Consider the following 144179-nt stretch of genomic DNA (forward strand, 5'->3'; position numbering starts at 1 on the left):
CACATCATTTAGGCAATCTAGAAAGAGTTGTTGTTAGAGGGTGGGGGAGTTGTTGCCAACGTTAATAATGTTGAATGAATGAACAGAGAGAAGGTATATGAGATGAGGAAGCCCAAGGGAAGGCTGGACAAAGTCAAGGAAGTGGTGGATGGTGTAGTGATTCATGGTGGGAGTAGGGAGGGCTCCCAGCGGGGAGAAGTTGCAGGAAGAGGAAGAAACATTGTCCATGGACCTGGATGTAGCCCAAGAGATGCTCTGGAAGCAGACTTGTGGTCTAGGATGAACTTGTTCCTGTGAGAAACAGGATAAAACTTGGCATGGACAGGGTGGGAAACATTACCTAGGACTTACCCTTGGGCCTGGTCTCCCATGATTTGTGAGGCATGGAGATCTTCTCAGGGAGAGCTTTTGTATGGCCAGATCCTCTTCAGGGGACATTGACCACAAATCATTTTCCACTCTGTAATGGAAGGTGCTGAGTTTTACCTCCCATTTTCTTGGTAGTAAGGCTACTCACTGGTGACCTGAGCAGAATCTGTGTGGTCAGAGTCCCTGCAGCCCCATTTAAGGGCACAGCCAGTGGTTCCTGCTGGAGGAGCTGCCTCTCCTGGGCTCACATCTCCTTGGAATATTTAAGGAGACTTCCCTTCTCCAGACTCCAAACTGGCCTGTGGATGGAATTAGAGCTGCTTAGTCACCTTCTCTTGAAAGGCCATCAGAGATCATGTCATCGCCTTATATGTTCATCTCATTTAGGTCAGTCTCCACCGGCAGGCTAAGCCCTTAAAGGCTTAAGGCTAAAGACTTAAGACCACCTTAAAGTGGTCTGTTTTTTCCCTGTCTGATTTGTGTCCTGTAAGTTTCTTTATATCCCTTAATAGGGTTCAGTCTCCTATCCCTTCCTTACCACTCAGAACCTTTCTCTGTGTCCTCTGGAATCAAGTCTGTCATCCACAAATTTCCCTGAACCTCATCTCTTCTCAGAAAGTTCCTGTCTTTCTAAGAACGAGATCTGCTCTCCCCTGAGGACACTGGAGTCCTTGTGGTGTCTGTTTCTTCTCCCATTCCCCATGGAGCACAAGCTGGGAGGTGGGATAGCCTCCTTTCTGCTTCTCATTATTTCTTCCTGACCATTTTCTCCCTACTTTATTAAAAACTTCTGGTCTTTTGAGTAACTGCCATTACCGTGTATATTAATCTTGGATTTTTCCAGAAAAACAGAACCAATGAATATATTTGTATATTTATATACAAATAAATGTATAATATAATGTATTGTTTACATTATAAATAATAAAATGTATAATAATAAAATGTATTATAACATTATATATATTCAATATTTAATGTTTTATTTTAAATATATACTATATATTTACTATATATATATACAAACACACACACACACTAAAATTTACTCTCTCTATATATTCTAAAATACTTATGTGTATTTACTATAAGGAATTTGCTCACACCATTGTGGAGGTTGAGAAATTCCAAGATCTGCAGTAGGAGAACTGCAGACCCAGGAGAACTGAGGGTGAAGTTCCAGTCTAAGTTCAAATGCGTGAGAACCAGGAGAGTTATAAAATCTTGTCTGGATTCGAGTCTGAAGGTAAGAGGAAATGGCTATTCCAGCTCAAGACAATGAGGTAGAGAGAAGGAATTCTTTCTTACTCAGCATTTTATGTTATTCAGACCCTCAGCAGATTAAATGAGGCCCACTCACACTGGGAGAGCAACTTGCTTTACTCCTAACTACTCGTTCAAATTTTTTCTCACTTTCTCACATATACACTTATTTCTCCTATCCTATTAAATATACATGTATTAATTGAAGATTCAAGGCATTAGATCTGATAGAGTGCCTGAAGAACTATGGATGGAGGTTTATGACATTGTACAGGAAGCAGTGATCAAGACCATCCCAAAGAAAAAGAAATGCAAAAAGGCAAAATGGTTGTCTCAGGAGGCCTTACAAATAGCTGTGAATAGAAGAGACATGAAAGGCAAAGGAGAAAAGGAAAGATATACCCATTTGAATGCAGAGTTCTAAAGAATAACAAGGAGAGATAAGAAAGCCTTCCTCTGTGATCAATGCAAAGAAATAGAGGAAAACAATGGAATGGGCAAGACTAGAGATCTCTTGAAGAATATTAGAGATACCAAGGGAACACTTCATGCAAAGATGGGCTCAATAAAGGACAGAAGTGGTATGGACCTGACAGAAACAGAAGATATTAAAAAGGGGTGGCAAGAATACATGGAAGAACTGTACAAAAAAGATCTTCATGACCCAGATAATCACTATGGTGTGATCACTCACCTAGAGCCAGACATCCTGGAATGTGAAGTGAAGTGGGCCTTAGGAAGCATCACTATGAACAAAGCTAGTGGAGGTGATAGAATTCCAGCTGAGCTATTTCAAATCCTGAAAGATGATGCTGGGAAAGCATTGCACTCAATATGCCAGCAAATTTGGAAAACTCAGCAGTGGCCACAGGACTGGAAAAGGTCAGTTATCATTCCAATCCCAAAGAAAGGCAATGCCAAAGAATGCTCAAACTACTGCACAATTGCACTCATCTCACATGCTAGTAAAGTAAAGCTCAAAATTCTCCAAGCCAGGCTTTAACAGTAGAGTCAGATATGACTGAGTGACTGAACTGAACTGAACCATGAACTTCCAAATGTTCAAGCTGGATTTAGAAAAGGCAGAGGAACCAGAGATCAAATTGCCAACATTCATTGGATCATCAAAAAAGTGAGAGAATTTCATAAAAACATCTACTTCTGCTTTATATACCTTGCCAAAGCCTTTGACTGTGTGGATCACAACAAACTGTGGAAAATTCTGAAAGAGATGAAAATACCAGACCACCTGATCTGCCTCCTGAGAAATCTGTATGCAGGTCAAGAAGCAACAGTTAGAACTGGACATGGAACAACAGACTGGTTCCAAATCAAGAAAGGAGTATGTCAAGGCTGTATACTGTCACCCTGCTTATTTAACTTATATGCAGAGTACATCATGAGAAATGCTGGAGTGGATGAAGCATAAGCTGGAATCAAGATTGTTGGGAGAAATATCAATAACCTCAGATATACAGATGACACCATCCTTATGGCAGAAAGTGAAGGAGAAGTAAAGAGCCTCTTGATGAAAAGTCAAAGAGAAGAGTGAAAAAGTTGGCTTAAAGCTCAACATCCAGAAAACTAAGATCATGGCATCTGGTCCCATCATTTCATGGCAAATAGATGTGGAGACAGTGGAAACAGTGACAGATTTTATTTTTTGGGCTCCAAAATCACTGCAGGTGGTGACAGCAGCCATAAAATTAAAAGACGCTTACTCCTTGGAAGAAAAGTTATGACCAACTTTATATTAAAAAGCAGGGACATTACTTTGGCAACAAAGGTCCATCTAGTCAATGTTTTTTCTATGTTTTTCTATGTTTTCCTATGTTAGTCTATGGTTTTTCCAGTAGTCGTGTACGGATGTGAGAGTCGGACTATAAAGAAAACTGAGCACCAAAGAACTGATGCTTTTGAACTGTGGTGTTGGAGAAGGCTCTTGAGAGTCCCTTGGACTGCAAGGAAATCCAACCAGTCCATCCTAAAGGAAATCAGTCCTGAATATTCATTGGAAGGACTGATGCTGAAGCTGAAACTCCAATATTTTGGCCGCCTGATGAGAACTGACTTATTTGAAAAGGCCCTGATGCTGGGACAGATTCAGGGTAGGAGGAGAAGGTGATGACAGAAGATGAGACGGTTGGATGGCATCACCAACTCAATGCACATGAGTCTGAGTAAGCTCCGGGGGCTGGTGATGCACAGAGAAGCCTGGTATGCTGCAGTCCATGGGGTCGCAAAGAGTTGGACATGACTGAGTGACTGAATGAACTGAACTGATTAATTGAAGTAGAGTTGACTTACAGTGTTGTGTTAATTTCTGCTGTACAGCAAAATTATACATATATATATGCATGTATAAATATATATATATATATATATATTTATATAGTTGTTGTTTAGTTGCTTAGTCATGTCTGACTCTTTGCAACCCCATGGACTAGAGCCTGCCAGGCCCCTCCATCTATGGGATTTTCTGGGCAAGAATACTGGAGTGAGTTGCCATTTCCTTCTCCAGGGGATCTTCCTGACCCAGGGATTGAACCCATGTCTCCTGCATCTCCTAAATTGCGGGTAGATTCTTTATTACTGAGCCACTGGGGAAGCCCTATATACTTAAAAAATCTCATCCAGTAACACTCTCAGAAACACACCCAGAATAATGTTTAACCAAATGTCTGGGCTCCCCTTGGCCTAGACAAGTTGACACATAATCAGCCGTTGCACCACACTCACTTCTCCCCATCCTTCTTGTTCACTGAAGGTTTGAACACTCAGTTCTTTCTTATTATTTGGGAAACTGTAGAAAATATATTTTTACATTTTTGTACAGTGTTTTGAACAAATTCCACTGAAATCTAGTAGCTGTGCTAAAGATCAACTCTTGGAAGATGAATGGTGATGAGAAAATGAAAGGCTTTCCTGAGAGAGCTGCCTCCCTGGAGGGGTGTGTTTATTTCAAGGTGGGGTGAGACTTGGGACCTATCCATGTCCCTGGGTTGTAAAGTTGGAGACATTCACTTCCTGTCCTCCTTGGAGTCATTTATTTACATTCCTAAGAAAGAATTTCAGGATACATTCCAAGGTGAGCTTATTTCCCTAGGGAGTGACAAAGATCTTCTTCTTAACCATTTTTATTCAGGCTCCTGCACCTTCTAGATCCATCTGTTCACTTCCTTCTAGGAGCCAGTTTTGGCAAGAAACTTGGTAAGTTATTTTAACCAGAAGCCCCCTTCCTTGACACATGATCAGATTCCTCATCTTCCAGTGCCCCCCAGATAATGCCTGATCATTCCAGACCACCTTCAGCAAGAGTCCTGAGAGGTTGATTTATTCAGAACTCCCCTGGCCCCTGATGCTTCCTTTTAGTCGTTGTCCCTCCACTGCCTCTGCCTGCTCCTTGGCTGGGACTCCCAGTTGCCCATGCTGTACTCAGAGTTGAGCCTAGTACTGAGATCTCCCTTTTTGCGATAGTTCTGAATAAAATCTGTCTTACCATGTTCCTGTTCAACTCTTTGTTTTTCTTAGAGGGGAGATGACTTTTAGTTTTATTTTTCAAGAAAGGGCAGAGGGCCACAATACAAGCCATCTTATTTAACTGCTCAGATATATAGTTCCATTTGCAACTGCAGGATATATTCAGAGACATCTGATGTAGCATTCTTTGTATTATCCCAAGAGCAAGGATTGGAATGTGAGGAGAGTGTGATTATGATAGCTGAGTAAAATTAATTTGTTCTTTCTCTGAAAACTCATATCTCCCACCAACTTAATATGAGCAAATATAGATACTGAACACTTCACATTGTCTTCATCTCTGCTCTAGGTTCTTATTGATTCACATTCACATCAAATCCTTACACAAAGCCTTCTTAGCTCTTTCTTTTCCTCACTGTTCACATGCAAGGTTTTCTGTTTCACCTCAGCCACTTGCTCCTTTGGCCATTTCTAAGATCTCTGAAAATTTAATTCTAAGCATATTCCTTTCAAATACCACATTTCTTATCTTTATTTACTTCAGTGCTATGTCCTCACAGTGCTTAGTCTATACTGGGACCATCCATTTATTTGTCCTCCTTTTTCACTGAGCATTACTCTTTTAAAAAAAACCCAGTTTAGAGTTCTTGGTCCTTAACCATAATTACTCCCTTGTGAACACCCTCGGCTCTTGGCCCTTCTTGGCTTTGCTTGGCAAAACTCCAGCCTTGGCTAAAGTAAATTTTCTGACTCTAACACCTGCTTCCAAATGACCAAATGTGCGAGAAACAATTGTCAGCAGTGACAACTGGTTCTGCTTTGAATTCATCACATAACCTCACTAAATCCCTCAACGCTACTCAGCTACCCTGTTACTTCCTCTGGTCAAGTCTTTCTCTCACACCCAGAGAGAGCTATTTCATACTTTCTCCTCTCTCCTTGAAACTGCTGATATCTTTCTGCATCAGTCAGTTTTTACTGTATAACAAGCGAGTACAAAGTCCTCATGGCACACAGCAGTAAGAATCTGTGGTTGTGCCCACAGCACAATCTCTGGATCAGCTTGGTTGCTCGTTCCATGTGTCTCTTCATGCTCCAGAGGAGCAGGAAACATTTTTCTCACAGCAATGGAAGAAGCAAAGAGACCAGGTCCAGCTGGGCAAGGTCATTTCAATGTTCTGTTCACCTCACATTCCCTCAAGTTGCATTGGCCAAAGTAAGTCACAATGTGTTGAGAAAGTCTATTCCTCAGATAAAGGGGCTCCCCTGGTGGCTGAGATGGTGAAGGATCCACCTGCCAATGTGGGGGGCTCAGGTTTGATCCCTGGGTCAGGAAGATCCCCTGGAGAAGGGAATGGCTACCCACTCTAGTATTCTTGCCTGGAAATTCCATGGACAGAGGAGCCTGGCAGGCTACAGCCCATGGGATCACAAAGAGTCAGACATGACTGAGGACCAACACACACACTCCTCAGACGGAGCTGTTGGGGGGAGTAAATATTTCCTGAAGGATAATCATTCCCAGTTGATGGTCTTGCTTTATTTCACAGAACAGTCAAAAGAGAACTGCCTTGTATTTCCCCCAGTGAGTTGCCAGCCCAGCAGTAGCCTCTGCCTGACCCATGCCCTTGGCCTTCTTTCTTGTGATAAAGGGTCTGCTGTGTCTAAACCCAGCCTCTCCAGGGTGCCCTGGTTCCTCTCTATTCTGGCTATGGTGGGTGGCTTCGCTGCACTATCAATTTTTCCTTCTCTCCTGGATCATCCCCAACAGCAGACATGCTGACTGGCTCCCACACCAAGACATTGTCCTGCTTTGATTTGTCTTATCCCACTTTTGTCACCAGCTCAACTCGATGATTTTTATAGAAAAACTCCTCAAAAGAGTTGCCCAAATTACAGTTCCCGCTGCCTCACTTTCTAATTCGAACAAGCATTTATCTTCTATGTTACTATCACAGTGGTCAAGGTCACCAACAACCACCATCTTGTCAAATCTAATGGACACTTGCAGCCTTCACCTTGCTTGACTGGTTGGTGGGATTTGGTACATTGCTTACTTCCTCCTTGAAGTCTCTCATTTGGTTTCCATGAGGCTCCCTTCTCATCCTCCTACTTTACTAACTCCTCTTCCCATGACTTCTTATTTGTTGTTTAAATTCTTCTCTTTTTGTGGTGTCTAAATGTTGGTTCATTTTGGACTGAGCATTTGATTTCCTTCTGTGTCTACAACTGCTCCCTAGGTAGTTCACATTTCACATAGTCTTGTGGCTTTAAAAAGCATGCATAAGCTGATTGTTCCACATTTTTATGTTTGTCCTTGACTTTCCCCCTAAACTTCACACTTATTACCCAGTTTACTACCTTGCATCTCTCTTAGATATTGAATAGATACCTAAACCTACCCATCAGTACTAGATTTTTCCCCAAGCCTACTGCTTCCCATTTAAGTAAGTGATGCCACCTAGAGTCAGGCCATCTGGTTTTGGTTCTCCATTGTGTTGTTGGAAATATCTTTCAACTATATCTGGAATCCACCTATTGTGACCACCTCTGTGATTGAAAGAATACTGCCCCCTCTCCAGAACACATGGATGCCACCTTACATGGCAACAGGGATTGTGTAAATGTGATTAAATTTGCAGACCTTGGATGGAAGATTATTTTAGATTATCTGGCAACCCAATCTAGCCATATGAATCCCTACAACTGGAAGAGGAAGGTAAAAGGGGGGTAAGAAAGATGTGATATAAGAAAGACTTAACCATGGTTGCTGGCTTTGAAAATGAAGAAAACAGACCTTGAGCATAAATAGGTAGCAGCTTCTAGAAGCTGGGCACAGCCCTCATTTTACAGCCTGAAGGAAACAGAGACCTTGGGTCTTTAGCCACAAGGAAGTAAATTATGACAATTTAATTGAACAGGAAATAATTTCTTCACTAGAGCCTGCAGAGAGGAATGAAATGCTGCTAATACCTTGGTATTAGCATCATTAGACTATATAGGATGTCACTAAGGAACAGTGAGGTAATAGATTAGTGTAGTTTTAAGGCACTAAGTTTATGGTAACTTGTCACAGAAAGAATAGAAAATTAATATGACCTCTCCTAGAAATGTATCCAGAGAAAAACATGATCTGAACAATATTAATACATGCACCCCAGTGTTCACTGCAGCACTGTTTATAATAGCCAAGACATGGGAGCAACCTAGATGCCCACCAACAGAAGAATGAGTAAAGAAGATGTGGTGTGTGCGTGTTCAGTCAGGTCCGACTCTTTTGAGACCTCATGGGTTGTAACCTGCCAGGTTCCTTTGTCAGTGGGATTTCCCACTGGAGTGGGTTGCCATTTCCAACAATAGAATATTACTCAGCCGTTAAAAAGGATGAAATAATGCCATTTGCAGCAGCGTGGATGGACCTGGAGATGATCATACTAAGAGAAGTAAGTCAGACAGAGAAGGAGAAGTATCATATGACATCCCTTAAATGTGGAATCTAAAAAGAAATAATACAAACGAACTTTTTTACAAAACAGAAGAGACCCACAGACTTAGAAAATGAACTTACAGTTGCCAGGGATAGTTATGGAGTTTGGGAGGGACATGTACACACTGCTATATTTAAAATGAATAACCAACAAGGACCTACTCTGTATAGCACAGGGAACTCTGATCAATGATATGTGACAGCCTGGATGGGAAGGAGTTTGGGGGAGAATGGATGCATGTTTGGGTGTGGCTGAGTCCCTTTGCTGTTCACCGGAAACCATCACAACATTATTAATCGGCCATACATCAATACAAAATAAAAAGTTAAAGAAAAAAAAGGAAACTGGGGCTTTCCAGTAGTCTGGTGGTTGAGATTCTGAGTCTCCAATGCAGGGAACACAGGTTCAATTCCTTAATGGGGAACGAAGACCCACATGCTGTGCGGTGCAGCCAAATAAAAAAAAAGAAAAGAAAACTAACACAACCTTTGTTACTATCACCCTATCAAAGGCAGCACCATCCAGTTGCTTTTACTTCGCAAAATAACCGAAGTAATATTTTAAAATAGAAACCAGGTCATGCCATTATCCTGCTCCAAAGCCATTCTTCTGCTTTAAAATCTTCTCAACACATGTAGGAAAAATCCACATTGTTTATCATGACATACACATCTCTACATATCTGATGCCAGTGTAACTTAAGAATCTTGAATTCTTTCATGCTTCTTCTCTCTCATTTGGCTCTAAACACACTGATCCTGCAATTTTTAAAACAGACCAGGATCATCCCTACCTCAGAGATTTTATCCTTGCAGTAACTTTTCTTTTAAATCCTTGCTCTTTTTCCAGGTATTCACCAGGTTTGTCCCCTTGTTTCATTTGGTTCAGTGCTAACAAGGCACCTGCATGGGCAGGACTCTTGCTTGGCCAGATCTCTAATCATCCTATCTTCCACTCCTGCCACCTCTGTTTCTTCACCTGTTATATTATTTTTGACAGCATTTGTTGGTATTCAAAATGAGTATTATAGTCTCATTCCTTTGCTGGTTTATTGCTTGTCTCTGCCACTAGAAAATAAACTTCACAAGGGGCCGCAAAAGTTTGTCTTGCATGTTGTTGTTTTGTGCTTTGCTGGATAGAACACTTCTGGCGCATAAAAAGGACTCAGCATATTTTTGTGATGACTTAGAAGGGTGGCATAGGGGGTGGGAGGAAGCTTCAAGAGAAGGGATATGTTTATACTTATGGCTGATTCATGTTGTTGTGCAGCAGAAACTAACACAACATTGTAAAGCAACTATACTCCAAAAATGATAAAAGAAAACAAACAAACAAACAAGACAAAAAAAAAAAAACCTTAAAAAGAGTAAAGAGCAGATTGCAGCTAGAGCATCTGAGTCTTTGATTCAGTGAATTCATCTCATCTGCACCTCAAGTGCTTGGAGAGGGAATGGAGATAGAAGCTCTCAATTTCTACATGATTACTTCTTTCCCAGACAGATAGGCATGTCAGTGGGCTCACTGGGTGAAGGGTCTCTGAAGAGCTTGGAAGGCAGTGCAGCTGGACTGGGCTAGCATGTTGCTTATGTCTCAAAACAGTAGATTCAGAGCCCAAGGGGAAAGGCAAATAGGCAGAGCATCTGATGTGGCTGATCAGCTGCTGTTTCAGAATTTGGGGACTCAGAGTTGCAAGAGGTTGTAGTATTTTGCTTGCTTCTTTGGTTTTCTGCTGAACATACATAGTTTTTTAATATAATGATGACTGGAAGAAGGCTCTCCTCCGACATACAGAATGATCCGCTACCATGGTGTTACAGCCTGCGGGAGAGGTCGCAGAGCATGACCTGCCAACTAAGTCACACGTCTAGCATCTCTCATTTCTGATGACATTACTAAAGTGCTGAGATATGAGAACATGTGATATTAAAAAGATACTTACTCATAGGACAACTTCTTCATCTACAGAGATGAGTCCTTGGGTCTACCTGACCTGCAGAGCTCCTCCGAATCACTGAGTGCTTCCTCCCACTCACATTTTAGGGCCCAGCTGACACAGCAGGACTCAAGCTTCTGTAGCTCCTTCTTTTACATCATGAGTCTTCTAGTAGTTTTGATCAAATGTTTCTTTCTTTCTTTTTTTTTTTTACTATGATTCAAAAATAGAAATTTACATTTCTAAAATTAAAAGACACTTTGTTCTGGTCAAGTTCCTTTGCTGGCACCCATTTCCTGGATGAAGTAACATTTTGGAGTGCAAGTTAACTTTAGAATGTCCATCTGTAGCAACATACAGCTTAGGAGTCACATGGAGCTGCACAGGAGACATGCTCTGTGATGGCTAAGGGCACATCCTCTCATTCGCTAAAGCTTACTCTGTGCCAAGCTCTGTGCGAATAATAGCACTTTATAATCATAGTCCTTCCTCCCCAGTTCTCCTTTGATCCAGTCCAGCTTCTGTCCCCAGCACAGCAGGGAAACAACTCATGGCAAGGTCACCAATGACCTCCATCTTGTCAGGATCCAAGAGATCCACATGGGTCCCCTCACAGGTCCTCTTGGTGGTGTTAGATTCAGTTGACCACTTCATTCTCTCTTCTGAAATGCTTTCTTCTCTGGTTTCCAAAATGATTCATTCTCTTGATTTCCTTCCCCCCTCAAATTGCCTTCATTAATGCTGGTTTTTACCAGATGACATGTTGCCGAACTCCTGGTGGTTGGCCTTCCTTCTTCCTTCATTTGAATTTTCCCCTTGGGTGGTTTGTTACGGTCCTACGACTTTTAAGGCCATCTAAATGCTAATGACTTCCAAGTTTATGTTCATCCCTGAATTCTTCCTGAGCTCTAGTCTCATATATGCAACTGCCCCCTTGACATCTCTATTTCAATATCATTTAGGCTTCTAGACCAAAAAATCTGAAACAGAACTTTTGATCCCTCACTATAATAAGAAAAAAAAAAAACAAACTAGAAGTAATCCTTGATTCTTCTCTTTCCATTATTGACACATCCAAATCCATCATCAAGTCCTACCTCCATAAGGTACTTCCCCAAATTACTTGGCTTGTCCCCACAGGTCCCATGCTGGTCCAACCACTTAATGGTTTCTTGGAGTTGATGAAGCAAAAATGAATTAGGAATCATCACTATCTTTGGAGAAGTTGCAGATGAATAAATGAATGATCATAACAGTGTTTAGTAAGGGCTGTTTGTCATGGACAAACCCAGGGAATCTTCTTGGACATATATTAAATCAGGTATGTCTTGGACTCTACTGCATGAATCTAATAGAAGAATGTTAGATAATCGTAGATGAGAACCAGAACAAAGGGTATTTGCAGTCTCCATCCCAAAGGCATCAACTTCCCATAGATTCTTCAGCTACAAAATGGTACAGAAAGTGTAACATATGTTATGCTCCGAGCCTGTATCTCCGAACCGACCGAGAGAGAGAGCAAGTCCACCACGGTAATGCAAAGGCAAGAAGGGAGTTTTATTTCTAGCGCGCTAGGGCCCAAGTCTCATCCAGCACAGCAGAATCCGACAAGAGCCCCGAGCAAAGGAGTATGGCGGCTTATATACAGGCAGTTCTTTGTCTCAGTTACAGGAGTAGCTGGCGTTACATGATTGGCCAGGCAGGATGAGCGCATGTCCTGTCTCTTTCTGGTAAACATGACTCAGGTCCTAGAGCCCCTCGTTTGGTCCCTAACACATGCACTTTACGAAGTGAACATCACTAGAGTAGAGACCACTCAATCTAACTTTTTCTTGATCACTTACTCTATGCCTAATGCTGGGCTAAGGCAAGGTCAGAAAAATGCTCCTCTGATCTCCTCCACGTCTGCCTTGTACGAATGTTCACCTCCCAGTGCAGCACTGACAAAAATACGGCATATGGCACTCATGGGGTCTGTTGAATCACATGGTGGCCTTTGTCATCTTTGCATATGGTACCCGTGGCTCCAGGCAGACACTACCAGCCAATAGGAGTTGGTGCTGGAAACTAAACCCATTTGCTATTTGTTTGCTTCAGGTCTCTGTGTATAGGAAATTTAGGGAGTCTATTAATGACTGCTGATTGGAGGGGAGAGAAATTGGGGGATAGGCAGTAACGTCAGAGAGCCTGTCCTCTTGGGCTTAGACCCTGGTGAATCAAGACTCCTACCTCTTTTGTTTTCCTTCCTAAGTTTATAATTTCTCTGTTTTCATATTATGTTTTGAGAGCAAAAAATTCAGTGTGCTTACCCCCGAAAAGAAAAATTATTGGAAGGCAGGCTTTGATCTGCTCGATGAGCTCACACATTTGTTGGCATCTTGTCCATCTTTCTATTCCAAGCCCCCTCCCGCCACAGCACCTGAGACATGAGAAGAGTTCAGAGAATGTGAGCTGGATGGACGACTGAGCTGATAGGAGGCCAGAGTCTGGAGCCTCCCCATTTGGTGAAATAACCGATGACCGGTCAAGGAGGAAGACTCTGAGACACAATGACTCCTCCGTGGGAACCAACATGTATTCATTCAATAAATATTTATCCTTTACTTTTCTACTTATTAATTTTCATCTGATTATAGTTATTTTACAATGTTGTGTCAGTTTCTGCTGTACAGCAAAGTGAATCAGCTATATGCATATGTATATGTGTATCCCCTCTTTTTTGGATTTCTTTTCCATTTAGATCACTACAGAGCACTGAGTAGAGTTCCCTGGTTTGAAACTCAACATTTAAAAAACTAAGATCATGGCATCGAGTCTTACCACTTTATGACAAATAGAAGGGGAAAAAGTGGAAACTGACAGGTTTTATTTTCTTGGGCACCAAAATCACTGCGGATGGTGACTGAAACCATGAGATTAAAAGACACTTGCTTCCTGGAAGGAAAGCTATGACAAACCCAGACATCTTAAAAAGCAGAGACATCACAACAACAAGTGTATATATGTCAATCCCAGTATCCCAATTTATCCTACCCTCCTTCTTCCCTTGGTATCCATACATTTTCACCTCTACATCTGTGTCCCTATTTCTGCTTTGCAAATAAGTTCATCTGTATCATTTTTATAGATTCCACATATAAGCCATATTGTATGAACAAAGGTTAATCCTTTAGACTAGCAGCACGATACCCAGCCCCTTGGAACTTCCAGTCCAGTTGGGGAGACAGACAAACAAATGCATAATTATAAACTGATTAATCAGGAAGGATGCAGCTTCGATGGTTCCAGGATTGGCTGGTGTGGAGGTGGATGGGGCTCTGCACTCAGTCACTCACCTTGCCATCCTCCGAGCCCTGTCACAGGTCCCCAGTGGGAAGAGCCCAGGGGCACAGTGAGCAGGCACTCAGGCTGCAGTAGAGGCCTGGATTCTTAATGTAAACTCCATGAGCGAGAGATCTGCTGTCTGACATGCTCCACTGGCACAGCCAATGGTGAGAGTGAAGCTTGCTTTTTAATACCATGAAAGTTTTATCTGCCCAGACTTCAGTTCCAAAGAGGCAATAAACTAAATATTTAAGAGTGCCCCAAATTAAAAGTGACAGACAGACCCAAAGAAGTCTCCGACTTTGTAATGATAAAAATTAGCATAACTTCTACTTCATAAAAATGTACACTTACAGGCTTTAATTGGTTTTCATTTTATGGTGGCTTAGCTAAATCTGAGCCCTCAGAGTTGGGGTTTTTAAAAATTTTGTGAAACTAGTGACTTCATTCTCTTCTTTTTAAAGCTTTAATTTCTTTTCTCCTTTTTATGAAATGATGGTGCAGCCTCCAAATCCTCCTAAGACTTTGGAATGCTTATTCGGTTCGAAAGGTTTCCTTTCTTGAGTGTTCACCTCTCTGCGGAATATAAAATTTGAGCCCTAAAATAAAACCCTGAAAATCAAGCAGTTAAAAAAAACTGATAGGAAATCAAGCAGTTAAAAAACCAGTTAGAACCTGTATTGTCTTTACTAACAAATTCCATGAAGTATTTGGAGGATACCACAAAAGAGACCACATAAAGCCCTCTCTGCCAATATGCGCTGGAAGGACTGATGCTAAAGCTGAAGCTCCAATACTTTGGCCACCTGATGCGAAGAGCCAGCACATTGGAAAAGACCCTGATGCCACAAAAGAGATTGAGGACAGGAGGAGAAGGGGTGACAGAGGATGAGATGGTTGGATGGCATCACCGACTCAGTGGACACGAGTTTGAGCAAACTCCAGGAGGAAGGACAGGGAAGCCTGGCGTGTTGCAGTCCATGGGGTCACAAAGAGTCAGACACAACTTAGTGACTAAACAACAGCAACTGTCAACAAGGATATTAAAGAGACCAAAATGTTCAAAGATTTTGTTGTTAGTAACCCTCCCTTCTCGTGACCATAATATTGACTTCAAAACAGGAAACCAACATTGTTAGTTTTCCACCAGCTGTTATAGTCTTCTCTCTTTTTTCCTCCCTGATCTCTGAGGTCTGAGGCTCCCGTGTCATTGGCTTTGAACAGTGTTTCCCAAATTTTCCTCTTGGTGTTCTCTTCGCAGAAGAGAGAGATATGTGTCCCTGAGCTTCTGGGGGACAACCCAGAAGGACTTGCCAAAAGCACAACATTTTGGGGTAATCTTCTATTTTATTTCACCTTGTTGCATGACATGCAGGACCTTAGTTCCCTGACCAGGGATCAAATTTGTCTCCCTGCAGTGCAAACATTGAGTCTTAACCACTGGATCACCAGGGAAGTCCCTGTAATGTATTATAGTTTCCAATCTACCCCTTTGATATACATTCTTACCTTATTCCCACTTGTTTTACTATAAAAATGTGTATTTCCCCAAACTTGCAAGTCACATTGATGTTTTTGGATATTTTATAGAGCACACATGCCCTATAGCTGTGTGGGTGGTGGATGGGGGTACTGAGCCCGGATGAGATGCATAGTATCTGGGGATGAGTTTTAGCACCAGGTGTATTGAGTGCTGCATTCAACAGGGTGAGACCCAGACCCTGGCTTCCTCTTGTCACCCCAAGAAACTAGCAACAGTTTGCCCTGGTAGTTTTTTCAGTCTCTTCCTGCATCTTCAAATACCTTATCCTTCCTGAGGTCTCCATTGTTACCCCAGTTAGAGGCAGAATCTCCCCTTCCACGTGGCAAAAGCAAAACAGAACAAAATAAAAGGAGGAGACAGAATTAGTCGGCAAAAGATGGAACTAGGAAACCCTTGTTTTGCAATTATCAGTGGAACGAAATCAGGTGAAAGTCATGGGATGAAAAATTACAGAGCTATGGGATAGACACAAAGACTCAGAATATCACTCCTTGGTTATTTATTAATCACAAGGGGAAACTTCCCTTCACAGCCCTGGCATCTATCAGCATCAGGGTTGTGGGAGGAGCTGACATCACAGGCTTTTGCTCTGATGCAAGAAGAAGGGGAGAGCATCAAATATTTAGCATTTCAGTTGGATTTATTTTAAACTGAATCTAACATTGAGGACACAGTCAGACTCAATCAGACTGTAGGACAGTCAGCAAAACAATTGGCCTGAACTCAAAAAAGATGCTGCAAACAAAAATGGAAAATAAAAACATAGACAAAGGCTCTGTTCTAGGTGAAGGGTAGATAGAGAGGCATAAAGAGTAAATACACTGCATAATCCTTGACAGAGTCTTGAACTCCTGAGACATTTTATTTATTTATTTTTTCTGAGACATTTTAGAATGGATTATATATTTGATGCCATTATCAGTATTAAATTTCTTGGATGTGACAATGAGAGTCAAGTTATGGGGGGAAATATCCTTTTCTTTAGAAGAAATATTTGGGGATAAAAGACTTAAACTTTCTTTTTTTAAAAAAAAGAAGTTAATTATCAACTCTATTTTTTTTTTTTTAGCTTTTTAAAAAATTTTAATTGGAGCTTAATTGCTTTACAATACTGTGCTGGTTTCTGCCATACATCAACACGAATCAGCCACAGGTATACATAGGTCCCCTTCCTTCTTGAACCTCCTTCCCACCTCCTAAATAAGTAGGGGGAGAGAGAGAGAAGAAGAGGGAGAGAGGGAACACCAATGTTGGAAAGATTTAATTGGTGAAATGGGGTCAAATGTGTTTGTTGTAGTCTTTGACTTTTTCGGTAAGTTTGAAGTTTTTCTTGCTTCTGCAGAAAAAAAAAAAAAATCCACATAGCAATGTCCATTTACAAGTGTCATTTGACAGTTTTAATCTTGTACTCTAGTTGTTTGTGGGTGTTCTACTCTCTCTAATGAAAAGTTGACTTTCCTAGAATGAAGACCCAACTCATACATTCTCTAAGCAACTACTGAGGCTAATTCATGGCTTTCCACACCACGTGTGTTCAGTACGTGTCGTATCACTTACATGAGTGTAGTGCACTAACTCCTTGTACACTGAATGAACGAATGCACCTCTCGGCCACCCAGCCTAGAGCAGTGCAATAGTCTCTGTTGGAGGGGTACGAAGATCTCATGAGAGCTTCCAGGATGCAAGCCCCACATTTAGGATGCTACTTCTTGGCCTTGAAAGCCTCACCTTTATCTATACAAGAGGATAGGATGTGTGTGTGTGTGTGTGTGTGTGTGTGTGTGTGTGTCTTGTGTGAGGGAGCTGCCCAAATAATTTGAAAGCTTTGCAATAAAAATGCTTTTATGATAGGGGAGGATGGTATGCAAAGTTACAGATGATAAAGTTTTTATGAAGTGATGTTTAAAGGATGTAGGGCATGAACAATAGAAAGGAAGTACACATTGAAGTCACACTTTTCAGATGAGATATATATATCTCCAAGGACTGGGAGCACTGTGTTTTTTCTCACATTCGTTTGATCTGGGAAGCCCTGGTTTATCTTCCAGAGGGTCTCAGAGTTGGGGAAGAGGGGCTGTAAACCTTCCCATGGCCTTGACCATGTTTCACTGCAACCGTACTAGGTGGAGATGCAGGCATGGTTTCTTCACTGAAAGGTCAGGTGGATTTCAGGAGATGCCCCCTTCCCCTTAAGAGGATGGTCTTTCTTCAGTGTGGTCCCTTCATGAGGCTTGGATTCTGAGAGACTCCAGATTGATCTGGGTGCCAGTGGAGAAGATTGCTGTTACTGAGGCCCTGAGGGCAGGGTCAGCACTGTCCAGGGGGTGTGCAGGAAAGCAGACTCCCCACCTCTGGTTCAGTCTGACCACCAGCCAGATGGGCAGTTGGCTGCCCTCCTAGCTCACCTGTAAAGCCAGCACCCTGCCAAGGTCAGCGCTGTTTCTTCTTGGTGACAGCGTAGTTGCTCTCACCCAGTGACGTCACGTCACATCACTCCTATTACAGGACCTTGTCATGGCTTCTTGCAAAACAATGAGCTCTGGCATCGCTGTGCCCAGGCGTGTCTGGCTTCTTCCCAGGACTGGCTTCCATTACAGCTGCCTCCTTGCTGGCTGTGAACAGGTCTGTCTTTGCTCACAAGGAGGAGGACGCAGCTTCAGTAAGATAGTTTTACCTCCAAATCTTCCCCCGTGATTGTGCAGTGGCAGCTGCAGGGGATATAAACAAGCGACATCACAGCCCCACACTATGTACCGCTCTTTGTTTCTGTTTTTCCGTTTTGATTCCATTTTGAACTGTCGATTCTACTTTGGGACATGGAGAGAGTGCTCCCTTCTTTGCCCCCTTTGTAAACATGGGTGGATGTAATTCCACAAGTCACCCTGTTGTCTCTCTCATTCTGGGTCCCACTGTGTCCCAGTGACGGACCTAGGTGAATGTTTAAATTTTCCTTTATATTAATCTATTTGAACAGGAACTCCATTTGCATGACTTGAATACCAAAGCAATACAAAAGTGTATACTGACATTCAACCCACCTCCTACCCACCCTGTGCCCTCCACTTGCCCTTGATGGCCATTCTCCACCCTTTGCTCTCTGCTCAGCCTGGAAGCTGCCCATGTAGCACGCTCACCAGGCTTCTCTGCTCCGTTTAGCCAGTGGGAGATGCTGACACAGTCTCCTGAAGTGCTGGCCTTGGTGGCTAACTTCCTCTGCTGCTTTGTTAATTGTGCCTGCAGTTGGGTACACCGTCTCAATAGTAAGCCCTTTTCTGTTAAACCCATCCGAGTGAACCAAGAACTTGTGGTCAGACCCAAACTGACTGAAGGAGGAGAGAGCAGGGCTCCGAGGGGTCACTTGGCTCTCTCAAAGTCACACAGCTCACTTGTGGAGCAGAGTTCTGATACGAACTGGATGTTTGTGTCCACCCGTATCCCTAATTCACATGTTGAAGCCCTAACCTGTGATGTGATGGTATTTGGAGGTGGGGCTTTGGAGAGGTGATTATGGTTAGAGGGCTTCCTTGGTGGCTTAGACAGTAAAGAGTCTGCCTGCAATGCAGGAGACTCAGGTTAGATTCCTGGGCTGGGAAGATTCCCTGGAGAAGGCAATGGCAACCCACTCCAGTATTCTTTCCTGGAGAATCCCATGGTCAGAGGGACTTTTCCGGATACCATCCATTGTGTTGCAAAGAGTTGGACATGACTGAGCCACTAACACTTTTAAGGTCATGAGAGTGAGGCTCTGTGATGGGATTCAGTTCAGTTCAGTTCAGTCGCTCAGTTGTGTCTGACTCTTTGTGACCCCATGAACCGCAGCACACCAGACATCCCTATCTATCACCAAATCCCGGAGTTCACCCAAACCTATGTCCATTGAGTTGGTGATGCCATCCAGCCATTTCATCCTTTGTCATCCCCTTCTCTTCCTGCCCTCAGTCTTTCCCAGCATCAGGGTCTTTTCCAATGGGTCAGCTCTTCGCATGAGGTGGCCAAGGTACTGGAGTTTCAGCTTTAGCATCATTCCTGCCAAAGAAATCCCAGGGCTGATCTCCTTCAGAATGGACTGGTTGGATCTCCTTGCAGTCCAAGGGACTCTCAAGAGTCTTCTCCAACACCACAGTTCAAAAGAATCAGTTCTTTGGCACTCAGTTTTCTTTAAGAAGAAGGAGAGACAAGAGAGTTCTCTCTCCACAGGTGTGCTCTGAGTAAAGGCCCTGTGAGGACTAAGAAGGTGCCCCTGCAAGCCAGGAAGCAGTTTCCACCAGGCACAAATCTGCCTGCACCTGATCTGAGACTTCCAGCCTCCAGACTGTGATGAATCAGTGTCTGCTATTTAAGCCTTCCAGTCTGTGGTATTTTGTTAAGGTGGCCACAGTGACTAAAACAATCCTGAAAATCAGGAAGCCCTGCGTGTTTGCCTGACTTAGGAAACTCTGACTTCCTGAGGAGGGCATTTGGTCAATGGGGGCTTGGGGATCAACATGAGATGCTCTGGAATCAGGAAGAAGCCCACGGCCTGGTGGTGGCTCTGTGGATGTGAGGACCCCAGCCGGAGAATGCAGGGCAGAGTCTTGGAGGAGGTGGCGATGGGGGAGGTGGATGGGACTCTCAGGCATCTGGCAAGGTGAGGGGGATGCTCCACAATGAAGGACCCGCTCACAGGTGTACACATTTCTCTTCCTTCCAAGGGAAGGAAGCGTCTTTGACTCCAGTGGGTGGCTGTCCTCTGGCTTCACCTTTGCATAGCTTCCTCCTCAGCCCTTTGGTCTGTAAACTTGAGCCCTGAAGAGTCTTCAGTTCTGTGACCTCAAAATGTGCTGCAGGTCCAGTGGAGGAGCTAAAAAATGACCTACATTGAGGTCCAGCAAGTGAAAAAAGATGTTTTTGCTATATTCGACCCAGGTTCTAATTTATTCATGGTGTGGATGGCCTCTCAGCGTGTTGCTATTGGACAGGGCTCCATCAGCTTCATAGGAGGGTCTTTGACCTATCTATCCCCTCGCACCCATCAAGTTTCCATTCTCAGTGGCTGATTTACTCTTATCAGATAAATGTTACCAGTTTGATTTTTCTTCCCAGGAAAGAAAGGAAGAAAAGAAAGGGCTGGATCTGAAAAAATGAGGAGAATATCTCAGAAGGAGATTTTGGAGAGGAAAAAAAATTAACTCACAAATGTAAATAACTGAAAGGCAGTAGAGAAGCAACACTCTCCACTGGGTAGCCCTGCCACATGAGGTCTGTAAGGTGATGAGAGAAGAGCTGGCCTTGTGTTCCTACCTGGGAAGGTTTTGCTTTGAGCTCTAATAAGTTGGATGGCATCACTGATTCAATGGACATGTACTTGGGCCAACTCCATAGTGAGGGACAAGGAAGCTGGTGTGCTACAGTCCATGGAGTCATGAAGAGTTGGACACAAGTGAGGGACTGAACAACAACAACTTCTTACTTTTATTTATTGACTGTGCTGGGTCTTCATTGCTGTGAGGGCTTTTCTCTAGTTGCAGTGAGCCTGCTTCTTACTGAAGTGGCCCCTCTTGTTTGGAGCACAGACTCTAGGGCATGTGGGCTTCAGTAGTTGCAGCATGGGGACTCAGTAGTTGCAGCATGGGGACTCAGTAGTTGCAGCATGGGACTCAGTAGTTGCAGCATGGGATTCAGTAGTTGCATCATGGGACTCAGTAGTTGCAGCATGGGATTTGGTAGTTGCAGCATGGGACTCAGTAGGTGCAGCATGGGACTCAGTAGTTGCAGCATGGGGACTCAGTAGTTGCAGCATGGGACTCAATAGTTGCAGCAGGGGACTCAGTAGTTGCAGCATGGGATTCAGTAGTTGCAGCATGGGGACTCAGTAGTTGCAGCAGGGGACTCAGTAGTTGCAGCACGGGGACTCAGTATTTGGAGGACGGGGATTCAGTAGTTACAGCATGGGACTCAGCAGTTGCAGCATGGGACTCAGTAGGTGCAGCATGGGATTCAGTAGTTGCAACATGGGGACTCAGTAGTTGCAGCATGGGACTCAGTAGGTGCAGCATGGGATTCAGTAGTTGAAGCATGGGATTCAGTAGTTACAGCATGGGGACACAGTAGTTGCAGCATGGGATTCAGTAGTTGCAGCATGGGGACTCAGTAGTTGCAGCATGGGGACTCAGTAGTTGCAGCATGGGATTCAATAGTTGCAGCATGGGGATTCAGTAGTTGCAGCATGGGGACTCAGTAGTTGCAGCATGGGACTCAGTAGTTGCAGCATGGGGACTCAGTAGTTGCAGCATGGGATTCAATGGTTGCAGCATGGGGATTCAGTAGTTGCAGCATGGGGACTCAGTAGTTGCAGCATGGGACTCAGTAGGTTCAACATGGGATTCAGTAGTTGCAGCATGGGGACTCAGTAGTTGCAGCAGGGGATTCAGTAGTTGCAGCAGGGGACTCAGTAGTTGCAGCATGGGGACTCAGTATTTGGAGGACGGGGATTCAGTAGTTGCAGCATGGGACTCAGTAGTTGCAGCATGGGACTCAGTAGGTGCAGCATGGGATTCAGTAGTTGCAGCATGGGATTCAGTAGTTGCAGCATGGGGACTCAGTAGTTACAGCATGGGACTCAGTAGGTGCAGCATGGGATTCAGTAGTTGAAGCATGGGATTCAGTAGTTACAGCATGGGGACACAGTAGTTGCAGCATGGGATTCAGTAGTTGCAGCATGGGGACTCAGTAGTTGCATCATGGGACTCAGTAGTTGCAGCATGGGACTCAGTAGTTGCAGCATGGGGACTCAGTAGTTGCAGCATGGGATTCAGTAGTTGCAGCATGGGGATTCAGTAGTTGCAGCATGGGGACTCAGTAGTTGCAGCATGGGACTCAGTAGGTTCAACATGGGATTCAGTAGTTGCAGCATGGGATTCAGTAGTTACAGCATGGGGACACAGTAGTTGCAGCATGGGATTCAGTAGTTGCAGTATGGGGATTCAGTAGTTGCAGCATGGGATTCAGTAGTTGCAGCATGGGATTCAGTAGGTGCAGCATGGGGACTCAGTAGTTGCAACATGGGACTCAGTAGTTGCAGTAGGGGACTCAGTAGTTGCAGCATGGGGATTCAATAGTTTTGACTCCCAGGCGCTACAGCACGAGCTCAACAGCTGTGGTGAATGGGCTTAATTGCTCCTTGACATGTGGGATCTTCCCGGACCAGGGATTAAACTCTTGTCTCCTGCATTGGCAGGTGGATTCTTCACCACTGAGCACCCAAGGAAAGCCCTCTAGCAACTTCTGACTGTGGAGCTGACTGTGTGGCCTTCCTAGCTGCATATAGAAAGCCAAGCTCTATGGGGAGCAAAGCAGGAATAAAGGTCTGGAAGGGAGTCTAGGTGGGGACCAGGTTCCTAAAGTGACCAGCCCACCAACAGCCTCCCTTTCTGCTGGAGGAGTGGTGCCCTTCCTCCTGAAGTTTTCTACAATGGGACTGTTAAGAGCCTCGTGATCTACTGACTGAGCTAGTCAGGCACTACAGTGGGGTCTTTAAATCTCCAGCCCTCCACCAGGAGCTGGGAATGGCTGCCCTGGCACTCAGGTTTCCTGAAGCCAGAAGGGAAGAGTGGAGGCAGAGATATACTTTATCATCACCCCTTTTCTAAAAGGCAAGAAATAATTATTGAGGTCTTTTTTAAACACATTAATTCCCTTGTCTGAATAGAGATTGAAATTTGTTAACCGATAATTAATGTCTTTTTTACCTTTTAATTAAAAGTTAACTGCCAGTGGAAAGTGCAGAAGTGGAAGTGGAAACATTCTCTCACTGTACCCAGGCAATTTATGCTCTTGGGTTTTCCTGACCTGCCGGCCATTGGAGGGCGAGAAGGTGGCATTTGTATGCAAGTGATTAGGGACTTGGGGAGCTTGAGAAACAAGTTATTTCTTTTATGCAAACTGTTGTGAAAAGTAAGGCTGAGACATTAAAAATGATCATCTCCTGATCCAGTCCCTTCGGCTACAATCCCAGCCCTGCTTGTCTGCTTCTGGAGGGGAGAAGGTTTTATTTTGTCTTGCTGGGGCTGACTGCTGAGTCACCACAGATAATAGCTTCCTCCAGTATCTGCCATAAACGGAGGGCAGCTGGCCACCACGCTCGATGGCTCCTCTGGGATGCCGCCTCCTTGTCGCTCTTCTGATTGTCATGAGCTGTCACAGATGGCATTTAACTACAATTTCCACAAAGGACACTTTCTTCCCACCACTGTTTATAGCTTTATGGGTTGTATTCTGTCCAAGGTTGGGGGATGGGGCACAAAGTCCTTACCTAGAAGTAACTTTTTTATTGTATATAACCCAAGATTAATTTGCATCCTTGTAGGATTTCTATGTATCATTTATCGAGCTCTTGTAATGTGCCAGGCATGGTACTAACTCTGGGATGTTGGCCTGAACCCTATGAAATTGCAGATATCCAATTCCGCCTTCCAATGCAGGAGATATGGGTTTGATCCCTGGGCTGGGAAGATCCCCTGGAGTAGGAAATATCAACACACTATAGTACTCTTTCCTGGGAAATCCCAAGGACAGAGAAGCACAGCAGGCTATAGTCCATGGAGTGGCAAAAGATTTGGACGTGATTTAGCAACTAAACAACAACAACCAAAATTGACCTACAAAACTAGACATTTCCCATGGTTTAACCTAATGCTTAATTGCACTTAATCCTCAAAAGAAGTCTACAGGGAGGTATCATTAAATTGATCTTTTTTTGGATGGTGAGGAACCACGGTTCAGGGAGGTGTGTGTATTTGCTTAATCTTGCAGAACCAGGAGGCTGGCAGAGACTGCTGTCTTATGCTAAATAGCTTGCAGTATTCTACACCTTATTCTGGGGCTTGGGGACCATATCTGGGTGTTTCAAGAAGTTTGGACTAAAATTCAGTGCTTTTCAATAGCATGCAGTGCTGTGCTCTGAGAAGGCATTTAAAACAAAATTTCAGAGTCATAGCGATGGGGGAGGTGTCCCTTTGGCATTTACCAGGCAGGCCAGGGGTGCTAAGCATCCTGTAAGGAGTGGGGTGGTCCTGACCCACATCAGTCATTCTGTTCCAAGGGCCAGCTGCTTCCTCCATAGGAACATGGGCTGGGGTGAACCCCAGGTTTCTTTGGCAATAGAACCCAATCATTTTGAGTCTTCAAAGGGAGTGTTTCTTTCTGTGCATAGCTGATAAGCTGTCTGACCACCGCCTTTTTGAGGATGCGCTGGTCCTGCCAGGCTCAGGGTGGGCTCCTGAGGAACATGATTCTGGTATGTGACTGCATCCTAGGCATAGCTAGGCATAGCTGGTTCATCCAGGGGTGGACACCTAGCCAGACTAATTTCTTGGAGAGCTGACCACATGTACAGAGGGAGACCACATGTGGCTGGGACCACTGCACAAGAACTTGGGCTTGCGGTGGTCGTCTTCCATCCACATGGGCCTTCAGCAGCCAAGAAGCTCACTTTTTTCTTGAAACCCTTCTTTGAAATTAGTCTTGGTATTTGTCTGGAAATAGATCCAGTATTCACCTATTTATCAAGAGGCTAATTTTGACAAAATGGATGAGCATAATTATAATTGGACAACAATTCAAAGTAAGGACATGGGTATTTTCCACGTCAAATAACTATGACCTGCGGATGTTTTTCATCTCATTGATATTTTTGTGGGCATTGAGAGCAGCTCTTTTCAATTGTTACCTCTTAAGAATCCAGCTTAATTATCTTCAAGGTTTTATCTTCATAAAAGCCACTAAACTACTTGGAAATAATAGTTTCAGCATTATATGTGAAAGAATTCTATCCTCAGACACTGAAAGGAATGATGACAGCAAGAGGCATCTACACGATACTTCTTTTCTTTTCATAATTATAATTATTAGATCCCATCATTATGAAAAATAATACACTTAATTTATTTTAAAAAATGGATTGTACCTGTTACATAATGGGAAAGAGATTCTCAGCTCATCAGTCACTTGGGGAAATTCTTTGAGATATGAGAGTTTTTTGGAACTTTTTTCCTGGAGTTGACTTTCAAGGATTGAAAGTTGACTGTCAGGATTTCAGATAACTTCCAATGTTTTGGAACTGAGCCCAGCTCCTTCAGAGGGCCTGGCTTCACTTCAGGTCTTGATGTGGGTTATTCATATCTGAATCTACTTCATTCATGGCTGGGGGAAGTTTCTATTGAGGAGAGTCTGGACTTCTCATGATCCCAAACCTCACCATGGCAGCAACATATAGGAAACCAAGATAGACAGGTCACTTTAATTCTCTGAACCCTATGAGTTTTTTTTTTTTTAATGGGCTAATCATGCCTAGATAAAAGTGGGATTAAATGTCATAAGGCAGGTAAATGTGCTTTGGAAATGAAAATAAGATGTCTGGCAGCTGAAACCTTGGCAATCTGACCTCTCTGTGATGCTGAGAGGCCATCAGTGTATAACCATGGAGCAGAAACACAGGCGTCCATTGCTTGACTTCCGGTTTTCATGCTAATGCTGTCTCTTTGGTTTTGCAGGGCTTACGTCCGAAAAGCAAGCAGGTGAGGACAAGGGCAATGCACACAGACTCCGAAGATGAGCAGGCTGGCTGCTGCGGCCCCTGAGCCAAGGCCGAGTCCTGCAGTGGTGATCTGAGGCTTTGGAGAGGACCGCGCCGCATTGAACCAACACCTGCTGGCTCTGCTCAGTGGGCTGTGCTCAGCGGTGGCGAGCCTCACTTTTCTGTTCTTGGATACCACTTACCTAGTGAGGATGTGGTGAGAAGTGAATGAGATTGTGTGTAGGAGAACTGGTCATTTATTGCCTGTTTCCTGGAACAATCTGCCACTCCCACCCTGGCCCAGGGTAACTCAGGGATGGGGGTGTCAGGCGACTGTGTGAGTGGGGATAAAATGGTCCCTTTATCTCTCTGGGGGATGGGGAATGTGTCAGAGATGAGGGAGAGATTCCTTCTTGTCTGCTCTGGAAATGTACTCTAGTTTTCTTGATTTCTGGAAGCAAGTGACCCTAGCTCCTGCCTGGCTTCCAAATGATAACCACCGGCCCATGTCCTGAATGGACACAAAGGTCAGTAACGGAAGGTGCCTTCCTGGGAAGTGTTCTTTGAGTCAGCTCTCAGGCAGCCAGTGCTAGTGCCCATGAAGTTCCTCCTGGTAAACCGCTTAGTTCAGCCCAGTTCTCATCTGGAAGAACTCTCCATGAATAACAGGACAATCCAGTGTCTCAGAAGCTGCAACTTTTCCTTCTTAGATCAATGTCCAGAGTCGCCTCATTTCTCTACCTGGCTGCCTGACTCCAAGGTCCTGATTTTGCTGGCCCTGCCTAACTCCCCTCACTTGAAGTGCGATGCATTTACACATAATTTCCAATCATTTCCATTCCTTGGCTCTGGACCTCTTCCCCTCTCCTCCTGCACTCAGTGATTCTTTAGGGGAACTTCTGGGGAAATTTCACTTGCTCTTTCCTTCTGTATCTTGCCTCTGCCCTCCCTCCAGCCTCTCCTGGTCTTTGGTCCTCCCCAAGACAAACTTTACACAAGGTGAGTGTCATCTTCCTCCTCACTGCTAGGGGTCCTCCCTTCTTCCAGGGTAAGCCCCTTCCTATAGCCATTCATCAGGTCTCTCTATCTCTACCCACCCTAGACTGGTATTCTGCCATGTTTCTTGTTGCTCTTTCAATAGTTCAAGTACTTCATGAAGTTTTAGGTACTTTTCCACGGCCCTAGGGATCAAAGGATGCACAAGTTCTGGAAGAATTACATGTCCCCAGGGATCTTATTGATATAGAAGAACTGATGCTTTTGAATTGTGGTGCTGGGGAAGACTCTTGAGAGTCCCTTGGACTGCAAGGAGATCCAACCAGTCAATCCTAAAGGAAATCAGTCCTGAATATTCATTGGAAGGACAGATGCTGAGACTGAAGCTGCAATCCTTTGGCCACCTGATGCGAAGAGCTGACTCATTAGGAAAGACCCTGATGCTGGGAAAGATTGAAGGCAAGAGGAGAAGGGGAAAACAGAGGATAAAATGGTTGGATAGCATTACCGACTGGATGGACCTGAGTTTTAGTAAGCTCCGGGAGTTGCTGATGGAAAGGGAAGCCTGACATGCTGCAATCCATGGAGTCACAAAGAGTCAGACACAACTGAGCAACTGAACAACAACAAGAAATCTTATTAAAGGCATTGCTATTACCGTTAAAAAAATATGTGTTTATGGGAGAGTGTGCAGCAAGCTAGGGAGTGGCTATAAATGACATTCTGTCCTTCAGACTATTCAGGCCAAAATAATAGAATAGAATGTTATCATTCAAAAAACAAGAAAATTCTGTAAAGCAATTATCCTTCAATTAAAAAATAAATTAAAAAAATAGTTTTGCTTCGTAGGCATCTGTTTGCAAAAGCTGTTTTTCATCAGATGAATGAAAGCTTTTTTTTCTGGTTAATTTCTTTACATAATGAAAATGACCTTGCCTTCTGAGATCCAAGTATATGATGGCATTCATGCATTTTTTAAGCTTCCTTCTCCACAATTATGCCTCAGTCAGAATATCTCATTTATGAGCTTAGTGACCCTGTGGCCACTCTGGTGGAAACATTGCGCCCACTCCCGCAGGTGCTTAACTAGAGAATTAAATTTTTCTAAAGACTTTATTTCACTGAATTTAATTGACTGAGATTTTTTTTTTCTAATTTTTGCTGTATCAGTATTAAACTCTTTGGTGTGATTCAGTATTTGGAATTATTTAAAGCAAGTGCTTATATTAAATGGAGTGAACTTATCATTTTTAATGCTAATGTTTTTCAGTCTTGAAATGATTAAAATGACAGGAAGGTTTTGCAGAGGTCAAGTGTGAATATCATTTTTGCTTTCATTTTGAAAGATTTTAGCACAATTTCCTATCATCTGTTGACATATACATTAGGCCCAGTGAGCGGGCACCATATATAATTCTTCCATGACCCATTTAAATTGTGTTCAGTTTAGGGGGTACCTCTGAGAATATGTTATGATTGTGTACTTTCTGTCTTTCCTTTTCTCCAACCCCTACCCTTGAGACAGACAGACAGACAGACAGACACCCACACACACAATCTTTATTTTGTTGGTTGGACCAACGCAACCCTGGTACAAAGTACTCTATTGAGTTTTGAGGGGCTGAGACAGTGGGGTCTACTATTTTATACACCCAAGAAGAAAAACCATGATCAAATTTTTAAATTTTACTACCAAACAAACTATTCATTTTCTCAAGGGCAAATAGTTGGATGGTCTGAATACAGGGAATTGAAAGTTATATTGTAGGTGAGTAGCAACAATTAAGTGACCTGTTACTTAATTTCTAGATCACTTGGGGTTTCTCATGGAGACACTGTGTGAGATGCAAGACCCATTTCATCCCACATGACCCGCGAGGATGTCTCCCAGGTACTCTCATGACCATGGGCTGATCATGTAGCATTCACAAATCCTAACTTCTCACCCCTGACGGACATTACCCCAAACCCAGCGAATCTAGGCATGTTATCATACTTTGGACACTCAAGCACACGCACTTCCAACTGGGCCAGCTCCCAACCCCAGGTCAGAGTCTGCTGTCTCCCACTGCCCCCAGCACTTGAGTGTCAGGTTGTACCTGTGAGTAGACTCTGAGGCGGAGCTTAGAATACTCGCAGGGTGATGGGGTATGACAGGTGTCCTGTTATCACAACCAAGTGGAAATTGTGAGTAAAAAAATGTTTCCCCTGCCACATTGCTAGAGAAAGGATGCCACAGCCATCAGCTTCTACAGCCATGCCATCGGTGAGCCCTGAGGCGACTCAGGGTGAAGATGAATAGGTTGCCAAGCTCTCACCCCTGGCAGTCACCCTGACTGTGCACCCTGAAGGGATTCAAGATGGAGAAAAGCAAGATGCTGGCTTTAGATATTTAAAGTGAAAAGTGAAAGTGTTACTTAGTCGTGTCTGACTCTTTGCGACTCTATGGACTGTAGCCTGCCAGGCTCCTCTGTCCATGGAATTCTCCCGGCAAGAATACTGGAGTGGATTGCCATTCTTTTCTCCAGGGGATCTTCCTGACCCAGGGATCAAATCTGGGTCTCCTGCATTAGAGGTGGATTTTTTTTTAACATCTGAGCCACCTGGGAAGCCCCCCAGATATTTAAGGTGCACATCACAGGAGTGATCTCCACGAGCCTACACTCTTGTGTCTTCCCATACATACAAGAGTGCTGAAGTTATCAACCTGAGATGTTATCTTTAATTAGCAGTCATCTTTTGATGTTCTGACTACCTGGTCTTTGTAGTAAAGACTCCTATATATCCTGGTTCCCTCTTTACCTCTTCAGAGCAGTCTCTTAGAGCTATCTGAGATGCTGTGTCCCAGACTGATGCTCAGCTTTGCTTGCCATGTAAAACGTAATTCTCAGCTTTTAGGTTGTGCACTTTTCTTTGGTCCACAGAGTGAAGGCCAGGGTAGGACTGGGGTGGAGGATGTGGGCTATGACTCCAGCAGACTCACAAGAAGTTTCAGAGCTGGGATGGAGGACCCTGGAGGACTGTCTCAAATTGGGCAAGGGGTCCAGGCCTTTGTTGGATGTGGACATGTCATTAGAACAGCACTGTGGCTTTGGGTGAGGCAGCTCCCTTGGACTGAGGGCAGGTTCCCAGGGGACTGAGGGCAGGGCTGGGTTCATCACCATCATCGACACTCAGCAGCTGGGGAGTGAGACTTCAGTCCTGGAAGGGCAGGGGTCTGAGGATGGCCACTGGAGCATCTTCCAAGAAAGAACCTCTGCCATGGTCCAAATCTGCCTGGGCTTCCATGATAGAGGACGATGCAGTGGGTGGCTTAAACACAGATGTTTATCATCTCACAGTCTAGAGGCTGGAAGTCCAAGGTCAAAGTGCCAGGAGGGTCAGTGTCTCCAGGGACCTCGCTCCTTGGTGTGTCGATGGCCATCTCCCCACCGTGTCCTCACATGACTGTCCCTCTGGGTGTGTCTGTGTCCTGACCTCCTCTTCTCATGAGGACACCAGCCACACTGGGCCAAGGTCCATCTATATGACTTCATTTTGTCTTCATCATCTCATTAAATGCCCCACCTCCAAAATATGCGGTGGGAGTAGGAGGTAGCTGGGGAGCACAATTTAGCTTGCAACACCGGACAAGTGGGCTGGCTCTGCAGAACCACTGATTTGAAATTTCGAGGACAGTGTCTGGAGAGTGAATTGGGGGAGCTCACCTGTGGAGGAAGAAAAGACCGGGGAACTAATTAAGGGCTCAACAAAGCACAATTCCGAATGTTGTCACTGTCGCCTTAGAGAAAGGGCTCTTTGAACATAAATACCTACTGACCTTTCCAACAAAGAGTGAGCTGTGGGGGGTGGCACACCAGCTCTGGGAGCCTTCCAGGAGGCTTCACACTGGGGGCTGACTCGCACATTTAATTGGGTGAAAAGGGACTGCAGGTTGTAAGATGACCTTTTCATCTGTAAACAGGGAGTGACTTAGACCTTGAGAATACTAGCGGCTGCAGATGAGATTGCGGCAATTGAAACTAGAAGATGAGATGACAGCAGTCCATGGAACCGTGGCTGATGGACTCAATGCGTACCTGTCCCATTCCTCTAGAATCCCCCTTTTCTCATTCTCAGGGAGCCTTTGTAAGGAAAGAGTGACCTCACTGAGGGTCAGGCTGGGTGGAAGTTTGGATAAGTAAACTCACATTATTTTAAGTGAGACAGAGAGACACAGGGTGGGTGGGAGAGGAGAGAAAGCACAGAGACAATAAGCCTGCAATGCCAGGATGGCAGCCGTGTGACATTTGCTAAAACATTGGAAGACCACGACCAAATATTTCCATTAATCTATTTTTTTTCTTTAAAAAGGCAATAAAACACAGGTCAGGGAGGTTTACAACAGATTAGTCATGCCAGTAATTTATTTATTTATATTTGTTTATAGTAAGTCCTTGTTGGATATCTATTTTATTTTTTTAATTAAACTTTGTATTTATATTGGAGCATAGCCAATTATGGGCTTCCCTGATGGTGCAGACAGTAACCGCCTGCAATGTGGGAAACCCAGGTTTGATCCCTGGGTTGGAGATCCCCTGGAGAAGGAAATGGAAACCCACTCCACTATTCTTGCCTGGGAAATCTCATGTACAGAGGAGCCTGGTGGCCATGGTCTGTGGGGCTGCAAAAGAACTGGACATGACTTAGGGACTAAATAACAACCACAAAAACTCAAGGAGAGACTAAATTTTTGCAGACAACACACACACGAATGAAGCATTATGATAAAGAAATGCTTCCAGGAGAGGTTTGTTGAATAAGTTTGCATTTCCACATATGTAAGTACAACCAGATTGAAGGCAGGAGGAGAAGGGGATGGCAGAGGATGAAATGGTTGGATAGCATCACTGACTCAACGGACATGAGTGAGCAAGCTCTGGGAGTTGGTGATGGGCAGGGAAGCCTGGCGTGCTACAGTCCATGGGGTCACAAAGAGTTGGACACGACTGAGCGACTGAACTGACTGAGACACAGCCAGGGTAACCTCCTGGCTCTGGACCATGTGCATCTAGAGGTTGAAGACAGGTGGACTCTGTAGGAGGGATTGTTCATAAAATTGAAGGCAGCAGGAATCAAGGTGGGGGATCAAAGACTGGAGCCCTTGGGGCCTCCCATTAAGGTGGAGATGCTCAGACTCTGGGTTGGGGACCTACAGTCACCAAGGGACCACAGTTGGCTTCTGGCTGGGGAGCAGTGAAGGCAAAAGGAAGGGGGCAAACCAGTCAATGATGCTGGGCTGGTGAATCGCTCCATCAGAGTGACACATTTTCTGTCTGTCCTGAAACCTTCCCTGGTTAGGGACTAGGACAGAGCTGTGACTGCACGTGGTGGCCACCAAAAGCCATGAAGAGGCAGAGAAACGAAGGAGGAGAAATGAAAGAGGAGATGGATTTTCTTAAAGTCCCCATAGCTCCTGCCATTGTATGCCAATGGTGCACTGGGTATGAAAGTCTGATGAAAAGCCTTAGGTCATCAATATATAGTGTTCCTATAAATAAGCCCAAAGGAAGATTTGAAAGATTGCCTGGCCCAACCCTGCACCTTCAGGCAGGCCCATGCTTCCAAGAAAATGAAAATAATCTGTCCATATTATATATTTTTTCATAAATTGCAGAACCATATGTCTGTATTTTAATTCAGCAAGGCTGAAGAATTCCCCCAGATCTAATATATGAAGCTGTAGATCTAATTCTCCTGAAGTTCTTTCAAAATTTATCTCCCAGCTCAATATATTTAGTGTATATATTTTTGCTTAGGTTGGCAGATGTGAGGTTTTAATATTTCTATATTACTAGTGCAGGAAATGAGACACTGAGGAATGCGGAGGCTTGGCCAAGGTCATAAGGCAAACGATTGCTCACGTCAAGAATTAAAGTTCTAAGCTTCTGTTTTCTGGTCCATCTTCCATGTAAGACGGTGTTTGGTTGACCTAAGGAGAGTTATTGGATAGGGATGTGTTGAAGCTATTTAAATAAGATTGTTATTAATACATGTAAGAGTCAGCAATGACTGTGCACGTCCTAACAGGGGATAGGAGAAGTAGAGGCAGGTAGTAAGAGTGAGCCTGAGAAGTCGGGAAGGAGTGAGTGATGTGTGCGTGTGTGTGTCCTCTCAGTGCTTCAAGCAGTGACTCTCAAACTTGACTGCTCATCAGAACCACATTACTGATGTTCAGTCACTCAGTCATGTCTGACTGTGACGCTATGGACCGCAGCACGCCAGGCTTCCCTGTCCTTCACTATCTCCCTGAATGTGCTCAAACTTATGTCCACTGAGATGGTGATGCCATCCAACCATTTCACCCTCTGTTGCCCCCTTCTCCTGCTGCCTTCAATCTTTCCTAGCATCAGGGTCTGTTCTGATGAGTCAGCTTTTCATATCAGGTGGCCAAAGCACTGGAGCTTTAGCTTCAGCATCAGTCCTTCCAATGAATATTCAGGGCTGATTTCCTTTAGGATTGACTGGTTTGATCTCCTTGCAGTCCGAGGGGCTCTCAAGAGTCTTCTCTAGCACAACAATTTGAAAGCATCAGTTCTTTGGTACTCAGTGTTTTTTATGGCCCAAGTCCATCCATTTGTTATCTATTACCCTTGTCCTTGGGGAGTCCAAGACAAGGGTCATGGAGCCTTTGCCATCCTTGGTCTCATGGCTGGTTGTATTGGGCTCACTGCCCAAGAGCATAGATGCAACTGGCTGGGAGTTGCGGTCCAAGAGCCCGTCTCGGGACGTGATGGAGGAGCACTCAGTGCCAGGGTGCCCGTGGAGCTGGCCAGTGAGCATGATGGAGACGTGTCGTGTGTCACTCGTGGGCACTGACTTCTCACGGATGGCTTAATTTTCCCTCTGTGGCCACATTCAGCATCTGCCTTGTATCTTCTAAAACAGACACAACCTCACAACTCATTAACAAGAGACAGCTATTTTACTAAAGATGCCCTGGGAAACGGGGGTGGTGGTTTAGTTGCCAAGTGGTGTCCCACTCTTGTGACCCCATGGACTGTAGCCTACCGGGCTCCTTTGTCCACTGGATTCTCCAGGCAAGAATCCTGGAGCAGGGTACCATTTCCTTCTCCAGCCCTGGGGAAATGAAGAGTGTTAAGCTGTGTGCCATGGCCACACAATGAAATTCCCTACAAGGTTCTTCTAGCCATTCCTGGAAAGTCTTCCCCAAGGGTTTGTTAGGTCATCCATGTACTTGGTTGTGTCACCATAACAACGTACCGCAGGGTGGGAGGCTTAACCAATAGAAAGTTGTTTTCTCTCAGTTGGGGAGCCTGGCAGTCTGAGATCAAGGTGTGGGCATGGCTTGTGTCTCCTGAGGCCTCTCTCCTTGACTTGCAGAAGGCCATCTTCTCCCTGTATGCTCATGAAATGAGGACTTTTCTCCCTGTGTCCTCCTCTCTGAAATGGGACTGGGTCCAGATTTCCTCTTCTGATAAGACACCAGTCCTGTTGGACTTGAGCCCACCCATAGGATCTCAGTTTGCCTTAGTTACCTCTTTCAAGACCCTATCTCCAAGTAGTCACATTCAGGAGTACAAGGGGTTAGGACCTTAATACATGAATTTTGTGTCTGTGCTCAGTCACTAAGTCGTGTCCGACTCTTTGACCGCATGGACTGTAACCTGCCAAGCTCCTCTGTCCATGGGATTCTCCAGGCAAGAGTACTGGAGTGGGCTGCCATTTCTTCTGCCAGAGGATCTTCCTGACCCAGGGATCCAAACCACATTTCTTACATCTCCTGCATTGACAGGTGGATTATTTACCACTGCGCCACCTGGGGAGCCATGAATTCTGGGGGGATACAGTTCAGCCTATAACATCATTCACCCTCTCTTTCACAGCCTTCATAACCCCTGCTTTGTCCCAAACAGTTGTAGGCTCTACTCAGTAAAGCCACAGCCCACCCTCTGGGCGCCCGTCTTCTTGGAAGCTCCAGCGATGACGTATTCACTGCTTCTCCAACCCCAAGCTCTTGCGGTTCCATATGTGTGTCTGCACTAGAGCCAGGGCAGCAGATCACAGGCTGGCCCTCCGTGTCCCTTCTCTTGTCTCCTCTGCCTGAGCACAGCCTGCAAACCACGGGACCCGCCAAGACTACCATTGGGAGAGCCCCCCCTCCCCCTCCAGGCCTAGGGTGCTCAGAATTCCCACCCACTGAGACGTCCCTGCGGAGGATGTGGTTCTGCACCTCAAGGGGAGGAGGAAACCCTGCCCTCCCTCCTCTGGTCTGCAGTACATCAGTGGGCGGCACTGCGGACCTGGTTCTTGACCTTGACCTTCCTCTTCCCAACTCCCCTTCCTAAGCCCCTGGGGAGTCCTAAGGGCATCCTATCTGTGTTCTCCCGTGTGTGAAATTGGGGACAGAATTCTGAGGAGTATGCTGTCAGGATGGGCTGGCAGGCAGATGCTTTGAGAGCTTGCAAATGCTTCATGTGGTTAGGATATGTATGTACATGCTTAATTTATATACTAAACCCATTTATCTTGCTCTGTGAAATAGGAATTATTATAATGAATGTACCAATTTTCCCACTGAAAAGGGACTTTCTACAGATACAGTTCCCTCGTAAAGTGGCTCTAAATGAAGAAGGTGGGGTCACAAGCCATGGAGAGACTCCTTATTCTTTCTTCTTCGTGGTCCTGCTCACTGGTGTTCACAAGGCTCAGACAAGGGCTCAGACCCAGTGCTTCTGTGTCAGCCTCCTTGGGCAGCCTGTGCTCGATGGTTCTGAAGTTTCCATCCAGCGCTCACACTGCTCATTGTATTTATCTGTTCTGTTTTCATCTTGAAATGCGCATTCTGGCTCCATCAGTCAGTTCAGTCACTCAGTCATGTCCAACTCTTTGTGACCCCATGAACCGCAGCACACCAGGCCTCCCTGTCCATCACCAACTCCCAGAATTTACCCAAACCCATGTCCATTGAGTCGGTGATGCCATCCAACCATCTCATCCTCTGTCGTCGTCCCCTTCTCCTCCTGTCCTCAATCTTTCCCAGCATCAGGGTCTTTTCAAATGAGTCAGCTCTCCTCATCAGGTGGCCAAAGTATTGGAATTTCAGCTTCAACATCAGTCCTTCCAGTGAACACCCAGGAGTCATCTCCTTTAGGGCGGACTGGTTGGATCTCCTTGCAGTCCAAGCGACTCTCAAGAGTCTTCTCCAATACCAAAGGTCAAAAGTATCAATTCTTCTGCACTCAGCTTTCTTTATAGTCCAACTCTCACATCCATACATGACCACTGGAAAAACCATAGCCTTGACTAGGCAGACCTTTGTTGGCAAAGTAATGTCTCTGCTTTTTAATATGCTGTCTAGGTTGGTCATAATTTTTCTTCCAAGAAGTAAGCATATTTTAATTTCATGGCTGCAGCCACCATCTATAATGATTTTGGAGCCCCCCAAAATAAAGTCAGCCACTGTTTCCACTGTTTCCCCATCTATTTGCCATGACGTGATGGGACCAGATGCCATGATCTTAATTTTCTGAATGTTGAGCTCTACACCAACTTTTTCACTCTCCTCTTTCATTTGCATCAAGAGACTCTTTAGTTGTCCTTCACTCTCTGCCATAAGGGTGGTGTCATCTGCATATCTGAGGTTACTGATATTTCTCCCGGCAATCTTGAGTCCAGTTTGTGCTTCTTCCAGCCCAGCGTTTCTCATGATGTACTCTGCATATAAGTTAAATATACAGCCTTAATGTACTCCTTTTCCTATTTGGAACCAGCCTGTTTTTCCATGTCCAATTCTAACTGTTGCTTCCTGACCTACATACAGGTTTCTCAAGAGGCAGGTCAGGTAGTCTGGTATTCCCATTTCTTTCAGAATTTTCCACAGTTTATTGTGATCCACACAGTCAAAGGCTTTGGCATAGACAATAAAGCAGAAATAGATGTTTTCTGGAACTTTCTTGCTTTTTCGACGATCCAGCAGATGTTGGCAATTTGATCTCTGGCTCCAACACTCGGCAAAAACCATGTGGAAGCCTCTTCTTAGATGGTGCCCAGAGGGGTTCTGTTCTCTCCTTGTACCTCACTTTTATTCTTTGATACGCAGCTCATCAACCCTCCCCTTGGGAACTGGGGAGCTGCCAGCAGGGCCAGGACCAGAGTGGGCACACAATTTAAAGAGGCATCAGCCTTCAGGTTTGAGCAAGCGCAGCTCTGGCATTTGCAGGAACCTGCGAGTGAGTGCCTCCTTAAATCTTGCACCTGCCCTGCAGTTACCACTTCTTACTTCCTTCTCCAAACTCAGAAAGTAGCTTCTGTGGATCCAGCTGGTGGGGATTCAAACAGTAGGTCACCCAACTATTCCCAGGTCCCCCTAGGGTATCTGCATTTCAGGGTGGCTGTGAGGCAGAGTTGGTGGGACCTCACCCCCAAGCAGTCGTGTGGGTCATCCCCAGGCAGTGAGTAAGATCAGGAAAGAACTTGGAGAGGATTAGGATTCACATGATTGTTGGGGTGGAGAGGAGGGGGTGCCTGCTGGGAACAGAAAGCCTGGAGAAGGAAGGCCTAGAGGTGGCATGAAAGCCCTCTGGGGTGTCAGATGAGAGAGGGAGGGGCTGTGGAGGAGGATGTTGGAGGGAGAGGCCGCTGGGGTGATGGCTGGATGGAAATGGAGAAGAGTCAGAGACAGGGCTCTGATTAACATCAATTCCACGAGTGACTGTGGATAGAGTGTCTGTGCTCCAGGTGACAGGTGAAGCCCATGGAGCATCTGAGGATCATACTGTGGGACCCAGGTCCTCATTTATTTGTCTGCACCAGCTGTTTGGAAGTCATCACTTGGATATGCTTGCATCTCTGGTGGGTCCTTTACATGTGAGGTGATACTCTTATTCTTTGAAGTATTTGCCATGAGAAGGCATTCTTGTTAGCATGCTGAGGCTCCTACTTGAATCTGGACCCAGTTGAAGCCAGCAAGTTGCAGGCAGGTGTCCTGACTAGTGATGGACCAAGGAGATGGGCAGCCACCTGTATCTCAGGTCTGAGGATTGGCTGCATTCCCTTCTGTAACATCTGTCTTGTCAAAATCAAGGGCCTACACAGATGCTGCTCAGGGTCTTAGCACTCCAGTTCAGTTCAGTCGCTCAGTCGTGTCTGACTCTTTGTGACCCCATGGCCTGCAGCACACCAGGCTTTCCTGTCCATCATCAACTCCCGGAGTTTGTGCAAACTCAAATCCATTGAGTCGATGACGCCACCCAATCATCTCATCTTCTATTGTCCCCTTCTCCTCCTGCCTTCAGTCTTTTCCAGCATCAGGGTCTTTTCCAAGGAGTCAGTTCTTTGCATCAGGTGGCCAAAGTATTGGAGATTCAGCTTAGCAGTCCAGACCTGGGCAAAAGGATCTTCACTGCCAGGCTGGATGGGCAGATTCCAGGGTCAAAGCCAAGTCTTCTCCAGCACTGGTGAGGCTATCACACCCATAGGAATAGCTGGGGAGAGGGGGGATGCTCTCCTCTGAGGAGTCACAGTGTGACTCTCCAAGTCCATGACCCCAGCTGCTCAGTTGCTCCCGCTGGAGATGAGTACCTCGGGTGCAGGCAGGCTGGCAGATTTGGGGTTGGAGAAGGAGGAGCAGAAACTGTTCAACTCTGAAAGCTGAGATTGTGCTATGAAGGGCAGGCGCCTCCCAAGTAAACCAGGGGGTTGCTGGGTGGCTAGCATCAGGATTTTCAGAACTGCTCTTCCTTCCAAAAACAAACCTTCTGCTCGCTGACATTGACAGCGCATTTCCCACGTATCTCAACCCCGTACCCCTTGGAATTATGAAGACTGACAAATCTGTGATGATCTCTGTGCTTCCTACTTAGACTATCTTGTCATCTGTCCTTTCCCTCCCTGGCGGGGCTAGGAGCCCTAACCCAGCCTGCCTTTCTCCTTTGCTCCACTAGGTGGCCCTGGGAGCTCTCAGATATCTGCCAGGCGTTCAGACAGGTGAATGAATCTCATTGGCTCAGAGGAAGCATGATGCCACCGGGCAGCCCTTTTTAAGAGAAAAGCCAGAACCGGGAGCAGCGACCCCTGAGCAGTGCTCTCCGTGTGGCTGGTGTGGATACAGAGCTGCCCGTTGTTACAGCATCATGAGTGAGGTGAGTGGGGCTTCCACTCTGGGAGGGAAACCTGGGGGTGAGACGGGGCAAAGTTACACTCAGAAAATGTGAAGGGCTTCCGAGTGGTGAGGGCATGTCGACCCTGGAGCTATTTACCTGGAAGCCTGACTCTGTTCCTATCTGGGTTTGCATGGCAAGTGCAAAAATTGGTTAAGTTGCAACTTTTACAAATTCAAAATGAAAGGGCTTCATTGTTTGCTTCTGATTGAACTGTGAGTTGGAAAGTGCTTTGGGATTTAGACCTCAGGAGAGAAGGCTGAGTGAGTGTTTTTAGTCTCTTGCAAAGATTTGTCCTCTTGAGGCGTGTGGGTCTTCACATGTCTTCCTTGGTGGGTACCTTTCAGAATGTGAGCAGGCTGGCCATCTGGTGAAAGTCAGCCTCTGAAGAGAAGCAAGGGAAGGATTACATTGCATGATCCTGTGGAAACCTTGCCTGTACAAACTACATCTGCAGTTAATCACAGTAAAACCAGGAGAGAAATGCAAGTCCAATGAACCACGAAAAATCTGTGTGTATGGTTGTGTGGTCTAAGATGGGAGAGACCCTGGGAGAAGAGGGGCTATAGTTTTCAACTGAAAGTCACTGAGCTGCATCTGTTTACGCAGAAGAGAGTTTGTTGGGGGGCAAACTGAATGCTCACTGTATTTTTAAAAAGATCGTATTCTCTGTCTTTACAAAAAGGCAGATTTGGGGTTGTATAGCATCACCCTCTAATTTGCACTTGGTAACCAAGACAAACCCACTTTCATTTCCTCTTGGTTGGCACTTAAATCGTTACTTTTTAGATCTTTTATTTTGTCTGTCTTCTTTTTTTAACAGACGGGTGAACCTTTTTTGGAAATCTACAGTAAAATTAACAACTTTAAAAATAAAGTGCCTCTTTCCTGCTTTCATATGTCTAATGGGTGACTTTTGATATAAAGGATCGCCTGCAATGCAGGAGACCCAGGTTCGATCCCTGGGTTGGGAAGATCCCCTGGAGAAGGGAATGGCAACACACTTCAGTATTTCTTGCCTGGAAAATCCCATGGACAGAGGAGCCTGGTGGGCTACAATCTATGAGGTCACAAAGAGTCGGACATGACTGAATGACTTACATATATATACATATATATGTATACATATACTGTGTGTATATATATATATATACACACACAGTAAAATTAACAACTTCAGCAATAAAATGCCTCTTTCCTGCTTTCATTTCTCTGATGGGTGACTTTTGATACAAGCATGACAGGAAGATGGAGCAGGCAAAGTGTTATGAGAGTTAGGAATTGGGGTTGGGATGGAGCCAAGGGGAAGGAGGAGGGCAAGTATGGATGGAAGAAGGGAAGGCAGGGTTATTCCAGCAGCAACAAGGTGACCGCCATGGCAGCTCCTGTTTGCCCAGCATCCTTAGAACCAAGCAGGGTATCAAATTGTCTTATTTGAACTTCCTTACAACCCCGTGAATTAGAATAGAATTACCATGTGCATGCTATGTTGCTTCAGTCGTGTCTGACTCTGTGACACTATGGACTTCAGCCTTCCAGGTTCCTCTGTCCGTGAGATTCTCCAGGCAAGAATACTGGAGTGGATTGCTGTGCTCTCCTCCAGGGGATCTTCCCGACCAAAGGTCTTATGTCTCTTGCATTGGCAGGGGGGTCCTTCACCACTAGCGTCATCTGGAAATAAGTGGGTGCTGTTATGATTCCCAACTGACGGATGAGGAAACTGAGGCACAGGTTAAGGTCAGTTGGCTCAAAGCCACCAGCTCATGAAGGGTCGAGTCAGGAATTGGGTGGGTCTTGATGTCCAAATGGCACATGGAATTTCCTGGTCCATGTGAACGATGGTTGCCAGAGGAGAAAGAGGTGGAGGGAGGGGGTGAGGGTGGGGGGCGAGGCCAGGAAGCTTGGCCTCCTGGTCCTGAATGCTCACTTGAGGGGCTTTCTACAGACTCAACAGAGATTCTAGAAGCTTCTCTGCACCAGCTCACCTTGCTTGCAAGTAGCATGAACAACTGTGTGGAGTGGGGTTTTTTATACAACTTAATAGGTCCATGTAGAAGGGCTTGGAAACCTGTGCAGCCCAGGGGCCTCCCTGTGTTCGATTAGGTTGGCTAAAGGGGACTCTTCCGGAGTGGGGAACTTCCTGCTTGTTCTCCGCTCTGGCTGTCACCCCCATCTTCAGCAGAGTCTCCTTGCTCAGCATCTGGAGCTTTCTAGAATGCCTCAGCTTGGCAGTGTTCACTTAACTGTGGGTCCTCAGGGAGACAGCAAGTATCCCAGAGCTCACCCATCATTAGGATCACAACCTCATTTCTGCTGAACCTGTAATTAGGGCAGTTCTGCAACCACGGCCCTGCCCCCCAGCATCTCTCAGATGCCTTGCCGGGCTCTTCCAAGAACTCTGCCTCTTTCCTTTAATGCTGATAAACTCCCACAGTGTCTCACACCTTGACCTCCCTTTGCTACCACCCACCTCAATCCAGCCCCCCTTTCTTCCTCCGACAGGGGTTCCCTGCTCAGGTCACGTGCAGCTCCATCCTCTGGGTGACCAGCTCCCTGGCTCACCTCCCACTTTTGGGAGTGTTCTCATTGGAGAGTGGGAATTGGTCCTTTGACTCAAACTTTAATCTACTTAAAACATTTAATAAAGTTGAACAGAAGCTCCTGTCTGGGTAGAGGACTGGATCTCCCCTCCTTTCTCCTCAAGCTTTTCTTTAGTTAGATGAATTCCACGTGGCTTCTGGTTTTAATAATTCTCAGGCGGATGTGGATTTCAGATGATCATTTATTTACCCATGTAACTAATTACCCCAGAGACTCAAAGCAGCGGATTTTCTCAGACTTTCCTACGACTTTGGGTTTTATTTTATTTTGATGGGTACCTCATTCCTGCTCCAGATGTTTGGGTTCATCTCCTGCTCTAGAAATTCTGAGGTTCACAGCTGGGCTGGGAGGAGAGGCTCCCCAGTGGCTAAATGCTCCCTGGAGTGGGCTCTCTGAGTTCTTGCAGCCTTTCATGAGGGGATTGAGCCTGCAGCTTGCTTCAAATTGGGTGACTTTAGGACAACACAACATCTTCTTTTTCCCTTTTGACAACGCTTTATGGGGGAAATGGCATGTGATTGAAAAGAGCAGCTCACATGTAGCAAGGCAAGTAAAGTCCAAATTTAGGGCAACGTGACAGAGTGGAGGTGGTTGGTGGGGGTGTCTCATTTGCATTTCGGTATTAAAGTGTGTCAAGGTACCTGGAGCAATCTACGAGATGAGCTGCAAGATCACTTAGCAGGGATTAAGATGCAGGTTTAGGTACATGTGCTGGATCAGAAATCCTAACCACCACAGCTGAAGTTTACAAAATGCATTCTCATCTTTCCCTACTGGATTTCCCACACAGGGAGACGAAAAAGGCTCCCTTTGTTTAGTGACCTAATAATACCATTTGAAATAAGTTCCCCCGATAATGACAGTCAGTCCCATTTTCTCATTCAGGTGTCTTTTTAAGTTGCTTTTCAAAAGAACTGATGTTAGTTGAGCCAGGAGCAAGAATGTAATGCATAACGGCACACGTTTGGAGAGTGGCTTTGCAAAATGACACGTACTTTTCATGAGGCAGTGGGGTGTTCCCCATTGCATAATACATCCTTGGCAGCTGTGAATTAGACTTGAAACCCCTTTGGGAAAGTGTTCTCCTGGCCCTTCCTTGTTGCTGTTCAGGTCTCTTTTCTAGCATCGGCCTCAGTGGGATGTTGCAATTTGGTGCCAGGTTTCTGGGCCTTTCTCTCATCCAGACATTGGCAGTGACAAAAGGACTGCACCTGTCCAGGGCTGGTTTGAACACAATGAGGAATTAAAGGGCAAATCTTTAGACCCTCATGTGTATCCCAGGTGGCACTGGTGGTAAAGAACCTTCCTGTCAATGCAAGAGATGTAAAAGAAGCAGGTTCGAGCCCTTAGTTGGGAAGATCCCCTGAAGAAGGAAATGGTAAACTGCTCCAGTATTCTTGCCTGGAAAATTCCATGGACAGAAGAGCCTGGAAGGCTACAGTCCTTGGGGTCACAAAGAGTTGGACATGACTGAGCACAGACACACACAGTGTATCCTTAGCACTGAATCAGAAGCTACTTGCCTGATACACTAAATCTCTGAAGCAAGAAGCAAGCAGTGAACCTCATTGTTTTGTAAAGAGACTGCAAGGGGGAAGCTATGCCACTTATATCAGAGGTAGAGGGGATGGACAAGACATGACTTTATTTTTCAAAGGTAGCCATTGGTTTAAAATTTGCGTATGACAGTGGTTTAGGGTTTACCTAACCAGCATTCAGGGTAATCCTTTGGAGAGAGAAACAGTAAGATGAAACAGGTCTAAAGTGAAAATTAGCATAGTTCTGTGTTTCCTATGATGTAATAGCAAGCTGAAATAGATGCCAATGAGTGAGTAATAGGTTTGCAAGGAACTGTATAACTTAGACCAGTTAAGCACAGATCCTGAGGATACCTGCATAAAATGTGGATTTCGCAGCTGGCCTAAAAGGCTTAGCAAGAAAAGGTCAAATGAAAATTCAACTGCTTAGGCAATTTTAACCTCATTTGGGGATGGCCCTGCAGCTGAGATACAGGAAGACCCAGCAAGATGCATATGGTTTCGCTGGATCATAAAATGATAGATGTTCTAACTGGGAACATTAGGTCTAGAAAGACTCCAATTACAACTTGGGTCTGAGGTTCAACATTACCTAAGTAGGAAGAGGCCAGTGAAGCAAGAAAGTGTGTTTGTTCGGCTGATGATGGTAATGGATTGCTCTAAGATTGATTTCCCCAATCCTGCATTTCATTAACAGGCGCTGTGGGATTAAGAAGTTTCATTGTTTTTCTCTCTTGAATTCTAAGAATGACAGAATGCAAGATGTATGATATTTTTTAGAAAGAAAATTGAATAAATGACTCACAATTAGAGGTTCAGTGGAATAATGTAATCAAGATGAAGAGGAAACATGGGCTTTTGTAATGGAAAGTGCCTTGAATTTATGATGAATACGTTCTCTGCATTATTTTTAAAAATTCTAACTTCTGCTCTCAGAGCTCTGTCAGAAGTGTTTTCAGAGGTGGAAGGCATTCACAGTTTGTTTGGGGTCTTTCTGTTCTTGGTTCACTGGGCACACTGAACTATTTGAACATCTGAATAACATCATGAACCCAAGCTTGGGGCTTTCCATTAATTTAGAATGGCTTTCTAGAAAAGGCTTCAGAGTGGGGAATAGAAAGATTTTAGGGGATGCGTATGCACAGGTTTATGTTGTATTTGATTAATATTTTTATAAAACAGTGCATTAAAGATCATGTTGTTAAAGTGTTATCTTAATCTGTCTGGGCTGCTGCAATAAAATACCACAGACTGTGGCTTATAAAAAATAGAAATTTATTGCTCACAGTGCTGGAGGCTGGTAGTCTGAGATCAGGGTATTGGCATCCTCAGGTGATGGGTCTCTTCTGGGTTGCAGATTTCCCACTGTATCCTCACCTGTTGGAAGGGGCAAGAGAGTCCTCTGGGGTCTTTTTGATAAAGGCACTAATTCCATTTATTGGCTTCCCAGGTGGCTCAGCAGTATAAGAATCCACTTGCAATGCAGGCAAGAATACTGGAGTGGGTCGCCGTGGTCCTTAGAGCATCCCTGTTATACTGGGCTGTTTAAATATGGCTGTTAAATCCTTGGGCTTCCCAGGTGGCACTAGAGGTAAAGAATCTGCCTGCCAATGCAGGAGACACAGGAGATGTGGGTTCTATCCCTGGGTTGGGATGATCCTCTGGAGAAGGAAATGGCAACCCATTCCAGTATTCTTGTCTGGAAAATCCCATGGACAGAGGAACCTGGCAGGCTATAGTCCATGGGGTTGCAAAGAATCAGACACAGCTTAGCAACTAAACAACAATGACAAAATCTCAAAATCTCATTCATGAGGGCTCCAGCCTCACAACCTAATCACCTCCTAATGCCATCACCTTTGGGTGTTATGATTTCAACATTTGAATTTTGGCGGAACGCAAACATCCAGACCATAGCTAGTATGGGCTGCATTTTATATATTAGAATTATCCTACCTGGACTGTGAACTTTCTGAAGTCATCCACAGACCCAGCTCCTGGTTTGGCACTTGGGGATGTTCAGTTACTGGATGAATCAGATCAAATGGCTTTTGGGGGTCCGGATATATCAGTTATTGTAACCAACAGACCAGCACTCTCTTTTCTAACTGTTGAGATTTGTGGTCTGGGTAGATTCGGAGAGAAAAATTTCTCTCTTCTGTTCTTTACCTCCAGGTTTGAAACTTGTGTTTGCCATTTAAATTCTTTTAAATTGGAAATGGGTGCATTGTTACTCATGTCAAATAAACACTTTCATGGCTGGCAAAGAAAATGAGAAAAAATCAGAAGAATCTCAATAGAAAGAACTCTTGACATTTGGGAAAATGTCAAGGAAAATAGGGAGCTGAGGGAAGAATGGAGAATTCTAATATCCTTCAGTTTGGGCCTTTTCTCCATTGAGACCATTTTGCTTCAGATAAGTACTGTGAAATTTAGACAAAAGTGATGATAGCCCAGTGTGGCAGAGCTCACTTCTACCTTGAAAAAGGCCCATTGTATTGAAATATAAAATCAATTAGACAGTTAGGGGTTAAGGGTGAATAAGAAATAGTCCAAACTGATCTTTAGTAAGTTAGCTCCATATGCCCAATCATAGTCAAATCATAAATTCTGGAATATTGTTGAAGGCACAATATAGAATACAGAACGCAAGCTGTGTATTTAAATATTATAATTAATACTTAAAATGAAGCCCCAAATGTTAATACTAAATAAAACAAATAGTTCAATTATAGTTGCATATTCATACCATAATAGTTAACGGAGTGCCAATGTTAATATTCATTAAAACAAATATTTTAATTATAGTTGTGTGTTTAAATTTTTCAGGTTACTTTATATTTGAAATAAGAATATAGGACAATTTTTATGCAAAAGACGTCAATTCATATTTGTTCTCCTGGAAGCTGAACATTGAACTGCGAATCCGGGACACTGCAGTCTATGGGGTCTGCATCCATTTTCCTATATTCCCTACTCATAAACTACTTACCATTCCTCCAGTCTTTGGAATGAAGTGAGGTATAAACAATTAATGGCAAAGTGCTGTTCATTTGATTTAATATAGGTGCCTTTTGGGTACGGATACCTGAATGTATCAGGTGGCACTGTGATAAAGAATCCACCTGCCAGTGCAGGAAATGCAAAAGACATGGGTTCAATCCGGGGTTAGGAAGATCCCCTGGAATAGGAAATGACACTCCACTCCAGTATTCTAGTCTGGAAAAGCCCATAGACAGAGGAGCCTTGAGGGCTACAGTCCATGGGGTCACGAGGAGTCGGACACGAATGAGCACACACACGAGAATGTTGTATAGCTCATGGTTCTGTGACATAAGCCAAACAAGCTTGCCACACCCATCAAAGGTCCAGACCTATAAACCAGCATCTCTTTCAGGGCTCTTTCATGTGAACAATGAGTTACCCATTACAGGCATCAATCTGCTTGAATGTCATTTGTGCCTTGCAAATAGCCCTAAATTTATGCTTCAGAATCTCACTGAAATACTTCTCATTCATTTCTGAAAGGGAAACGCATGGCCATATTTATAACATTGTCCATGGAAAAATCAATCACCAACTAAATGCCATTATTTTATATTTTGCTCTCAAGCTGCCACTTTATAAATAAAAGGAAGACAAATTAGAATCATAAAACAAGAAGGTAATCATCCACAGATTGAAAATGGCCTTGCAGGACATCTAAGGGGAAGAAGCCAAGAAATATGAAATGATGGAACTTTCGAATGGGGCCATTTTCATACCATAATGGAGCTATAACAGAGAACAGGGGGTCCTTTGTTCTGAGTGGTTTTCCCTCTCCAGTTTGAGGACAATGATGGGTTTTCCAAGATTGAAATATGTCAACTCATCCATCAGTTCAGTTCAGTTCAGTGCTCAGTCATGTCCGACTCCTTGCGACCCCATGAAACGCAGCACGCCAGGCCTCCCTGTCCATCACCATCTCCTGGAGTTCACTCAGACTCACGTCCATTGAGTCCGTGATGCCATCCAGCCATCTCATCCTCTGTCGTCCCCTTCTCCTCCTGTCTCCAATCCCTCCCAGCATCAGAGTCTTTTCCAGTGAGTCAACTCTTCGTATGAGGTGGCCAAAGTACTGGAGCTTCAGCTTTAGCATCATTCCTTCCAAAGAAATCCCAGGGTTGATCTCCTTCAGAATGGACTGGTTGGATCTCCTTGCAGTCCAAGGGACTCTCAAGAGTCTTCTCCAACACCACAGTTCAAAAACATCAATTCTTCGGCGCTCAGCCTTCTTCACAGTCCAACTCTCACATCCATACGTGACCACAGGAAAAACCATAGCCTTGACTAGACGGACCTTAGTCAGCAAAGTAATGTCTCTGCTTTTGAATATACTATCTAGGTTGGTCATAACTTTCCTTTCAAGGAGTAAGCGTCTTTTAATTTCATGGCTGCAGTCACCATCTGCAGTGATTTTGGAGCCCCAAAAAATAAAGTCTGACACTGTTTCTACTGTTTCCCCATCTATTTCCCATGAAGTGATGGGACCGGATGCCATGATCTTCGTTTTCTGAATGTTGAGCTTTAAGCCAACTTTTTCTCTCTCCACTTTCACTTTCATCAAGAGGCTTTTTAGCTCCTCTTCACTTTCTGCCATAAGGGTGGTGTCATCTGCATATCTGAGGTTATTGATATTTCTCCCGGCAATCTTGATTCCAGCTTGTGTTTCTTCCCGTCCAGCGTTTCTCATGATGTACTCTGCATAGAAGTTAAATAAGCAGGGTGACAATATACAGCCTTGACGTACTCCTTTTCCTATTTGGAACCAGTCTGTTGTTCCATGTCCAGTTCTAACTGTTGCTTCCTGACCTGCATACAGATTTCTCCAGAGGCAGGTTAGGTGGTCTGGTATTCTCATCTCTTTCAGAATTTTCCACAGTTTATTGTGATCCACACAGTCAAAGGCTTTGGCATAGTCAATAAAGCAGAAATAGATGTTTTTCTGGAATTCTCTTGCTTTTTCCATGATCCAGCGGATGTTGGCAATTTGATCTCTGGTTCCTCTGCCTTTTCTAAAACCAGCTTGAATATCAGGGAGTTCACAGTTCACGTATTGCTGAAGCCTGGCTTGGAGAATTTTGAGTATGACTTTACTAGCCTGTGAGATGAGTGCAATTGTGCGGTAGTTTGAGCATTCTTTTGCATTGCCTTTCTTTGGAATTGGAATGAAAACTGACCTTTCCCAGTGCTGTGGCCACTGCTGAGTTTTCCGAATTTGCTGGCATATTGAGTGTGGGGCACTTTCACAGCATCATCTTTCAGGATTTGAAACAGCTCAACTGGAATTCCATCACCTCCACTAGCTTTGTTTGTAGTAGTGCTTTCTAAGGCCCACTTGACTTCACATTCCAAGATGCCTGGCTCTAGATTAGTGATCACATCATCATGATTATCTGGGTTGTGAAGATCTTTTTGTACAGTTCTTCTGTGTGTTCTTGCCACCTATTCTTAATATCTTTTGCTTCTGTCAGGTCCATACCATTTCTGTCCTTTATCGAGCCCATCTTTGCATGAAAGTCATCCATAGTGCAATCTTTCACCCAGTGGCCTGGAATTTTAAATACTTGTTTATGATGATCTGACAGGTGAGTTTGTGTCTGGGTTTCCCAGAGACCATGCTTTTGCAGCTATTACAGTCCAAAGCTGCTGTGGAATGACTCAGCAAAGAAACGGTCATCTGCTTCCATAATGCTACACCTGTGCATGGTCAAAGTTCTAATGAAGTGACTAGTTACTTTGTTGTTGTTTTTGGTTATCTACTTTAAATATAGAAGTGTGTAGATGTCAATCCCAAACTCCCAATTTATTCTTCCCCCAACCCTATCCTCTTGGTAACCATTCAGTTCAGTTCAGTTGCTCAGTCATGCCTGACTCTTTGCGACTCCTGGACCTTGCTCAAATTCATGTCCATTGAGTCAGTGATGCCATCCAACCATCTCATCTTCTGTCATCCCCTTCTCCTGCCTTCAATCTTTCTTAGCATCAGAGTCTTTTCCAATGAATCAGTTCTTTGCATCAGTTGGCCAAAGTATCAGAGCTTCAGCTTCAACATGAGTCCTTCCAATGAATATTCAAGACTGATTTTCTTTAGGATTGACTGGTTCGATCTCCTTGCAGTCCAAGAGACTCTCAAGAGTCTTCTCAGTAACCATAAGTTCATATTATATTTTAATTTTATGCAATGCCTGAGAAAAGGACACCAGAGATTGACAATAGACTACGCATTAACATTGATCTTAACCAAACAGGGAGTAAAGATAAAGAAATAAGTTTTTCTTATTCTCAAGATCTGTTTTGAAATTTTTTTTAGCCAATCACTTTTCTGTACACCATGTGGCTAAGTTCCAATGTTTAAAAACTAATTTATAAATAACACTTATTTTAATTTAAGATTCTTAGGTATCAGTTCACTTCAGTCTTTCAGTCGTGTCCGACTCTTTGTGACCCCATGGATTGCAGCATACCAGGCCTCCCTGTCCATCACCAACTCCCGGAGTTTATTCAAACTCATATCCATTGAGTCAGTGATGCCATCCAACTGTCTCATCCTCTGTCTTCCCCTTCTCCTCCTGCCCTCAATCTTTCTGAGCATCAGGGTCTTTTCAAATGAGTCAGCTCTTTGCATCAGGTGGCCAAAGTATTGGAGCTTCAGCTTCAACATCCATCCCTCCAATGAATACCCAGGACTGATCTCCTTTAGGATGGACTGGTTGGATCTCCTTGCAGTCCAAGGGACTCTCAAGAGTCTTCTCCAACACCACAGTTCGAAAGCATCAATTCTTCTGTGCTCAGCTTCTTTATAGTCCAACTCTCACATCCATATATGACTACTGGAAAAACCATAGCTTTAACTAGACAGACCTTCAGTGGCAAAGTAATGTCTCTGCTTTTGAATATGCTATCTAGGTTAGTCATAGCTTTTCTTCTAAGGAGCAAGTATCTTTTAATTTCATGGCTGCAATCACCATCTGCAGTGATTTGGCAGCCCCCAAAATTAAAATCTTTCACTATTTCCACTGTTTCTCCATCTATTTGCCATGAAGTGATGGGACTGGATGCTATGATCTTAGTTTTCTGAATGCTGAGCTTTAAGCCAACTTTTTCATTCTCTTCTTTCACTTTCATCTAGAGGCTCTTTAGTTCTTCTTCACTTTCTGCCAGAAGAGTGGTGTCATCTGCATATCTGAGGTTATTGATATTTCTCCTGGCAATCTTGATTCCAGCTTGTGCTTCATTCAGCCCAGCATTTCTCATGATGTACTCTGCATATAAGTTAAATAAACAGGGTGACAGTATACAGGCTTGACGTACTCCTTTCCTGATTTGGAACCAGTCTGTTGTTCCATGTCCAGTTCTAACTGTTGTTTCCTAACCTATCATTTCCTTATTAAGTAGTATTCACTGTTTTCTTGATGCTCCCTCATGGTCTAGTGGTTAGGATTCAGCTCTCCCACTGCTGTGGCCAGGGTTTGATTCCTGGTGAAGGAAAACTTTCTTCCTGGGCTTCCCAGGTGGCACTAGTGAAAAGAACCCACTGCCCATGTAGGAGACATAAGAGACATGGGTTCAGTCCCTGGGTTGGGAAGATCCTCTGGATAAGGAAGTGGGCAACCCACTCCAGTATTCTTGCCTAGAGAATCCCATGGACAGAGGAGCCTGGCGGGCTACAGTCTATAGGATTGCAAAGAGTTGGCTATGACTGAAGAGACTTAGCATGCACTGTTTAATTATGAGTTGTTAGGAAATTATCACTTTATTTTCTTGAGCATGGCAAGATGGCTAATTGTACGTAGGCTTTTCTTTTTCACATTTCCCCACACATGTTTGAGGAGCAAAAGAATCCCTGAGGCCATAAACTGGTCAAACCGTGAGTCCGAGAACATCCAAAATGGTGGTCTCCTCATCTGGGAGGGGTGAGACATCAAGTAGACAGGTGTTGATGCAAACCTGCCTACATCTAAGATGGAGGAGCATGTTGAGCCCTCTTTGAGAATCCTCTTATTTCATGTGTCTCAAAGAGCTGTAGATGGAACACGCAAAACTTCAAACCATTATGCTACAGGAACGCCTTCCTGAACCAATTCAAGGTGGTTTTGAAATGAGTCTGTTCTCTTCCTAGTGAAACTATTGCTATCCTGCCCTTTCTTTTCTTTGACTTTTCCATTAGCTGTTGGTATTCTGATAATAACCATCCACAAGTGTTTAAAGTAACACTCAAAGCTGATCAGCTTCTGGGAAACCATCTCTGCAGTCCTCCTGTGGCTCCATGACAGACCAATGGAATGGTGTCCATGGTGACTGTGGGTATCCATCCTCAAGGAGAGTAGTCTTCAAAGATTTTGACAGTGTATCCTCTCAGAAAAAAAGTTGGAGCATGCATTCACAATAGTTTTTTATTTACTTGTTTTAGAATAATTTACCCAGTATTCTTGCCTGAAAAATTCCATGGACAGAGGAGCCTGGTGGGCTACAGTCCTTGGGGTCACAAGAGTCAGACATGGCCGAGTGACTTTCACTTCACTTACTGCTTGCTTATGTGCTCATATAGTGAGTGCAGCTATAAAACATGCAAAAATATACCTTAAAATGAACAAGAATATGATGAGATAGACTAGATATTTTGTTAATTGAGATGGATGGCTTTATTAACCCTAATCAAGATTTCCAAGCACTATATGTACTTGTGAGAGGTAATTGCTGGTGGAAGGTATAAAAATCTTTAACTCAAATAGTGTTGTCAACTGTACTTCTTTTGAGCTGATTTTGTTGATTGTGTTTTTAAGCTCATGTTGGCCCTTGTGAAGACATTCTGATAGGAGAATGGTTAGGTAGCAATTTCACTGTTTCCTTTTGCTGGCAGTATCAACATTATCTTCAATCTGTGAAGATTTTATGTAGGAATTTTTTTTATTCTTATAGAGAATACATACCATAAAATTTACCATCTTACTCATTTTCAAGTGTATAATTCTGCAGTGTTGTCTATTTACGTTATTGTGAAGCAGATTTCCAAATTTCTCATCTTGAAAATTGAAATTCTATCCTTTAAACATCTCCCCCTTCCCTTCCCTCTCTCCCCTGTTAACCAGCTTTCTGCTTTCCGTCTCAATGAATTTGACTCCTTTAAGCACCACACAGAAGTGTAATTATACAATGTTTGTCTTTTTGTGACAGGCTTGCTTTACTTATCATCATGTCCTCAAGTTCCTCTATGTTGTATCGTGACTATGCAGGAATTTTTAAAGACACTTACCCACTATGGGGAGATTAGGTTGGTTAAAGGTAAACTGTATAAATATAAATCCTCTTACCAGAGCACAAGGGACTGCAGTGCAGCACAAAGTGCTATTCAGAGAGCAATTCAAGAGTAAGGATGTTGTAGAAAGCAAACTCATGGTTACCAAAGGGGAAGGTGGGGTGAGAGTGATAAATTAGGAGCTTAGTATCCCAGAGATGGGGGAGCCTGGTGGGCTGCTGTCTCTGGGGTTGCACAGAGTCGGACACGACTGAAGTTCAACTTCACAGCAGCAGCAGCAGCAGCAGGGTTAACAGATACACACTACTATATATAAAAGAGATAAACAACAAGGTCATATTGTGTAGCACAGGAAACTACATTCAATATCTCGTAATAAAGGAAAGATTCTGAAACAATATAACACACACACACACACACCCCGACACACACACACACCTCCACACACACACACACACACACACACGCACACATATATATATAGTAGTGGTAAGGAACCTGCTCTACTTCAGTAGTGTTGCCACTCCAGTACTCTTGCTTGGAGAATCTCATGCACAGAGGAGCCTGGCAGGCTACTGTCCACAGGGTTGCAAAGAGTCAAACATGACTGAAGCAACTTATGTCTGAATCGCTTTGCTGTACACATGAAACTAACATAATATTGTAAATCAACTATGCTTCAATTTGGGCTTCCTTTGTGGCTCAGCTGGTAAAGAAGGGTTTGATCCCTGGGTTGGGAAGATCCTCTGGAAAAGGGAAAGGCTATCCACTTCAGTATTCTGGCCTGGAGAATTCCATGGACTGTACAGTCCATGAAGTCACAAAGAGTCAGACACAATGGAGCGACTTTCACTTTCACACTTCAATTTATGTACCCCGATGTTCATTGCAACACAATTTACAATAGCCAGGATATAGAAGCAACCTAGATGTCCACTGACAGATGAATGGATAAAGAAGATGTGGTATATAATATATAATATATATAATATTATATAATATATATATATTATATATATATAATGAAATATCACTCAGCCAATAAAAGGAACAAATTTGAGTCAGTTGAAGTGAGATGGATGAATGGGTGAAACCAATGCAACATTATAAAGCAATTATCCTCCAACTAAAATTTAAAAAGTGAAAGTAAAAGTGAAAGTGAAGTTGCTCAGTCGTGCCCGACTTTTTGTGACCCCATGGACTGTAGCTACCAAGCTCCTCTGTCCATGGGATTTTCCAGGCAATCGTACTGGAGTGGATTGCCATTTCCTTCTCCAGGGGATCTTCCCGACCCAGGGATCAAACCCAGGTCTCCCATATTGTAGACAGATGCTTTAACTATACTTCAATTAAAAAAATAGGGTAGGGGAGAGTGAGGTAGTTCTGAACAATCCTCAGTTGTGGGATTCCCACTCTTTCCCACATACAAATGATGATGTTGGTATCAATCCAGATATTAGTTATTGATAAAATCTGATTTCCTTGTTACTGATCTTAGGTCCTAAAGTGATATAACTGGACATTCTAGAATTCTCTTCACCAGGCATGGTTGTAAGTGCTGAGGGGCCATCCACACCACAGTTCGCGTCAATGGCATTCCCTGGATTTGCACAGTGCACAACCTGTGTGGCTGAACAGGGCGGCTCTGCCCTTCTGGGGTGCGACCAGCTTGCTTAAAGACTCTTGACCTGGAGAAAGATGATCATTTCTATGGCCTTGCTTAGAATTCAGAGAATTAAAGGAGGCCCTATATTCATTTATTTCAAATAGTCATTTAAAATAGGGAACTGAGTGCCCCTAGGCTAATTTTATTCAAAATCACAGAGCTTCTTAAAGAAAAGTCAGGCTAGGTTTCACTTCTACCTTTCCTATCCTATTAAATTGCTCATTTTCTGACATATCCTAGATATAGCCCAATTTCTTTTATACCTGTCCCAGTTCCATTTAGGACTTGGGCATGAAATACATTAAAAATAATATTGTCCTTTTTTTTCTTTTCCAGTCTTGAATTAAAAAAGAACAACCACAGAAATCTTGACAAAGTCATTCTCTCCTTCACTGGTGCTTCTACTTTGCTTGTAGAGATTCAACTTTCCACTCCAACCCCCTCAATCCTCCCACCCCCGTCACACATGAAGTTGGTAAATGTCAGTATTGCTACTCTTGTGCAATACCATGGAGGTCTCTGCCCACAAAGTTTTCTTCTGCGTCACCTGTCAGAGTTTCCCTGACTTAGAGTTTATACCAGTGGCCTTCATTCCTTGCCTTACCTCCCTGGCTCTGTTTGAATGTGTAAGACCATTCTGAACTCTCAATAAAAACTCTTAGAAAATGTTTGCTCAGGGAACAGAGTCCCTTTCTATGGTCAAAACTATTGCACATACAGGCAATCCTGGGAGGTGTTTTGGGTTCAGTTCCAGACCATCATGATAAAGCAAAAATCTCAATAAAGCAACTCACAGAAACATTGCTGTTTCCCAGTGCATATAGAAGTGATGTTTACACTGTACTGTGGTCTGTTAAGTGTGCAATAGCATTATGATGAGGAAAAATTGCATACCTTAATTAAAAAGGCATTGGTAAAAAGAGGGTGACCGTCACGGGAGCCTTCTGAGAGTTGTAATCATTTTGCCATACTCACATCAAAGATGACTGATCACCATGACAATATAATAATAATAAAAAGTTTGAAACATTGTGAGAATTACTAAAATGTGACACAGAGACACAAAGTGAGCAAATGCTGTTGGAAAAAAATGATGCCAATAGACTTGTTTTACGCAAGATTGCCACCAACATTCCATTTGTAAAAAGTACGATATTAGCAAAGTATAATAAAATGAGGTATGCCTGTGATCAGTAATCACTTATCTTGTCAAATTTCTGTCTGCCTTCTAGATTATAAACCTGTAAAAGACAGATATTGTGTCTTCTACACTCTTTCTTCTCCCCAGCACATACCATTCAACCACATTGATGAAGAATCCATATACGTTGTACATTATGCTGGGTGAATGGACCCCCACCCCTCAAAGAGTTTATAGGCTAGAGGGCTAAAGTTATCTGGATGAGAGGGGCCATACAGAGTAGAGGTCTACTCACTGTATAAACCAAGTGCCAGGGAAGCATTGGTTAAGGTCATCATGCCGGCCTGGGAAAGGGAAGGAGGACATGATCAGGAAAACTTCCCCAAAGAGTCAGTGCTGACAAAAGCAGGGGCTCAATACACATTGGTTGAATAACTACCTAACTAATGGTTCATCTTAAAAGTCATATATGTTAGAGCCACATGTTTATCAGTCATGAAGCCCAATGAATAGATACACATCTATTAGGATATTGTTCAGCTATCCCTAGGTATCCAAGGAGGATTATTTCCAGGACCACCCTGTCCACGGATGGTTACCAATCCAAAGATGCTCCTTATATAAAGTTCCTTGTATAAAATGGCATAATATTTGTATATAAGCTACACGTATCCTCCCATGTACTTTAAATCATCTCTAGATTACTTATGACACCTAATACAATGTAAATGCCATGTCAGTAGTTATAAATACAATATAAATGCGAAGTAAATAGTTGCTGGCATATAGCAAATTCAAGTTTTGCTTTTGGGAACTTTCTGGAATTTAAAAAAATATATTTAAAACCCGCGGTTGGATGAATCCCGGATTTGGAACTGTTGGATATGGAGGGTTGATAGTAGTTGGTTTCTAACTCCTGCTTAGTGATATAAATTGCTTTAAACATGTTAGAATTTTCCCCATCCTTATCAATAACGAGTTAGGTTCTATTGACTTATCACATCTTCCTTTTAAAGTGTGAAGAGAAAATAAATCTGTTCAGTAATTCAGAAGCAGATTACATGAGAACAGTTGAGAAGATTTTTGCAATTGTGCCTATTGTGTTTTTTTTTTTTTTAAGTTCTGTGTTCTAATTGTTAGAAATGCCCACATGAATTTAGATATTCCTGTTATCTACCTTCTGTGAGGGTATTAGAGTTTGTGCATGGCAGAATATCATTAAACACTTTGTATCTGAGCTTCTGGTGACTTTTTTTTTTTTTTGCCATGTGATACGGCTTGTGTGGTCTTAGTTCCCTGACCAGGGATAGAACATGTGCCCCCTGTGGAGGAAGCATGGAGTTTTAACCACTGGACCACCGGGGAAGTCCCACCTAGTAACTTTAACCATTATTATTTTCTTGTCTTTGGAGTTTGTTCAGGGCAAGTCTCATGCCTGTATTTATAGCTCAGTTCTCACATATGCACAAATCTTGTCAAAATATCGAGATAATACAGTGGCACATCACAAATATTATTTCTGGCAATGTTCTATACTTCAGAAAGCTATTTTACTTCTTCTTTGAGATATCCTCTTAAAATAGATAGAGCAATTTGTCAATTTGTATTTCCACCAAATCCTTCCTGCAAGTTCACTGTTATTTTTTCCATCTAGATTTAATCTTTCCCAGCTTCAAAGCAGATTTGGTTCATTCTGGGGGCACTATTCTGTGAATTTCCATGTCATCCTTTTTCTGTTGTGTTCTTGCTGAGAACCAGATTTGGCTGATCTACATTTGAGAGCCCCCTCACAGTTGAATTTTGGATGATGATTTGGGATTCTCACCTGAAAAAAAATTAATGCAGTGTAAAGTAGCTGTAGGATTATGAGCAGCCCCCCGAGGGGATCCCACTCTGCTCCTGTGTCCCTTCCGTGTTACGACAAGGAGACAGGACGAGAGCAGAGGAGTGGAGCAGATCCCCGTCAGAAATGAAAAAATTTAATGACACCCCACTCCAATACTCTTGCCTGGAAAATCCCATGTACGGAGGAGCCTGGTAGGCTGCAGTCCATGGGGTCGCTAAGAGTCGAACATGACTGAATGACTTCACTTTCACTTTTTACTTTCATACATTGGAGAAGGAAATGGCAACCCACTCCAGTGTTCTTGCCTGGACGGGGGAGCCTGGTGGGCTGCCATCTATGGGGTCTCACAGAGTCGGACACGACTGAAGGGACTTAGCAGCAGCAGCAGGACTCCAGTATTCTTTCCTGGAGAATTCCATGGACAGAAGAGCTTGGCTGGCTACAGTCCATGGGGTGACAAAGAGCGGGACATGACTGAGTGACTAACACTTTCACTTTTAAAAAACAAGCCACAGCCCTGTCATCGTTTGCTCCCATCTGCCTCTGCCATGAACCTCTTTCAAGGTGACTGAAGCTCAGAGTTGGGAGGTCCAGGTGAGCCTGAAATGGGGCGGTAGGGACAGGACTATTGACACAATTTGGGGGAGAGTGAAAAGCAGAAATGTGGTGTTTCATGTTGAATGTGGTGAAGAGTTTTGAGAGCATGAAACCAAGTTCAGGCCCTACTAAGGGAGGGACCCTGGGTCGGTTGTTCAGCCACAGGCTAGCCCTGTAATGTGGGGGCAGGGAGGTGCTGACATGGGGGCTGCCTGATTGCTTTTTAGCAAAAAAAATCAAACCAAACCAAACTGAGAGACAGAGCGATGAAACGTAATTCCATTAGTCCTTTGTCATGTCTGGAGCCTTTTACATATAATTTCTCTCCATCCAAGCAGGGCTTTAGGAATGGCCCGTGCCTGACTGTGGAAGCAGGTGGCTTGAGGGTCTTAGCCAGGAATCAGATGGAGTTTTCAGGCCAGCTCAGAAGAAGCCCACTCAAGGACACGCTTGAACAAGAAATCAATGATGCTGGCTGACTCCACAGGACTGTTCTGAGGATGGAGTCATAAAGCTGGTTCAAAACATTTGGAAAGCGTACATTTTTAAAAGACCATATCAATGCTAAGCTATAACCTCAATGTGGAAAATTCCCCCAATTACGATTTCAAGTATCTTTACTGAGCACGGTTGTTGACTCTGATCAATACTCTGAGCTGCCCATTTTTTCCAGAGACTTTTCCTACACTAAAGCCCTATGTCCTCACCCTTCTCTCCTTGCCTGTGTGATGTCAGGGGATATACAGGGCAGATGTGTCAAGGGTCAATTAAAGGATGATGTTTGCACTTGGGAAGTAAAATTTCTCACCATAGTAGGATCAGGGTTGGTCTGTGCAGGCACGAAACAGTTTGGCAGCATCCGTTTCCTTCATTTGTAACAGCCCCCTGGAAGGCAACTTTCAACTCAGGTACACCTGGGCTGGTTTTCCAGCAAATTAAGTTGTTCTGGATTTTTGAGGGATTTGAAAATAAAATTTGCAGCAATATCAGATGTGAAGGAAGTGGAGGCGTTAGACTGAGTTGGTTGGTGCTGCTGGATGGTGGGGGCGGTGTTTTTGTTTTAAGTGGAGAGTGAGCTAGAATTTTCAGCTTTCCATAGGGCAACTGATCCAATGGTTTATATAGCTTTTTTTTCTTTTAGTCATTTTATGTATTCATTTTGTATTGAAGCATAAATTGATTTACAATGTTATATTCGTTTCAGGTATACAACAAAGTGATTCAGTTAAATATGTCTTTTTTCAGATTCTTTTCCCTTATATGTTATTACAAAATATAGTTTGCTGTACTATACAGTCAGTTCTTACTGGTTATCTATTTTATATATAGTATAGCTTTTCTAGCATTTTCTGATCTCTCTCAATTCACCTTTTTTTGGTTCATTTTCTACTTGTATTTTGTATCTATGTATATATACTCACAGACTTCCCTGGTGGCTCAATGGTAAAGAATTTGCCTGCTATTTCAAGAGAAGCGGGGTTTGGAAGATCCCCTGGAGGAAGAAATGGCGACCCACTCCAGTATTCTTGCCCAGAGAATCCCATGGACAGAGGAGACTGGTGGGTTATAGTCCATAGGGTCGCAAAGAGTCAGACATGACTGAAGCTACTAAACAGCACCAGCAATATATACTCACACACACATATGTAAAAAGTTTATCATTTGTAATTATATTGTATACTCTATTTTTGCCTGCTTCATAGATTTTCTTACTGTGCTGTGCTAAGTCTCTTCAGTCGTGTCTGACTGTTTGAGACCCTATGGACTGTAGCCTACCAGGCTCCTCTGTCCATGGGACTCTCCAGACAAGAGTACTGGAGTGGGTTGCCATGCCCTCCTCCAGGGAAGCTTCCTGAACCAGGGATCAAACCTTCATCTCTAATGTCTCCTATATTGGCAGGCAGGTTCTTTACCACAAGCACCACCTAAGAAGGCCCAGATCTCCTTACTATAGGTGTGCAAATATTCATCCAGACTCACTGAAGTGGGCTAGGATTCAGTTCACTTCTTGAGCCATGACAGCTGATTTAGAACAAAGCCTTGCCCTGTCTTCCCAAAGTACACAACCTCAGACTTGTACCATGTTCTGAAGCTATTTAGGTTTTAGTTGATTTTGGAAAAAAAAAAAAACCTGGCTGCTTCTTTATTACCAGAAAAGAAAGACTCTAGCTCTTAAAGCCTGGAACAGTCCCTCCCGGAGAGGCACGCGGAGTCACGGATAGGGCTGAGTCAGCATCTGTGCTTCCTCACAAGCAGTCAGTGCATGAAGACTAAGCTTTGCCTTTCTTACCAAGTGTCCAGGCAAGAGTCTGTGAAGTTAGTTAAACACATAAAGTAAGTCAGGACACCCAGACAGAGTGAATTATGGAAAGAGCGCTGTCTGAAGGGTCCCGGAGCCTCATTCTAGCATCCTACACATCTATGGGGTTTCCAAAGGCGGCTGAGGCAGGTTGAGTCAACCCACATGTCTTTTTATTCAACCTCAGGCTCAGGGAGTCTGCTGATCAGGTACGAGGCACACACGTAAAGGGGTCACTAGGTCCTTCCAGCTTCCTTCCACCTTCCTTCTTTGATCATATCTACTCGCTTCTTGCATCTTCTCTTCCTAGAAAAAAATAAAGGCAGTGATTTATACCAAACACACAAACACACGTGCAGCAGAAGCAGAGGAAAATTCAATAGAAATTCATAACCTAACAACTAGCAGATGAAGGCTGCATACTTTATGAAAAAAAAAGATCATAAATACCAATATTTCTGTCATTGGATTCTCACATAGACATGTGAAATACTTGCTTAATTTAATCATATTTATTTGACTTCTCCACGAAGAGGAAACTGAGCAGGTGCAGAAGAAGCCGAGGGAATCCCTTTTTCAGGGTTCATCTGGCTGCACACGAGGGCTGGGCTTCCTCCTTCCTCAAGTTTTGCTGAGCTCCTTGGGCCACTGTTAATGTACTGCAAGAAAAATAAAATGGGGACAAAGAGTCAGTTGTCTTTCCAAGCCTCTTTTGCATTACTTTGCAGGCTGACTTTTTCAGGGATCTCCTCCAGGCAGTGTGAATGTTTTAATCTCATTGAATTCTCAAAACTTGATGATGTGGGTGTATTGTTATCTTCGGTTTATAGAAGCAGAAACTGAGGCTTAGAGATGTCATGTGTCATGCACAGGGTCACACAGCTGCTAAGTGAAAGGGCTGGAGAGCCTGGCCAGCCTGATAACAGGACATTCTTTTCTTTCTTTTTTAAAAATCAATTTTATTAAGGTATATTTTATATACAGTAAAAATTATCCTTTTTAGTTATATAGTTGATGAGCCTTGACATGTTTATAATCTTATAATTGAGGTTTGCTGCTGCTGCTGCTGCTGCTAAGTCGCTTCAGTCGTGTCTGACTCTGTGCGACCCCATAGACAGCAGCCCACCAGGCTCCTCTGTCCCTGGGCTTCTCCAGGCAAGAATACTGGAGTGGGTTGCCATTTCCTTCTCCAATGCATGAAAGTGAAAAGTGAAAAGTGAAAGTGAAGTCACTCAGTCATGTTCGACTCTTAGTGACCACATGGACTGCAGCCTACCAGGCTCCTCCGCCCATGGGATTTTCCAGGCAAGAGTACTGGAGTGGGGTGCCATTGCCTTCTCTGAATTGAAGTTTAGATTATCCTAAAAAAGAACTTCTGAGGGTGATAGGATAGTTAACATAGGTTAGCTCTGAATAGTTGGGTTATAAGTGTTTTGCTTTCCTCCTCATGTATTTATTTTCTAAGATTTTCATTATGGCCCTATCTCACTTTTATAAATAGAAAATAGTATTACTGAAAAAGAAAATGGGCATGGAGAAAGTTTTTAAGGGTAGAAAATACTCATTTAAAATATATAGGTATAGGATAAAGTATAAAGTGAATTTCAGTAAGACAAACCACCAATCCCTGGAGAACTAAATAGACATTTCTCCAAAGAAGACATACGGATGGCTAACAAACACATGAAAAGATGCTCAACATCACTCATTATTAGAGAAATGCAAATCAAGACCACAAAGAAGTATCACTTCACACCAGTCAGAATGGCTGCGATCCAAAAGTCTGCAAGCAATAAATGCTGGAGAGGGTGTGGAGAAAAGGGAACCCTCTTACACTGTTGGTGGGAATGCAAACTAGTACAGCCACTATGGAGATCAGTGTGGAGATTCCTTAAAAAATTGCAAATAGAACTGCCTTATGACCCAGCAATCCCACTGCTGGGCATACACACCGAGGAAACCAGAATTGAAAGAGACACATGTACCCCATTGTTCATCACAGCACTGTTTATAATAGCCAGGACATGGAAACAACCTAGACGTCCATCAGCAGATGAATGGATAAGAAAGCTGTGGTACATATACACAATGGAGTATTACTCAGCCATTAAAAAGAATACATTTGAATCAGTTCTAATGAGATGGATGAAACTGGAGCCGATTATACAGAGTGAAGTAAGCCAGAAAGAAAAACACCAATACAATATACTAACACATATATATAGAATTTAGAAAGATGGTAATGATAACCCTGTATGTGAGATAGCAAAAGAGACACAGATGTGTAGAATGGACTTTTGGACTCTGTGGGAGAGGGAGAGGGTGGGATGATTTGGGAGAATGGCATTGAAACATGTATACTATCATGTAAGAAACGTATCGCCAGTCTATGTTCAATACAGGATACAGGATACTTGGGGCTGGTGCACGGGGATGATCCAGAGAGATGATATGGGGTGGGAGGTGGGAGGGGGGTTCATGATTGGGAACTCATGTACACCCGTGGCGGATTCATGTCAATGTATGGCAAAACCAATACAGTATTGTAAAGTAAAATAAAGTAAAAATAAAAATTTTAAAAAAAGAAAAAAAAAATGAGGGATAAATGGCCTGCCTCCCCACAGCCATGCTAATTGCTTCTATTAACATAAAGGTCAGGATAAAAATGCTCCGAGCTGAATGTGGTATCAGAAGGTGGAAGAATTAGGAAGAATTATAAAGGTTAATGCCTTTGTCATGAAGATCCCATCATTTTCTTTTTAGCCAACTTTTTAACTTTTTTTGAAATCCTTTCAGCGGAAGTCCTCTTCTGATCTTTAGGGATTAAATTGGTGGATTTTTAAAATGTTCAGTGTTTGGAGTATTACCAGGAGAATCATAGATGATTTTAAAATGATCAGTGCTAAGAAAATACATCAGCTGTGTTCTGATCACACAATGTTGGCAGCAAAGTCTCTTCTGCTCTTCAGACAAATTTGGGGCCTTTGCTTTAGAAGAGGCCTTTCATGGTGTGCCTTTCATGTCGCTGAGAAAACACTGATTTCATGACGGCGGTGGCACCGAGCACACATCAGCTGCCTGTGCAGGCCAATCCAGCTGCTAATCTTACTTCACTGTGTGATTGCCATGGTTCCCCAGCACTGTCCATTTAAAATCTGGTATTTCATCTAAAAGACTCACAATCTTTCATCAGTAAAAGTTAAACATAACACCATGGAAAAACGCCTTAATATAATACCACAGAAACACTTCTGTTTCATTCTTTATAAACATGGTCCTCAAAAGACAGCTTCGAAGGATGATTTGAGAACTCTGGGGCCCTTTCTCCATTTTGCCCTCTCTCCTGTGTGCAGGAAATGGCAATCCACTCCAGTATTCTTGCCTGGAGAATCCCAGGGTCGGAGGAGCCTGGTGGGCTGCCATCTATGGGGTCGCACAGAGTTGGACACGACTGAAGCGACTTAGCAGCTGTGAGCAGGATATTGATTCTGCAAAGAATATTGCAATTATCTGAGCCTTCATGTTCCCTGAGAGTCTTCTAGCCCCCAAACACACAGATTGGCATTTCCCCCCTTATTTATGACCCATTTGAGGATCCGCTTGTCACGATGCTAGCATTTAAGGGGCGCCAGAATCCCTGAGCCATCAGCAATCTGAATATCAGGTTGCAGCCACACAAAAGAAAGGCAGAGTCATGGAGAAGAAACAACTTCAGAGCAAAGTCAATCACCAGGGGAGGGACTGTGTGAAGGAGCAGTTGCTGACAAGAGCTTCTAAGCAACTCTGGGGGTGGGGTGGATGTTTCTTTCATTCTTTTGCCAAATTTCCGTAACTTTTTGATTGTTACTGTTCAGTTACTCAGTCGTGTCCGACTCTTGGAGACCCCATGGACTGCAGCACATCAGGCTTCCCTGTCCTTCACCATCTCCCAGAGTTTGCTCAGGCTCATGTCCATTGAGTTGGTGATGTCATCCAACCATCTCATTCTCTGCCCTCAAACTTTTCTAGCATCAGGGTCTTATCCAATGAGTCGCCTCTTTTCATCAGATGGTCAAATACTGGAACTTCAGACAAAATCCAACAGAGGTCAGACACTGGGGACAGAGAGAAAAATGTTAAAAAATGCCTTGAAACACATACTTTCCTTTCCCTTGAGACAGTTATGCCATCTACTAGATAATGCCAAGTAGTGTCTCTTTTGGAAAACGCTGTCACTGATGGGTGGATGGGAGAGTGGATTTGCTGCATGACAGGTCCTTACACGTGACAGCAGGAGCCGGAGGTCACCATCTTTCCTTCTCAGGAAGGAGCTTGGTAAGGAGTTTCCCCAGCTCTGCCCAGCTTGTGGGATCGCTGTGACTCATTCCCCTCCCTCAAAATGTGGAACTGTCCTTGACCCCCTACTCGCTCCAGTGTGAGCTGGGGGACCCTAACTCGTGGTCCTGAACTTGGGTCTTATCTTACCCACCATCTGAGGTGATTGGTTTAGTATCTCTCCCTCCAGGCTGTGACCAACCAAAGTGAGAGCATATCCCCCTTCTCCTAGGGACCCTCAGGGCCTGGCGCAGTGCCTGGCCCAAGGAAAGAGGAGTAAATTGTGAGTCCAGGAGCCAGTCGCCCCCTGGGTTGCTCGCAGCCTCTGTCTGACACTGAATCCATGACTTCACTGCTAATAGTTTTGCACAGTGGTAAATATACCTTTTTTTTTGTTGTTAAATAAATAATGTTTTATTGGAACTCAGCTAGTGTTTGCATATTGTCTACGGCTACTTCCACATTACAACTGCAGACTTGAGTAGTCACAACAGAGACCACTTGGCCTGTGACCCTAAAATATTTACTATCCAGCCCTTTAACAAAATTTTGGCTGGCTCTTTCTTAAGGAAGTGATTTTTAGAGCAATTAGGAAGTGTTACTTTAGCTTCCTTTGGAAGCTCTCTGGAGTTTCTTATTTTCCTATTGTGGATCTGAGTTTCTGTGTGGTACCATCTTCCTTCTGCATGAAATCTTTTATTTCTTAACTTGGGCAAGACCGAAGTCCTCTAACGGGAACTTTCCTAATGCAGCAGCACTGACAGGCTGACCCCAGGGCTGTGAGGAGCTCTTTCACATCCTCTCCTACCCCGATGGCTTGATAAGGAGGATGAGAAAAAATGCCTTCAGGAGCGAAAGACTTTTATGGGCCCTTCTGTCCTTTTTTCCCGTGGATCTGGTGCCATGAGGGTAGTCTTTTCTCCAGTGTTGCCAAAGCAAATTCATGCATGGAGCTCTTTCCAGAATTTTGTGGCACAATGGGTGAGTTGCTTGGGAAGATGGAAGAAGAAGGGATGGAGAGCTGTGGGACTCTGGGAATGCTGGGGACCCTGGGGATGCCCTGGGACCCTTACTACTACAGAAGGCAATTTGTTCCCCAACCGTGAGGGGCTTTTGAAGTTAGTTACCCTCTATTTGAGTCTTTTGTTGTTGTCCAGTCGCTCAGTTGTGTCTGACTCTTTGTGACCCCATGGACTACAGCATGCCAGGCTTCCCTGTCCTTCACCATCTCCCAGAGTTTGCTCAAACTCATATCTATTGAGTGGGTGATGCCATCCAACCATCTCATTCACTGTCATCCCCTTCTCCTTCTGCCTTCAATCTTTCCCATCATCAGGGTCTTTTCTGATGAGTTGGCTCTTTATATCAGGTGGCCAAAGTATTGCAGTCATATCTCATCAAATTAAGAAACAAGCCAAGTTCTTGAAGACAGATTTATCTACTTAGTGGGTGCACATTCAGAAAATATTCTTGAACTATCATTTGTGCCCCTCTGGAATTCATTTCACATTTCATTCTGTCCAACCTTCTGAAATGAAAAGCAAATGTCTTTATGGGAACTTGTGTTTTATCCTAAAGATGAAAACAGTATGTACTGGCTGAATGGATTTTCCAAGCAGACATAATCTGTCCAGGGTTCTGGGTCTGCTTTAATGAGGAATCAGGTTTTAGTGATTCTGGGTCCTATAAGACATATGACTGGCATGACCAATTTTAAGGGTATCAACAGCAAAATATGAAAGGCAAGACACTCCACTGCAGTATTCTAGAAATCATAGAATAAAAACTTGAAAAATGACAACATGAATCATAACCCACAGTCTTGGCCCTTGAGAGAGCTGCAGAAGAAAGGTTTCAAAGACTGTATTAGAATAATTGTATAAATCCATGAAATTACTCAACTTCCTGAGTCTTTTATTTGCTTTAGGGAAACATGGCCAGCACCTGGGCGAGCCACACAAGAGGGTGGCAAAAGGAAATGGCAGGTTCGCATCTGTCTTGTCTTGCGGGTAATGCAAAATGTGGGTATTTTGTTTATCATGACTTTTTGCAGTAGTTTTGATTTTCTAAAATATTACATTAACATTTGCCTTTTTTCCAGTTTTGTTGAAGTATGTTATTTAGTTGCTAAGTCATGTCTAACCCTTTGTGACCTCATGGACTATAGCCTGCCAGGCTCCTCTGTCCACAGGATTCTCCAGGCAAGGATACTAGAGTGAGTTGCCATTTCCTTCTCTAGGTGATCTTCCAGACCCAGCAATCAAACCCACGTCTCCTGCAGTGGCAGGCAGATTCTTTACCACTGAGAACCTGGGAAGCCCTTTTTGATGTATACTTGACAAATAAAATTATAACATGATTAAAGTGTACAACTAGAAAATTTGACATATCTGTACACTGTGAAAGGAGTCCCATTATCGGTTTAATTTCAACATCCATCTCCTAAAATTTTTACCTTTTCTTTTTTTTTGGTGAGAGCTCTTAAGTTTCATTCTCTTAGCAAATTTCAATTTTACAGCAGAGTGTTATTAACCATAGTCACCATGTGACACATTTGATCCGCTAACCTTGCTCATAACTAGATTTGTACCCTTTTACCAGCTTCTCCCCTTTCCCCTACCCCAGCTCCTGGCAACCACCATTTCCCTCTCTGCTCCTATGACCTTGCCTTTTTTTTCCTCCTTCAGATTCCATGCAAACATGATCCCAGGCAGCATTTGTTCTGATTAACGAGTTTCTTGATGCCATCTTAAATTCTGTGCCCAAGGCGGGTGAACACTTCACTCTCCTTAGCCAGTGACTTGATAATTACTCCAAGAACATAAAGGTTTTGTGATAGATCTCACAAGGAAGAACAGAGGACGTGGGGGCTTGTGATGGTCACGCAGTAGGATTGGGCTTCAGTCTGTTGGTGATGGGTAGGATGACCTCACACTCTCTTCCAACCAACACTGTTGAGACGGGTCTTCCTGATGTGGGCATGGCCCCTGTTTTTCAGTCACTGAATCCTGTCTGACTCTTTGCGACCCCATGGACTGCAGCACGCCAGGCTTTCCTGTCCTTCACTATCTCCCAGAGCATGCTCAGATTCATGTCCATTGAATTTGTGATGCTTTCTAACCATCTCATCTTCTGTCGCCCCCTTTTCCTCCTGCCCTCAATCTTTCCCAGCATCAGAGTCTTTTCCAATGAGTCCCGGCCCCTAGATGTAGCAAAAAGTGACTGCACGCACTCTGAGCTCAAAATACAAGAAGAAGTGATGCCAAAGCTGGTTATTTACCAGAAAATTGGAGTGGCTTGTTCCACTACTGAAGTTTCTAATATGAAAGGACTGTCCGTGAGTTTGCAACTTGGTTGAAAAGACAACCAGCCAAGTTGATGTGCTGAGTCAGACACCTCTCCTGTGTCACTTCAGGTCCCATTAGGGAGGGCCCTGTGGGTGGGCAGCCAGCGTGGGCCCTGCAGGCTTCAGGCAGGTTTAAGTGACAGTATGTCACCTCCTGCCTATGCCGTGTGTCTCCATCTCCTTCCCAGGGGTGTCCTCCTTGTCCTTCGGCAGACACCATGTTGGAAACATGGCCCAGACTAGAAGCACTGGGAATTAAGCTCCATGGTGCATGTCTTGGGCCAGTGAGAGATGGGAGCTGATGGATCTTGGGAGTCTGTCCTCGAACACAGTTCGAGCATCGCTGGAGGGCAGAGTCTTGGGGTCTGGGTGCCCCTGGCAGTGCCTACCTGATGCTGTTTCCTTGCACAGCTATCTGGGCCCTACTGCCCTTCCTCTCCACTCATTCCTGGAACCTCCCTCCCCAATTAAATTGTAGCACAAATTGCTCTTGCCTTGCACTTTTCTTTCTGGGAAACCAAGCTAAGACATGTTCCTTGTCATTTCCCTGTAGCCCTTGGTGTCAGGGAACTGACAGGGAAAATCACTTTAAGAATCATACTTTTGAAAACCAGTCCTGCCTTTTTATGAGTACTTAGCATTATGTTGGATTGTAAGAAGAAGCTATATACGCTTATTCTTCATTTAGGCTCCTTTTAAAAAATTCATTTATTTTTAATTGGAGGATAATTACACTATAATGTTGTGTTGGCTTCTGCCATACGTCAACATGAATCAGCCAGAGGCATACATATGTCCCCTCCTCTTGAACCTCCCACCTCCCACCCCATCCCACCCCTCGATGTTGTCAAAGAGCACGGCGTTGAGCTCCCTGGGTCGTATAGCAAACTCCCACTGGCTATCTATTTTGCATATGGCAACGTATATGTTTCAATGCTACTCTCTCAATTTCCCCCATTGTGTCTACAAGTCTGTTTACTTGATTGGGATTTATCAAACTCTGAAATGCTATCCTTGTATTAGTTAACATCATTGAGGAAGGAAACCTCCCTCCCAAGACCCGTGGGAGTTGCTGGGTGAGGATTTAAGGACTGAGGACTCAGAGAACACCTCTCCTGGCCATGGTTCTGCCTTGTTGGCTCACATCCCCTTCCCTCCTGGCTGCTCCGCAGAGTCCCCAAGCAACCTCAAGCCTCCTGCTTGTGCTGCAGAAGGAGGAGGCTCCAATGCTGTCATGTTAACATTTTGGGCTGCGTCCTTAGACAGGGCTCTTATACTTTCTGAGAAATTCTGCAGAGGCCATCAGTGTGTGTGTGCTCAGCGGTGTCTGACTCTCTGCGACCCCTGGACTGTAGCCCACCAGACTCCTCTGTCAATGGAATTTTCCAGATGAGAATCCTGGAGTAGGTTGCCATGCCCTCCTCCAGGGGATCTTCCCTACCCTGGGATTGAACCTGGGTCTCTTGTGTACCCCACATTGGCAGGAGAATTCTTTACCATTAGTGCCATCAGGGAAGCCCACACTTCCTGTTGGTGATAGAAGCAGCGTGTTGGATGGTGATACATTTTTTCTTAAGCTATTTTTCTCTGTGGTGCTGTCTGCCCTCCATGTAGCAATCTCCCCACCTGCTGGTGTGTTGGGTGGAGGTGGGGTGGGCTCAGAAGGATACTAGAGGATATGCGGGCTCAGTGGTTAAAAGGCCAACTAAGGAGCCAGAGCCTCTGGGGTGGAGCTCAGGCTCTGCCACTTCCCAGCTGTGTGACCTTGAGCAAGTCCTCTGTGCCTGGGGATACAGTGTGCAGAGTGATGCTGATACCACTGCTCCTCCTCTCCACTCATTCCTGGAACCCCCCTCCCCAATTAAATTGTAGCACAAATAGCTCTTGCCTTGCACTTTTCTTTCTGGGAAGCCAAGCTAAGACATGTTCATGAGGTGTCTAACTCAGCATCACGGTGGTATCTACCTGGTTAAGGATGCTGTCGTAATTCACTGAGCCCATAATGCCCAGGACCACTTGGAGCTTGTCTGGCCTCAGCACACTGAGCCCCAGCTTGACTCAGGCCCCCTCCAGATACTTGGTTCAGGGGAGTTTCAGCTTCTTCCTTAGTGATAAAACAATCACCAGTGATGACCCTAGAGACCCCTGGAACAGGAACAAGAGCCCTCTTGACTGCTCCCCTCACTGTTCTCAGCCTTGCCTTAAAAATGTCGCCAGGTCTGAAAGAATTCTGAAACAAGATGTTTTGGATGACTAGTTCTTTTTTGTAGGGATCATTTTCTGATGCGAGACACAAGCTCCTCATGACATCTATCAGCTTCATTTTGCCTCCATCAAATAAGACCTGACACAAAACTCCTATCTTAGAAATTCTTAGAAAATGAACCCCTTTTCTTTCCCAGTGCACGTTTCATTTTGGTTTTCTTCAGGTTCCTTAGAGGTGATCTTTTATGGAATGAAGTATTCAGGGCATTTGAAAGCTGTCAGTGTTTAAGGCATTTAAAGATAATGGAGCTGGATGCGCACCTATTTTGCACTTGTATGCCATTGAATTTGCTTTATTCAGCTCTAAAACCCTGTCCTTTTATTCTGTGGAATTTTCCCTGTCTTCTGAGTCTTCTATGAACTATGTGGGGAAGGATGGAGAGTTTAAACCTTGGAGCGGTTCAACCCGTAAGTGGCTGCTGTGTCACTTTTGATCCTTCACAATGGTGATCAGATTTCCATCCTGCACAGCAAATTTACCAGCTTCCTGTTTTAAAAAAATGAAACTGAGTTAACACAGGCAAGAGTAAAGTGGCATTTTCACGTACAAATCTACTGTATTTAAGCAATGTGTAATCTGGTTTAAATCAAGATGATGATGTGTTACAAGTTGAGTGCTTTAGATAAAGATGCTATGATACAGGGAACGAAACGGAAGAAATTTATTGAAGATCAATGGATGTTTGGCCAGTACTGCAACCTTCTTCTTCCATGGGAACACGGGCAGGTCTGGATTCTGAGAAAATGTTTAAAATTAAATAAGAAGAAGGAACCCACATTTATCTAGGCTTTCCTTCCACTTTCTGCCAGAGAGAGGTGGTTTTTCTTCTTGGAATGAAGCAGAGTACTCTCCTGACCTGGGTGGGCATTTGTACTTCTCATTGACTGAGATAGAGTCTGTGTGTACATAGAGTGTGTGTGTGTGTGTGTGTGTGTGTGTGTGTGTGTGTGTGTGTGTGGCATGTGTGTGGTGGGATTTGTAATAAATGGAAGGCTTGACTTTTCCTCTCTCCTGAGTTATCATCTGCACCAGATAGTAAGTGTACACAGGGATGGTTAAATTTGTTCACATAAGCCTCTATCATTCATTTGCCATATTTATTTACAGTAATCAGAACATGCAAGCAATATTTTTCCAGATGATCCAGCTTCTATTAATCAAGGGTTGGCCAAGGACCTAGGAATTTCTCATGAAAACATTGGACAATAATAGGAACTAATAATTTTTTTTAATATTGCTTTAGGCTGAAGTCTTGGACTCAAATATAAACTTTAAGTTCATTCTGATCCTTGATGGGAGTCACCTATATTGATTTTCTCCTTGGTCAGTGCCTTGCTTCTCTTTCCAGGATCCCATCAGAGAGTTACATAATGATGACTATTCCTGCAAGGTACTAAGCTTGGCAGGAAGTCCAATCTCCAGCCTTGACTGCACCACCAGTCAGCTTCGTGAACTTGGACAAATCAGCTCCCTGCCTAGCCTCTTTTTCTGCTCCTGAAAGCTAGAGAGTTTACAATCACTTTATTTTTCTCAACTTATAGCATGTTTTCCAATGATGACCAGAAAACGGACTGACAAAATACTTCTGTCTCCATGGACTAGAACAATTCTGAACAGCATGTTATTTAAAAGTAGTCTCTGGATAAGCTTTGAGGAAACATGCTTATATGCCTGCATTTGCAATACATTGCGCATAGCTCCCCAGGCCACATATCCAGAGAATCTTGCCCAAAGATTCAAGACTAACCATAAAACATTTCTTTTGGTCAACCTAGTAAATTGAAAATACACAAGATAGGCATAAACATGGACAGAAAAGTAACCTAATGTTAGAGGAGATTCTGGCCATTGACATGGGACTTTTAAAAATTGATTACCATATATTTGAAGATGAGACATTGAACATAGTGATTGGAATAAAAATGTGGCAGTGTAATCATTGACAAAAGTGATAGCTCTGATCTTGTCGCAGTTGGCGCAGACTCTTTGCTGCTTCCCGCGTGTTTCTGTTGATGCTATGTTCCATCAACAGTATCCTGTCTCCTATCCCTTGTGACTAGTGAACTGAATTCATAGAACAGTGGCTTTGGTCCAGGGAGGCAGTCTGTGACATTTCAAAACATCCTGTCTTGGACTGATCTTTTCTTGGTCTCACAAACATCATGCCTCAACCATCTTAAGCTAAAGTGACATAGAAATTGATATGATGCAAGAAGTATTGGCAACAATGAAAGAGACAAAAATAATCCTGAAAGTGACTGATAACAATTTCTTTCTTTTTTAACACCTTTAGCGACAAGGAGCTGGGACAACCAATGGAAAAGACAAGCCATCTGGTGAAAACGGTAAGACCCCATGAATAGTCTAACTACTTACTTATTTCCTGTCTGTAGCTTTGGGCACATGGCAGGTGTGGATCATAACTTTCAGCCAAATCGGCCACTATCTACGCCTGCACTTTGGTGTAGAGTGGATTTTAGCAAGTCAAAGTGGGCACCATGGTCTGGTTTTAAAAAAAAAAAACAAAAACTGAGCTAAACACAGTGGATAAGATCAGTTTGCTTCCCAAAGGAGGACACCCATTCTGGGCAACACGATAATTACGATGCAAATATAGTTCTCTGCTTTCTTCATTAGGGGTGGTGAGAATCACCCGAGTTGTTGTGAGGATAAAATGAGATCAAATGAGAGAAGTGCTTTGAAAACTGTGAAGCACTCAACTTCACAGGAAAGGAGGTTTAAAACTTGCTTCGCTCTCCCTCGTACATAGAGCAGGGTGCTGGTTGGGGGAGGTCCTGGCTCAGTGTCACTGCACGGATTCACAGAAGATAAAAGTAATAGAAGAGACCAGAGCATTTATATTCTCCATTCCAGTTTCCACCTCAGCCTTAAATTGTAGGAAGGATCATTAAATTTTATCGTTGAAACAGAATGGCAGTGGAGGAGCTGGGATGTGGCTGGGAAAGGGAAGACCATGGACTCTTCGTGGAAAGAAGCCAGCTCCCTGCCTTTAGTGGTTGTAGTGGAGGATGACTGGTCACCAGAATAAAAGCCCAGTAAGCACCCAGGGCTGGGGTTGTGGTCCTGGTGAGGCTGAGCTCTGGATGTTCCTGTATGTGTGTGCTGTCACTCAGCTGTGTCTGACTCTTTGTGACCCCATGGACTATAGCCCACCAGGCTCCTCTGGTGGCGGAATCCATGGGATCCTCCAGGTAAGAATACTGGAGTGAGTTGCCATTCCCTTTTCCAGGGGATCTTCCCCGACCCTGGGTGTTCCAACTTTTTGTTTATTACAAAATGAACTCACCTTTCATGGAAAACTACTCCTTGCTTCCTGCTGGATGGAATTTAAGCTGATGCTGCTCATCCAGTTGTAGATTATGTCAATCTCAGATCCCAGCTGTAAAAACTCCTTAGGGCCCTGAAAACCACTTAGGACCCTCCGTTTCAAATCTGAATGGGGCCTGAGCAAGTCTAAAGTTCTAGAACGTTTCGTGGTGGGTCACTCATCTGTGGCTGCTGACTCACTCACCTGTTTTGGGCCTTTGTCCTGGAGAGGGACTGTGTGGTGGTGACCCCTGGGGTGAAACGTTCATTGTATTAATAAAAAGAGGGACTGGTACCCAAGGATGTCTTGATCAGACCTGGGGGCTTAGGGAGGGTGGGGGTGGAAATGCACTCTTTCGCAAGCCTTTTCTGATGCCCACGGCTTTTCCCATTTTCTCTGTGTGGGTGCAGGTTGGTGGGTTTATTAGCAAGGAGCTCAGAGAGCAGAGAGGAGCAAAATGAGAGCTGCTCAAACAGAGAAGGATGGACTGTCACACAGGAGTTTCTTGATTTTCTGGGTTCATAGATTCATGTCCATCTTGTCAATGGAGTTAACATCCATGGAACCTGCCAACCTTGGTATCACGGGATTTAGGGTCAAAAGTCTTCTCAGATGTGCCCTCACGAAGCAGTTTTCAACCTTTTGGCTCTCACAACTTCTTTCCATTCTTAAAAATTCTCAAAGACCCCAAAGAACTTCTGATTTGTTGGCTATATCCACTGATGATTCTCATATTAGAAATTAAAATGGAGAAATTGTTAAAGGGTTTATTTGTTTGGTCATTAAAAACAAAGTGACAAACCTATGTTATCATAGATAACATTTTAAAAATAAAAAGTGATAATATTTTCCAAGACAGAAAAAAATACTTTTGCAAGACAGTGGAAGAGTTCTGTATTTTTGCAAATAGCTGTAATGTCTGGCTGCCTAGAAGACAGCTGCTTCTACGTTCAGTCTGTTGTAATATGTGTTGTGTAGCCTCTAGAAAATTCCACTGTGCACTTATGAGGGGACAAGATTCTAAAAAGCAAATAATACCTTGTTGTTGCTGTTTGGTGGTACTAGTGGTAAAGAACCTGCCTGCCAATGCTGGAGACACGAGATGTGGGTTTGATCCCTGGGTTGGGAAGATCCCCTGTAGAAGGAAAAGGCAACCCTCTCCAGTTTCCTGCCTGGAGAATCCTATGGACAGAAAAGCCTGGTGGGTTACAGTCCATAGGGTGGCAAAGAGTCAGACACAACCAAAGCAACATTGCATGCACACACGCTGTTGTTGTTCAGTCCCTCAGTCATGTCTGAATCTTTGTGACCCTGTGGACTGCAGCATGCCAGCCTTCCCTGTCCTCTACTATCTCTTGGAGTTTGCTCAAATTCATGTTCATTGAGGCAGTGATGCTATTTAACCATCTCATCCTCTGGTGCCCTTTTCTTTTACCTTCAATCTTTCCCAGCATCAGGGTCTTTTCCAGTGAGTCAGCTGTTCATATCACGTGGCCAAAGGATTGGAGCTTCAGCTTCAGTCCTTCCAATGACTATTCAGGGTTGATTTCCTTTAAGATTGACTGGTCTGATTTCATTTCTGGCCAAGGGACTCTCAAGAGTTTTCTCCAGCACCATAATTTGAAAGTATCAGATAATATAATACCTTAGTATCATAAAAATGATTTTGGTTTTGTGGGCTCCCTGAAAGGAAGGAAGTCCCCTCAGGGTAACCAGTCCGCGCTTTGAGAACTGCTGCTTTAGGAGCTCACGGCTCATGTGGGAGGAGCCTGGAGTCTGGGGTCTGGCAGAGTGGAGGTCAAGGCCGGACTAGGTCCCTTGTGCTCAATAGCTCTGCAGCCTGGCTTTCCCTTGGCATCCACAGGTCCTTCAAAGCAAGTCTGTGTGCTCAGTGCTTTGCGCCGAGGGGATTATCAGCTGTTACAGAAGACACTGCTTTCTCGTATTATAAAGCATGAAATTCATTTCCAATAAAAATGGATTTACTCTAGTGAAAAATGCATATGTCTTTTCTGGAAGTCTAAAAGTAAACAGAAAGGAAAAATTCAAGATGCTACAAATAAAGTGCTTCTTTATATAATTCTAGATATTAGAAGCTATTCTTTTGATAAAGACTATTTGATGGTTAAAGATTATTTGATAAAGACTCATGGCTCTGTATACGTTCTAATTGTTATTAACATGTTCTATCTTAATTTCAGATATAACTGCTCATGTGTGATATACATATGTGGTATTTCATTAAAATATTAAATTGGGGGTAAAGTTTTCTAGAAGTGGTCTAAATGTTTTCCTAAAAACTAAGCTGCCTAGTTCCTTATTCTTAAATATGCAATATGAGAAGATCATCTTGGAATTTCTGTTTTAACCTAATATTACATCCCAATGAAATTGAATTCATTTTATTCTGTCATCATGGGTGTCTCAAGAGATCTTTTATCTTAATATATATTTCCTATTAATACAAATGAAGCTATCTACATGTTTTGAAGAAACAGGGACCCATGAGAGTAGAAATACAAAGCACAGATTATCACAATGTTATGAGATCAGAATAGTAGTCAATTAATTGTAAAATGAGCATCCCAAAATGTCGTTAGTTGACTACAATTTGAATATTATAAATTGACTTGAGGTCTCCATTTAGCACAAAGCAATGAAGACTATAGGGGGCTCCCTGGTGGCTCAGTTGATAAAGAATCTGCTTGCAATGCAGGAGACTGCCTGCAATGAAGGAGACATGGGTTCGATCCTTAGGTTGGGAAGATCCCCTGGAGAAGGAAATGGCAACTCACTTCTGGATTCTGGTCTGGGAAGTCCCTTGGACAGAGGAGCCTGGCAGGCCAGAGTCCATGTTGTCACAAGACTTGGACATGACTTAGCAACTAGACCACCACCACCAATGAAGACTATAAGGCTATGGGCTTCCCATGTGGTGCTAATGGTAAAGAATCTGTCTGCCAGTTTGGAAGACATAAGGGATGTGAATTTGATCCCTGGATCGAAAAGGTCTCTGGGAGCAGGAACTGACACCCGACTCCAGTATTCTTGCCTGGAAAATTCCATGGGCAGAGGATCCTGATGAGCTACAATCCATGGGGTTCAAAGAACCGGACACAACTTAACAACTGAGCACAAACATACACATAGTGAGGACCATGGGAGTGAATTTAGGGTGCCTTGAAATTCTAATCTGGATTATAGAAGACACAAGTCATATGCATTAAACTCCAGTGGGATCTAAACTCTTGAGCTCTGCTGAAATACTGTTAAATATTATCTCAAAAGGGTCATTGGCTAGGAATCTGGGTTCTTCTAAGATTCATTTTTGTGTCGTTGTTGTTGCCGTGGTATTTATTGATGTGAAATTTTACATATATCCACCCCATACTATACAGAACAACCTTGAACTTGTCCTTACTCTCCAGTACACCAGCCTCTGGATACACAACCCAGATAGTCCTCATCTTACCTGCAGCGTGAAGACATATTTTTCCCACAGAAATACTAGAATTGTATTATTTTTTAATTAAAAAATTAATTCATTAATATCTTGATAATTCAGAGATTTTCATTCTTATCTGAACAAAGTGCCTTTGTGATTGAGTAGTTTTGGCCAAGAACTTCAGTTTTTTTGCACATAGGACTTCCCTATGTGCGTGTGTTAGTTGCTCCGTCATGTCTGACACTTTGTGACCCCCAGGGATTATAGCCTGCCGGTCTCCATTGTCCATGGGATTTTTCCAAGCAAAAATACTGGAGCCATTTCCTTCTCCAGGAGATCTTCCTGACCCAGGGGTTGAACGTGGGTCTCCTGCATTGCAGGCAGATTCTTTACTGTCTGAGCCACCAGGGAAACCCATATAACTCTCCACTTCAGTGAAATGCCACTTCAGAGCTCCGGTTACAATTCATCTGCTACATTCAATTCAAACATGGCACAATCATCTGAATCAGATTATTCCCCACTAGTCACCAGTTGTTGTTCAGTCACTCAGTTGTGTCTGATTCTCTGTGACCCCATGAGCTGCGGTACACCAGGCTTCCCTGTCCTCTGCTATCTCCCAGAGTTTGCTCAAAATCATGTTCATTGAGTTGGTGATGCCATTCAACCATCTCATCCTCTGCCACCCTCTTCTCCTTTTACCTTCAATCTTTCCCAGCGTCAGGGTCTTTTCCAGTGAGTTGAGTGTTTGCATCAGATGGCCACAGTATTAGAGCTTCAGCTTCAGGATCAGCATCAGTCCTTCCAACGAATATTCAGGGTTGGGCACAACCAAAAGGTTTCATTTTGTAAGACAATAACTTGGCTGTGTCTCTAGACTTATATCTTGATGTTCATTCTTCAGAGAGACTGTAAGAGTTAAATTTCCTTATTGATGAACAAAAGTGGGAAAATACTGGAAGGAGAGTGGCTGCTGGGTGACTTCCAATCTCAAGGAAAGATTTATGAGTAATAAACGTCTGATGGAGCTTACTTTTAGTGCTTGGAGGCTTACCCAAGCTAGATTGAATTTCTAAAACTGGAATGATTTCTCTTGACTTAGTGAGCTGTGATATATTTGTTTCCAAAAGTCTGCATTTGGAGGTGAAAGGCATATGGGCATACCTGAGTTTGATAAAAGAATCTCCTCACCCAGTCCTGGCTGTAGGTAAATACCCAGAAGGAAGGTATTTTTCTGAAATACCTGTGGGGGTTACCCCAGTTGTCGTCTCTTTGAGATGTGAATTGTGTTGTGTGCGTGCTCAGTTGTGTCCGACTCTTTGTGAGACCACGGACTGTAGGCCACCAGGCTCCTCTGCCCATGGGATTCTCCAGGCAACAATACTGGAGTGGGTTGCTATTTCCTTCTCCAGGGGATCTTCCTGAACCTGGGATTGAACTCACATTTCCTGCATCGGCAGGCGGATTCTTGAGTATCTGAGCAAAAATACAGCACCATACTTGGATAGGTACTTCTTCTTTGGAAAAGAGGTCATGGCTTGAGAAGGTTCTAGTAGGTGTGGGATTGTACTAGGAGCATCCAAGATTTAGTTTGCTTTGATGAGATTATAGTTACTAACAGCGAATAAGGTCAAAGATGGGTACTATCCTCTCCTTGTTTTGAATAAAGTCAAAAATCACATTTAAGTTTATCTCACCTTTGATTTTGAGGGGACAGAGACACACACGCTGCAACTTTATTTTTCTGCTATCAAGTATGTGGAGAAACTGATTGAAAAGGACTTGCATTCATAGACATAGAGACAGATACAGCAGCATTAATTTGAGTCTGATTTTTCAAATAAGAACTAAAGTTCAAATATTTATTCCCAAAACACGTTCCACGCTGCCCGCACCCACCCCCTTGGCTCCAGGGCACCCAGCAGATACCCCTTTTTTTCTTTTGGCATCTTGTTGACCTTTCCATGACCACAAATTGACATGGGCAGATTTTGCCTGGGCTACATTTCCTCTGGCCCCTTTCCTTGGTTTGTGGAGGTGTGTGGGGCAAGGTCTTATACACAGGATGGAAGATCAGCCTGGAGTAGGGAGAGACACCTTTGGAACTGGGGACAAAAAGGAGCTGACTGAATGCTCACTACCATGCTTAAGAGAGAAGGTCAGTTCTGGCAGGAGATGCTGCAGGGCTGGTCTGATTCTTTGGTCTGGGGAGGTTAGGCTGGAAGGCAAGAGGAGAAAATGCAATTTCCACAAAGGCTATGGAGGGATCATGCCTTGTTACTGTCTATGGCAGAGATGTGACTTGGTTCTGCTTCAAATACGGGATGATGGTGCCTGAGGCTGGGTCGGGGCGGGGGGGTTGGGTTTGGATGTTTTGGTAGGCTGCTGTGAGCGGGGGTCTGGAAGCCAGGGCACTGTGCAGTTCCCCTCTACTCTGAGGATGTAATATGTTAATTCTGCATGAATCTCAATATGAGTTTAGGTGGAAGCTCAGCATGCAGAGCCTCTCAGCCCTTTGAAACAGGGAAAATGGTAACCTGGAATGCTGAGCTGCCACGGGTCTCAGAGACGTGCTGGTTAAACTGCATCTGGCTATGGGAAAAACATGTCTCTAAATAATCAATCACTGAGGTGTGCAACGATTCCCAGAACAGAAAGTTCTAAATCTGCTTCCTGGTAGAGCAGTAAAACCTGCAGGAAGGCCTGAGTTCACCTGGACTGACGCATCATGCGTGCCGCCCTGAACGCCACAGAGCTCTCAGTGTGAAATATCAAATCGCTCTGGTCTCCATCAGGGGTCACTTGGCCCTTTCCTTCTTCTTTTTCTATATTTGAAGTAACCAGAAAAAACTTCAAAACAAGAATGGATGAAATATTGTACTAACATGGCTCTCAAATGCTATTCACAGGACGTGCCCTTTGTGTTATGAGCTTGGAATGCTCCGAAGCTTCTCTATTCCAGAAGGAAGCTATGGATGGATAGCTTCTGATATTGATCCAGATGAGGAAATAATGAAACTGGAATTGCTTAGAAGGCCAGGCCTTTAAACCATCAGGGTATCCACACAGACCTGATCAATGAGTAATATTGTTCAACAAGTGAATTGATTCTTTGCAAAGGTTATTTTAGGGATTAGGGCTGACAGGGAATTTATTACTGCCAATCTCAACTGAATGACTGATTGATTGATATCCCCCTGCACCCCCGCTTCAGGTTGAGCCTTATGATAATTTCAGTGTGCTAGTAAATACCGTGGATAAACACAATGCTTCTAATCCATTGTCTTTGGAGTAAACGTGCTTGAAGCATTGTTAATAGATGTGGAGCTTTTTACCTGCTCCTGGTTCAAGTTCTCTATGTCTGTGGGTGTTTGCATAGCCTAAAATGTTCTCACGCACAACCGATTCTGTGGCAGACTTGGGAGGGGAGTGGGGGAGGCTATATCAGCCCAAGTTCCTTGGGGAGTCAGGAGATAGGCCCCAAGATTGCATAAATCACAAGAAAGATGGCGGGTCATCTGGCCTGTGGTCCAAACACACCAGCTTATCCCCATGTTCACGCTGTCTTGAGTTCTCTCTTGACCAGGGGTCTGGGGTGTAAATGGGCAACTAGGTTGGGCTGTGGTCAGAGTCCATAGCACTGAAGGAGGTTAATAGACTTACATCTTAGCCAAGCTGGAAACCATGGTCTCAACAGCAGTATCATCTCATCAATTTAGTTAACTAGCTTCTGGCACATATGTGGTCACAGACTATTATAGGGACAGCCCGTTAATTTTCAAAAGTAAAACATTGAAGCAATATTCTAATTTGTGGGCTTATCTGTATTTCCTTTCTCCTTTCCTCCTTGCTTCCTTTCTTTTTTTTTTTTTGAGATTAAATTTTAGATAGCTTTAGACCAACTGCAGATAAGAGTTTTTGTATTGTACGGAGAAGGCCCATGTGAATTTATAAATTATGCTGAAAGAATTCCCACTGAAGATCTTTTGAAGCCTGTGAATTATGAGCTTGTACCTGGAGAGTGATGATCTATCCTTTGCCCTCATCAGGAGACAGGAATGTTTCTTATTCTGCTTATCAATTATTTGTATGGACATAATACTTCTCAGGTACTTGAATATGTTTTGCTTTTTTAAGCAGCAGGTGATACATTCATAATTTTATGTATAAAGTTAATTTGCACAACAAGCAGCTTTTCAGAAGAGAGAATCCACTGCACCTGCAGCCTGCGCTCCATGATAAGATGTTGAGATTTGTAGGGTTCCTATCAGAGGGGCGCATCTGTGATTACAAAGCGTTAGAGAAGCTCACAGGTCATGTTCCTTCTTGGGAGTCAGTGTGTTTAGGCAAGAGAGTGGGCTGAGATGCCTTCAGGCACTGGACTTCCTCTTAGGTGGGACCTGCTCTCCTGTCCAAGCTGTGCAGAACAAGGAAGTCTCCTGTGCCTGTGAAGGTCTGCAGGCATCCTCAGAGCAACCACAGACTCACCCAGACCCGCAGGCAGACGTCTCCCTGGTCTCACCTGAAGCTCTCATCAGCGATCCTAGAATGTGGCTTTGGGGAGAGTCCCAGAGGGTTGTTGTGAGTTTCTGTAAAATCCATGCAACGCAATTGGTTTCTTCCAACATTCTTAATCAGTAATGAGTTGGCATTTCCAATCAATAATAATTAACTGCCAAGATTTGGCTCAATTTACACAATTCAGCCAGGAAACGGTGCTATTTCACTCCAAGTACAATTTTTATTCTTTCCTAAATGGGTCCCTTATACTCAGGAAGTGACCACTTTTTATTCACTCTGACAAGCTGGGGACAAATTAGCTCTGAATCCTCTTTAAATTTTTTTAATTGAAGTAAATAGTGTATAATGTTATGTAAGTTACAGGTATACAAAATAGCAATTCACATTTTAAAGGTTATACTCCATTTATAGTTATTATAAAATATTGCCTGTATTCTCTGTGCTGTCAAGTATATCCTGTAGCTTATTTATACCTAATAGTTTGTACCTGCTCATCCCCTACCCCATGTTGCTCCTCCCCCTTCCCTTGCCCCACTAGTAACCACTAGTTCGTTCTCTATATTTGTGAGTCTGCTTCTTTTTTGTCACAGGTACTAGTTTGTCATATTTTTTTAGCTTCTACATATAAGAGATATTATACAGTATTTGTGTTTCTCTTTCTGACCTAATTTCACTTATCATAATGCCTTCCATGTCCATCCATGCATGCATGACTGCATGCTAAGTCATGTCTGACGCTTTGCAACCCCATGGACTGTAGCCCAGCAGGGTCCTTTGGCCATGGGATTTTCCAGTCAAGAATACTGGAGTGAGTTGCCATTTCCTTCTCCAGGGGATCTTCCCTTCCCAGGGTTTGAGCCTGAATCTCCTGCGTCTCCTGCGTTGGTGGGTAGACTCTTTACCACTGCACCCCCTGGGAAGCCCTCCCAGTCCATCCATGTTGCTGCAAGTGGCACAGTTTCACTCCTTTTTACGGCTGAGTAGTATTCCTCTGTGTGTGTGTGTGTGTGTGTGTGTGTGTGTGTGTGTGTGTGTGTGTCTCACACCTTCTTTATCTGGAATCCTTTCTTTAAGAGTGACTTCAGAATGTGATAGTGGATTTTGTTGGCCCTGTGCTAAAACGTCATCTAGCAAACAGGCTGCATCAGTGTGGTTTTGCCTCATCGAGGGCAGATGCCTTCCACTTTAGAGGCAGACAGGGCGGCAAAGGCGGTGGGTCACCACACAGCTGAGTTTGTCTCAAGGTTGGCACGATGTCACCCAGCCCAGGCTCTGGAAGACAAGCCCCTACAAGCTCAGCCTTAGCTCTTCTTCAGTTGCTGCCTCCTACCTCACTTCTCACTTTCTCTCTATTAAGGACCAAAGACAGGGCCAGCTGTATCAGTTGTAGGGTCCAGGGGAAAACTGAGGACCCAGGCTCCTTGGATTTGTCTGGTGGTGCTGTGGATAGGAATTCGACTGCCAATGTCAGGGCATGGGTTTGGTCCCTGGTTCAGGAAGGTTCCATATGCCTCAAAGCAACTAAGCCCATGAGCCTCACCTACTGAGCCTGCGCTCTGGAGCCCTGGAGCCACAACTACTGAGGTATGTGTGCCTAGAGCCCGTGCTCTGCAACAAGAGAAGCCATCGCAGTAAGGCCTCGCTAGTTGCATCGCAACTAGAGAAAGCCCACATGTAACAATGAAGACCCAGCACAGCCAACAAAGAAAGAAAGAAAACCTGGGCTCCTTGTTAAAACTTGTTAAGCTGATCATTCAGTCAAGCCTGGTCACTTCCCTAGGGTCCCTGCACATTTTGCCTGCCATGTAACTGGCCTGAGTGGTACCACATACAAACTCCTATTTAAAAACAATTCAATATTAACTTCCCTGACAGTCCAGTGGTTAAGATTCTGCCCTTCCACTACAGGGCTCATGAGTCTGGGAACTAAGATCCCACGTGCCATGCACTGCACAACCCCTCAAGAAAGTCAGTTCATTATGTATTTTTCATTTCACAATATCAATACGTTTCCACCCCTGACCCCCAACCCCAGCACGTTCTAAACTGCTACCCTGGTTTAAGCAAGCAGATAGATTATTGGGAACTTTTTAGGTATGAAAATTTACATCTAAGAACTTTTCCAAGTTAAGGGGGTAAAACCTCCCTCTCTTTAAAGTTTTCTTTACATTTTTAATGGCCTTGGCACATATTCCTGGATCACTTTGTGTGTTGGTTGTGATTTTGTGTGATTCCTGGTTTGGGGTCAGACTTGAAAAGGATGAAAGATTGCTCCAGACTTTCTGGCCCGTGGAGGGAAAGTTCTAAGTCCCTCCTCTTGCTTCAGGGCAGCTGAGGCTCCTCAGGCCAACAGTATGCAGCAGAGGGGGGGCCTATGAATTTCCTGGCTTGGACCTTAGGAAACTGGAAGCTTCTGCTTTTTCCCTCTGGGAATGTTTGCTGTGGGAGAAGCCAGTTACCACTTAAGAGGTTCCAGTAGATGGGAAGGAAATCCAAAAAAGAAGAGATGAATGTACACGTATAGCTGATTCGCTTGTCTGAATGGCAGAAACATCACTTTGCCGACCAAGGTCCATATGGTCGAAGCTATGGTTTTTCCATTAGTCATGTACTGATGTGAGAGTTGAACCATAAGGAAGGTTGAGAGCCAAAGAATGGATGCTTTTGAGCTGTGGTGCTGGAGAAGACTCTTGAGAGTCCCTTGGACTGCAAGGAACTCAAACCAGTCAATCCTAAAGGAAATCAAACCTGAATATTCATTGGAGGACTGATACTGAAGCTGACGCACCAATACTTTGGCCACCTGATGTGAAGAACTGACTCATTAGAAAGACCCTGATGCTGGGAAAGATTGAAGGCAGGCGGAGAAGGGGGTGGCAGAGAATGAGATGGTTTGATGGCATCACTGACTCAATGGATATGAGTTTGAGCCAGCTCCAGGAGTTGCTGATGGACAGGGAAGCCTGGCGTGCTGAAGTCCATGGGGTCGCAAAGCGTCGGACATGACTGAGCCACTGAACAATAGCAACAACAAGAAACTAATACAATGTTATAAAAGAACTATGCTCCAATAACAAATTTAAAAATAAATTAAAAAAGAAGAGCCGCTACCTTAAACTGCAAGCTGTAAGGAAGTCCAGCTAGTCCATGGGCAACGGCCTGGAGAGGTGCCCACGCAGTCAGACTCTGCCAGTGCTCCCCTCCCAGATGGCAAGAATGTGGGTGAAGGTTCTTGGGTGACCCCAGCCCTGGGACCATCCAGCTATAGTCGTGTGGGAGGCTCCATCCAAGGGAAGAGAAGCTCAGCCAAGCCTGCTACACTACAGCACTGGGGGGAGAGAACTCAGTTCTTATGCTGAAGCTGCTAATTCAGGGTGATCGGTTCTGCAGGAATAGTTATCTGGGACACAGGTAAATTGTTCCTCTTTGCTAGCCCCTCAGTTCCTTCTCCTCTCACTCCACCATTCTCCAAGAACATCCTGGATCGCTTTCTATTCTTTGCTGGCTAGAGTAGGATCGCTTCAGCATGCAGACTTTTGGGTCCTTAACTACCAGAAATGGGATGCTGCAAAGCACTCTGGATTCAAGCCTGGTTGTGCTCATTCGTTTATCCATTCACTCAGGAAATATTTGCTGAGCACCTAGTATGTGCTACCCCTGGGATGGGAAGATCCCCTGGAGGAGGGCATGGCAACCCATTTCAGTATTCTTGTCTGGGAAAATCCCATGGACAGAGAAGCCTGGCAGGCTATAGTCCTTGGGGTTGCAAAGAGTCGGACATGACTGAAGCAACTTAGCATGCACACACGCAGGATATGCTACGGGTGGTACTCAGATCTGGGGATGGGGAACTTTAAAAAAGTGATGCTGGGAGAGTGAGGCGGGATGTCCTTAGTGATGAATGTATCAGTCATGATTCCGAGGGGAACCAGAGGACAACTTCCACAGGAATAATTCAAAGAAGGTCAGCTCCAAAAGACCGTTTGCAAAGGTGCCTGCAAGTGCCAGAGACCCCAGTTTGATTCCTGGGTCAGGAAGATCTGCTGGAGAAGGGATAGGCTTCCCACTCCAGTATTCTTGGGCTTCCCTTGTGGCTCAGCTGGTAAATAATCCACTTGCAATGCCAGAGACCTGGGTTTGACCCCTGGGGTGGGAAGATCCCCTGGAGAAGGGAAAGGTTACCCACTCCAGTATTCTGGCCTGGAGAATTTCATGGACTGTGTAGTCCATGGGGTCCAAAAGAGTCAGACCTGACTGAGCAACTTCCACTTTCATGCAGTTTAGGGAAACCCACAGAGAACAGTGTAGCATCTCACACTAGGAATAGCAGAACCTGCAGGGAAGCACCAGAAACCGGAGAGGGTGCTATGTGGGGAGCAGCCTGACAAGGTCTGTGGTCTTCTGTTGAAGGGCACAGCTATGCTTCAGGCTATTTATTTATTTATTTGGCTGTACCGGGTCTTAGTGTTGACACGCGGGATCTTTAGTTGCAGCATGTGGGATCAAGTTCCCCAACCAGGGATCAAACCTGGGTCCCCTGCACTGGGAACACGAAGTCTTAGCCACTGGACCACCAGAGAAGTCCCAGCCTCAGGCTGTTTTACAGACTTTTATGGTTGCCACGTTTCAGCAAATAAAAATTCAGAATGCCCAGTTAAATTTCAGTGTCAGATAAGCAAAAAAAAAAAAAAAAAGTGTAAGTATATCCCATGGAATATCTGGGGGCATAGTTATACTAAACTTTTTCTTGTTGTTTATTTGAAATTCAAATTGAACTGAACAGTCTGTGTTTTACCTGACAATCTGAGCAGTGAAGGAGGCAAATAAATACCCAGATCTTGTTTCTTCTGTCTTCTGATCACCTCTGGTACCACTTATGGGATGAATCCACTAAAGCCATAGCATGATGTTGAGGGAAAGGGTGGGTGGTGAGTCAGGAGGGGTGAGAGGGGAGGACTGTCTTGCTTTTTACCCTTGTATGTCTGCCCCTGGGCTCTTGGCCAGGCCCTGAGTGTTCCTCTCAGCCTCCCTAATTTAAAATATCAGCTGTTAGACTGTAAGTGGTGGTAGCTTTACAAACATGGTGAAGGTGTGATTTTTGAACCCTGATACTGGATTGGTTTCAGGAAAAAAAAAAAGAAAGAAAAGCAGTGTATCAGTATCATCCTTTTATTTTAACTGCCATGTCATTGGTTGGCTTCATATTTTTTAAAAAAGGGAAACTGTCAGACCTTTTGGGAAAAGTGAAAGTGAAAGTCACTCAGTCCGACTCTTTGTGACCCTATGGACTATACAGTTCATGGAATTCTCCAGGCCAGACTAATAGAGTGGGTAGTCTTTCCCTTTTCCACGGGATCTTCCCAACCCAGGGATTGAACCCAGGTCTCCCACATAGCAGGCAGATTAATTGCCAGCCCAGTCACAATGGAAGCCCCTTTCAGGAAGGATGACATATTTGACATTCTTGGAGCAATTAGGCTCTCCTTGTAAAGGTTAACACATGTTCATGAAATCAATTTTAGCCCCAAAGCCCAACTTGGGTGTCATTCAGGAGGTGGCCAGAGATGCGGGGTACTTAACTGGGGATGTGGCCAGGGCGGTGGTGAGGGTGGACGCAGGCTGTGAGCATCTCAGCCCCATCTGAAGGGAAACCCTGGTGGATGCAGGCCAGCCAGAAACGGGGGTGGAGGCAAAGCAGGTCGGTTGCCCCCAGAAGTCCGGATTATTGGAGCAGGAAGGAGAGAAGGTGGCAGCTTCTGCCTCCTGGGATTTGGGGCCACCAGCATCCAAACATGGATGGGGCGGGGCAGTCTCCCTTCAATGAGCTGGTGCTGGAAGCCACACGGGTTTCTAGAAATGCTGCTTTCTATGTATGGAGTCCACTGTGTCTCTGGATAACTCACCCAGCCACCCTGGCCCAGAAAGGTGGGAGATGGGGGGCCGCCAGAACTCCAGGTGTCCCCCAAGGGAGGCCTGGACAAGCTGCCACCTGGCCTGGGGCCAGGGCTCTTGGTCTGGCATGTACTCTCTCCCAGCCAGTGATGCAGGGTAGAGATGCTAACTTTTGCTGTCCCTGTCTTGGGGAGATGTCAAGGAGCAGATCTGCTCTTGGATTCCTGGGCCCCAGAGCTTTGAATTCAACTTTGGACTCGTGACTGTGAGATCAGCTGCTTAAAAACTATGAGAAATGACCATTTCTTTCCTTTGATGACATACGAACCAGGAATCGAAATCTTCATATCTCTGCTTCTTCACACAACCCGGGGAAAGGTTCTTTGGGGACCACAGTGAAGATAGTCCCCCAAAAGAAGAGAATTTGAGCCCCTTAATATAAGCCAGGCTTTGAAAGTTCAAGAGGGAAGAAGATTAACCCATGCTGTGGGATCACTGAATTTAAAGGGCAATTATTTATAGATTGGGCTTCCTTTGTGGCTCAGATGGTAAAGAATCCACCTGCAGGGCAGGAGATCTGGGTTTGATCCCTGGGTCAGGAAGATCCCCTGGAGGAGGAAATGACAACCCACTCCAGTGTTCTTGCCTGGAAAATCCCATGGATAGAGGAGTCTGGTGGGATATAGTCCACAGGGTCGCAAAGAGTTGGACACGACTGAGCATTATCACTTTCACTTTCATTTACAGACTTGGCTTTTTCCAGCATTAATGTCATAGGGTATTTACTATTATCCTTCACAGGACTTGCTACCTGTGAGTGAGAAGCCTAATTACTTGCAGATTACTAGACTTAATTCAATAAGACATGAAAAAATTATGTTTGTCTTGAAAACTACCCCTTTCTCTCAAAAAGTGAACCGAGGAGTAGATGCTTCTTGTCAATCCTCAGGTGTTCTTTTGGGTTCTTACCACAGCTGTGCTGTCCCAGCTGCCACGTTCCTTTTGCCTGCTGGGATCTGAAATTGAGTCAACCAACAATCAGCTGAAATATGTATTGATTCCATAGAGCCAGACAGCTGGGGCCGGGGCCGGGGGGAGGGGCGGGCAGGGGAAGGATGGGAAATGGACAGACAATGGACGAGATGGGCTCAGTCACAGTGTTTATGGGCACACTCCTTCCAGTAATTTGTGGTTATGTGAAATGAAAGCTTGCTGCTATTTTTGTGCTTGGCTTCTTCAATATTTCCAAAGCACCTTTTCCTCTCTCTACTCTCCCCCCATCCCAGACCCTGAAGATAATTGAAAATTGAACTGCACTCTGGCATTCATTTAGAGAGCAGAGTCTCCTCAGATGTCAGAGAGATGCTTTCAGGGCTTTGGTGCTGATGCGAGGGAAGTCATTCTCGCTCTGGACTCACCCAATCACAATCAGCTCAGACCCAAGCATCCTACATGCAGGACCTACTTCCCACAGCACAGTGATTGCTAATTGTGTTCATTGCAGTGAGATGAGGCTTCTTGCATCCAACCTTTCTTAGGCTTCAGGGTTTCAGGGTTTCAAGGCAAACATTAACATTTTGACAGCTTGAATTGATGTGTGTTCACCAAAATTCCATTTCCCACCAGTCCATAAAGACCTTGTTTTTATAGTGAGCTTTAAAAATGGGCTGGGTCGTCAGAAACAGCTCATGAAGATGCCTACTGTAGGTGATAATACATTTCCTGGCCACGAAAAGCGCTCTAAATGTTCCTCCCAAGTAGTCACACTTCATGATTGTTTCCTCGGAATTCTGAAAGGAATAGAGAAATTTTTAGCATCCAATTTTCACTGGGTCTACCCTTGGAAGAGCTGACACCTCACTGCCTCCTCTGGAGAGCTTCATCATGTCTGACTCTTTGCAACCCCATGGACTGTAGCCTGCCAGGCTTCTCTGTCCATAGGATTCTTTAGGCAAGAATACTGGAGTGGGTACACCATTCCCTTCTCCAGGGGATCTTCCCCACCCAGGGATCAAAGGTGGGTCTCCCGCATTGCAGGCAGATTCTTTATCATCTGAGCCACAAGGGAAGCCCTTTTCCATCTTAGTTGATTGCTTTGAAGGTTCTTTACATTTTAGCCATTCCTCTTACTGCAGGGCCTCTGGGCCTCCTCGCCTGTCTGGTCTGCCCAGAAAACCCCTCTGAGTCTCAGCTTTTTCATCAAGGGGTGGAGGGAAGGATGAATCCCCAAAGTTTCTGGTCCCTGTCCTGTGGTTTGACCATTTGCTGTCGGGTCACTCGTGGTGAATCATTTCACTCCTGCGGTTCCAGTGTCTTCTTTGTGGGACAACGGTGTCTTCAGACTCTTCCTCTAATCTGGACACTCTCTGATCCTCTCTCTCTCCCTGAACACTGCAGAACGCTTGGTTTCTCTTGATTTTACTTTCTGTTCATATCAAGGGAATGCTGCCTGTGAGTTCAAAGGAGAAAAGGATGCTATTTCTTGGTGGAGGCAGTAGAGGGGAAAGTAGGTACAATGGACAGAATCAGAATTGGATTCTCACAGGCTGTGAACCTGTGATAACAAATAATGTAACTATTTCCAAAAAAAATGGGTGAAAACGGAAAAATTCGGCCTTTTATCTGGACAAACTGCACTTCCAACTAGCTGACTGCCAAACATGAAGAGAGGGCTTATTTCCCTGGATGTTTCTGCAGTGTGCATTCAGGCTGATGGTGAGGCTGCCTGGCTGGGGACCGGCCTCCAGGAGAGGACAGGTGTAGACAACGAGTCCATGCGTGACAGGTAGGTGGCCTCCTAAGGTTGAAATGGGCACACCTGTGCACATAAAGAGGCTGCTGTTAGCACCCCCCTTACCCCCTAAAATTAAATTGTTACTGTGCTGTTGCAGCCAGAAAGTATTGATTTTCTTTTGAAACTTTGTAACCCTTTCCCGTCTGGTGCCCTGCATATTTGGGATGATGGAACCTGAGGTTGTCAGCTGGTATCCTCTCTGGTGCCATGGCAATTGAATATTGAGTTGCGGCTACTTCTGGAAAAATGTCTCATTCGCATTTTCATTCTTGTTTTAAATATCTTTTTCTTTTGGCCACATTACATGGCATGTGGGATCTTACTTCCCCAACCAGGGATCGAACCTGAGGTGGACATCTTAACCACTAAACCAACAGGGAAGTCCCTCACTTGCATTTTCTATCCATCCAGGCCTTGACATCTTAAATGACAGCAAGGCATCATTTAATAAAAATTCCAATTCTTGCTGGGAAAGATTGAAGGTAAAAGGAGAAGGAAGTGGCAGAGGATGAGATGGTTAGATAGCATCACTGACTCAATGGACATAAATCTGAGCAAACTTTAGGAGATAACAAAGGACAGGGGAGCCTGGTGTGCTGTAGTCCATGGGATAGCAAAGTATCAGGCATGACTTAGTGTCTGAACAGCAACAAAATTTGAAATTATGAGCCAGATTAGTGTCAGGAAGGCTAGCATAGGATCTTTAAAGACATTTTGAGCAAGTCGCAGATAAAATGTTCAGTCTTTTCCTGTTCACACATCTCAGAGGTGAACAAAACAAAACAAATCTTTCCAATTAGTTATCTGGGCTGTAAGCCGCCTGCTGGGTCTCCCTAGCCATTTATAGCTGGCAAAATAGAAGTCCCTGCTGTGTCGGTCCTCAGTTCAGCTTGAAATGACTTTAGCGAAAGGTCAGATGCTGTGGCTCTGGGGATGACTTCCGTTCTCCAACAGACTGACATTAGACTTTTTTTCCCCCCGCTAACATTCTATCTAAATTGGTTTCCTTCCTCAGTTTCTTGTCATCGGCCTCTAGTTAATGCTCCCTTGAGCTGCTGCCACCAAAAATGGATATTTTATCCCTGCTTCCATGTGTGATCTGGACAGTAATGCTTCTACCGCCTCTGTTGATGATTAGAAGGCTTCAAGTGATGATCGGTCAGCGCTGATCCTTTGAAGTACGTTTTGTTAAAACTTTTATTTCAAAATTGAATACTTTCTGATCATGTGGCCTGACACGGGAAATTATTTCCTTTTTGGAATTATTTTTTTAAAATTAATTAATTAATTAATTTTTAGCTGTGCTGGATCTTCAGTCCTATGCAGGCTTTTCTGCAGTTGCAGAGAGAGGGGCTACTCTCTAGTCGTGGCACATGGGCTTCTCAGTGTTGTGGAGCACGGGCTCTAGATCTCACGGGCTTCAGTAGCTGGGGCGCATGCGCTCAGTAGTTGCAGCTCCCGGGCCCTAGGACATAGGTTTGAGAGCTGTGGTGCACAGGCTGTTACTCTGGGGAATGGGGGATCTTCCCAGATCAGTGATGTCTCCTACACTGGCAGGCAGATTCTTTCTCACTGAATCACCAGGGAAGGCCTAGTTTGGAATTCTTGAAATAAAAATATTCTGCTTCTGGATGGGGGGAGGGGCTAGGTGGTCTGTCTGTGGAAAGTGCAAGGCTTCGCTTTCCTGTCGCGGTGCTGCATAAAGGTCCTGGTTAAACACTCACGGTGGCTCGTGGGACCAAGCACAGCCCACGTCTGGATTCATCCCAGATGCTCTTCACCTCAACCAGGAGGAGAGGAGCCTGGAGCTTTAACGCTTTCCCTCCTACTTGGGAAGCCCTTCTTATTCTATTTCTTCTTGGGATTACTTGTCAGAACATCGCTACTAAATAATGCTTAAAAGTTAAATCCAGACTCTACCAAGAGCTAGTCCTTGAGAATCTGACATACTGTGTGTGGTTGAGTTACTTCACCCAGAAACCACATCACTTTATCCTTCCTTGGGTGTTCAGTTTTGTTCTCTTTTTACAAATATGTGAATCCGTCTTCCTGGTAGGGAGGATAACAAAGCCCAAAGCTTAAAATAGCATGCCTCTAAAACCACTCTTTCCAACAAATCAGCAAGTCCCTGGCCATGAGCTCTCAAGATAGTGTCACTTTAAAAAAGCAAATAGAAGGGATATAGTTTTGCCTAAAACCTACAGAAGGAAGAAAGAAAGGAAGGGAAACTGAGGCTGTGGGATCAGGAGACAGAGTGCATGGAGTTTAAACCCTCAGGCCAGCAGTTCCTGGAGCTAAATGCATGTCTTTGATGACACATAAATAGACAGTTATGAACAGACACACACACCTCTGTGAAGAGCTGGTCCCTGTCATTATGACACTAGGAAGCACAAGAAGCATGACCAGATGGGGAAATCAAGGCTGATCGCACCTCAGGTTTGAGACGGTGAGCAGAAACAGGAACATGTTGGCTGCAGCTGGACCCATTAGGATCCAGGCTCTGGTTTGGCTTCACAGACCCCCCTTTCAAAACTTTGCACCCAAATTCTGAATACACAGTGGACGCATCTGTCTAATACTCTTGTGCATCTAAGAAAGCTTGTAATCCCTGAAAATCCACCTGGGAAAACAGCTGTCCACCTGGATTAGAGGTGCAGGGCTGAAGAGCCCAAGTGGGATGCTCCTGGGGAGACAACACAGCCCCTTGCTCAGCTGCTGGCGGAGCTCCAGGAAGGATGCAGACACGCCTGCCACGCTGCTGGAGAACGGCATCTCTGATCAGCCAGTGCCTGGTGCAGAGGGCAAAGGGGAGGGGAGGAGAACCACGGTCCTAAAGGCTGGAAACAGCTTCGGTCCTTTCTGGCATCTGCATGATGACTTTTCCACCGACGTTGCTGTTTGTTCTCCACATTTTTCATAAAGCTTGCCTAATTCCATGACAGCCCTAAGGCTTGTCTTGGCCTTTCTCCTATTCAATCTTCTTCCTCCTGCACGGAGTGGAGTGCTTTCCATCTGCCTTAACGCCCTCCTTTCTCTTTTAAAGTCAAACTGTCTAGAATGATGGGGCAATGGAAGTTAGATGCTCAATGGGCTCAAATGAGATTTTTCATATTGGTGTTTTTCAGTTGCTAAGACATGTCTGAATCTTGGTGACCCCATGAACTGCAGCACACCAGGTGTCCCTGTCCTACATCATCTCCCAGAGTTTGCTCCAACTCATGTCCTTTGAGTTGGTGATGCCTTCTAACCATCCCACCCTCTGTTGCCCCTTTCTCCTTTTGCCCTCAATCTTTCCCAGCATCAGGGTCTTTTCCAGTAAGTTGGCTGTTCACATCATGTGGCCAAAGTATTGGAGCTTCAGCATCAGCATCAATCCTTCCAATGAGTATTCAGGGTTGATTTCCTTTAGGATTGACTGGTTTGATTTCCTTGCTGTCCAGGGGACTCTCAAGAGTCCAGCAATGCAACTCCGAAGCATTAATTCTTTGGTGCTTAGCCTTCTTTATGGTCCAACTCACACATCCACACATGAATACTGGGAAAACCGTAGCTCTCACTATATGGACCTTTGTCAGCAAAGTGATGTCTCTGCTTTTAAATATTAGATGAACTAATATTTGAGACTACTTGAACATGTACTGTGATTATGATTGTATTTGACTTTTCTTTCTATTTCAAACTGGGGAACTTTAGAGAATTCTCCATCGTGGTGAAGTTTTCAGTTTAATCCTTTAAAACTAATATTTTGAAGTTTAAAAGCTGGGGGGAAAGAGCCCGAGGAAATTCCTCCCTTCTGAAATGGTAAAACCAGGTAACATAAAAGAAAGGAAAGTACTCAAATTTTTCCAAAACTCTGAAAAGAAGAAAAAAAATGAGCCTGGAGTAGAATGGAAGGAGTGAGCTAAACCCTGGTGGGAAAATACATGCCTAGAAGCTGCACCTCACTCAGGTTCATTTCTTAAATTTTAGGGAGTGGAGGGAAGAAGCTGATGCCCCAGGAGGAGAAAAATAATAAATGAATCCGGGACACCTGAGAGTGATGGTTGGCAAAGGTTACCACCTATGCAGGCAATATTTCTGTAGAAATAAAACCGGAGGTTTTAAAAGTATTAAGTGCTATAAAGAAATGGCCATCCATATCAGAAATTGAACAGATGTGTAGATCAAAAAAACAAGCATATAGTTAAGAGAAGCCAAACTACACACAGGGATGTATATTTGAATTTTTAGTATCAGCTTGAAACAAAACGTTTTCAAATGAGCTATACACATTATTATGTTATATGTAAGTAGATAAGGTTTATCTGTAAGAAGCTGAAACCCTTAAAATAGCAACAGCTTAAACTATAATGTCTATTCTTCACTTGTATAAAGGGAGTCTGAAGATAGGTAGTTGATAACAATCAAGATGATTTCAAGGTGCATTAAGCATCTGTATTACTGCTTTGTCATCCTTAGCATAAAACTTATGCTCCAGAATGGCTGCCTGAGCACCAGCCATAGCATCTGCATTCCAGCTAGTAGAAAGCAGATAGCAGTAAGTAAAAAGGGCCAAGGGTTAGCTTCTTTCCTTTTTTCCTTTCTTTCTTTCTCTTTTTTTTGGCCCTGCTACTTAGGATTTTAGTTCCCTCAGCAAGGGTCAAACCTGGGCCTAGCAGTGAAAGTGCTGAGTCCTAACAACTGGACTGCTATGGAATTCCCAGGTTAGCTTTCTTTTAATGAGATTTCTTTCTCACATATTGTATTGACCAGAACCTAGGTCACCCAATTTCAAGGAGCATGGAAAACTTGTTCTGGGTAGCCATGTACTCAGCCCCAAGTCAGGGGTTTTATAACTAAGAAAATGGGGGTAAATAGAGGCAAGAAATAGACTTGGCCACAACACATTTCTGCTGATGGAGTTTCTTGAGCCCTTGCCTATGTGGCTGGCTTGCATGGAGAGCAGGTCTAAGGTGTCAGATGACTCTTGTTCTCCATCTTCCCAGTCAGTTCAAAGTCTTCAGAGTGTGAAGGAAGGCAAATGGTAGCTTTTCTGAGTGGTTCACTGTTAAGAAAGTTAGGTGTTAATCCCTGGGAAGGAATTTTCATTCTTTCCATATGCTTTTAAGAGGAAAGGAACATTTGCTGTGTTATCCACATCTCCCAGAGGTTTCTTACTTACCTACTTTCATTCAAGTTGTTCTCCAGTGCATACTAAAGAATCTTCTATGCAAATGAAATGGAAGTCTGCTACCTGATCCCTAGACACACAGGATCATCTCTTTCATTACCTAACACTCCTCTCCCCCCATAGCCCCACGTAAGCTAGGCATGCCTGCAGGAGATAGCAGCATGGACCACAGACACCAAGATTTAGCCAAAACGGGTTTATTATAGGTTATCCATGTATTACAGAATTTCTGGGAGGCAGGGAAACCAGTCCTAGCCATTCATAGCCGGGGATAACGCACACGGAAACACGCAGCCGCACGGCCTGTTCTTCCAGCAGATGATCTTCCAAGAACTGTTGCTGTTGCCTGGTCTGTGGGTCCAGGCACAGGACAGGGGGTGTCTGCTGGCTGCCCCGGGAAGCCCCATTAGGTGTTTCTGCTTCTGTGCCTGTGAAGGGGGCACTTGCTGTATTTGGTTGCTTCCCCTGGTGCTCACCTCTCTTTTCTCAGATCTTGCCGCACTGCACCTGTTTGACTGGCCTTACACCTGGACTTAGGGCTTTCCACCTGGTACAGTGGTAAGAATCTGTGTGTCAATGCAGGAGACGTGGGTTCGATCCCTGGCTTGGGAAGATTCCCTGGAGTAGGAAATGGCAACCCACTCCAGTATACTTGCCTGGAAAATTCCATGGACAGAGAAGCCTGGTGGGCTATAGTCTATGGGGTCGCAAAGAGTTGGACATGACTGAATACACACGCATGCATGCCTGCACACCTGGACTAAACAACAACAACACCACCACCTGGGCAGCAGAATTCTACTCCCAGGACACCTGCGGTGGAGGGGGGAGGTGGCAGGAGGGGTGCTGGGTGAGCCAGTCTGCAGGCCCCCATCTATTACCACCAGGGAATAACCCTACATTTGTCTTTGCAAATTATGAAGCAGCCAGGTACACTCTGATAAATATCTTGCGAGAGAAACAGCCTCCATTTATCATTATCCCCATTTCAAACACAGGGGAGGATGCGAATCCCAGAAAGGCAAATCTGACCACACAGAGTCAGCTGGGATTTGAATCTGAGGCTTCTTTAGTGAAGCTGTTTCTCACTGTAACTCATCAGCCTTTCTTTATTTTTATGCTAGGAAACGTAGGCATTCTGGCCAGTGTCACGGGCTGAATTATGTGTCCTCCTCAAATGCCTCTGTTGAAGCCGTAAGCCCTGGTGCTTCAGTATGTGACTATATTTAGAAATATGGCCTTTAAAGAGGTAATTAAGGTAAAATGAGGTCATTAGGGTGGGCCTTCATCCAAGATGTCTGCTGTCCTTATAAGAAGAAATCAGGACACAGATACACAGAGGGATGAGCGTGTGAAGACCTGGGAAGAAGACGGCCATCTGTGTGCCAGGCAGAGAGCTCGGAGGACCCAAGGCTGTGGACACCTTGACCTTGGACTTCCAGCCTCCAGGAGTGGGAACAAATAAATGTCTGCCATTTAAGCTGCACTGACTGTGGTAGTTTGTTACGGCAGCCCTAAGCAGACTAATGCAAATAGGAACTGAGTTTGCCTTTCCAATAGAAAAACTGATTTCAACAATATTTATATATTTTTTGTTTTGTTTTTCTCTTCCTAGACTTAATGAGTTTGGGGAAATTTTTGATCTCACTAGTGCTTATTCTTTTCCATCAAGTCCCACAGATGTGCACTTATTTGATTACCTACATGCCACAGCTTGGGAATAATCTTATCCGAGCAAGGTGCATCCAGGTAGGGGTCAGAGAAATAAGATAATGAGGTCGAGAGAAAGGAGGGAGTGGGGGGAGCTTTGTATCCACCAAAGCCTGAGGTGAGCGTTGGAGACTGTGGGATCCAAAATGCCTCTATTTTAGGGCAAAAGAGAATTTCTTTCTCTTGCAAAAAGCTGTAAGGACCAGAAGGGTGCTGACTTGGTAACGGGAAAGTTAGGAGAAATGAGAACCATGTTTTCATTTGATGCGAGAAGGGAATATGGTGAATGCAGAAAGCACCCCCCTTGCCTGCTGCCACTAATGCCTGACCCTGCTCATTAATCTCTGCCGCTTAGCAGAGACCTGGAAAATTGCAATTCTCCGCGCCAGCAGCCCCTGTTCAATAAATCCCGAGCCAGCAGGCAGAAGCAAGAAATGGCCCGAAGCTTGGAGCTGGCTTGCTGCATTCCGCGCTGCTGCCCAGCAAGGGAGACTCTGTTTTAACTCGGGAAAAACTGGCTGAGGGAGCTGGGGCCTCTTCGTGTTCATTTTCAGCTTTTAAAAGAACGTGTTGTCTTTGTTTTTATTAGCGTTTCATAGGATGCTCTGTGCCAGCATTGTGATGAACTAGGTATACTAATTTATTTTTATTACTATTTTTTTTCCTCGGGAGGAGCTGACCTTTTCTCTAACACTAGCTGCCTTGTTCTCTGGGTGTATTTTGATCCAATTTGAGGCTTAAGGGATAAAAATCCCAATTCTTGCTTTTCTTATTTGTGGCTCTGTTTTCCCTGCCTGGAGGGCTGGGTTTTGGTCCTGATGAAGGAAGGCACCTTAGCTGTCCTGGGTCACTCTGTAGTCCTGGTGCTGGAGAGGGTCAGTGGCCAGTTCAGAGGCCTCCGGAGCCCAAGTACAGTCTCTGTGTACCAAGGGCAGCCCAACTGACAGATGTTAATTCTTTCCCAGTTAACATTACATTTTGAAAGAAGGTAGGACATTCTAAGAAACTTGGCATTAAAATATCCCATTTGCAAGGCATACTTAAGTTAAATGACTGTTATTTCTTGATGATATACTAAAATTTAGGTTCTTTTATAGTACGCTCTGTGCTTTGCCTCCTAATCAAGGCAAACTCCCACTCAGGACAATTATATCCCAATTTACTGCTTATGTGCAAATTTCTGATCTAGGGGATTAGGCCTTAGGAGGTAATTTGTTTCTATAAAATAAATCCAAAAATATGGAGGGTTATAAATGTATAAACGAAAGGCTTTACATCTGTGTGTGTGTGTATGTGTGTGTGTATACACAAGCCCCTGTGCTCATGAATTACTGCCAGTATCTCTAGGCAATGACTTTGCATCATCATAAACTCAGAAACAAATATAAGAGCTCTTCTGATCAAGCATGGGGGTTCATATATTTTGGAATGAGGCTGAATTTCAAACTTTTAAAATCACACCCAGAGCTGTTGCAGAATCCCTGAATAGCTCTGTTTTGCCCGGGAAGACTGCGTGTCTTTTAATTTCGAAAGAACTCATGCTAAATGAGAGAAGTCTGCCACTTGGATGGGGACTGGGAAGATGAAGAATACTTTTTCAAGCAGTGGAGAATAGTTTTTCAAAAAGTGTGGTATTAGTCACGCCTTTTGTCCGGGCAAGTGAGTGTGAGGCTAGCTTTGGGGGTGACCTCCCCTGTCCCCTTCCCAGAGGCCTTTGTTGTTGAGTTGTTTCAGTTGTGTCTGACTCTTTTTCACCCCATGCTCTGTAGTGCACCAGGCTCCTCTGTACATGGGATTTCCCAGGCAAGAACGCTGGAGTGGGCTGCTCTTCCTCTAGGGGATCTTCCTGGCCCAGGGATCGAACCTGAGTCTCTCGCGTCTCCTGCACGGGCAGCCAGGTTCTTTACCACTGAGCCGCCTGGAGGCCCACTAGGCACATTAAAGCACTTACATTCCCTCTCCCACTCAGCACCCTGTTTTATTTGAGGAATTTCTGAAACTCTATTGCTTCTCTATACACTTACCTTTTTATTTTCTGTTTCTCCAGAAGAGCAGGGTTTTGTCCTCTGTTCTCTCCCAGCCCCTAGAACAGTGACAGGCCTGCAGGAGGCCTTCTGGGTCATTTATCAAATGACTGAATTTGGTATATGAATTCTCCCGGACTGCCTGGTAAACAGACAGATTTTCTGAACTGGTAGGCCCAACCATGTGTTTAGACTTGGACTATTTGAGACTTCTTTTTTTCTCCCTGGGCAATAGTAACTGGTCCATACAGCAGGCTGTCATCTTGGTCTCAGTCTAGGGAACTCAAGGTAACAAGACACGGGGGAATAAAAAGATTTGGAGCAAGACCTGGATTCTGAATCAGCCCATGGCCAGCACTCACCGGGTGCTCTCTAGTGAGGCAGGTTATGGTCTCTGAGCCTTTGTAAAGTGAGGACCATGGACGTTTCCTGCAGCTCTCATAACTGGCCAAAGGAGCCAGACAATGCATACAACATGAAGCTACTTTAAAACCTAGCACTGGATGGGAGAGGCGTTTAGGGGAGAAAGGACACGTGTATGTATAGCTGGGTCCCTTTGCTGTTCACCTGAAACTGTCTCAACATTTGTTCGTTAACTGGTTATATCCCAATGCAAAATAAATAGTTTCATTAAAAAATTAAGTAGTTATTGACAGGTACATGCTAAGTTGCTTCAGTCATGTCCAACTCTGTTTCATCCATGCACTGTAGACCACCAGGCGTGTCTGTCCATGGGATTTTCCGGGCAAGAATACTGGAGTGGGTTGCCATGCCCTCCTCCAGGGGATCTTCCTGATCCAGAGGTCAAACCCACATCTCTTATGTCTCTTGCATTGGCAGGTGGATTCTTTAGCCCTAGCACCACCTGGGAAACCCATTGATAGGTAACAGAAGAAATAATAAAGCCTAGAGATCCCCAAAGTTAGATCAGGTGCTGTTATGTGTTGAATTGTGTCTGACCCCACATTCAGATGCTGAAGCCCTGCACCCCTAGCCCCCCACCACACCATCCCTCAGAATGTGGCTGTATTTGGATACAGGCCCTTTATAGAGGTGATGCAGCTAAAATGGCTCAGCAGGTAAAGAATCCACTTGCAATACAGGAGACATGGGAACCTCGGGTTCCATCCCTGGGTTGGGAAGATCCCCTGCAAGAGGAAATGGCAACCCAGTCCAGTGTTCTTGCCTGGAGAATCCCATGGACAGAGGAGCCTGGCCAGCTGCAGTCTGTGGAGTTGCAAAGTCAGACATGACTGAGCGACTAACACACTACTACAGATTGATACGGCTGCTCACCAAGAAACTTCAATGGGCTGTAGGGCTGATCTGTGTTTTATCCAGATGAATTCACACAAAGGGAACTTTTTGTCTCTCAAACAGTTTTCCTATTTGCTGGATTTTCATGGCCATATCAGAGGCTTGTAGGATCTATTTGGGATTGTCTTCACCTGGTAACAGTTCCTTCCTTTTATATTTATGATTCTCGATTTTCCATTTGCTGTCAAATGATCTATGAAAGAAAATCCGCTTATGTCTATAAGGGAGAATCCATGTAATGCTTGGTGAAGACTGGTTCTTATTACAATGGCATCTTCAAGAAGGGTTCCCTTACCAATTCTCTGATGGTGTAATAAAATGCAAAACAGCAGGGCCATTCCCTGTCTCAGTTTCTGCAAGGAGAAGGCTGTATTTCAGGAAAAGAGTGTAAGAAACACCTTGTTATTTGTTTCAGTTGCTAAGTCTTGTCCTACTCTGCGATCCCATGGTCTGTAGGTTGCCAGGCTTTTCTGTCCATGGCATTTTCCAGGCAAAAATACTGGAGTGGGTTGGCATTTCCTCCTCTAGGAGATCTTCCTGACCCAAGGATCAAACCTATGTCTCCTGCAATGGCAGGCGGATTCTTTACTACTGAACCACCAGGGAAGGTCTAGAGCCAGGCAAAGTGTAAGTCTGAATAGAATGAGGTTCCTTCCTAGTGGGGAGGTCACGGAAGTCTGAGCCGCAGGGAGCATTGGTTTTTCATCAGGCCGGGCCATCAACAGTGCTTGGCGTTGCGCCTTGGTTGGTTGATGATGTTTCTGCCTGGGGAAAAGAGTATAATTGTTTGGGATGGTTTTACAGCTGTGCTTTTCGTTCTGAGAAAGAAGATGGATGGGAACACAGACAGATGAATGACGCAGTTAGGTACTGTGGTTGAGACTGCCGCTGCCTTGCCTGATAGGCTGTGAGCCTCACCTCCTCAGACTTGCTCATGTCTCTGAGACCCGGTGCTCCAGGTAATGGACCTGACAGCATTTGGGTGAAGTCTGAAGGGCTCGTGGGGAGTCCCGCTCACACCTCTGGAGCTCCACGGTCAGGAAGGTGGTTTTTCTCTCATGCTCCAGGGGAGTTGGCAATCAATATCTTTTTCTATCAAACCAGTGGATTTGAATGAATCATCTGTCGACCATTCTCCTATTCAGCTTCAGAAATCCTTCCTGGAGGACACAAAAATGCTAAAGTTCTAGGACCCCGGAGAGAAACAAATGATAAGAACTGTACAGTCCTGGGCAGTTTACTCGGTGCTCTGGTGAAATACTGCCTGCCCAGGCTCAAAAGCTACTGTCAGGAGCCGGGTGGGATGAGTGCTGTCCACTCCAGGTAGCAGGACTCTACATAAAAATGCCAGGTGCAGCCCACCCGGTGCAGATGTGAGCAGCAGATGCTCTTCATGAAGCGGCAGTGGGCGGAGGACACTGGAGGAAGGGTGGCTGCAGGGAGGTCTGGAAATGAGGGTGGCATCGGTCCCCTGCATGGCTTGCCAGAATCTACTGGCCCTTCTGGTGGAGAAGTGTGCAGAGCCTGATGCCCTCAGGGCCTCCCAGCTGTGGGGCCTAGTGGCACCTTTCTCTTGTACTATTCTGAGTATGTATTCGCAGGACCCAGAAGTCATCTTTAGGTGGAGGACTCTCTGTGCCTTGCCCTGCTGAGTGAGGACCATCCCAACACAAGCCCAGCAAACGCCTCCTGCCACCCCTGGGACTGGGTGGGGTTTGATGCCCTGGGGCTCCGGCCTGGCTGTGTTTGGTGGTCGTGTGGCTGGCCCTGCTGGAAAGCAGTCCCTCCCTCTTTGCGTTGGGGCCCAAACATCCGTGAGTCTCACCACTGAGCAGATGGCCAGGCCAAGAACCACATGACTGCCCTTATCCTCTGCTGACTTAGCAAGTTCTGCCCCACACCAATGGGTCTCAGTTTAATTTACACCACAGCCTTGAATTTACTCATGACATTTGTGACTAGGCGGAACAGGCTTGGAGTTTTTATTTATTTATTTATTTATTTTGGCCATGCCACACGGGTTGCAGGATATCGGTCCCCGGACCAGGGATGGAACACCAGCCACGGCAGTGAAGGCTGGGAATCCTAAGCACTAGGCCACGCTGAACTCCCAGGGCAGGCTCTTTAAAAAGCAGTTTTACCTCTCAATTTTTGAGATGAGCAAACTGAGACTCAGAGAAGCTAGTCTGAGGGTCCCAGAGCGGGCAGAGACACCCCCAATCCACCCTTGTCTGGACCAATACCCCTGCTTCTGCTGGCAGCCTTATCAGAGGTGGGAGGGTCTGAGGGCTGGGAGAGGGTCAGCCCAATCCCACAGCAAGCTGGAGGTGCTGTCTGCCTGCCTGAGACCTCCTTTCGTTATTCCTCTGGACTGGTGCTAGGAACAGGCACTGTTCTGGCACATTTTCCATTCAGGAGAGAAACCTTGCCTCTTTTTCACTGTGCTGCTGGGTGGGTCAGTGCCCCACAGAGGTTTTGTTGTGCCCCGCTGCCCAGACCCCTCAAGAGCACCGGAGTGGAAGAGGCGGCTGAGGACTCCCTGCGCATGGAAATGAAAGGTGTGCACTGGACAGCTGCCTGGCTTATCAATAGACTCACTTGCAATCAACCATTGGTTACTCGTGGAATGCCTGCTATGTGCTGGGCCCTGTGTGAGCCGCTGGAGCCAAATGGATGAAGTCCCCACCCTTATGGAGCTCAGATGGGGTGATGGACCCCCAAATGGGAAGTAGAGCAGGGAGCAGAATAAGACAGAAGTAGCCCCATGAAGAGTAGCAATGCGGGGGAGTGGATAGGGTGTGCCCTGGAGGGAACCCACCCTCCCCAGGGCCCTTTCTGTCCCCTGCAGGCAAGGCCAAGGTCCTACCTCTGGGTTTCAGCTGATGCTGCTGGTCAGCATATCTCTTCTGCCCTGGAGTGATGGCAAAGGGAGGTTTCATATAGCCCTCCTGCACCCCTCCACTGTCACCATCACCCAGGTCATGGGAGGGAGCCTTGGCATCAGTGAGGGGATGTCCACAGGGCCGGGGGCACTGGGCGCTGGCTGTGGTCCCTCAGTTGCCCTTCTCCATCATTCCCTCACTCCTGCTGAGCGTGGGGTACTTAGAGCTCCTTTTTTTTCTAGCTCCCAGGATGACATGGACCCATTGCCAGGCCCTCACATCATTTGCATTGAACCCTGTGTCAATGTCAACAGTTCTAAGTGTTTCTTTTTCACCATAATCTGAGTCCTCCTCCTGCTTTGAACATCCCTGGGCAGCTCAGCGGAAGCACTAACCATGGCAGACCTCCAAGAAATGCTGGACTCTACAAAGTAAAGACTCCTGACACATCAGTGGTTTTCTTTTTTAAACACTGGAATATTTTTCAGAGGGAGGAATCTATAAATCACTTTGGCTGAAGATATTAGTTGAAGATATAATTGCGAAATCCATTTTTATGACCCATCCTTACTGTCTCATTACATATTCCCTAAATATACATAATTTTCCACATCTTCATTCATCATGTGTCAAAAAATAATATTGCTGTTTTCTTCCATTATTGTAAGAGGTAAAAGACGAACCAGGCTGCTCAAAAGCTTCAGACTGCTGCAGCATTTTAACTCTGAAAGAGAAAATCTCCCATCTTCTTTTGAGTCAGATCTCATTCTCCCCCTCTGCAATAAGGGTACAGTAGATACAAGGGATCCTCTGGGAGGAGAAGCACCTGGGACTCCAGACCATCCGGTGATGATTCTCAGTGCACAAGATACTGCTTCTGCTCTCTGCTGAGGACAGATGAGCTGGAGCCATCATGCGCTGGTTTGATAGATGCTTGCACTCCAGTCACACGCTCTTGTGATAATCACTTTTGTTTTTGTTTAGTTGCTAAGTCGTGTCCAGCTCTTTTGCAATCCCGAAGACTGTAGCCCACTAGGCTCCTCTGTCCATGGGATTTCCCAGGCAAGAATACTGGAGTGGATAGCCATTCCCTTCTCCAGGGGATCTCCCCGACCCAGGGATGGAACCCACATCTCCTACGTTGGGAGGCAGCTTCTTCCCACTGAGCCACCTGGGAAGCCTGTGATAACCTTGGTGAAATGTTTTTAAAGGATGAATTTGAGCCTCAGGGAACTCCTGTCCTTCCTGATGTTTCTGCTCCTTAGAGAATCTCTGAAGAAAGGGACTTGGAGTGAGGATTAAAATGCGGATGGCTACCCAATGCAGTAAGAGACAATCCTACGATTCTCTGTATCATCTGGGGTCCCATGGGTTAAAGACTATCACTCCCAAATAATCCATGGACAGCAGGCTGCTCAAAATCTCGGTGGTCAATCTGAGACAGAGGGAAACAATTTTACTGATTTAGGTCATGGACCAATCAGTCCAGTAAGGCTTACAAAGCCAGCATCTTCTCCTCCCAGATGGAGATGGGATTGGAGGGCTCCGGGCGCAACCTGCTTGGTCTCCGAGAAAACTGAGGGGAGCCTGCTTAAGGATCTGCAAAGGAAAAGTTATGCAACCAGACACATCTCTCTCTCTTTCATCTATCTACCTATTTTTTCTATCTATTACTATCTATCTATCTAATCTATGGGCTTCCTAGGTGGCTCTGTGGTAAAGAATATTCCTGCCAAGGCAGGAGACAAAGGTTTGATCCCTGGTTTGGGAAGATCCCCAGGAGGAGGAAATGGCACCCAGCTCCAATATTCTTGCCTGGAGAATTCCATGGATAGAGGAGGCTGGTGGGCTACAGTCCATGGGGTCACAAAGAGTTGGACATGACTGAGCGACTGAACACAGACGTCTATTTAATCTATCATATCTATTTATCTATCTACCCATCTATCTAAACTATCATCTAACATTATCTATCTGCCTATCTATGAGAGAGAGAAAACAGAACAGAGTAAGCAAGAGAGAAGGAAACTGTGTCACTTGCACGTAACCCCAGGGTCCTTGACCCTCTGTGCTGGGGATGCTGACTGGATGCTGTCATCCAAGGGCACAAAGTAAGACAGATGGAGAAGGGCTGGACCACACTCAGGTTAAGTGATGAACTCAGGATGCTGGTGATAAGGTCAAGGAGTAAAGCCCTGGCAGTGCTCCCTCAGTGGGCTTCCTGTCCCGCCTCCAGTGCTCCCCATTCTCCATCCCCAAGCTGGATGTGCTCCACACGCTGTCCTGACCTCTGCTCCAGGTGCGAACCCAGGATGGCAGGGATGTTCTCAGCCCAGGTGCTGAGTGGGGGGTTCTGCCTCCAGTTCCCTCAGGAGTTAACCCCAGGGCCTTATTTGTTACTTCATCTTAAGCCGAGTAGCTGGATCTCAACCCTGGCTACATCTGGAAATCACCTGAGAGCGTTTTTTAGAAAGTAGGGCTGTCTGACCCTCTGCCCAGGGATGCTGATTACTCTAACTTGGTCTTGTTTGAAGGAATGCTTCCGCTGTGGCTGTGAAGAGGCAGCCTGAGTCTGGGATGGATCCTCATGACTCCATTAAAAAATAGTGCCTTTGATGATTCTGATGATCAGCTGTCACTAAACTGGAGTATTAATGATTCTTCCCTTCTGTGACTAGAGGGTTCGTTTATTTATTTTTCTTATATTTGGCTATAAATGTACACAGCACAAAGGAAGCCTCAATACAGGTGATCACTTCACCGTGGCACCAATCCTATTTTCAAGGATCTTAACTGTGAATGAGTACAGCTCCCTGCCACAGCAAACAAATGTGAAGCCTACATCGTTGAAACAAATTGTTAAGATGTGCAAGTCCAGCTTGATTGTGAAGGTCGGATGGTATCATCCATCTTTGACAATGGTAGAAACAGAAGCCCTCATTCAATCAGTAAATCTCTCGTGTATGTGCGTAGAAGCTCAGTGCCTCTGTTATTTGGAGGTGTTCTGAGCCAAAGCTACCACTGGGTCCATTAGCAGTAGCACTATTTAAATTGTATCTCAGGAGGTTCAAGAAAGAGGGGAACATATGTACACCTATGGCGAATTCATGTTGATATATGACAGAAATCAAACCAGTATTGTAAAGCAATCAGCAATCAATTAAAAATAAATATTACCAAAGGTAAAAAAATAAATACAAATCAGTAAAAATATTTTAAAAATTGTATTTACATGAGAAAGCAGAGGAAAATAATAGCACTGTTGGTGTTTTAAGCTTTTTTAAATTGAAGTACGGTTAATTTACAATACTATGCTTGTTTCAGTGTACAGCAAAGTGCAAACACATACACATGTATGGATATTCTTTTCAGATTCTTTTCCATTATAGGTTATTGCAAGATGTTGAGTGGAGGTCCCTGCGCTATATAGTAGGTCCTTGTCACTTACTTTTTATATGGTGGTTCCTCACTAAGTTGTGTTTGACTCTTGAGACCCCATGGACTGTAGCCCGCCAGGCTTCTCTGTTCATGGGATTTTCCAGGCAAGAATACTGGAGTGGGTTGCCATTTCCTTCTCCAGGGAGTCTTCCAGGCCCAGGGATCGAACTTGGATCTCCTGTATTGCTGGTGAAGTCTTTACCAACTGAGCTACCAGAGAGACCCTATTTTATATATAGTATTCTGTATATGTTAATCCCGATGTTAAATGGGGCCCCAAGGAACAGAGACTGGTACACAAAGTATCCACGACGCTGAGACTGTGTTTCTGACTTTCCTCATCCCTCCCTAGCAGGGGTAGCGACTAGGCAGTCAGAAGACGGCTGCTTCTGAGCTCCAAGGAAGCCCAGGACATGCTTCACTGGCTTGTACTTTGCAAATTAGGTCTTGTGCTGGGGGAGGTGCCACGTGGCGCCTGGAGCCTGGCTTGATCCAGAGCCACTGTCTTCCTGCTCACTGCTCAGTGATCACCTTCTGTTTGTGTTTTTCTTGCTCCAGATGGGCAGAAGAAGGTTCAAGAGGAATTTGACATCGACATGGATGCGCCAGAGACAGAACGCGCGGCAGTGGCCATCCAGTCTCAGTTCAGAAAATTCCAGAAGAAAAAGGCCGGGTCCCAGTCCTAGCGGGAGAGTCCCTTCCTAGTCTGCCAGGAGACACCACCTTCAGCCATCATCCACCAAGAAATTAAAAAGAAACAGCGCCCTCAAGAGAAGTCCTCATCACACGATACCCATGTGCACCGCAGTCCCTCAGTGCATGCACAGAGACCCCCGATATTTATACCCTTGTAGGAAGGTGTAGACGATGCAGTTGTGAGCAGCTTAATCTCCGTTTATCTCTAGGACCATTCCTCCTGCAACTAATTATTTTCCTTGATGTTGTAATAAAATGGAGTTAAGATGCGTGATTAAAGTGTCTGCCTCTGTCTCCCCTTTTACATTAACTTGGAAAGTTACTGCTGTTAGCAGTGACTGCAGGCAAGATGCCTATTTTCCTCTCCCTCCAAGAGTTAGAGCTGAAACATGGTGCCTTCTGTGAGCAGTTTTCCTGCTGAGAATGGGAGATCTGTGCTCAGCTGTGCCTGTCTAGTTTGGAGAGTGCTTACCGCTGACTGTTAATGGGCAATGTATTTTCTTCTTACCATGGGATTAGAGCCCTGGATCCTGGAGAGTCAAAGAATCAGAGGGCTCCTGGGGAATTGTGACTCATGCAGAAGAACTTGAAGGGGGAGGGCAATGGGTCTATTTGGGCGTGTCACCCAGGTTTAGGCAGCAGGCACATTTCAGTGCCCTGGGGGATATGTCCCCACTACTGAGAGCCATTCCACCACTCACCTGCCTCTCCCCACTCATGTGGTGCTCTATGGAGAGGTGGCCCCCTGCCCCCCAACTCCTTACACTCCTCAGGTAGTAATTTGCCACCTGTTAAGACTATTTAGCACATCCTACAAATGGGAGAAGCTGTGGGTTCTCTCATGCCCCATCTCTTCCCCTGCAAACCTCACAGATAAATTGCTTCCCACACCCAAAGGGTAGGCAAGAATGAGAGGGCTGTCATGTGCAGAGGACACTCCTCCGAGTTGAGAGCCAGGTGTGTATTTGCCTTGGGGCCCCAGGAGGCAGGCACCTCCAGCCCCCAAGTCTGGTGTGGTTTGGGCTTTGCCATGTGAGACCCTGATGTGGAAGCTGTATCTTGTCTTCATCCTGAGATGCTTGGGACAGGGTACCAGTCGGCTTCTTTCCTTTGCCAGCAATTAACCAAGGATGGAGGCAGAGAGTGGTGAATAGTGGAGAGAGGAGGGACCATGGGGGGTGTGTGTGTGTGTAGTGTGTGTACGTGCCCTCTCACATATGTGCACCTGGGAGTGTGTGTGTGTGTGTATGTGTGTGTGTGTATAAAGCATGGTGGGAGCGAGCAGTGGGCAGGGCCATGACTCATAGCTCTTCTGTCAAGGCCCCATTCACTGTCTCCAAGGTACAGACTGAGAAAGACTGTCTGAAAAATTCAGCTGCAAATGTGTTCATTCTCTTGTGTACACAAATCCCTTTTACTGGACACCCTCTGGGGCTGTTACGGTCCAGGAGACTTGGGCTCCTCTGATGAGTTTCCAACTAGAGAAGCACAAGTTGGGATCATTGTGAATCACCCAGCAACCAGCCAGGGCTCCTCGGGGGCTCTTGACAACCTGTGGTCCCCACTGGGAGGAGGACAGTGGATTGAGCGGACCCTCCATAGAAAGCATCATGAAGACAGTGGGTTGTGAATGGGACCCGGTCTTCTCTGGAGTCACCTGGAGCACCAACATGAAGAAAGTTGGGAGCAAATAGAAGTGTTTAAGTCATTCACATGAATTCCCTCTACATCCAGTCCTCCCAGAAATCCCATTGGTCCTCATTCTCTGAATGTTTCACATAAAGGAAGTGGGGTTCCCCCTTACTAGATGAGTCTGCACTTGATGGCCAACACTCTCTCTGGCTCTGAGAAATCTAGAAACAGGACTTCCCTGGTGGCGCACTGGATAGGAATCTGCTACCAAAGCAGGAGACATGGGTTCCCTGCCTGGTTTGGGAAGACCCCACATGCCACAGAGTTACTAAGCCGGTTGCACCCGTAACTACTGAGTCCTGCAGGCCCTAGAGCCCAGGAGCCAGAACTACAGAGCCCACAGCCTGCAACTACTGCAGCCTGCCCATCTAGAGGCCACGCTGTGCAATAAGAGAAGCCACAGTAACGAGAAGCCCGAGCAGCACAACTAGAGAGTAGCTTTCACTGGCAGCAACTGGAGAAAAGCTGGTGTAGCAGTGAAGACCCAGCATGGCCAAAAATAAATAAATAAAATGCAATAAAAAAAAAGAAATCTAGAAACAACTGGTTTTATAGTGAGGCTGCGCCCCCTAGAGGAGATTCTCCATGCACAGTGGGGAGTCCTAGGGAGGGACTCCTGGACCAGAAACACTCTTTACACACTGACAAAGCCCCTGGAGGCAAAAGGAGGAGGCTGTGGTGAGGGCTGTGATGGCTGGAGAGGTCCCTCAAGCATTCTGATTCACCTTCTTGGTTCAATCACAGGACAAGGGTGTATCTGACTTCCTATGAGTCACAGGAATGAATTTAATTTACTTCCCAGGCGGATTCAGGAGAGTCTGAAATGCCAGTCAACAGCAATGGGGAGACTCCAAAGTGCCCTGTTCTGCATGGGAATTGGATGTGCTAGGTCTATGACTTCGTAGAGCCAGAGGAAGGAGCAGAGGCTCGTGGCTCCAGCCTCTGGGGACCTTTCTGCTCCCGAGGCTGCAGTGTTCAATGCAGAGAGGAGGGGGACTTTCCTTCCCAGAGTGTGTCTGAGTGGGGCAACACATGGTGTCAATTTCATTTCACACGTGTTTATTGAACTCCTAGTACATGTATGTACTTGGCACTGTCACGGTGGTGGCAGACTGGTGGGCAAGAGGCACCAATAAGTAGATAGTAAAATGGAGAGATTTGTGCTCCAGTGGACCAGAGGAGAGACAGCTCATCTGAACTTGGAGAATTATTGAAGTCTTCCTAAGGAATTGCTACCCACAGCGGTCATCCAAAAGATAGTGGGAGCTACTCTATTTACCATATAATAGTGTGGGTGGTAGGCGGGTGCAGGACCGTCAGCAACCACAAAGAAGCTATCTACCTCGAGCAGCTTGTTTTCCATACCATTCAGGTGATGATAAAAGTCTACTTGGCAAGGTGTATGGGAAAATGTTAGGAATTTAAAATGTCTCCATGTGGGTGTCTGCTAAGTGGAAGATTATTAATGGTAGTGCACGTGTGCATGCTAAGTCATTTCAGTTGTGTCTGACTCTGTACGACCTGACATTATGGACTGTAGCCCACCAGGCTACTCTGCCCATGGGATTCTCCAGGCAAGAATACTGGAGTGGGTTGCCATGCCCTCCTCCAGGAGATCTCCATGATCTGGGGATTGAACCCATATCTCTTTTGCCTCCTGCATTGGCAGGTGGGTTCTTTATCACTAGCACGACCTGGGGAGCTAATGGCAGACCATGAGGTAATGGGTCAATCATTGCCTCCATCACCAACACCCTTTTTCCTGACTCAACCTAGTTCATGGGACTCTGCTTCTCTGGGTTGTAGCCATTTGGATAGGTGGTATGTGCTTGACCCAAGAGGTTCAGTTCAGTTCAGTTGCTTATTCATGTCCAACTCTTTGTGACCCCATGGACTGCAATATGCCAGGCCTCCCTGTCCATCATCAACTCCCAGAGCTTGCTCAAACTCATGTGCATTGAGTTGGTGATACCATCCAACCATCTCATCTTCTGTCCAAGGGGCTCTAAGAGTCTTCTCCAGCATCATGCTGCCGCTGCAGCTAAGTCGCTTCAGTCATGTCCAACTCCGTGCGACCCCATAGATGGCAACCCACCAGGCTCTGCCGTCCCTGCGATTCTCCAGGCAAGAACACCAGAGTGGGTTGCCATTTCCTTCTCTAATGCATGAAAGTGAAAAGTGAAAGTGAAGTCGCTCAGTCTTGTCTGACCCTCAGTGACCCCGTGGACTGCAGCCTACCAGGCTCCTCCGTCCATGGGATTTTCCAGGCAAGGATGCTGGAGTGAGGTGCCATTGCCTTCTCCATCTCCAGCATCATAGTTCTCTCTAAAAGAGAGAGTTATTCCGGTCTCACAGACATCCTAGAGTGGAACATCTAAGACATCTCAGATGCCATGGACAGGTAAAATTACATTGAATTTACGACCAGACTGGGGCATAGTTAGGGAAGAATGGATTTCTTTATATTATTGTCTTTATAGCATTTTATGACTTTCAGTCAAGTTTTACAGTTTTCTTCACATAGGTCTTGCACATTTCTTTTCAATTTCTAGGTATCTCATAGCATTTGTCGTTCATCCAAATACAATCTTTTCCCACAGCGGTCTCTAGTTGGGTTTGCTTTTTTTCTAGGATAACTACTGATTTCTACATATTCAACTTGTTCAGTTCAATTCAGTCGCTCAGCTGTGTTTGACTCTTTGTGACCCCAAAGACTGCAGCACTCCAGGCTTTCCTGTCTATCACCAACTCCCGAAGTTTACTCAAACTCACGTCCATAGAGTCGGTGATGTCATCTAACCATTTCATCCTCTCTCGCCCCCTTCTCCTCCCACCTTCAATGTTTCCAATCATCAGGGTCTTTTCCATTGAGTCAGTTTTTTTGCATCAGGTGGCCAAAGTATTGGAGTTTCAGCTTCAGCATGAGTCCTTCCAATGAATATTCAGGACTGATTTCCTTTAGGATGGACTGGTTGGATCTTCTCGCAGTCCAAGGGACTCTCAAGAGTCTTCTCCAACACCACAGTTCAAAAGCATCAATTCTTTGGTGTTCAGCTTTCTTTATAGTCCAACTCTCACATCCATACATGATTACTGTAAAGATCATAGCTTTGACTAGATGGATCTTTGTTGGCCAAGTAATGTCTCCACTTTTTAATGTGCTGTCTAGGTTGGTCATAGCTTTTCTTCCAAGGAGCAAGCATCTTTTAAATCTATGGCTGCAGTCACCATCTGCAGTGATTTTGGAGGCCCCTCCCCCCAAAAGAGTCTGTCAAATCATATGTAATATCTGATCATTTTTCAGTGGATTTGTTAAGATTTCCAAGTAGACAGACCTGTCTATCATCTGTAAATAACAACAAGTTTCTAGTCTGTGTTTTGAGCTCCTTTCGTTATTCTTGTCTTGTCTTCTTTATGCTCTATCCTTGCATTTTGAGGGAGGTGTAGGGATTTTTTCCATCTCAAGCGACAGCAAAAGACCGCCTCATGCATGAGGTGAGCATCTCATAGGTCATGCATGTATATATTAATACACATATATATTTTTCTTTTACATATTCTTGAGAGTCTCTTGGACAGCACGGAGATCAAACCAGTCAATCCTAAAGGAAATGAAATATTCACTGGAGGACTGATGCTGAAGCTCCAATACTTTGGCCACCTGGTGCAAAGAGCTGACTGATTGGAAAAGACCTCAAGGCTGGGAAAGATTGAAGGCAGGAGGAGAAGGGGATGACAGAGGATGAGATGGTTGGATGGCATCATCAACTCAATGGACATGAATTTGAGCAAACTCTGGGAGACAGTGAAGGACAGGGAAGCCTGGTGTGCTGCAGTCCATGGGGTCACAAAAAGTCAGACAGGACTGAGTGACTGAACAACACAACAACATATATTCTTCTCCATTGTGGTTTATCACAAGGTATTGAATAGAATATATAGTAGGATATATAGTAGCACCGTGCTGTTATTCATTCTCTATATAATAGCGTGCATCTGCTACCCCAAACTCTCACTCCACCCCCCACCCCTGCCTTGGCAACTGCAAGTCTGTTCTCTAAGCGGGCCTCCTCCTCCTTGCTATGTCCTCATATGGTGGAAAGAAAGTTCTAGTGTCTCTTCTTCTTTTTGTAAGAGCTTGGATCCCAGACTTCCCTGGTGGCTCAGTGGTAAGGAAACTGCCCACCAATGCAGTAGACACGGGTTCGATGTCTGATCTGGGAAGATCCCACACGCTGCGGAGTAACTCAGCCCATGTACCATGACTATTGAGCATGTGCTCTAGAGAGCCTGGGAACTGCAACTGCTGAGCCCACGTGCCACAGCTACTGAGGCCTGTGTGCTCTAAAGCCTGTGCTCCCCAACTGAGAAACCACTGCAGTGAGAAGACGGCACACCACAATGAGAGGGTAGCCCCCGCTCGCAGCAACTAGAGAAAAGCTCACGTGCAGCAACAAAGACCCAGGACAACCAAACATTAAATAAATAAATAAATTATTTTTTAAAAAAACAGCACGGATCCCATCATGGGGTCCATCCTCATGACCTGCTCTAAACACAGTTACTTCCCAAAGGCCCCATTACGTTAGGGGTTAGGGTTTCACCCTATGAATTTTTGGTGGGACACAAACATCCAGTCTACAGCGTTCACCTTCTCAGGAGCAGAGCTCACCAGTTTTGAAAGCCCTTTGCTGCAATGTAAACAGACTGAAGAACTCACTGGAGCAGCTCCCCAACACCGCTGATGGACTGCAGGGCTCTGAGCTGTCCTTATCACCTCTGTTTTTTCTCGGCTGCTGCTCTGATGTTTTCCTCGTGGCTGTGGCACTGGACTCTACAGGCTGTCACGTTGCCCTTTTCCAAATAGTCTGTCCTTTTGCTAACAGATGCTTAACTGAATACAAATGAAGGCTGCTCTACTTGATGTGACCTCCTGAGAGGCAGGGGTCCACAGGGCAGGGATAATGACGGGACTTTATCAGGATTTATGGATAAAACAACCAGAGGCTAGTCAAGAGCACGATACTGAACTTGTCCACTTTCTGCTCTTTGCCCTGTGAAATAAGACCTGACTATGGAGATTTCTCTCCTTATTTCCATGCGCCAGTGCTGCAGGGGCTTGCTGACTAAGAGTTCAGAAAGATGTCATCACATGACTTGTGATTGCTCACAAAGGGTGAGCGGATGGAGAAGGTTTCTCTGTTAGTGCTTTCAGGGCTTCAGGTGAGGTTTTTTTTCTCATAGCCCCTCAACTAAAGAGAGCTTCCCAGGTGGCATTACTGGTAAAGAATCCACCTGCCAATGTAGGAGACATAAAAGACGAGGGTTCGATCCCTGGGTCAGGAAGATTCCCTGGAGAAGGGAATGGCAACCCACTCCAGTATTCTTGCCTGGGGAATCCCATGGACAGAGGAACCTGGCGGGCTACAGTCCACGGGGTTGCAAAGAGTTGGACTGAACAACAACTAAGGAATCTTTCCCTAGCCCACCTCTGGGATGAACTACAGAGCTCCAACAAGATGACTGGCTTGTCCCAAACCAGGTTGTCATTCACGTGTGTGATGCACTGCTGCATGGACAGGCCTGAATGGAGATGAAAACACATTGCTGAGTTAGACTGAGTGGAGTCTCCATTGCTGTGTTCCCATGCGAACTTCACTGATGGCGGAAACATCACCCTGACCTTGGGTTTCCCTCTTCTGCTGCCATGACCACCCACGTCCCAGTCCTCTGTCCATCCACTGTGCCCTGGAAGCCACACACAGAGCATGGCCAGCTTGAGACAGGAGACTTGTGCCGCACTCTCTAGTGATCTGCTGGTCCAAAGGGCTAGATCAAGCCGCTAACTGGGAGGGAGCCACGCCACTCTGCGCTGGGATCAGCTCATTGTTCCCCCAGTTCCTCCACTTTGTGTCCACAGTCCTTTCTTGAGAATGTTCCCCTGTAGCAGCCAGCGTATTCTTTTACAAATATGGATCTGACCATGTCACCTTGTCTTCCTGCCCCCACACTTGAAACCTTACACTGGCTTCATTGTGTTCTTAGGAGAAAGGTAATCTCCTTGATGTGTCTTGGGGAGGCCTGCCCTCTCTCCCCTTGATTTCTGGATGTTTCAGTTCTTCAAACATACTTCCCCACCTTCCATGTCAGTGCCCCTTAGTCTGGTTACCTCCTAGCATGGGCTTCCCTGGTGGCTCAGATGGTAAAGAATCCGCCTGCAATGCAGGAGACCTGGGTTTCATCCCTAGGTCAGGAAGATCTCCTGGAGAAGGCAATGGCAACCCACTCCAGTACTCTTGCCTGGGAAATCCCATGGACAGTGGAGCCTGGTGGGCTACAGTCAGTGGGGTCACAAAAAGTCAGCATGACTTAGTGACTAACACACACACACACACACACACACACACACACACACACACACACACCCCTCCCATCATGCCTTAGTTCTGAGCTGGCACATTCCCTTCTGGAGCAATTGAGATAAAATTAACTGCTGGAAGAGCTCAGCCTCCAATTGTGGAGGCTGCGCTTGAGGGAAGATCATTTTTCACTCACTGTAGAGCCTGATGCAGGTGTTCTGGGCCAGTGTTCTTCATGTGGAAGATGGCATCAAAGGTGTGTAATGGGCCAGGTCAAGAAGTGACTCACAGAAGTTCCTCTGTTCTGAACACAGGCAAGTGGCCACACCTATTTTCCAGGGAAGTGGGAAATGTATCCATCCATGTGCTCAGGAGGTGTAGGACACACACCTCCGTTTCTGCTGCAAGCCCCACTTCGGCACCCCCACCCCCTCTGTAAGGTCCTACTCTTGGAGGTTCTTGGTACAGCTTCAATTTCACGTGCATTTCTGTGCTTCTGTGATTGGTGTCTTCACTCAGCTCCGTGAGGTCAGGGACGCCCCTTTGATGGCAGGTCAGCTGCTCAGTAAATATTTGTCAGGAGAGTGAATAAATAAATACATATTCAAGTTGTGAGTACTCTGAAGAAATCGGCTCCTATTGTATCTGAGGACATGGACATCCACATTGGAGAGACATAAATAAATCTTCTGTTCCCATTCAGTCAACAGCCAAGAAAGACTGATCCTGATTTGGTCAGAGTTCAAAATCAGCCCATTTTTCTTTTTAAAGAGGGTTTTAGAAAGATGTTTGGTGGATTTTTTAAATCATTTCAGCTGACAATGGATAGATATACAGTTGAATCAGGACAGATGGGCATCAAGACATGTACATTTGTAGGCCACCTCTTTCCTAAAAAAAAAAAAGCAAACAAACCCCCAAGCCTATGATGGGCACAAGAACAGCAGGTGTCTGAGCACTGCAGATCCAGGATTCTGCTTAGCATATATTTTTGCCCTTTCTTTCATGTGAAACAAAGTTCCTTCTTTCAACTTAACCTCCCAGGAGCACCTGTCATCAGGAGAGCCAGGCTTTGGCTCTGACTCAGTTACTACCACTGATGCCATCCTGGGCAAGAACCATAACTTCCATTGACCTCAATCTCCTCCTCTGCAAAACGGGTCTAATAAGCTCCCCAGAGTGGTAGAGAGGGAACAGAGACCTTTCTGTGTGTCAGGCTGAAGCAAGCCACTGAGCACTTTATATAAGATTATCATTAAATGAGATTATACACATATAGTATATATAGTCTATATATTATCAGTTCAGTTCAGTTCAGTTCAGTTGCTCAGTTGTGTCTGACTCTTTGTGACCCCATGAATTGCAGCACTCCAGGCCTCCCTGTCCATCACCAACTCTCGGAGTTCACTCAAACTCACGTCCATCGAGTTGGTGATGCCATCCAGCCATCTCGTCCTCTGTCATCCCCTTCTCCTCCTGCCCCCAATCCCTCTCAGCATCAGAGTCTTTTCCAATGAGTCAACTCTTCACATGACATGGCCAAAGTACTGGAGTTTCAGCTTTAGCATCATTCCTTCCAAAGGACACCCAGGTCTGATCTCCTTTAGAATGGACTGGTTGGATCTCCTTGCAGTCCAAGAGACTCTCAAGAGTCTTCTCCAACACCACAGTTCAAAAGCATCAAGCGCTCAGCTTTCTTCACAGTCCAGCTCTCACATCTGTACATGACTACTGGAAAAACCACTGTCTTGACTAGAGGACCTTTCTTGGCAAAGTAATGTTTCTGCTGTTACCTGATGACTCAGCAGGTAAAGAATGTGCCTGCAATGCAGGAGACACAGGAGATGTGGTTTCAGTCTACGGGTCAGAAAGATCCCCTGGAAAAAGAAATGGCAACCTACTCCAGTATTCTTGCTTGGAAAATCACATGAACAGAGAGGAACCTTGTGGGCTATAGTCCATGGTGTTGCAAAGAGTCAGACATGACTGAGTGACTAATACTTTCACTTTCATATATTGTATACATCAACCTATGTAATCTATATTATATATTAATTTATTAGTTAAATGAGATCATATTATTATATATTATATAAAAATTTATATAATATAGATTTATATAACTGTAGATGATGAATGCAGCCATGAAATTAAAAGACACTTGCTCCTTGGAAGAAAAGCTATGACAAACCTAGACAGCATATTAAAAATCAGAGACATTACTTTGCAGATGAAGGTCTGTCAAGTCAAAGCCATGGTTTTTCCAGTAGTCATATATAGATGTGAGAGTTGGACCATAAAGAAAGCTAAGTGCTGAAGGATTGATGATTTTGAGCTGTAGTTTTGGAAAAGACTCTTGAGAGTCCCTTGGACTGCAAGGAGATCAAACCAGTCAATCCCAAAGGAAATCAGTATTTACTGGAAGGACTGATGCTGAAGCTGAAGATCCAATATTTTGGCCACCTGATGTGAAGAACTGACTCAATGGAAAAGACCCTGGTGCTGGGCAAGATTGAAGGCAGGAGGAGAAGGGGACGACAGAGGATGAGATGGCTGGATAGTATCACCAACCTGATGGAATTGAGTTTGAGCAAGCTGCGGGAGTTGGTGATGGACAGGGAAGCCTGGTGTGCTGTTGTCCATAGGGTAGCACAGCGTCGGACACGACTGAGTGACTGAACTGAACTGACTGATCTATATACCATAGGTTATACAGATTAACATACATATATATATAATATAATTTCACTTAATCTATAATATAGATTATATTTTGCTGATAGCTCAGCTGGTAAAGAATCTGCCTTCAATGAAGGAGACCCTGGTTCCATCCCTGGGTTGGAAAGATTCCCTGGAGAAGGCATAGGCTGCCCACTCCGGTATTCTTGGGCTTCCCTGGTGGCTCAGCTGGTAAAGGCTCCCTGCAATATGGGAGACCCTGGGTTTGATCTCTGGGTTGGAAAGATCCCCTGGAGAAGGGAATGGCTACCCACTCCAGTATTCTGCCCTGGAGAATTCCATGGGCAGAAGAGTTTGGCAGACTACAGTCCCCAGGGACTGTAGTGACTTCAGACAAGACTGAGTGACTTTCATTTTCACTTATATATAATTTCACTATATATAATTCATAGATTATATATATTAATATAATATAGATAATCTCATTTAATCTTAATAATATAAAATAAGTGCTCTATCTCCATTTTGCAGATGAGAAAACTAAGGCTCAAAGAGGTAAGGAAATGCTTAGAATCATGCAGCTAGTGAGGAGTGAAGTGGAGCTTCTCATCTGGGTCTGACTTGAGAGCCTGCAGTCTTTGACACCTGCATTCCCTAGGCATTGAACACCAATTTCTTATCCAGATAGTGTGCCTTAGGGTTCTACAATCTTCAAGGGTCCCCATGATGCCTCCCTTATCCATTCAATCCCTTAGGAGGCTCTTTTGCTTCTGAATTCCAACAGGGATGGTCAGTAAAATTGTTCCCAAAGATGTCCATGTTCTTGTCCCAGAAAATATAAATATGTTTCCTGACATGGCAAAAAAACCTTTTCAGGGAGATCATACTGTTTGTCTGGGTGAACCCAGAATAATCACAGGGTCCTTTTTAGAGGGAGGCAGGAGGATCACATCAGAAAAAGACATAATTTAGATGGTAGAGAGGTTAGAGTGATGTCTTTTGAAGATGGAAGAAGTGGCTGTGAGCCAAGGAATGGAGGTGGTGTCTAGAAGCTGGAAACGTCAAGAAAACAGCTCTTCCCCCAGGGCCCCGAAAAGGAACTTAGCCCTTCCCAAATCTTGATTTTTCAATCCATAAAATGCATTACGGATTCCTCACCTCTACAACTGCAATAGTAAATTTTTGTTATTTCAAGGTATTGGTTTGTGGTAGCTTGTTACAGTAGCATAGGAAACTCATAGAGTGATGCTTTCTGTGCTGTTTCTTACAACCCTTAGCACTTGGTGTGGTCTTGTAATTTACCTACTATGCATGTGTTAATTATTGTCACCCTAGCTAATGGAGATGACTGAGCACTGAAGAACTGATGCTTTTGAACTGTGGTGTTGGAGAAGATTCTTGAGAGTTCCTTGGACTTCAAGGAGATCAAAGTAGTCAATCCTAAAGATAATCAAACCCTGAGTATTCATTGGAAGGACTGTTGCTGAAGCTCAAACAATACTTTGGCCACCTGATGCAAAGAACCAACCCATTGGGAAAGACCCTGATGCTGGGAAAAATTGAGGGCAAGAGGAGAAGGGGGTGACAGAGGATGAGATGGTGAGATGGTAAGATAGCATCACTGACTCAGTGGACATGAATTTGAGCAAACTCTGGGAGACAGTGGAGGACAGAGGAGTGTGGTGTGCTGCAGTCCATGGGGCCACATAGAGTTGGACAGAACTTAGGGACTGAACAACACAGCAACAGCTAGTGGAGAATCTCTTGGTAGAGGGAGAGGGAGACCAGAGCCTACACTCACCGGAAAGACAGGGCAGGCTCATAAAAGCATCGCGTAGAAATCTGTTGAGGTCCAAGACTGTAACCCAGTGGTGAGGCCATTGAGCCAACTGGCAGACCATTACGTCACCAGGGCAGTCTCTGGAATGGAAGCTGCAGGGCAGCGTCACATCCACATCTACCTGGGCTCGCCTCCAGGGGGCAGGTGTTGGCTAAAGTGAGCTGAGAGTGTCATGGCATTGGCATGCCCACACAGCTATGCACATACTCCACACCCAACCGTGTCCTGCTGCAGAGGCTGGCCTGGCGCCAGCTCTGGTGTCACCTGGATCTTCTGGTGGTTCAGGGGTCACCCAGGCTTTTTTGTGTATGATCTGTTTGCCAGCCAGCCAGCATCCTCTGCTGTACGAGGGCACCAAGCCAAGTCAATGAACACAGCAGCCGAGGGAATGGCTTTGCGGCTGCAGAGCTGCAGGTGGGACGGGGTCAGTGCAGACTCTGCAGCATTTGTTATTTCCTCAGCATCGCTGACCTCTACTGCAGTCAGTTCTGAGTGGATCCTCCTGGTGGAGATGAATGGTGGATGGGACAGCAGGAATCAGGATCCTTTGTGAATCTGCTAACCTCCGAGGTGGGTGTGTGATGGTGACTCCAAGGAGCTGTTTGTGGAGCGGTTTTTGTGACTGGCTGAGTCTAAATGAACTCTCTGGTTCTCAATCGAGCACTTGCTTACTCGGCCCTCCCACGCCCAGCTACGGCTTCCTGCTTGTAAATCAGAGAGCATTCAATGTTTCAAGCCTCCACAGGGATCTCAACCATCCCTGCATTTTATAAACAAATAAAGTAGATTCCAAGACACGGAGTTTTTGATCTGTGATCCCATGGCCAGGCCCAGAGTCCTTCAGGGCCAGTGCATCCCCTGATGAAGCTTCACCCCAGACACAGATGATGTAACCCATGCTCAACTCCTCATCAGAGACACGAGGCTGTGCTTTTCACTAGCCAGGCCTCAGGAGGCCCCTCGCTGGCCAGGTTGCACAACCTTTTGCTAAAATTCCCTGGGGGTGGAAGTGGACAAAAGCTCAGAAACAAACAACTATGGGGCACTCCATTGTTATTTTAGTCTAGGTCTCCGAAGAGCAGAAGGGAGGATGGGTGGCAATCAGGATTTAAGCTCAGCTGCTTTAACAAGACCCCCAGTAAAAGTGGCTCCAACCAGAGGCTTGTCTCACCATGACAGTCTGGGTGAAGCCTCCTAGGGGGCTGGGAGAACAGCTCCTGCCATCAGAAACACGTTCCTTCTGTCTCATTTGCCTCCACCCTGAGGTTCTGCCATTTTTCCTTCCTGTTTAAGATGGATCACCATGGTGTTCCAGTTCCAGGAAGGATACCTGGGAGGATAGGTGTAGGATGCACAGTCCTTGCCACAGGGATCACCTAACTACAGAGACGGGTAAGTCTATGGCTCAAGTTCCCCCGACAGTTGGCATTTGTCCACTTCCCTTGGCGTGTGTGGCCTGGGGAGGTGGGACTGATGTGACCAGACCGATGCTCTCTGTGCTTGCCTGTGTCTCCCCGCACAGGTCACTCCAGTTAATGCTGATGGCCTCCCACAAGCCTCTGCGACTCCCCAGGGGCTTCTCCCAGCCTACACGTAGCCCCTGGGGTGTCACTTCTGCCCAAGGCAGTCCCCAGCCAACGCCCAATGGAGCTTGGGGGACAACTATGCCTATCTCCTTGCTCCTCAGGTGGGATCACTAGGAGCATGTGCCAGCCTGCTCTTTGGAGATCCTGGTGGGGATGAATCGCAAATAGCAGGTAGTGACCTGCTCAACTACACCCTCTTTATCGGCTTTGTTTCCTTCCTGCCTCACGTCCTCAATTTCCTGCCCCACGTCCTCACTTTCCTGCCCACGCTCCCTTGGATAACCTTCCCAACAAACCATTTTCATCCAAATCTTTGTCTCAGAGTTTGCTTCTGGGTGAATCCAGTCCAAGACATATGGCAGTGGAGACGTGGGCATTTTTAGCCAAAACTCCAGGTTTCAAGAATGCTGGACCATATGGATGATATGTTTTGTTTATATCATATTTGTCACAACCTCCTTGCTTGAAGAAATCAGCTTCTTAAGATTTAAAAAGAGGGGAGAATTGACTTTTGTTTCTGGAGCAACCTCACCCACTTCATCTCCAGAACTTGAGCCAAAAAGCCTCCTTCTGGTCCTTGGGAATTGCCTGTGAACACGCCTCAGCTTTTTCAGGTCAGAGAGCAGGAATTTCAGGTTGTTTCAGGGACACTGCTTTCTTTATTGGTTAGCTGTGACTTGATGCTCAGGTCTCTGGGGTGCACTGATGTTTAGGGCTGGCTTCTGGATCTCAGGATGAGCAGGGATGGTGCTCTCTGCACAGGAGAATCCATCCTTCCCCCCAGGGATGCTCCCCAGGTCTCCCTTTCCCTGTTCCTTCCAGATGTTTGCTTCTTTGCTTTTTTTGTGGAGGCTCTCTCAGCTTTCTTACCCTCAAGGCAGACTGTTCTCCAAATGGTCCTTGCTCCCTCATGTTTGGTCCAGTATTGCACCCTTAAGGGTCTCTTCCAGAGGGTAGCTGCTTCCCAGGAGGGTCCTTGATACCTATAGTGATACTTCTCTGATGGACAAAAACTCTAGGCATCCGGGATGCCCAGAGCACAGCCAGTCTTGAATATATGCTGTCCTAGGACCTTGAGAACCTATTCCAGTTCAAATCTGTTCTATTTGGGATTATACAGATTGCACTGTGACGTCTCAGAATTTCCTGAACTCCATCTCTCTTTTTCTCCCCTATAGTTTCTAAGCCCAGGCTATGACTCCTCAGTTTTCTTAATAAGATATCTGGCAAGCTGAGTTGTTTTCCAGACAGATTATACTGTACCATCTTTCTCTCACTTTAACCTGGACTCCTGAGCTAGGTTAGCTCAGTCCTGGGTGTGCCCCTGGGTTGATTCTGGCCTGAGACCACACTCCTTCTCCATGTGAGGTCTGCCCAGGGCATCATGTCCGTGCTTCTCCATGGGAGTCTTGAATTTTACAGCCTTGGTGTGTAATAAGTGGTCTAACTGTGTCTCTGAGTCAACAGCAGCTCCAGCAGGTTTTGAGGATAAAGAGGGACCAGCAGGGTTTTGTTTGTGTCTGGATGAGAAAGACTGAGAACCATTATTTTTTTTATTGGTCAGTGAAAATACAGAGTCCTGACCATTGGACCACCATGAAGTTTCTAAGACCCTGGACTTGATACACCATTGAAAGTGAAGGGGAGGAACTGACTGCCTTTTTTTATCCCCCCCCCGTTTTTTTTCTGCTCTCAGGATTTCTTTCTCTCTCACCTGGATTCCTACTTTTGGTCTTGTCATCATAATGGTTGTATTAGTCAGCGTAGTTAATGCTAACTGCTATAACAAGCAGCCCCACATCATAGCAGTTCAGTACACAAGAAGCATGTTTCCCACTCCTGTACAGTCTAACAAGCATTTTCAGCTCTCTTGGGCAGTTCTCCACCAGGTGACTCAAGGATTCTGGCTCCATGTCATGGGTAACTCTGCTCTCCTTGGGTCATTTGATTGTGAGAGAAAGAACTTGAGTGATTCCCTGATGTCTTAGCTTCCTAGTGAAAGTTGCTCAGTCATGTTCGACTCTTTGCAACTCCATGGACTACATATTCCATGGAATTCTCCAGGCCAGAATACTGGAGTGGGTAGCTGTTCCCTTCTCCAGGGAACCTTCCTAACTCTGGGATCGAACCCTGGTCTCCCACATTGCAGGCAGATTCTTTACCATCTGAACCACCAGGGAAGCCCAAGAATATTGGAGTGGGAAGCCTTTCCCTTCGCCAGTGGATCTTCCCAACCCAGGAATCAAACTGGGGCCTCCTGCATTGCAGGTGGATTCTAGGGCTTCCATAAAAAATATTTGACACAAAATGGGGGCTTAAAACAACAGAATTTTATTGTCTCATGGTTCTGAAGGCCAGGCTCCAAGATCAAGGTGTTGGCAGGGTTGGTTCTTTATGAAACTGAAGGAGAATCCATTCCATGCTTCTCCCCTAGCATTCCGTGCTTCTGACAATTCTTGAGTTTCCTTGGCTTGTGCACACATAACTCTAATCCCTGCCAGCATCTTCGCTTGGGCCTCTTCTCTGTGTATCTGTGTTCCTCTCTCTCTCTCTACTTCTAGAAATACCTGTCATTTGACTCAGAGCCTACCCTAAACTCCAGATTATCTCTTCTTAAGATCTTTGACTTCATTACATCTGCAAAGACCAACTTTTCCCAGATAAGGTCACCATCATGGGTTCTGGGGGTTGGGACTTCGGTCTTTTTGGGAGTCACTTTTCAACACGCTACACACGGTTTGTTTTATTATCAGGCCTAGAAGTGGCTCATGAATCCGCTCACATTCACTGCCGAGAACTAATCATATGCACAGTGCTGATTACAAGGGAACCTGGGAAATACAGTCATTCTGTTTGCCCAGAGAGAGGAGACAGAGGTGGTAGGCATCTGGCCAGTCTCTGACATCAGCTAATACTCAAGGAATGTGTCCTCTGTGCCAGATGTCTTGCTAAGGACCTTGCAAGGATAACCTCATTTTGATCATTTTAATACTCACAAGGGACTTATGAGGTCAATGCTCTTTGTTATCCAAGTTCCAGGTAAGTAAATAGAAGCACAGAGTCCTCTGAACAATGACCCACATCATTTGTAAATGGGGGAGCCACTGTTTGCATCTGAGCAGACTGTTTTCAGGACCTGTGTCTTTAGCTCCTGTGTGATGTAATCTCTAACTGTCCTGATGCCTGGCTACTGGTCTTTGTGGGGACAATTGTTACCCTCCCCAAGACGTTCCCAAGTCTATTCTCAGAAATTTACTCATCACTGGGCATTGACCTGGCTGGAGCAAAGTGCTTACACGGTGACTTTCCTTCAATCTGGAAAGGGTTTCATCTTTCTTCTCCCTGAAATGACTTGTTCAAGGACAACTCAGTGGACAATGATGAAGCAGCCAGCATTCTTACCTCCCAGGCCTGTGATCAGAGGACACCAATCAACAGGGATGACAGTGCAGATACCCCAAGTTGATTGGAGTAAATGTTATGCTCATCTGCCGAAGAAGACAGGCTGGCGTGTGGAGTGTGAGGCGTCCCCCAAGCACAGTGATTGACTTTGGGTGAGAGGACACTGTGAGTTTATTTCTATTTTGACCACTCACAGAACTACATTTTAGCAGCTCTAGCATCATCTACATCAAGCTACAAAACATCAATTGGCAGCTTGTTTGAAGTGGATCCAAACTACCTTGTCTGAATAGAGCAACGCTGAGTGTTTGTAAGCAGGAAAGCCTTGGATTCACAGCCTGTGGGGAGAAGGGGACTGGGGTTGCTTTCTCTCTCCCCACTGCCCCTTCCGTCCTGGAAAATTTTCTGCTGGCTTGCAGAAGTCCAAGGAAGGAAAAACAAGCTTGTGTAATTTTGTACTTCATTATGATTATTGATCCAGATCTGCCTTGTACACATTGAGACAAATAAATAAATGTTTTTTTAAGGAAATAAAGTCCAGAAGAGAATGATATTGGAGGAAGGGTAAGATGGGGTGGGGTCGGGGGGGGGGGGGAAGGAACCTGAGAAAACATGGAGAGAGGCAGGAAGTTGAGAGGAAAAAAAAAGTAGGAAAGAAAACAACTTCCCTCTAGCTTGGTTTTGATGTAAGAGATAATATTTCTCCCCACGCCCTTGACAAGGGCATGTATGTGTGTATGTGTGTGCGCGCTCAGTGACTTCCTGGACTGTAGCTCTTCAGGCTTCTCTGCCCACGGAATTTTTCAGGCAAGAGTACTGGAGTGGGTTGCCATTTCCATCTCCAGTGGATCTTCCTGACCCAGGGATCGAACTAATGTCTCATGCATTGACCAGGAGGATTCTTTACCACTGAGCCACCTGGGAAGCACTGACAAGGGTATTGTTAGGGGATATTCTTGCTAAAAGTTCTGGCAAATCTGTCCTCAGTTACTGAAGATGCAGTAGATCTCATCCTTGGTGCTGGAGTGCATGGTCCATTCATGGATGGAGAAAGGGGACACCCGAGGGCCTGAGTTGGCACCAGTTTACTTTGTACCTGCTACACAGGAGGCATTGTATCATCATTCTCTAGGCACAGAGAGAATGATGTAATTTGTATGAATCTTTCAGGTCTGCTTTGATAAAACACAATATGAAGACATGACCACCTGCCTGCAAGGAGCTTGATTTTTTAATGGATATACGGACATACCCACAAAGAAGGCAAATGTGGCATGTTCTGTGGCAGACACACAGATGAGGATTAGCAAGGGACTGAGATACATTTCAACCTAAAGAAAGCTTCATGGAGAAGTACAAGTCTTGAAGAGAGCACAGAAACTGCACATGTGAAGACAGGGAGTAGGATAGTCCAAGGGGGCAGTCACAGAGGCAGGAAGACACGTTTGGGAATAACAGTTCTTTCAGCTTAGGATCTGCAAAGGGAGCTCCAAGTGGCACGGAGTTGCGGATCCCAGGCTCTGGAGTGCAGGCTCTGTAGCTGTGGCACACAGGCTTAGCTGCTCCTCAGCAGGTGGGATCCCCTAGGATCAGGGATCAGACCCAGGTTTCCTGCCTTGGCAGGCAGATTCCTTACCACTGAGTCACCAGGGAAGTCCCCAAACTTCTTTCTATAGTGGCTGTGATATTTCGAGTTTCTATCAGAAATGTATGGGAGTTCTCATAATTCCAGATCTTTATTAACATTTGGTAGTCTCTTAAAATTTTCAAAAGTATAATTATTTTATTGGCTCCATTGTTCCTGAAAATAAATCAAATACTATTACGATATCCAAACTTTTGTCCGTTCTTCAATTTTTGTTCTTGAGCCTCTCTTTATTGCAGTTTTCTGACAATTGGCAGTGATATGCTTTGAGGTGTTTTGGCCGAATATTTATGGCTAAGTTCCCAACTGGAGTCTTATGTCCTTCAATTCCACAAATTCATTCTCTATATCGAGCTTCCCTTGTGGCTCAGCTGGTAAAGAATCTATCTGCAATGCAGGAGACCTGGATTCGATCCCTGGGTTGGAAAGATCCCCTGGAGCAGGGAAAAGCTACCCACTCCAGTATTCTGGCATGGAGAATTCCATGGACTGCACAGCCCATGGGGTCACAAAGGGTAGGACATGACCAAGCGACTTTCACTTTCTTCACTTTCATTCTCTATATCCGTGTCCCCATCCTTCCCTTCAAATAGGTTCAGTACCATGTTTTAGATTTCATGTATATCCATTAATATACAATATTTGTTTTCCTCTTTTTGACTTACTTCATTCTGTGTAACAGGTTCATCCGCCTCATTGAGAACTGACTCAAATTCATTCCTTTTTAAACAGATTTTTTTCACTTTGTCTTCAATAGTTTTATTGTCTTTTCCATTTTGATCTCATATCTTTAATTTATGAGACCTAGCTTTTTTGTTGCCTCTCTGTACTTGCTTTTAATCTTTATTCTTGTTTTTTTGAAACAGTACATACCTGTATTTATCGGGATGTAATTGCAGTTTTTTTCTTTCCAAAGATGTATTTTCCTCCTTGCCTCACCCTAGTTTGCTTTTTCCTGTTTGTTTTAGGATTTGCCTTTCCTATTGGACTATGTCAATGACTCTCCACTGAGCCGATGGGCTGGAAGGAGGAAGACCTCACCCTCAGGGGATATTTGGCAACATCTGGAGATATTCCTGTTGCTCCCGCTGGAGCAGGGGTGCTACCCTCTCTAGTGGGTAGAGGCCAGGGAAGTCGCCAAGCATTCCACAGTGAATAGGCTGCCCACACCCTTCCCCACAACAAAAACTTATCTGGCCTCAAATGTCAGCAGCGTGGAGAGTGAGAAACCCTGGATGCTAGATGCTTCTGTCAAATGTCTCCTGATCTTTGGCTGTCAGTTCATACTTGAAGTGCAGTTCATTAAAAAGTATCTTTATATGGTCCATATACACGATGGTATGCTGCTCAACCATAACAAAGAATGAAGTAATGCCAATTGCAGCAACATGGAGAGCCTTCAAGATGATCTTACTAAGTGAAGTAAGTCAGACAGAGATAAATACCACATGATATCACTTGTATGACACAAATGAACCTATCCATAAAACAGAAACAGTCTCAGAGAAGTAGAGAACAGATATGTGGTCATGAAGGAGAGGGGGATAGATTGGGAGTTTGGGGTTAGCAGATGCATCTAGCGTATACGCAATGGATAAACAATAAGGTCCTTCTGTAAAGCAGGGAGAACTACATTCAATATCCTGTGATAAACCATAATGGAAATGAATATGGAAACAAATGCACACACACACACACACACACATATGTATGTATAATGAGTCATTTTGCTGTATAGCAGAAATTAACACAGCATTGTAATTCAACTATGTGAGTGAGTGATAGTCACTCAGTTGTGTCTGACTCTTTGTGACCCCATGGACTATAGCCTACCAGGCTCCTCTGTCCACGGAATTCTCCAGGCAGAAATACTGCAGTGGGTTGCCATTTCCTTCTCCAGAGGATCTTCCCCACCCAGGGACTGAACACAGGTCTCCTGCACTGCAGGCAGATTCTTTACCATCTGAGCCACCAGGGAATTGAACTATACTTCAGTAAAAATAAATAAATAAATTTTAGAGTATCCAGAGCTCATTGACTGGGGGATTCAACTAAGAGAAACTTGGGAGGTTCTTTTCATTGCTATGTGTAGGTCTTTGTCAGAGCTGATGAGAAATCCTCAAATTCCCCTTAATGTGAGGATGAGTCTAAGCATGGCAGCCCATGTTCTCAAAATTAAGGTGGGAAAGGAGGCCAGAGTCTTAGCAGCCAGTGTGTCAACTTTGATTTAATTTCTGTAATTCAGTCTGTACTATGCCCTCAGTTCCATATACTCTCTGTTTCAGTCTCTCCATAGAATAAGCTTCATGGCAAACAAAGGGGAAAAAGTGGAAGCACTGATTGGTTTTATTTTCTTGGGCTCCCAAATCACTGCAGATGATGACCACAACCATGAAATTCAAAGACACTTGCTCCTTGGAAGGAGAGCTATGACAAACCTAGACAGCATATTAAAAAGCTGAGACATCACTTTGCCAACAAAGGTCCATATAGTCAAAGCTATGGTCTTTCCAATAGTCGTGTACAGAGGTGAGAGTTGGACCATGATTATCTCTAGGTCCATCCCTGTTGCGGCAAATGGCGTGATTTCATTCTTTTTATGGCTGAGTAGTGTTCCACTGTATATATGAACCACGTCTTCTTTATTCATCCATCTGTCAATGGACAGTTTTATTGCTTTCATGTCTTGATCTTTTTTGAATCCTCAGTCTCTCCCTCATCATAGCCCCCTTTTCCTGTATAAAATATGATTAGGTCTGCTCTGTCTTTAAAAATATCATGACCTTGGTATTTCCTAAGACCTGTCCCTTCACAGTCATATTTCTTTGTAAAAGTTGTCTAAACTTTTTGAAAGCACTTACTCACCTGACCTTTGCGGACCAGCCCTCACTCCCATCCCTCCTCCTGTCACTGATGAGGATCTTGGCTTGGGTCCTCTCCGAAATATTCCCAGAGGAGATATATGCTCCTCTCTCCCCTTGTCCCTGCTCCTCCGTTCTGCTGATTTCTTCTCTTCCTCCCCTGAGTCTTCCTTTTCCTCCCACACACTAACAAATGGAGGAATCGCTTCAGGATAATCTTCTTTATATCCAGGGCATCTCTCAGTTGGCTCCCAAATCTTCACCACCAGCTTCCTGGTTTTGAATGCTCAGGATCCATTCATATAAGGTACACCTGAGGGAAATGATCCTTTGATTTTAGATTATTGGGGGCGGGGGGGAAGATGGCTGTCAACATACTGCTACACTGGCTGGAGACACATGGGCAGAGGACAGCATCTGTCCACTGGCTGTAATTCTCTAGTGAGCTCACATCACCAAGTATGGGAAATAGTCTCCACCCTTGCTATAGATTCATTCCTGGGCTTCCCAGGTGACACTAGTCGTAAAGAACCTGCCTGTCCGTGCAAGAGACATAAGAGACTCAGGTTCAGTCCCTGGGTTGGGAAGATCCCCTGGTGAAGGGCATGGCAACCCAATCCAGTATTCTTGCCTGGAGAATCCCATGGGCAGAGGAGGCTGGCGGGCTACAGTCCATGGGGTCACATAGAGTTGGACATGACGCACATGTACTGGCCAAAGATTCAGAATTTCTGCTCTTCTTGCACTTTAAACCCTTACCTTACTCTGTCTTAACTTGGGACCCTTTTCCTGCCTAAACTATTCAAATACTCCTGTTTATGTTGAGTTACCCTGAAATTACATTTTTCATCCATCTGTAGCTAGACCAAAGAAATATGGTCTTTCAGTCTTTTTATGTTCAAAAGGAAAGCAGGGTTTTGTTTATTCTGTGACTTGGAGCACAAAGAGGCTATAGGCAAACCTGCTCTGAAGCCCACACTCAACACACTCATTATTGCTGCCTCTGGATTAAGTCCTGTGGCTGAGGTTCTTGGCCCCTGCTCACAGTGTGATCAGCTGGGGAGTTGCTGAAAAACACCATTGTTCAGGTTTCACTCTGGACCAGTTATGGGGCTTGGGCATCAGTGTTTTTACATCAGTACTTTTCATGTGATTCAAAGGTGCTGCCAGAGCTGACAGCCACCGTTCTGGTTAGCTTTTTCCCTTTGCCCAACTTTTGGCCAAGACTCAAATCTTACTCTAGTGATTCTTCCACATTAGTGTATCTTAAAATCAACCTCAAGCCTTATTAAGACAGATTTCTGAGCCTCACCCTCAAAGTTTCTGATTCCATAGGTCTGGGGTGGAGTCCAGGAATGATGATGATGATGTTGGTCTGGGGGCCACACTTGCAGAATCACTGCCTCATTCCACCTGAGGATTTTCATCTTCTGAAGTCTGCCTCTCAGAGTGGGGTAAGTGGCCAATCTCCATGTTGGTGCTGAAAGTCCCAAGTCTTGGAAAATCCTTCCAATTCAGGAAAATGGGGACAGATGGTCACTATAAAGGTATATCACATCCTAATCCTTAGAACCTGTGAATGATCTTATTTTGGTCAGAGGTCTTTGTAGATATAATTAAGTAAAAGGTGCTGAGATAAGGTGATCATGATGGATTATCTGAGTGGGGGGGGCCCAAAGCCAGTGATGAGGGTCTTTATTTATTAATTTTTTTACATGAAGACACCATTTTTACATTCTCTAAGGACATAAAAATAATATAAACAGGATAAAATGACCAGATAGTGTCAAGAAAATAAAAGTACAGCATAATCACCCAGAAAAGAATGGACAATTTGGTAATATTACAATTCAGAGTCAGAATACAACTGCATTTATATGATAGAAAATCAGTAAAATCTTGTATTTCAAGGGAGAAGTCCAGATGTTTCACACGCCACATGTCAAAAGTTTTGAATTCAGTTTTGTGGTATCATTGCTTTGGTACATGTAAGCAGGTCTATCTAGCATGAGTCATAGTGAATCATAAGAACAGTGTGCCCTGCTTCACGTGTGCACATGTCTTCTCAGCTGTTCAGTTGTGTCTGACTCTTTGCAACCCCATGGACTGCAGCCCGCCAGGCTCCTCCGTCCATGGGATTTCCCAGGCAAGAGTACTGGAGTGAGTTGCCATTTTCTTCTCTAGGGGATCTTTCCAACCTAGGGATCAAACCTGCATCTCCTGCATTGGCAGGTGGGCTCTTTAACACTGAGCCAGCTAACCCTAACCCTACTTCAGAAGATAGTTTGAATAACGAAGGAAATTGATTGTCCTTAAGAGAATGAGGCTGAGTGAGATTATACAGATAGAAGAGGGGAAGGCCGTGTGGTCATAGGGACAGAATGTGGATTTATCCTGTCATAAACCAGGGAGCTCTGGGAGCCACCAGAAGGTAGAAGATGCAAGGAGTGGATTCTACTAGAGCTTCTAGTGGGAATGTGGTCCTATAGACACCTTGATTTTTTTACTTTTCCAGAATTGTGAGAGAAAAATTGATTACAGCAGCCACTGGAATTTTACACAGTTGCCCCAACACTGCTCTTCTATTGTGGGGGTTTCTTGTCTCTTATACCTATCAAAAGGGAAATTCAGTTCAGTTCAGTTGCTCAGTTGTGTCCAGCTCTTTGTGACCCCATGGACTGCAGCATGCCAGGCCTCCCTGTCCATCACCAACTCCCAGAGTTTACTCAAACTCATGTCCACTGAGTCAGTGATGCCATCCAACCATCTCATCCTTTGTCATCCCCTTCTCCTCCTGTCTTCAATCTTTCCCAGCATCAGGGTCTTTTCAAATAAGTCAGTTCTTTGCATCAGGTGGCCAAAGTATTGGAGTTTTAGCTTTGACATCAGTCCATCCAACCAATATTCAGGGCTAATTTCATTTAGGATGGACTGGTGGGATCTCCTTACAGTCCAAGGGACTCTCAAGAGTCTTCTCCAGTACCATAGTTCAAAAGCATCAAATTCTTCGGCGCTCAGCTTTCACTATAGTCCAACTCTCACATCCATACATAACCACTGGAAAAACCATAGTCTTGAGTAGACAGACCTTTGTTGGCAAAGTAACATCTCTGCTTTTTAACCTAGACAGCAGTCTAGGCTTGTCATAACTTTTCTTCCAAGGAGCAAGCATCTTTTAATTCCATGGCTGCAGTCACCATCTGCAGTGATTTTGGAGTCTAAAAAAATAAAGTCTGGCACTGTTTCCACTGTTTCTCCATCTATTTGCTATGAAGTGATGGGACCAGATGCCATGATCTTTGTTTAGTCTCCTGTAATAAACCACAATGGAAAAAGAGTATCTATTTATCTTTATATCTGGGCTTCCCAGGTGGCTCAACAGTAAAGAATCCACTTGCCAAACAGGAGATTCACATTTAATCCCTGGGTCAGGAAAATACCCTGGAGCAGAAGATGGAAACCCGCTCCAGTATTCTTGCCTAGAGAATCCCATGGACAGAGGAACCTAACAGGCTACAGTCCATGGGGTCGCAAAAGAGTTGGACATGACTTAGTGCCTAAGCAACAACAACAATAATTCTCTCTCTCTAGATAACTGAATCACTTTGCTGTATACCAGAAACTTAGCACAACATTGGAAATCAACTATACTCCAATTTGAAAAAAGGAGAGAGATTCTGATAATACATTTCCTCCACAAAGACTGGGTGGTTGACTAATGAGTCTGTAAAAATGCTTCTCAGAAAGAACAGGCTAGAAATCAATGGAGTACAGCTAATCTGATACATTAAAAGTTCTGAAGATTATCTGCAGTAGGTCATTAAGCAGCAAATGAGGTAACTAGAAAATCTATTCCTATTAAATGTGCCACTTTGTTATGCAGGATATGACAGTCCAACAAGGGTGGGTGTCGGGTCAGAAACGTCCCAGAGCAATGGTGCTCTGGGTACCAAACAGAGACCATGCAGGGGCTTCTGGGGCTTGTCAGTGCTCTTCACCCCCGGCTGCTGCTGTGTGCTGTGTGTGTGCTTGGTCGTGTCTGACTCTGTCACCCCCTGGATCAGGCTGCACCATCCATGGAATTTCCCAGGCAAGAATACTGGAGTGGCCTGCCATGTCCTTCTCCTTTTGATCCCTGGGAATGCACTTAAATCCCAGGGTCAGGGTTTGAAGAATTTTTTGCGTTTTGGGAAACTACTGTTACCTTCACATTAGTGGGCCACAAAGAAGTAAAGCTGGGCCATCCCAAGGGAGGTACACCCTGTCAAGTCTAGGTCACTTCTGGGGCCAAAACTGGTGGAAAAGGAAGGATAAGATACATATGAAAAGCTCCAGAAATGGCAGTTTACACTGCAAAAATCTTTGAATTTTATGCCTTGGGCTGGTTCTGCTCTAAAAAATCAGATGTGGGTCTACTTGGGCATCCTGACTGGTGTCCTCTGTTTTCTCCATCTATTCTGGGCTTTCTGCTGGCTGTTCCTCATGGACCTTGGGATCCTATGTCCTTGTTGAGATCTGAGTCATGGTTTTCTCCTGATAGTCAACATCTGGACTATTCTATGAATGTACGGCTCTGCAAGAGTTGGATCATAAAGCAGGCTGAGCACTGAGGAATCGATGCTTTTGGATGTGGGGCTGGAGAAGACTCTTGAGAGTCCCTTGGCCTGCAAGGTGATCCAACTAGTCAATCCTAAAGGAAATCAACCCTGACTATTCACTGGAGGGACTGATACTGAAACTAAAGCTCCAATACTTTGGCCACCTGATGCGAAGACCTGACTCACTGGAAAAGAACCTGATGCCGGGAAAGATTGAAGGTAGGAGAAGAAGGGGGTGACAGAGGATGAGATGGTTGGATGGCATCACCGACTCAATGGATTTGAGCAAACTCTGGGAGATGATTTAGAACAGGGAAGCCTGGCGTGCTACAGTCCATAGGGTTGCAAAGAGTTGGACACAACTTAGCGACTGAACAATAGCAATAACCACTGTGTGAGTTACCTTGTCTAATTTGCCCATACTTAGTACATATCCAGTAGAGACTGTGACATATTCAACTTTTTTCAGCTTATTTTTTTCATATTGTTCATTTATTGTCTCAGGTACACACTTCTGGATGCTGAGACAACTAATTATTTAAAGACCAGAACTAGGCATCTGCCTTTCCTCCAAGACACCAGGTCTGGCACTGGCCCACAGTAGGATCTTATCTGGTACAGATGTATTTACAGTTCCCCTCTATTGTTTCTATTATTACTAGACCTAAATGTAAATAAAAAACAACCCTTTTGGTTCAGATGTGAATTGAATGGGGCGTCCCCGAATGGGCCTCAAAAGGGGGCTAAATGTTCCAGAATTTGAAGACAGAGGGCCAACACCGAAGACCTGGGAGAGGGTGGTGGAACTGTGGGCACAGCTTAATACCTGTCTCTTTGCAAGCCTCTAGTGAGTTTTCGCTGAATGAACACTGCCTGAGAGGATTAGCTGTGTCTAACCTCTTGTAATAGGACAGAAGCAGCCCCAAGCATGGAATTCAAAGACCACTGAAGGGCAATCTATCTTTTCTGGAACTTTACATAGGTATCAATTTGGGGTGTTTTGCATCATAGAGAAAATCTGTTTTGACACTCAAGTCCTTCAGTGGCTGTTCTGATTAGACTTAGTTTCTGAGATCATAGAAAACTCTAAGTTAAATTTAATGTCATGTCCAGCCTAAGCCACAACCGGCCCAAAGGCCCAGATGTGTTTGAAAGCTGGTGTTCTGGCCCCCAAACTCACATGAATGTTTATTCTACTCTAGTGTTACACTGTAAATTATCCCTCAGGGAATATAATCAATCTTTAGAGAAGACAAACGTGGCGCTTTATTCCTGTATTTTCCACTCCCTCCGAAGCTTGAGTTCAGGGTTCGCATCCATAACTCTTGAACATGCTTGGCTCAGACTACAGCTCTAAGGAACTGTGTTAAAACTGATTTTCAGGGACTTCCCTGGTGGCTCAGTGGTAAAGAATCTGCCTGTCCATGCAGGAGACACGGGTTTGATCGCTGACCCAGGAAGATCTCACGTGCCAACAAAGCTCATGTACCACAGCTACTGAGCCTGCGCTCTAGAGCCTGGGAGCCGCAACTGCTGTGGCCTGCACGCCCTAGAACCTGAGCTCCAGAATAAGAGAAGTCACCACAAACAGAAGGCCACACACTGCAACTAGAAAAACTAAGGAAAACTAAAGAAAAGTCTGCTTGCAGCAAGGAAGACCCAGCACAGCCAAAAAGAAATAAAATCCAGAGGAAGTGATGAACATGGCGTTTAAACGACGTAAAGATATAAGCGTCAATACTTAGTTCTCCTCGCTTTAGCTATGGAGGATGATCTTAGAGAAAATTTAATGTTCTTATTACTAAAAATAGAAGCAAGCTGTCAAGAGGCAATGGGCTAGTGTAACAGACCCTGCAACATTTTCTCAAAAAAGCAGAATTGTTAGTAAGCTAACATGCTGTGAGATTTTAACTCACAGGCTTACTGTTGAAACCTTTAATGTGGGAAGGGCACATAAGAAAAGCTTTGCTTGCAAAGCCATCAATAATGTAGGTGGTGGTTTCTTAGGGATGTACTCACTGACTTTATTGCGACTTTGCAGTGGGCAGAAGAGAGACTGTTTTTAAATATTGTTGAAGTTATGCCACACAAATGCTCTAAGTTAGAGGAAGAAAAGCTTAAAGGGAGCCTAGAACAATCTATCTCCTATCAACGAGGAGATAGTGATTTAAGAAAACTAAAGATTGTGTATTAGTCACTTTGGTGCAAAGTTAGGAAAATATTTACCTAGGCCCTTATAAATTTCCATTGGCTTTGCTTTAGCACTGTTCCAAAGTCCTAAATCCAAAGTGAATTTTGTAAAATGAATTTATTATGGTACAAAAGAAAAAATGTATGCAAGGATAGTCAGGTTTCCTGCTGATAAAAGGTGGTCATGTTCTCTCAGCTATTGTTCAAGGAACTATTTCTAGCAGCTTACTAATGTCTTTAAAACTTAGAAGTGCAGGCCAATGTCATGGAAATGAAATGAAGCCTATGAAAAATTAGTTTCTTTCTAGTTTTAGCACTCTCAATAAACACTGCTTTGATTTTTAAAGTCAGTTCTGACCTTGGGGAGTTATGGTACCTGAAAGAATAAAACAAGTTAGAAGTAATATTTTAAAAAAATTATGTGCATCCATGGACTCTGTCCTTGGCTCTAAAGGTGGATTTTCATGGACAGAAAGAATAGTCTGGTGGTTGCCAAGGGGGACGTGGGTGGAGCAGAATGGAGTGGGAGGTTAGGGTTAGGAGACTAAATAAGCTTTTATATATAGAATAGATAAAAAACGAGGTCCTACTGTGTAGCACAGAGAACTATATTCAATATACTATGAGAAACCATAATGGAAAAGAACATAAGAAAAAAGAACGCATACATATATGTATAACTGTATCACTTTGATGTACAGCAGAAATTAATGCATTTTAAATCAACTATAATTCAATAAAAAGAGGGAGAGAAAGGTCAATTTTGCCTATAAGCACTCAATTTAAAGAAACAAGGGTAAGAAACTAAGTTCCATGAAAAGAAGTGACACTTCTGAGGGTCCCAGAGTTGAGTTCATCTGAGGAACTCAGTGGTAACGAATCCCTTGCCAAGGCAGGAGATGCTGGAGATGCGGGTTTGATCCCTGGGTCAGGAAGATCCCCTGGCTGGAGGGCTACAATCCATGGGGTTGTGTAGAGTCAGACATGACTGAACGACTGAGCATAGGAGGATTAAGACATCTCTGTAGATGTGTGATTAAATCCCTTTTGAGAGGCATCTAACATGCCTTGGAGAGTTAACTGATGCTCCAAGTGACTTACAATCACCACACGTACATAGAATATCTCCACACTAATGCTTCACAAAGTATCACCTACGGTAACTCCACAAGGCATAGGAGAGAGGGAGCATTAACTGTCAAGTCAGAGTAAAGGGGAGTCTGTGGGGTGGTGGACACAGATATCATTGTTGCATTTTCCAAGTCACCTTTTCTCTATGTTTTCCAACTATTTGCTTCTGTGCATGTGTGCTAAGTTGCTTTAGTCATCTCCGAATCTTTGAGACCCCGTGGACTGTAGTCCACCAGGCTCCTCTGTGCAAGGAATTCTCCAGGTAAGAATACTGGAGTGGGTTGCCATGCCCTCCTCCAGGGAATCTTCCTGACCCAGGGATCTAATCCTGGCCTCCTGCATTGGTAGGCAGGTTCTTTACCACTAGCACCACCCAAGAAGCCCATTTGCTTCTGTCAGTGCTGATGTTTAATGGATAAGCTGAGCTGTTAGGTTGAGCAGGATGGTCTTACCTGCTTCTTTTTTTGAAACGTGCTGACCTGATGTTTGCCACCTCAAATTTCAAGAGCCAGGTGGATTTTTTTAGGAAGTTCAAATTCTGTAAGTTTGCATGTTATCTTTAGCTGGGGCTCAGAAGGAAAATAGGCAAGCATTTATAAAAGGGCGACTTTTTAAAGAATGCTATTTCTCTATTTTTAACAGTTTGAGCAGACATTTTAAAAGACTGCTTCATGTCAGCAAGGAAGCCTGCAGAATGAAACTTTCCTTTACAATTGAAATGTAGCTGAGAATTCCAGTAAAAACACTACATTTTGGCTCAAGGTAAGAAACTGCAGGGTGTGATAAAATGCACGGAGTGCAGGAGTCTCACCTGGACTCTTTCCTCAGGTCTAGGGAAATGAAGCAACTTTCAGCTTCATATTTTTCAATTGTTTTGACATTAACAATCTTCACATCCATTTCATTTCAGAAAATGTTATTTATGGCTGCCTTCTGGGTCTTATAACCACCAAGATTTACTCTGCCTTCAAAGAAGGAAAATTCCTCACCATGGCTACAACATTTGTTCTCTTCCACTGTCTCACTCTGAATGTCCCTGTTTTTCTCCATCAAACCAGCAGTCCCGCAACCTGCCCTGGCTCTCCCAGTGTATCAATCTTTTCTTTATCTTAGTTTCCCCACTTGGGATGGGTTAGATGATCAACCGCGTCCACTGCCACTCTTCTCTTACTAGGGTTCAGTTTCAATTCCTGTTTCATTTCTTCACCTCCAATTTTGTTTCTGCCTAACATTGATTAAATGTGTGTGTGTGTGTGCCTGTGAGCATGCACATGTTTTTATGGTCTTGATGTGGAGCTTTTAGATGCTATTAGAAAAAGACACTCAGTCATATTCATTGCTCTCATCACAAAATTATTTTATATAACCTTCTTGCAAATTGACATTTCTTGTAGTTTATTCCAGTTAATTCCTTACTGAATTGTCTCCAGTGGCTGATGTACCATTTTCTGTTCTTCCCAGGTTTTACACTTACTCCCTTAAACTGCCTCACTCTCTGAAGGTGAACCTGTGTCCTGCTTCACTGAGAAGATAACAGCTTCTTACACTGCAACATGAGAATTCCTCTTCCTCTTCTCTTCTCTTTTGTTGACCAATATTTCAGAAGATAAAATATCTCTCTTCCTTTTTCATTGCTGGAAAATTCTCAGCCATTATTTCTGTTACTTTTGCCCAATTTCCCCTCTTTCTTTCTCCTTTTTACAACATACATATGTTGGACCTTCTGAGAGTACCCTGTATGTAATTTATACTCTTATTTGTTTTTCTTCTTGTAATGCATATGATTACCATTGGCTTTTCCTCCAACTTACAAATACTGGGTTCTATGTGTACAATCCACTGTTAAACCTATTCTCAACTTGAGTTATTACACCTTTTTTTTCAATTTTAGATGTTCATTTGATTTTTTTATGAATTTAAATTCCTTGGAAAAATTCTTCACCTTTTGACCTGTATTATGAGTCTTTTCCTTCATTTAAAGAAACACATCTTGTTCAGTTGCACAGTAGTGTCTGACTCTTTGTGAGCCCATGGATGGCAGCATGCCAGGTTTCCCTGTTTAAACCATCTTCTGGAGTTTGCTCAAACCCATGTACATTGAGTCAGTGATGCCATCCAGCCATCTCATCCTCTGTCATCCCTTTCTCCTCCTGGTTTCAATCTTTCCCAGAATCAGGGTCTTTTCCAATGAGTCAGCTCTTTGTATCAGGTGGCCAAAGTATTGGAGTTTCAGCTTCAGCATCAGTCCTTCCAATGAATATTCAGGATTGATTTCCTTTAGGATTAACTGGTTTGATCTCCTTGCAATCCAAGGGACTCTCAAGAGTCTTCTCCAAAACCACAGTTCAAAAGCTCAAAAGCACAGTTCAGTCACAGAAAACTAACTAAACTGATCACACGGACCACAGCCTTGTCTAACTCAATGAAACTATGAGCCATGTTGTGTAGGGCCACCCAAGATGGACAGGTCATGGTGGAGAGTCCTGACAAAATGTGGCCCGCTGGAAAAGGGGATGGCAAACCACTTCAGCATTGTTGCCTTGAGAACCTCATGAAAAGTATGAAAAGGCAAAAAGATATGACACTGAAAGATGAACTCCCCAGGTCGGTAAGTGCCCAATATATTACTGGAGAAGAGTGAAGAAATTGCTCCAAAAGAAATGAAGAGGCTGAGCCGAAGTGGAAACAACACCCAATTTTGGATGTGTGTGGTGATGAAAGAAAAGTCTGATGCTGTAAAGAACAATATTGCATAGGAACCTGGAATGTTAGGTCCAAGAATCCAGGTAAACTGGAAGTGGTCAAACATGAGATGGCAAGAGTGAACATCAACATTTTAGGAATCAGTGAACTACAATGGACTGGGATGGGTGAATTTAACTCAGATGACCATTATATCTACTACTGTGGGCAAGAGTCCCTTAGAAGACATGGAGTAGCCCTCATAGTCAACAGGAGTCCAAAAAGCAGTACTTGGTTGCAATCTCAAAAAGACAGAATGATCTCTGTTCGCTTCCAAGGCAAACTATTCAATATCAGACTAATCCAAGTCTATGTCCCAACCACTAATGCCAAAGAAGCTGAAGTTGAACATTTCTATGGAGACCCATAAGACCTTCTAGAACGAACAACGAAAAAAGATGTCCTTTTCATCATAGGGGATTGGAAAGCAAAAGAAACATATCAATTACTTTAAAATCCTTGTTTGCAATGTCCAATATCCAGCTTATCTGTGTTTCTACATTCAATGATTTTTTTTCTACTGATTATTAGTCCTGTTGCTGCAGGAAAATGGGGCCCAGAACATGATCATGTCCCAGGTCTTGGGTGAGTCCCTGGGATGGGCTGCCGAGTGAGGGTCCTTGGCTTCACACAGGAAAGAATTCAAAATCAAGCCACAGGAAAGTGAAAGAAGGATTATTCACAGTGATACACACCCCATAGACAAAATGCAGTCTGTCTCAGAAGGGAGAGTGGCCTTGAAATATGGGGTGGTTGGATTTTATGGGCTGGGTAATTGTTCTTTTTTTGGCCACACCGTGCAGCTTGTGAGAATCCTGGCTCCCTGACTAGGGATTAAAGCCAGGCCACGGCAGTGAAAGCACTGAATCCTGCCACTGGACCGCCATGGAGCTCCCCTGTGATTTCATAGGTTAATGAGAGGGAGGAACATTCCACTATTTTGAGGAAGGGGGTGGGTCGATTTTCAGGAATGAGGTCATTGCCTACATTTTGGCCTTTTATGGTCAGCCTTGGTACTAAGGTGCTGGTGGGTGTGTCATTTAGCTAATGTATTACCTGCTCAGTCACTAAGTCATCTCGGACTCTTTGCAATCCCATGGACTGTAGCCTGCCAGGCTCCTCTGTCCAGGGAATTCTCCAGGCCAGAATACTGGAGTGGGTTGCTGTTCCCTTCTCCAGGGGATCTTCCCAACCCAGGGATTGAGCTCATGTTTCCTGCATTGGCAAGCAGATTCTTTATCACTTGAACCACCTAGGAAGCCCTGTGTTTTACAATGAGCACATAATGAGGCTGAAAGTCTACTGGAAGTCAATTTTTCCACCATCTTTGATCTAGCTGGTTCTAGTCTGTTTATGTTTTATCCTCAGTGGTATGTCATTTTTTTTTTTTGAAAAAGATTGTGCCCTGCCCCTTCCCTCTTGTCTCAATATGACCTTCTCTCTTTGCACATCTAATTTTTTAAATGGATAGTACATGTTAAAGAACAGTAGAGATTTAGGTGATGTTGTCTTTCACAAAAATGACTTGCTTTTCTTTTTTGTTAGGCAGAGAAGAGACTGATCACCTTAGCTTAACCAAGAGTGAGTAGAGTTAGCTGCCGTGCTGCAATTTTAGTGAGACTCCGCTTACATCTGCTTCACCACTATTTCAGGCTTCTGATCAAGAGAACAGCAAATCTTCATCTCAGCCCTGAAAGACTAGAAAGTTCAGTTCTTCCCTACAGAGGCTTTCAATTTAGCTCTTTCCTTTCCAAGATTCAGGGTCTTTTCCAATGGGTTGGCTCTTTGAATCAGGAGCTTCAATTTCAGCATCAGTCCTTTCAATGAATATTCAGGGTTGATTTCCTTTAACATTAACTGGTTTGATCTCCTTGCAGTCCCTGATGCTGGAAAAGATTGAAGGCAAAAGGAAAAGGGGGTGACAGGATGAGATAGTTAGATAGCATCACTGACTCAATGGACATGAATTTGAGCAAACTCGGGGAGATGGTGGAGGACAGAGGAGCCTGTTGTGCTGCAGTCCATGGAGCTGCAAAAAGTCAGATATGGCTTAGTGACTGAACAAGTTTACTTACGTATTAGTTATCTATTTCTGCATAACTAATTATTCCAAACTTAAAGGCTTAAAACAATCAGAGTTATTATCTCAGTTTATATGTCACGAATTTGGGAGCAGTTTAGCTTAGTCATTTGACTGAGGGTCTCACAAATTTGTGGTAAAAGCACTGGCTTCAGCTTCCTTCAAGATGAAGACTGGACTGGGGCTGGAAGAGTTCCTCACAAATTTAGTTACTTGGCTGTTGACTTGGGCTCTTCTTTTTTCTCTGACTGTTGTTCATTTCCTCATCATATAGCCTCTTTATAGGGCATTTGTGTATCCTTCTGACACGGCAGGTGGTTTTCCCCAGAAGGAGTGACTCAAGAGAGAAAGCAAGATGGAAATCACTGTGTCTTTATGACCTGGTCTCAAAAGTCACACTCCATCATGTCTGCCACTTTCTCTTCCCTGGAAGTAAGTCACTGAGGGGAATTTGCTCCATTGGAGGGAAGAATATCAGGGCGTCTCTGAACATGTTTTTAACTGCCGCACCTCCATGCACATTTCTCAAAATCTGGCAACATCTTCCAGAAAGATCAGCTTTGTGTTTGAGGCAGACTCTCTGAAAGACCTTGTCTTTTAAGCCCCAAGAGAACACAAGTGAAGCCACTTCATTGCGTATAGATCTTGACCTCTCTCCACTGCCCCGCTCATGTCCAGTTTGTTTCAGCAGCTTCATTTGCCCTCGGATGCCTTGCTGCTTCTCTTTGTTTCAGCAGAAGCCCTCTGCTTGTCTTATCCTCGGCACCCACCAGGAACAGAACGTGCCCAAGGGAAAATAGATGGACACCATCATTTCACCTCAGAATGGTTGTTTTCCCATACATGGAATCTCAATTCCTCGGTCCTTATCGCTAGCACAGTTTTGTGATGCCTGGCAAAGATAACTCTGTAATTTATCCACTTTTTTTGGTGGCTGTTGCCTCAGGAGCACTGGCCTGACTACATCCTATCCTGAGGCACAAGCAGACACTCTTCCTTTTAAAGGAAACGTTCTGTTTGATCTCTTGTTTCTGAGGCCTTGGACGCCCCGCTCGTCAAGTGCATGCCCTTCCCTTGGAATCTCCCTTAGCTCCTGTTCTGTTTCTTTGGTTTCCAAACAGCTCTATGTATTCACTCTTCTAAACAAATCCATTTTTTTCTTTCAAATCTGACAACCTTTTAAAATCACCCTCTCCATCCCCTTTCACGCCAGCCTCTTTCCTATGTTTGTCCTTTACATTCTGGTTTCTGAAAGCTCCCTGTAAGGTCCTCAAGTGACCTCTTGACAAAACCCAGAGGCTTCTTCTTAGTTTTCCCCACACCCAAACATCCAGCCACGTTCAATGCTACAAACTCTCCCCCTTTCTTCTCTTTTTTGCTGTTTCTCTTGAGGGATCATTTTCCTGGCACGTCTTTCCCCACTTGCTGTGCTTTTCCCTCCTGTTTCTGGATGCTCTCTCCTAATTTCACTAAAACCTTGGGCTTCAACATTCACTTCTATTCATGTGACCCCTGAATTTTCAGGATCCTACCAGGCATCCCCGTATGACTGGGCCATTACTACTCTAAAAACAACATTCTTCTCTGGAATTTTATTTTCATGATATACATTTATTAAGACTCGGGTCCTGCTACCCTTCCACGTGGTGTCCACCTCTGGTCCCTCAGGCTGCACGGGGCAAGGTGGGGGCAGGGCTTGTCTGCGTGTCTCCATCAGGCATCACCACCACCATTGCATTCTCTGCGGTCTCTCTCTCTCTCTCTTTTTTTTTTTTTTTTTTTTTACCTAGAGCAGTAGTTCTCAACTGGGGTGGGGGCTTGGGGGGGTGGATTGCACCAGTCCCTGAAGCCAAGGGAATTTGACAATGTCTGGAAACATTTTATGTGCTCACTCTGAGGGCCCTGCTTATGACATCTAGTGAGTACAGACCATGGATGCTGCTAAATATTTTATAATACACAGGATGGCCCCCCCTCAGCAAAGAATTCTCCAGCCCCAAAGCCAGTTTCTAGTGCTGAGAAACTATACTGAACGGTGAACCTTTCAGGAAGTAGTGGTGTGTTTTCCTGATCTGTGGGCCTGTAGTGCTTGACTCAGTAAATATCTATTAACAACTAAAAAGTGCCTACTGT

General features: G+C 44.6%; 1 protein-coding gene across 1 annotated transcript; it reads left to right on the forward strand.

Moving 5' to 3' along the window:
* On the forward strand, window positions 38984–107520 carry PCP4 (Purkinje cell protein 4). Its single transcript, XM_005675627.3, has 3 exons — window positions 38984–39091; window positions 72315–72366; window positions 107104–107520. The coding sequence occupies exons 1-3, from the start codon at window positions 39083–39085 to the stop codon at window positions 107229–107231; spliced, it is 189 nt and encodes a 62-aa protein (XP_005675684.1). The 5' UTR covers window positions 38984–39082; the 3' UTR covers window positions 107232–107520.

Source organism: Capra hircus, chromosome 1 (genome assembly GCF_001704415.2).
Source record: "Capra hircus breed San Clemente chromosome 1, ASM170441v1, whole genome shotgun sequence".
NCBI lineage: Eukaryota > Metazoa > Chordata > Mammalia > Artiodactyla > Bovidae > Capra > Capra hircus.

Coding starts and splice junctions, on each gene's coding strand:
- PCP4 (XM_005675627.3), top strand. Junction 72,367..107,103: donor CAAGCCATCTGGTGAAAACG/GTAAGACCCCAT, acceptor TTCTTGCTCCAG/ATGGGCAGAAGAAGGTTCAA.